This window comes from Erpetoichthys calabaricus, chromosome 3 (genome assembly GCF_900747795.2).
Source record: "Erpetoichthys calabaricus chromosome 3, fErpCal1.3, whole genome shotgun sequence".
Lineage (NCBI taxonomy): Eukaryota > Metazoa > Chordata > Cladistia > Polypteriformes > Polypteridae > Erpetoichthys > Erpetoichthys calabaricus.
Window position 1 is genome coordinate 210,604,768 of NC_041396.2, and position 144,179 is coordinate 210,748,946.

Genomic DNA, 144,179 nt, shown 5'->3' on the forward strand with positions numbered 1-144,179 from the left:
TATGATGGTGGTGTTATCAGCAAATTTAATAATGATGTTGGACCTGTGTCTGGTCAAAGAGGAAATGCCCTACTGATCTCTGTAATAAGATATTATGCCTAGCTGATGCTGTTTGTATTGATCTAAGATGTGCGACACTTATAAAACATATGTCTAGATTTGACACTTGAAACATTTTTGTCATATATAAAAGTAACAGGTTTAAGCCAAAAACTAGAAAGTTTTACAGTAATTCTAATAGTTGTCTAGTAAATGTATTCATTACCCTAATAAATTACAATAATACTTACTTAAAGTGTTGAAAATACTCATTATAGATGCATTATTATAGAATACTCATTATAGATTTAATTCATGCTTTCTTTTTCTGGTAGTTTGAAGTAAACTGGAAATAAAAGGCAAATGCATGGAATATGGAAAACATCATCAGAGACAGTTTACTTAAAGGTTAATGAACCACTAGATTTTAATGTCTTCTCTGGAATGAAATGCAATATACAATTTATCCAACATATTATTTTAATTCTGCAAGCCTATTGTATTAAAATAAGCTAATAAATCTATGGAGTGATTAAATGAGTCAATGAAATGTAAAATTAAAAAAAAAGCATATTGATAAAAAGCACCATAGACTGTTCAAACAATGTCAGAGAGGTAAGGGGAAAATGTAAAAATATAAAAACGAAGATTTGAAAAATAACAAAATCTGTTTTTATACAGGATTATTAAACTGTGAATAATAAAACTGCAATGTGAACTAGCAAATAGCTTGTCATCTACTACTACTCCTCTGCCTTCCTCTCATTACAGGCTTACTCATGATACTAAAATCCTGTCCAGTCCTTGCTCTGACATACAGCTCCCCGAACGGTTCTGTTCCTCACTATTACCAGTTCTGTCATTTCCTCGCTCTGTACTCTGACATTCACCTTAGTAGTACCTTCTCTCTACAGATGCCCTAAAAATGCTGTGCATTTTCTTTCCTTCCTGAAGTCTGGAATGATTCAAAGTCTTAAGTGCTCTCAGTCTACTGTCCTTCAGGCATTCTTTAAAGACCCAAATCATTTTTTCATTAACCCTGCAAAATAGTCAAGCCACAGTAATGCTTTAAGTAACATAAAAAGAATAAGAAATATACAAGACTGGGTATCCATTAATTAGATGTAATGGCTTTGATAATTAGGTTACTAAAAGAGAGGAATATGTTTGACTTCAAAATTTGAGAAAAATACATAATAAAATGAATCTGCATATAATTACTTAATGAAATACAGATACCATATATAAAAATGTGCTTAGTAGCATACTGGCACAGTTAATCACCATCAAATAAGTCAGAGGAAATGGCACAGTACTTGTCACTAATCATAATCTGTCAGGCAGGCAGGAAATATTGTTTCTAAAAGGAAATCTTTGTAGCCAATTTATCAATATGATGACTAAGAATAAGTTACTGATTAAGGGTGCATGAATAATGAATTTTAAATTGTAAAAGACTATAAATAATAAGCTATTAATCCTTTCTGATCATAATGGCATCTACTTCCTGGTTTCAGATGCATCATTTTGGTACAAGAGAATTTTCAAATAAATTGAACATAATTTATTTAAATAAAAAAGCATGAAGGATAAATCAGTTATTAGGTAAAAGTGTGTCCAAATATATGTACTGGAAAAAGTAATTAATTTGTAAAAAGTGATTATTGATATAAGTTATATAAATACATTTCCAAAACTCTGTTGCACAAAAACAAGTTGATACACCTTTTTGTTATTCTTGGGATCGGATGTGTGTCTTGTTATATGCAAAGGCGCATGCAGAATTATATAATATGTCGGTTATTGTTCAGTTAGGGTTGTTAGTCCTTGACCAAAATTGATCTTGATTATTAAATCCATCCATCCATTATCCAACCCGCTATATCCTAACTACAGGGTCACAGGGGTCTGCTGGAACCAATCCCAGCCAACACAGGGTGCAAGGCAGGAAACAAATCCCGGGCAGGGCACCAGCCCACCTCAGGGTGCACACACACACACAAACACACACACAGGACAATTTAGAATCACCAATGCACCTAACCTGCATGTCTTTGGACTGTGGGAGGAGAACATGCAAACTCCATACAGGGAGGACCTGGTAAGCGAACCCGGGTCTCCTAACTGCGAGGCAGCAGCGCTACCCACTGTGCCACCATGCCGCCCTGATTATTAAATGATTTTGTTATTTTTCAAATATTATCTGACTTTTTATGTTATTGATTATGTTCATTGTACTGATTTATGTTAGATAATGCTTTTATTTGATTGTTTTCTTTATTTAATTTAAGTATTGTGTTTTTGTATTTTGTTTTGCTCTACTGTGTTTCTTGTACTTTGTGATGTCACCGCTGAAGGTCATCCCTCTGCCATAGCTTTCGAACCTGAAAACGAATCCTTCAATGGTCTTTTGAAGTTCTTATAACCTCTTATAACACTGCAAGATGCTGAGAAATTAATTCACATTTTTGTTTTTAGTTGACTGGATTACTGTAATGCATTCCTAACAGGACACCTTAAGAAAGACATCAGTTGGTTGTAATTACTACAGAATGTAGCAGCAAGACTCTTAACTAGAAAAAGAAAATATGAACACATCTCTCCAGTTTTAGCATCATTACATTGGTAACCTGTGTCATTCAGAATTGAATTCAAATTACTACTAATGGTGTATAAAGCCTTAAGTATTCTTGTTCATTCTTACATTTTCTCCAAGTCCTAACTTTAGATCTTCTAATGGTGGTCTGCTTATAATTCCAAGACTCAAGCTTAAAAGAATTGGTGTGGCAGCCTTTTGCTGTTATGCATCATAAATCTGAAATACTTTACCAATTGGGACACACCAGACTTATACTGTGGAATATTAGAAAAAAACCTGCTAAAAACCCATTATTTTAATTTGGCTTTTTGTAATAATATTTCAGTTGTACTATTAATAGACTAAATAGGCATAGAATTATCATTTTTTTCAGGGATTTATATTCTCTACTAATCTCCACTTTTCTCTGGTTTCTTTTCTGGTTCTTCCGTGGAGGTGTTTTATACCATCACCACCTGATTGAGGCACCGTTCAGCCACCTGTGATGCTCGAATGGAGGTGGGTACTCTGGCTTTCCATGAGGCCAACTTCATTAAATCCTCTCAGATGAAACTTGGAAACAATAAGGAATTATTTAAACACATTTATGTTAGGTAGAATGCCCAGTGGTGGCTAGGTGATCCTTTGGCCTTGGGATCTCTGCAGATTTTCTTTTTTCTCCAGTTTAACTGTTTTTTCTGTCCTCTCATCCATCTGACCTTATCACCAGACTCATCTTTAAAGACTTACATTATGATATTGTATATAAGGACTCTACTCTTCTACTAATTCTACATCTAAGTTTCATAAAATTGCAACATGTTTTTTTCAAAAGTATCTGTTGTGCTAATTGATAGTATTCTTGACATAGAGAACTTGTCATTAGATATGGGGTCTTCCCAGACTGTTTTAAGACTGCTGTTGTTAAACTCAAGAAAAATAATCTTGACTCCTCTGTTTTGGAAAATTTTAGATCTATTGTATTTCTAACCTGCCTTTCTTAAGTAAAATCCTAGAAAAGGCAGTCATTAGGCAGCTAAATTATCACTTGAATAAACATTCTGTCCTTGATAAGTTTCAGTCAGGTTTTAGAACAAGTCACAGTACAGAAACTGCGCTAGTTAAAGAAGTAAATGACTTGCGGGTAAATGCAGACAACAATGCCGTTTTATCTGTTCTCATCCTCCTAGATCTGAGTGCCACATTTGATACAATTGATCACAATATTCTTATAAAACTCCAAAGTCAGTGGGTGGGCCTCTCTGGCAGTGTCTTAAATTGGTCCGAGTCTTACTTAACAGGTAGAAAATTATTTGTTATTTGTGGTAATTATACTTCACAATCACATGATATTCTATGTGGTGTTACACAAGGCTCTATCCTGGGTCCGCTGCTCTTTTCGATCTCCATGCTTCTATTAGGTCAGATTATCTTGGGGCATAACATGAGCTACCACAGCTATGCTGATGACACACAACTGTATTTATCAATAGCGCCTGATGACCCCGACTCTCATGGTTCACTGAATGCATGAGTAGTAATTTTCTCAAACTAAATATGGAGAAAACAGAAATCTTAGTGATTGACAAAAATGGATATAGTGAGGGTATTAGAAATAAACTTGATCCATTAGGCTTAAAAGTCAAGATGGAGGTAAAGAATTTAGGGATAATTATTGACTCTGACCTGAATTTTATATCACATATCAATCAAATCACTAGGACAACATTTTTTCACTTATGAAATATAGCAAAAGCTAGATCCCTTATAAAAAAAAACTCAATCGATTGCAACTATTGCAGAAAGCAGCTGCCAGAATCTTAACTAGCAAAAAAATCCAAGTACATCTCTCCAGTTTTGATGTCACTGCATTGGTTACCTGTATCATTTAGAATTGACTTTAAAATACTGCTTATGGCTTACAAAGCCTTAAATAATCTCACTCCATCCTATATCTCAGAATGCCTGTCACCTTACACTCCAAATCGTAACCTTATATCTTCAAATGAGGGTCTGCTTATAATTTCAAGAGCTAAACTTAAAAGAAGTGGTGAGGTAGCCTTCTGCTGTTATTCACCTAAAATCTGGAATAGCTTACCGACAGAAATTCAACAGGCTAATACGGTGTAGCACTCCAAAAAACTGATAAAAACATATTATTTTAATATGGCTTTGTTATAGCTTCATTTTAGTGTAACCCTGATATTCTGTATATGCATTTAATTATCATTTTTATCATGGCTCCACAATCCCTACTAACCCCTACTCTCTCTGCTGTTCTTTTCCTGGCTTTCTGTGGTGGCAATCTGCACCACTGCCACCTGATCAAGGCACCATGCAGATCCTACATTGATGGATTCAAGGCCAGATGTTCACATGACCATCATCATCTAGTTCTTCCATGTGAAGCCTGAAAACCATGAGGACTGTTTTAGATCATTTATGTTAGGTAGAATGCCCAGTGGGGGCTAGGTGGTCTCGTGACCTCGGAACCCCTGCAGATTTTTTTCTCCAGCCCTCTGGAGTTTTTTTTTTTTTTTGACTTTCTTGTCCTCCTGGCAATTGGACCTTACTTTATTCTTTGTTACTTAGCATTGCCTAATCTTATTTTTATATTTTTCTTTCTTCATCTTGTAAAGCACTTTGACCTACATCATTTGTATGAAAACGTGTTATATAAATAAATAAATAAATAAATGTTGTTGTTGTTGTTCTATTGAGTGCATTTATTGGATTTACTTTCTTCTGTTCTTGGTTTTTGATTATTGGATTACATACTGGGTCCTGTTTGCTTTGGGCTGCCTTCTCAGGCGAACCTTATTTGTCATTTTGTGCTTATCTGCATTTAAATAAATAAATACATTTATTTAGAAAGATTTTTCTTTGGCCTTGTCCAAACTGGCCATAGAGTTTTCAGATTCTGTCACTGGAATGTAATTTTTTATATAATTGGAAGTATTTTGGACTTTTAAAGCTGGGTCCCCCTTCAGGTCTGAGTAAGCTGAAACAAGCCTATGATGTTTGGGAGTTGGGGGTCAGACAGTGTGGGGTAGGCCTTGTTTGTGGATGTTTTTGATGGCCTTCTCCTTCTATGCCATAGCCATGCACTCAAAACAGTTGAAGAATGTACAGTTGGTTTCTAAAAGTGATTCCCAAAAGCAAACACAAAACATTCTAGATAGCCACAATACCTGTCAACCACATTAAAATACTGCACAGTCTTCATTTGTCAGTCAGATAAAATGTATCAGCAACAAAAGTTGATATTACAGAGATATTGTATATTAAAGACAACAATCAGTTTAGAAAGCCTGGCTGAATAAAACTATTAGTCTAAATTATTATTTTTACCCCTTGTCAAGCTAATGCCTAAGCTCAATTCCTGCTACCTGTTGAGAGGAATTCTGCTAAAATATGCCTTAGAGAAGAACCTCAAGCAAAATTGCAGGATTTAAAATAATTAGTCATGGAAAAGCATAGAGTGGATTTAAAGTTGAATACATTCCTCAGACACTGACAAACAGAAGCAATGTGCAATGTCCTAATACATGGGCACTTATTGTTTCATTTGTTTCAAAGTAAAGTTTTGTTTTTTCAGTGTCAGGGCCCTGCAGGTTTGAAATAAATTGGAATCTTAGGAAAAAAAAAATAATTTCCAGCACCAACATTTGACTTCCGAGGTAAGTGGAACACAGCATATTGTTTAAGTTTGCTATATGGGTGTAAAGGTCAGCTCCATACACTTCCAGGTATCAGACTGGATAACAAATGTTCTCTTTCTTGTTTGATTTTCTGGTTTAACAGAATTCTTGCTTTGTTCTATGATTTTGATTTTTATTTTTGGCAGAAGCTGGAAAGGGCTTTTGGTTAAATAATCCGGGCTTGGCTTTCGATAACGTTTAATCTTCAGGTCTTTTCATGCTTGTTCTTGCAAAGACAATGACAGTTGCATCTATGTTGATCGAGGCCCATGCAGCAGCTATGTTTTGCATTGTATTGCTTTTTGTTGTTATCATTCATGATATCCTCCTGTTGACTTCTTGGATTTAAGATGGCTGCAGCATTTTGATACATCACTATAACAGATGTTGTGCAACTGGATGATGTTACACCTGCTGGTTTTGATTATTGTCAGGAACATGTTAGGTGTTACCTTGATTTGTTTTTATAAAAGACGAAAACACATTTTCATTTATATCTGAATATCACTCAGAAACAAAGGAATAGCCCATGTTCATCATCATGAACAACATCATGATTCAACATCACCTCGCAAAAACACAAGAATTATTTAGAGTTTTCTTTGGTTTTGACTAGGAAAATATTTAAAACTTCTGATTATGGTTTGCATTTTGGTTTTGGGTATTGGTATTTTTGTTGTTTTGATGACATTTCTGAAAGAGTGCTTCAGATGGAAGTTAGAATGGACTCTAAACAAAGCCAAACCAAAAAACAACAACTGGATGGACTATGCCAATTTTGTAGTCTGATGGCATCAGTAGCGGCTTCCTTTAACAGAAGCTTCTAGCCACTCAAAAAAATGATATTTTGCCAATTCTGTTATCCTGCAAATAGTCAGCAACATTGCAAATGTACCTGTATGTTTTTAGTATTTTTAATATTTAATCACTTTGGTGTAGATAATGGTTTTAAGCTGAATTTGAAGTGGCGAGTGGTTCTGTCTCCAGCTGTACAGATCTGATTCCAGTCTGGTCACAGTGTATGTAAGTGTATAGAGTTTGTGTGTGTGTTTTTTTTTTTACCTATTACTGTTATGATTTGGTATTTTATAAACAAACTAAGTCTATTTTTGCATGAGACTGATTTTTTTACCCTTGTTTTATTAATATGTCCCACCGCTTTTTTGTGTTTTGGTTTTTCTTCTCAGTCTAAGCAATTCTGTGGCTTTGTGGCTGTGGCCATATTGTTAACAGCTGCTTAGGCCATTCCACTTTATGTCATGGATGCAATGTCACGGGCCATTTTAAGATGGTGGCAAGCTATCAGTCACATCTGAGTGTCTAAAAAAACATTTCTGCATTAATAATTCTTTTACATTTATATAGCACTTTTCTTGCTACTCAAAGCGCTCTCCATGCAGGGAGGACCCGGTAAGTGAACCCGGGTCTCCTAACTGCAAAACAGCGGCACTACCACCGTGCCGCTTAGTCATTGTAAAAAAAATCTATTTAGAGAGTTAAGACTTTCCACATCTTTCTTTTTACTATGATTTTTGTTTGACATGTTGGGCTTTGTTGTAAATTTTATTTAACTCTTATGTTTTTGACACATGCTTCATTTTGTGATTTACTGTATATCACTCTGGTTCTGTTAGATACATTTTCCTTTTCTGCATTTTTTTCACACTGGCAGATCAGTTGAATGGGTACATTTCTGCATGTGCCTCTCATTGCGTCATATGACAGACACGGGTACAGCACCACATTGCAGGTTAGATTGACTGTTGCCTCAGAAAGTAATTGTGGGTGAATGCATGATTGCTGTTAGCCCCTTCAGTGGTCTTTTCCTACTATGTTGTCAATGTTGTTATGATAGGTTGTGATTCCCAAAGTCCTAGTATTGAAAGCAATGAAATCATCTTTTTGGATACTGAAACAATTCACATAGAATGTTTTTACCTTTAGTTAAATGAAGAAAAATCTGAGATATATTTATAGGCTTGTTAATTCAGTGAAATACATCTGTAAAATGTAAATTACATTCATTTTGTTTCTTAAAGATCACTTTTGATTTATGCACATAAAGATGTTGTTGAACGGATTTCTATTAAAAACAATACGGAACATACACATGTACCAGAAAGGTTTCTGGGAAGTGACATATCACTGTAAGTTGTGTCCCAGTACTGTTGTTCTTAATATACTGACATAGAGGTAATGTTGTACTTGGACATGCAAACACACATTTCACTGTGCCCACAGGTTTCTGAGGAAGTAACAGCACAATTCATTCAAAGTTACATCTCTCTGTATTTTTTCAGGTAGTAATTAAGGTATTTTAAATGACAACACAGTTATGTTTGAGTTCTGTCCTTCCATCCATCCATCTATCCAACCGTCCATCAATATTTTAACCCATGTGGTCAGGTCACGGTCACAGGGAGCCAGTAGAGCAACAATCTGTGAGTTTCTGTATGCATTTATATATAAATTGTATACAATTTGAAGAATGACTTATGTACCAGATAGTCATTGCAAAGAACTTTCTTTTACATATACATTTTTATACGTTAATTCTGACACAAACATTTCACAAATGTACATTTGCACATAATGCCACTGGCCTCTTCCAGACAAACATATCTTGAGCTCCAAAAATACTATTAATCAGTATTAATGGTTTATTTCAGTGTCATAGAAAACACATACAGTACATGTAAACACGAAGACTAACCAACATACATAGACACCGAAAAATTTGCAAAAAATGTTCAGACACTACAAACTGGACTCCTGTGTGAACATATGGATCTATAAAATTGCAGTGGTATCTACTTTGTCACTCTTTTTTATGTTCCGGCCCTAATTATATTAAAATAAAATTTATATCCACATTAATAAACATATAAGTGTCTGTGGGTTCGTGTGTCCACCTGGTTGCTATGTTATTCCAACAGATGGTGCATTACAAATATGTAATAAGAAGATGCATTTTATTTGTCATTCCAACAGATGGCGCATCATGAACACTAACACTGTTTTTATAAGTCTCATATCAATTTGCATATAACGGAGACATATGCATTGACATCACAGATATTTGTAGTAATGCATTTTATTATTACAAATTATTACATGTATATTTATTATTACAATTGTTTATGATGTGCAATTTTGAAATGACAAATGCAATGCATTTTAAAACTACATGCACTTCAAATGTTAACACTAATGTGTATGTTGATTGCTTAGATTTTAATCTGTCTTCATCAGGTAGCACAGCTAGTTGCATATATTGTGACATGTGAGTCACTGTCTTGTACCCCAAAACACGAGGCTGAGTCTCAGTACTCAGTAGCTTTATTCAGCTTGAAACAGAAAGAGCATGGTTATTTATTGTAGTGGGATCTACCACTCTGTTATACACAGACACAGCAGTCAGGCAGGGCTGCAGCCAGGTTAGTGGCCAAGTAATACTGTTCCCTGCACTTATAGGTTCCTTGTATCACCCATCGTCAACAAGCAATTATAGTGCAATTGCAATCTTTTCGTAGTTGCTTCAGCAGGGAGCGGCCGCAGTGCTGTGAACCCAGCAACAGGTAAACAGTTTTCCACAGACGCGGTGATTGTGCTTCAGGACACTCTTCAGCTTGTTGTCCCATTGGGGGGAGTCCCAAAAGAGTTTAGAAACCCCACACTATATTTATGCTCTTGGTTATGGACTCTGATTTCAAGTACATTTGTATAAAATATAATTTATGCTTGTAAAAGCATAAATGCAGTTGTGCCATCATTTTACATACCCAGGCAGAATTTGTGAAATATTGGTAATTGTTTGGAAAGTATAAGTAATCATGCAGAAAGTTTTCCTTTAAATTAGGGAGTGTGCTCAGGTGAGGCAATTTATTATCACATAATTGTGTGTGCTCTTTTTAAATCAAAATGATAACTGAAATAACCCAAATTGGTCTGATCAAAAGTGTACATACTCTTGAATGTTGGGGATGATAATTTACACGCAAGTTATTGTTGTTAATGGAACAGACTTTAGCACTTAATTGTTTATTTTTCCCTGGTCAGCAGCTAAACAATAACGAGATACTTCTCGAGTCAACAGATGACCAGCTAACTTGGTGGTCTCAAACTAGATGCCAGTCTTTTTGGTTAATGAAAGGTGTACTATGATTTGTTAGTGGTCTCATTCTGCTGGATTTTCATTAATGTTGATTGTATAAATTTGTTGACATATAAAAATACATTGTGGACCAGAGCAGAGTAATATTTCTCAAAGATTTTATTTTAACAGATATTGTATTATGGAGGCGTACTGCAAATGTAAATGAATTACATTAGCTGGTTATCTGTTAGCTGGCAAAATTAGGACAATTAAATGAAAGCAAAAGAACTTTCATTACCAGCAGGATTTGGTAACTAATTAAAAAAGCAGCTGGAACAAAAACTTGCAGCCACAGCGGCCCTCCAGGATTTGACTTTGACAGCCCTGTTGAAAGGGTTTTCAGGGAGCCCTTTTAGTTTGTTACACAGACAAACAAAACAAGAGAAGTGCCAAGATATTTAGTGTTGTCCAACTTAACAGATTAGATGAGATTAAAGACCCCACCTGACAAAAGCAGGAATTGGCATGCTATGCAGAAACATGGGATATTGCAGCTGATGGTTGGCAAAGGGTCATAAAGCACAAGATGGTCAATACTTTGGCAAGCAAGCAACTACACAAAAACAAAAAGCTGACAGAAAACTAAACAGCCATCTTCAAATCACTACACTGCCACCATGTGGTGGCTCTGAGGCTAAGAATCTGCACTGGTATCTGGAAGGATGCCAGTTCAGATCCTGCTTCTGCCAGAAGGGATCTTATTCTGTTGGGCCCTTAAGCACGGTCCTTAACCTGAAAATTGCTCCATATACAATGGTTGACCCTACACTCTAACCTCCAAAGGTCCAAAGGGATTAATAAAGTATATCAAATCAAAAAAAAATAAACAGACACACACAGCACCAGCAATTATTAGACAAGATGGCAAACAAAAGAAAAAAACATCAAAAACTGTGGAAACATTGCAGAATTGTGTACAACCCCCTGGTAATTCTGAAAGATATGTGATTACAAAATTAAATTATCTAAAGAACAGTGCCATTACGTCTCTTTTGAATTGAGCCTTCAAGCAGATTTCAATAAATGATGGCTGCCATCAACTAGTCAGTGATGTGCTTACTTAAAGACCAAAGAAATACACACATCATAAATATGTATGAACTTGCACAAAAAGAATGCACAAAGGTTCAACTAAATGAATAAACCCACAGCAAACTCCATGTGTTTGGTCCAGAATGCATGAATCCCAATAGAAATTGCACTCAGAAACCACCCAATTTTATATGCTTTTGGCTATCAAAGCAAGAGGGTCAGTCAATCATTATCCAACTCGCTACATCCCAACATAGGATCATTGGAGTCCATCCATCCATCCATCCATTTTCCAACCCGATGAATCCGAACACAGGGTCACGGGGGTCTGCTGGAGCCAATCCCAGCCAACACTGGCACAATGCAGGATCAAATCCCGGGCAGGGTGCTAGCCCACCACAGGACACACACACACCCACACACCAAGCATACACTAGGGACAATTTAGGATCGCCAATGCACCTAAGCTGCATGTCTTTGGACCGTGGGAGGATACCGGAGCACCCAGAGGAAACCCACACAGACTCGGGGAGAACATGCAAACTCAGCTACCACTGAGCCACCGTAACGCCCTAAGCAAGAGGGTTCATGGTAAAAAAAACGTACGCAGAGTTACTCTAAGTTTAATGTGAAGTGAGGAGGTGGTATGTAAAACATGGTGTAGAATTTCCTTTATGTAAGCACTTGGTCTAACATATCCCACCCAAGTAAATACCAAGCTTTAAGTGATCTAAGTAATATTTTGGCTAGACTTTTAAGGATAGCCAGTGCTTCTTATTTGCAGCTAATGGACCAAACACTTGCCCATTCCATTAGGTGCAAAAACTGTGACAGGTACAGACTTATTACATAACAAACTGATAATACAATGCACATTCTTAGAGTAGTCCTTCTTCTATAGTCCTAGAATATTTCCACCTAGGGTCATCTAAATATAAAACAAAAAATTCTATATTCTGTCAAGATGAGACGCTAGGGTGTATTGTTTATAAGCATGGCTTTGGCCTGAAAAGCACTTTGGAGTACCGTATATACTTGCATTTAACTTCTCCCGCGGATAAGTCAAGACTTGATTTTACAGGATAATTTCTGCTATTTTATAATGTCGGTATAAGTCGAATGCGGAAAACTCACACTATTGGTCAAAGAGATTATGATATGCTAACGCTCACCTGAGAGAGTAACCATGGAGCACACTGCCTTTTTTTCCTATGTGCCTACATGACCACACAGTAATACCTGAACTATTCTGAAACAATGTTTGCACCGATTTGTGTTTTTTGTATCTCACACCCTCATACACCTTTATCATAAGAGCATCCCTTACGTATCTACGATGGAGCGTTCAATCAGAAGAAAATATGAAGCTGGTTTTAAATTAAAAGTCTTTGAAGTGGGGAAATAAATTGGTAACTGCGTTATTGCAACAAAATTCAATGTGTCTGAGAAACTGGTGCGAGATTGGAGGAAGCAAGAAGATTTAAAAAAACAAACTATTAAGTGTCGCATTTTTGAACAGGCATATAAGTCGGGGTCTGATTTTATGATCGATTTTTTGGGTTTCAAGACCCGACTTATACACGAGTATACGGTATCTTCTCATGAACTTCGTATTCCTCTACGAAACTATATTTTGGGATATGGCATTGTATGGATTGAGTATTTCAAACACATTTAATGATTTTTTTAATAGTTCTTTGCCATTCACCTTAATATTTTTCCTTTGCATTGTTTTTGATTTGTTTTGATGCCATGTTTTGATGATGCAATTACATGTACCACTGATCACTTTTTCCTGTGCCATGGAGTCAGTGCTCTTCATGTTATATACTGTAGTCATAAGGTCCATTCTTCATAGAAGCAGTTAATGAACCAAAGGTTGCCTTTCAGTCCTTTCAATTTGTAAAGAGAGGCTCTTCAAAACTATACAATAATATAAATTTTTTGTTATTGCAAAACAGCTACTTAATGTTACAAAATGAAGGGTACAGATAACCCCATTAGAGAGAGGACTGTTGCCAGAAACATGCTGCTCAAAAGCCAACTTGTTAAAAAATGAAAACTCTCTCTTTATTGTTACAGATGTGAGTATCAAGAGCACATTAGAAACATTAGAACAATTGTGATGACAACAAGCCATTCAGCCCAACAAGCTCATTCATCCCATTCATAGTAACTGTCATTAAAGTACTACTTTCAATCACACTTCTGGGTAATTTATTCCACATGTTTATGTTTTCTTGCATGAAGGAAAACTTTAATATTTGTGTGAAATCTGCCCTTAACTGGTTTCCAACTGTGTCCCCATGTTCTTCTTGCAAAATGTATTTTAAACTGACATATTATTTTAACATATTTTAAGTTATTACATACAAGTATTTATTTAACACTCACATAATTAAGAAACAATTTACTGTTAATGGGGGAAAGAAAATTAGAAAATGAATGCCACTAGAGGTGGTGATTCTGCATTTGCGGCCAAGAGCAGAAGGTTGAATTGCATAAGCATGCCAGGACTGTACCTCATTTGTTGTATAAGTTGACAAAACATGCAGGTGATGGATGAGAACAGCTAAGATGTGTCCCACATCGAGCCAAAATGAAAACTACAACTGGAGCATGTGAATGTAACTGAAAGAGGCAACTTGGGAAACAAAAACTGAAAAAAGATTATTTGACCTAACCTTAAATAACAAAAAAGTAAAAAAAAAAAGTAAAAAGTGTTTTCATACTTTTTTAGAACCTTACAAAAATTTTGATTAAAGGAGGCTAGTCACTCGAACAAACTGCCAGTCTTATCCAATTAATTCTTCCAAAATAACATCAAGTCAAGTTTTGAAGGTCACCAAAGTTCTAGTGTCTACCACACTGCTTATTCCATGCGTCTATCGTTCTCTGTGTGAAGAAAAACTTCCGATTGTTTGTGCCAAATTTACTGTATTAATTTTTAAACACTTAAATTATGTCTTTTATGTCTATTATGTCCTTCTTCATTGTTACCATCATGCTCTTATATGCCCTACAGTTCATTGTTATTAGCCATATATATGTCATATAAAGCTGTTTTTTTCTTTGCAGCTTCTTCAACTCCTTATTAAGCAACTGCAGAGGTTTGTTTTAATATCTTACTAATTCCATTTTTTTGGGATGTACCTTTACTGCATTATACAGTATATAAAATGTTTTAAGCCTGTCCCAATGCTCCTCAAATGCCTCCAAGTTTAAAAGCATATCCCAGTTTATCCCTTTTAGACTGTGCTGCATCTGTTCAAAGATTGCCCTGCCAAAGTTAAACTTAACAGTTTTGGTCTTTGGATCTACACTCTTCCAAAACACTGGTAAAAACCCTAGTGGTTCAAACACCTCTATACTCTTAATTCTCTCCTGGGGCCTCATATATAAACAGTGCGTATGCACAAAAATGTTGCAAAAGCCCGTTTCCACGCTCAAATCGCGATATATAAAACCTAAACTTGGAGTAAAGCCACGCACATTTTCACGGTAGCTCAAACCCTGGCGTACACAAGTTCTTCGCTTGGTTTTGCAAACTTGCGGCACCCAGCGTCAAAGCAGTGCTTTTGCTCTTGTGTGGTTTCCCTTTCTTTTTCAGATCCACATCCCTGACGCAGCTTTATAAATACACTGAAATTAACCGCATATTATTTATTAGTTTAAGGCATCTGATTGTAATTAACCTGTAACAATATAATGGTCCACAGAATGGCCAAACTATTCCAAATACCATAGCTGCTTTAACGCTGTTACTCTCACTGCACCACTCGGAGCAGCTGATTGGAAAGAGAATTATCCGTATACAGAACCAAGCACACGCTGCCTCAGCCATTCGCTATTTGAACTGCTCTCATCCGACAAACGCTTCAGAGTCTTTCCTGTACGGACCTCGCAGTTCAGAAACAGTTTCATTCCAAGAACTATAAACTCACTGAATCAATCCATCAAGTACTCCTTATAGAACTGTTTGTACTTATGAGTACAATTACCTCACTGTAAACTTGCGATACAGTTATAATATTGCACATCCTGCGCCACTTTATAAAGCGTGTATTTACATATGATGACGATATTGTTTTTAAGATGAAATGCATCAAAATATGTTTATTACATTATACAGATAAAATGTTAACGTCATTTCAATAATCTATATTGTTAATAATTAAACATGTGATGACACGGTGTCGCATCACTAGCGACGAGCTGGTGCCCTGATTATTCCTGCCTCGCGCTGTATTCTTGCTGGGGCTGGCGCGACACTGCAGAAAGACAGATGGATAGAATAATTAAACATGTACTACGAAGATATTTCAATGTTCCTTAAAAGTTTTGAAGAATTGGCATTCTAAGCTTACTGATGGCTTAACATCTATTACAGAACTGGTTGTGTGGCAATTGGTTACTTGGAGAAAGAAAAGGAAGGACAGGAATTGGGGTTTAGTACGTTTGAAAGAAACAGTACTGCTGCAATAAATTATTTCATTGAAGGTCGCGCATGGCGCAAGCATCTTGTGGGAGGCAAGAACAATCTGTGGACGAGGCGCCTGCTCGTCACTGTCACTGTGCCACCATGTTCCCATGTTTAATAACATGCTTTCATTCCTATCATCATGACAATGATATCACGTATGCATCTCAGTATTTTAATTATTCAGAGAGCTGTAATATTACGAATGTAATGGATTCTGTGTCCTGTCGGAGGAAGAGAAAGCCCATTTAAGAAGCAGGTAGTGCACATAGAGCACATAGAAGATCAAATACAAAATGAAGCATTTAACATGTAGAATACAAAGTATTTAGCATGCTAGTTTAGTTATGATGGGATTTGAGAAACTATTTTAGATTTTAAGATGAAGTTTATGATGTACTACTTTAATGACAAAATAAACTACATGATTAAAGTGGAAATTTCGAGACTAAAGTTGACATTTCATGCTTTTTTCCCACTGTGTGCCTTTTTTTTTCTCTGTACCCTAATAAGCTTTCATATGACACTCAGACGGTGGGCTACGACTCGCCTTTTCACGGCGACTTTGATTTCTGACCGCTACTTTTTTATTTCGGGCACTGTGAGACTTTGTGAACTTGAACTTTCGAGTTTCTCCTCCTCCAGAGATTGTTCCTGCCTCCCGCAAGATGCTTGCTGGGCCGTGTGCAACCTTCGATGAAATAATTTATTGCAGCAGTACTGTCTCTTTCAAACATACTAATACCCAATTCATGTCCTTCCTTTTCTTTCTCCAAATACCCAATTGTCACACAATCAGCTCTATAATAGATGTTAAGCCATCCGTAAGCTGAGAACGCCGATTCTTCCAAACTTTTAAGGAACATTGAAATATCTTTGTAGTACATGTTTAATTATTCTATCCATCTATCCTTCCAGTGTCGTGTCAGCCCCAGCAAGAATACAGCGCGAGGCAGGAACAATCCCTGAATGGGCATCAGCTTGCCGCTAGCGCTGCGACATCGTGTCCTCACATGTTTAATTATTAACAATATAGATTATTTAAATGATGTTAACATTTTATCTGTATAAGGTAATAAATATATTTTTCTGCATTTCATCTTAAAAATGAAATCTCATCATATGTAAATATGTGCTTTATAAAGTGGCGCAGGTTGTGCAAAATTATTACTGTATCGCAAGTTTACAGTGAGGTAATTGTACTAATAAGTACAAACAGTTCTACAGGGAGCACTTGATGGACTGATTGAGTGCGTTTATAGTGCTTGGGATGAAACTGTTTCTGAGCCGCAAGGTCAGTACAGGGAAGGCTCTGAAGCGTTTTGCCACATGAGAGCAGTTCAAATAGGCAGCATGTGCTGGATGCTGTATACTGATAATTCTTTTTCTGATCAGCTACTGTAGAGCTGTGATTCCACACTCAGATACAGTGATATAAATACTCAGAGTGGTGCAGTGAGAGTAATATAGAAAAAGATGATCCGCTGTGGCAACCCCTAACGGGAGCAGCTGAAAGAAGAAGAAGAAGGTGCAGTGAGAGTAACAACGCTAAAGCAGCTATGGTATTTGGAATAGTTTGGCTATTCCGTGGACCATTATATTGTTACAGGTTAATTACAATCAGATGCCTTAAACTAATAAACAATATGTGGTTAATTTCAGTGTATATGATAAAGCGGCGTCATGGATGTGGATCTAAAAAAGAAAGGGAAACCACACAAGAACAGTAGCACTGCTTTGACGCGGGGTGCCGCCTGTTTGCAAAACTGAGCGGAGAACTTGCGTATGCCAGGGTTTGAGCTTGCATGAAAATGTGCGTGGCTTTACTCCAAGTTTAGGTTTTATACATCGTGATTTCAGAGTGGAAACGGGAGTACGCAACATTTGTGCGTATGCACCGTTTATACATGAGGCCCCAGGTTATGTTTCTAGACTTCAACCATCCAGTTTTAGTGGGGCTGTGCCTGCTGCAGCCACAATTTTTCCGTTCTTGGCTGACAGGAGTGAAACCTGACGTGGTCTTCTATTGTTGTAGACCATCCACCTCAACGCTGGACATTCTCACTGAATGCTTTTTGTTTTTGCACTATTCTGAGTAAATTCTAGATACTATTGTACAGAAACACTCAAACCAGCCCATCTGGCACAAACACAGTCAGAAGCACAGAGATCACAATTTTCCCCAATTCTGGTATTTGATGTGAACATTAATTGAGGCTCCTAACATTGTGCTGCTGCCTCATGATTGGCTAATTAGATAACTGTTTGGAAACCTAGGTGTACAGGTGTACCTAATAATTTCCTCAGTGAGTGAACATAAACTTATGAATGTTATTTACAAATGCCATTTTAAATACATAAAGTAAGTGCACTGTCCTACAAACTCAATAAAATTTTCACTAAGTACCCTAATATTATTTATACACAACCAAAGAGAAAAACATAGCTAGCATTTCTTTAATTAGTTCATTTTTCACCACCTTAACCAATATTAAAAAATGTCATCACATATTATGCTTGAATCCATTTTCTCTTGAATAATGTCAGATCACTTGAGATTCACCCAGTGTTAATTAAGAAGTTAATGTCACCTCAAATTAAATAGCTTACAGTTAAATATACTGATTTTTTAGTAAGAAGTGTTTATGACAGCTTTGTTTTTTCAGAGTCTTACTGACATACTGATCAGTGTAACAAAATGCATTAAGTATTTTTAATATTAAAATTGATCTTTTAAAATACTTTGTGGAAATACTTTTAACTGTATATACTATATACACAAATTGTTCTTTGACAAGGGCTTAGTCATAGGGTGCTGAATGATCAAATTTTGCTTTGACTTTTAAATGCAGTCTATATACTTGCAACCAGGGTTATAGTCAATAATTATGAAATAAGAATCTGGGTGTCAGAAATTATGTCATCAGTCAATCATGTTGTTGGAGTTGACATAACCCACAGCTCTAAAAGCAAGGAAGAGGCAATCAGATATACTGTAATCTAAACCAACATTCAACTTTAGAAACTGATTATAAAGGAATAATAATGGTGGCAGGTCCCCTTGCATACCTCAAGCTTTCAGTTGTTCAGATAAAAGCATATGCGTAAGGTATAACTTACCTGTTAATGTAGTCCATTCTATAATATGGATATTTAATAAAATACAAATAATTTAAGTCCAGAGTTGCCTTTACATATTTTACACTGCAAAATTGGAGTTAAGTTATTCTTGGCATATTTTGGTTCTTCAAGACCATACAGTTTAGTGAGTGAGTAAAACATTTAGAAAAAAAATATTTTGTACTGGTTTCTGGGAAGATGGAGGCACATGTAGATTCTACGGCTGCTCCAGGTCAGAAAACTTTAGTGCAAAATGTTTCAAATATTGCCTCTCGTGTGGAAAATGCCAAGTATATTATGGAAAAAAACCTACTGTTGCTATACAATGCTTTATATCAGTGATCACTGCTCGGTGTACACCATTACCATAGCATGAAAGTAGAAAATGAACAGCTTTGGCATTCTTCAAAAATCAGGCTAGGAGACCACAGCTTCACACGAATTGTCTGATGGAAAGAAAGATCTGCCATAAATGATGTGAACAGAAACAGAAGTGAGGTAAACAAGCTTGTATCCACATATGGATAAAAAAAAATTAAATCCAGCTAGTGCTTTCTTCTATCCTGCTTTCAAATATTCACCCATTGGACAACAAAATGGATTACCTCATAATTCAACAGATAACTCAGCGAGAGATGAGAGACAGTGCCATTTTTCATTTTTAATTTAATGTGGCTGGATAATAACTTCAATGACACAGCCATTCAGTTGTATGGACTGACCACTGCCTGACCTAGAGTTTCTTTAGCAACTGGTAAGGTGTGCAGAGGCAGTCTGTGTGTTTATGTGAACAATGAAAGGTGCCTAAACATTGTAGTAGAGTCAAGCCACTGCTCTCCAGTATTGGAATGTCTAACTGTAGAGTGTCATCCTTGTTACTTGTCATGGGACTTCACCGTTATTTTTATTTTGCCCATTTACATACCTTCTTCTTCTTCTGGCCATTTATCTGTTCTCATCCTCTTAGATCTGAGTGCCGCATTTGACACCATTGATCATAATATTCTTAAGAATCGCCTTAGTCAGTGGGTGGGCCTCTCTGGCAGTGTCTTAAATTGGTTTGAATCCTACCTGGCAGGGAGAAAATTATTTGTTAGTTGTGGTAATTATAACTCAAAGACACATGATCTCCTATATGGTGTTCCACAAGGCTCTATCCTGGGTCCGCTGCTCTTCTCAATCTACATGCTTCCATTAGGTCAGATTATCTCGGGACATAACGTGAGCTACCACAGCTATGCTGATGACACACAGCTGTATTTATCAATAGCATCTGATAACCCCCATTCTCTAGATTCACTAACACAATGTCTAACCTGTATCTCAGAATGGATGAATAGTAACTTTCTCAAATTAAATAAAGAGAAAACCGAAATCTTAGTGATTGGCAATAATGGATACAATGAGGCTATTAGAAATAAACTGGATGCATTAGGATTAAAAGTCAAAACGGAGGTAAAAAGCTTAGGGGTAACCGTTGACTGTAATCTGAGTTTTAAATCGCATATTAATCAGATCACTAGGACAGCATTTTTTCACTTAAGAAACATAGCAAAAGTTAGACCTCTTATATCATCGAAAGATGCTGAGAAATTAGTTCACGCGTTTGTTTTCAGTCGGCTAGATTACTGTAACGCACTCTTCTCAGGACTACCCAAAAAAGACATAAATTGTTTGCAATTAGTGCAGAATGCAGCTGCTAGAATCCTTACTAGGAAAAGAAAATCCGAACACATTTCTCCAGTTTTGATGTCACTACACTGGTTACCTGTGTCATTCAGGATTGACTTTAAAATTCTGTCTTATGATTTATAAAGCCTTAAATAATCTCGCTCCATCTTATATATCGGAATGTCTGATGTCTTATATTCCAAATCGCAACCTCAGATCCTCAACTGAGTGTCTCCTTAGAATTCCAAGAGCAAAACTTAAAAGAAGTGGTGAGGCGGCTTTCTGCTGTTATGCACCTAAAATCTGGAATAGCCTGCCAGTAGAAATTCGCCAGGCTAATACAGTGGAGCACTTTAAAAAACTGCTGAAAACACATTATTTTAACATGGCCTTCTCATAACTTTACTGTAATTTAATCCTGATACTCTGTATATCCAATTCATTATAATAACTATTAACCCCTGCTCTCTCTTCTGTTTCCTTTTCCGGTGTCCTTTTGGTGGTGGCTTGCGCCACCACCATCTACCCAAAGCACCATGATGTTCCTAAAATGATGGATGGATTAAAAGCCAGAAGTCTGTATGACCATTCACCATCAAGTGACTCTGTGAGAACCCTAACTACAAAGAGGACTATTTCATTTATGTTAGGTAGAATGCCCAGAGGGGACTGGGTGGTCTCGTGGCCTGGAACCCCTACAGATTTTATTTTTTTCTCCAGCCGTCTGGAGTTATTTTTTGTTTTTTCTGTCCACCCTGGCCATCGGACCTTACTCCTTTCTATGTTAACTAATGTTGTCTTATTTTAATTTTATGTTTTGTCTTTTATTTTTCTTTTCTTCATTATGTAAAGCACTTTGAGGTACTTTTTGTATGAAAATGTGCTATATAAATAAATGTTGTTGTTGTTCTTCTTCTTCTTCTTCTTTTGGCTGCTCCCATTAGGGCTTACCATAGTGGAACATCTTTTTCCATACCTTCATATCCTCTGTATCTTGCTCTGTTACCCCCACCACCTGCATGTCCTTTCTCAGTACATCCATAAACCTCCTCTTAGGCCTTCCTCTTTATCTCTTACCTGGCAACTCGATCCCCAGCATCTTTTTCCCAATATACTCAGCATCTCTCCTCTGCACATGTCCAAACCAACACAATCTCGCCTCTCTGACTTTGTATCCAAACCGTCCAACCTGAGCTGATCCTCTAATGTGCTTATTTCTAATCCTGTCCATCCTCATCAAACCCAATGCAAATCTTTACATCTTTAACTCTGCCACCTCCAGCTCTGTCTCCTGTTTTTTGGTCAGTGCCACCGTCTCCAACCCATACTGTTGATCCCAGGTATTTAAACTCATCCACCTTTGCCAACTCTACTTCCTGCATCCTCACCATTCTTTTGACCTCCCTCTCATTCACACACATGGATTTTGTCTTGTTCCTTCTGACATTCATTCCTCTCCTCTCTAGAGCATATCTCCATCTCTCCAGGGTCTTCTCAACCTGCTCCCTACTCTTGCTACAGATTACAATGTCATATTGAAACATTATAGTCCACAGGGACTCCTGTCTAATCTTGTCTGTCAACCAGTCCATCAACATTGCAAATAAGAAAGGGATGAAAGTTGATCCATGATGTAATCCCACCTCAACCTTGAATGCATCCGTCACTCCTACTGGAGTCTTCACCACTGTCACACTTCCCTCATACATATCCTGTACAACTTTTACATACATCTCTGCCACTCCCGACTTCCTCATATAATACCACAGCTCTTCTCTAGACACTCTGTCATATGCACCTCCTGTCCTTCTCTATACTTCTCCATCAACACCCTCCAAGCAAACATCACATTTCTAATGCCCAATTACATAACTCTGGGAGTTAATTCTGAAGAAGCACTGAGTGTACTTTACAGAAGTGTTAGAGGGCTACAAGCTCTGCATTGTATTGGTTTTACTATTGTGGCTTGAGATTTTAATCATGTGAACTTGAAGACAGTTCTTCATAACTTCTATCAACATATGAACTTTCCAATCAGGGAGAGAACAAACTAGATCCTGTGTTTACAAACTCCTGTGATGCTTGCAAAGCTGTACACTGCCCACATTTCATTTTTTGATATTGTTTCCGTGATGCTACTGCCTGCATACAGAAAAACTGGATAAACGATCCAAACCATCTCTTAAATATATTAGGGTGTGGATTTCATCCCTGTAGGACTGTTTTGATTACATGGACTAGGCCATATTTAAAGTAGCTATCACCTGTGGTCATCGGATCAACTTAGAGGAATATGCATCATCAGTCACTGACTACATCAACAATTGTTGAGGTAATGTGACTGTCTCAAAGTCCATCAGTACCTGTGCAAATCAGAAACCATGGATGACACTGTAGGTATGTGGACTGTTTAAAGCCCATAATGCAGTTTTTAGATCAGGAGACAAAGTAGCCCTCAGAATAGCGAGGACAAACCTATCTTGGGGCATCAAAGCAGCTTAGCGAGAGTGTGGCATGAAAATCCACAGCCAGTTTCAGGATAATAGAGACACACAGTACATGTGGCACGAAATCCAGATTATCACAGACTATAAGACCTCACCACCTTTCTGCAGTGGTGATGGCTCCCTTCCAGATTTTCTAATAACTTGATGCCCTTAACGACATATCTGCGTGGAAGTCCATCCCTCTTCAGGAAGAACAGGTACTATGCCTGTCCACTGCTGACATGAGAAGAGCTTTGTTGAATGCAGACCCACATAAAGCTACTGGAATAGAAAACATATCTGGGTGCATGGTCAAGGAATATGCAAACCAGCTGACAGATTTTGATACAGACATTTCCCTGAGGCAGGAAGTCGTCCCCAAATGTTTCAAAACCACCACCTTCAAACCCATGCTGAAGTAGTCCTCTGTCTCTTTCCTTAATGACTGTCACCCTGTAGCACTCACACCTGTCATCAATAAATGTTTCAAGAGGCTAGGTGCAGGCCACTTGAAAGCTGGACTTCCACATCACATGACTCTCTCCACATTGCCAATCATCTGAACTTTTCCACCAAAGATGCCATATCCTCTACTCTTCATCTGGTCCTGTCCCATATGGTTAAAGGAGACATTTATACTAGACTGATTTTCATCTAGTTAATTTCACCTTTCAAACTCATCGTCCCTAAAAAACTCATAGAGAACTTGGGTCTGCTAGGCTACAGTACTTCTTCATGCATCTGGTTCTTGGACTTGCTGAAAGAGTGAACCCAGACAGTTCACATCAGAGACACTATCACAAGTAACATCATGCTGAGCACTGGCACCCCCAGGAGTATATACTCAGCCTATTTCTGTTCACTGTTCAGACTCAAGATTATATGGATGTGCACAGCTCTAATACCATCATTAACTTTGTGGATGACATAACAGTGGTGGGTCTCATCAGCAATGAGGATGAATCAGCTTACAGAATGGAGATACAACAATTGGCAGACTGGTGCAAGTGCAAAAATCTTTTTCTTAATGTGGCTTTGAAAAATGTAACACATGTTAAGATGCCTAGGCTCTAAGGTTTTCTTCAGAAACACACACTACGAAATGGCACTTAGCTTCTGTGGTTGCATATGAAATATTGGTTATGTAACATGTAGTAAGATTGCTACTTAGCCCCTGTGGTTTTATTATTAGCACATGCTAGCTGAACAGCACTTAACTTATAAGGTTATGGATAAAAAAGTGACTATAATTGTTTTCTAGGTGTATATAAACAAATGTTTTGCAAACAATAGTAAGTTAAGCTAACTTAAATATTATAGTAACTTATAACTAATTTATATCATATAAAATTGACCTTTTAGACCAGAACCAATAAATTGGAGTAAGATAAATGGTTCCATGCTCCTATTCCGTTGTTGGCTAGGAGAAATGAGGCATTAGAGAAAGTGAGTTGAAAAATAACATCTGTTTAAACTCTTAGCCAGGTAAAAACACCAATACTTCTTTCACCTGCACTGACTTTGTTCCTTCCTATATACATGCTACCTGCTTTATCCTTTTCAGTTGCACACATGATGAAGGCTGTACAGCCGAAACATTGAGATTTTATCCTCTTTTCTATTCAGTGTGGAAATAACCTTTAACCTGGCCTTACACTAACTCTATATATAAGCAGATATATAGTTAGAGATCCACGCATCTTAAAATAGTTTTTGATGCCTAAGTTTTAAATGGCTCCAGCATGCACACATTCACACCCTTTTTTTTACTTTAAAAAGGTCATTTAACACTGAAGTGATACAATCGTTGTAAAGTTCCTGAGTTGGCAATGTTACTACTGAAGTACAGGTATATAAGTGAAAAGAGTCTACTAAATGGTGAAAAACTAAACCTACTAATGTATTTTTGTATTTATTCTGTATTTGTTAATTTATTGTTTTTTAGTTTACATTGACAGCTCATAAGACCTAAAATTGTATAAATAATCTGGTGGCAGAATTATGTTTTAAAATATTTGTCAGCCCTGCGGTGGGTTGACACCCTGCCCGAGATTGTTTCCTGCCTTGTGCCCTGTGTTGGCTGGGATTGGCTCCAGCAGACCCCCATGACCCTGTGTTCGGATTCAGCGGGTTGGAAAATGGATGGATGGAATATTTGTCAGCCTTTTTCAATTTTTGTTTCTCTCTCATAGTTAAAATATCATACTCTTTTTGTTCTTAACATCAGCCATGTCATACATATTGTATACCAGAGATTTTTCCTGCCTTGCATCCAAAGTTACGTGGACAGGCTCCAGGATTCCTGCAATCCTGCTCTGGATAAGTGGGTTTAGAAAATGCATATATTGTTCATAATCTCAGCTACTTTTTCTGTTGTTTTGTGTCTGCCCATACTCCTATTACCTGCTCTTACTCTGCTCATTAAGAGTTTATTGTTCTTATACATGGGCTATTCAAGTGTTACTACCCCTAACCTTGACAATACAGCTAGGAGGTGTCTGTACACTGGTTCAAGCCTAAGACCCCATGATTTTAATGATCACACCTGTCAGAACACAGTAGAATCTATTTTCTGATATTTGCTATCTTTTCAGGTCTGCACATGGCAAAATTCTGTCAATAAATTGTATGTGCCTGAGATGGAATCAGAGACCAAAATGGGTGGTAGCAAATAACAAAGCCCAGTATGGGAGATTTTTGAATACAATATTGTAAGCACATTGTCTTGGACCAGGATATGTTGTGTGCTGTAGACATTTAGAATAAAAACTCTACAACCTTAGAATTCACCTAAATTTCATCACAAATTGACCCATTCTGGGTAAGAAAAGGAAAAGATGAAAAGTGCCAACAGTCAGCGCACATTTGTTCAACACAAATGACATAGAAAATATTTTAAAAATTCTAAAATTGTATAAAATTGTTAACATTCAGCATCTGGTTTTGGTTATGCTTGTTTTAATCAGGCAGAAACAAAACCAGATAGTAAACCATGTAATACAGTAAGCTTGCACTTACGTTAAATTCATAATCAGACCCGTTAAATGTACAATTTTGTCTGACTATGACACAAAACTAAACTCCATGGTAGCTCTTTAACTGTACCATAATTACTAAAACTAAAACTGAAACTAATATATATAAAAATAAAATGGAAACATCTTTGTGAAATAAGAACTAAATTAAAACTTAAAATACACAATAAAGGAAAACTGAAACTAAACTGAATTTCCAAGTGAGGTCAGAAAAAATATAGAAATAAAAACTAATATAAAAAGGCAAAACTATAATAACCTTGCATCAAATATGCATAGATAGATACTTTATTAATCCCAAGGGGAAATTCACATACTCCAGCAGCAGCATACTGATAAAAAACAATATTAAATTAAAGAGTGATAACAATGCAGGTATAACAGACAATAACTTTGTATAATTTTAACGTGTACCCCCCGGGTGGAATTGAAGAGTCACATAGTGTGGGGGAGGAACGATCTCCTCAGTCTGTCAGTGGAGCAGGACATTGACAGCAGTCTGTCGCTGAAGCTGCTCCTCTGTCTGGAGATGACACTGTTTATTGGATGCAGTGGATTCTCCATGATTGACAGGAGCCTGCTCAGCGCCCTTCGCTCTGCCACAGATGTCAAACTGTCCAGCTCCGTGCCTACAATAGAGCCTGCCTTCCTCACCAGTTTGTCCAGGCGTGAGGCGTCCCTCTTCTTTATGCTGCCTCCCCAGCACACCACCACGTAGAAGAGGGTGCTCGCCACAACCGTCTGATAGAACATCTGCAGCATCTTATTGCGGATGTTGAAAGATGCCAGCCTTCTAAGGAATTATAGTCGGCTCTGTCCTCTCTTACACAGAGCATCAATATTGGCAGTCCAGTCCAATTTATCATCCAGCTGCACTCCCAGGTATTTATAGGTCTGCACCCTTTGCACACAGTCACCTCTGATGATCACGGGGTCCATGAGGGGCCTGGTCCTCCTAAAATCCTCACCAGCTCCTTGGTTTTGCTGGTGTTCATTTGTAGGTGGTTTGAGTCGCACCATTTAACAAAGTCCTTGATTAGGTTCCTATACTCCTCCTCCTGCCCACTCCTGATGCAGCCCACGATAGCAGTGTTGTCAGCGAACTTTTGCACGTGGCAGGACTCCGAGTTGTATTGGAAGTCCGATGTATATAGGCTGAACAGGACCGGAGAAAGTACAGTCCCCTGCGGTGCACCTGTGTTGCTGACCACAATGTCAGACCTGCAGTTCCCGAGACGCACATATTGAGGTCTGTCTGTAAGATAGTCCACGATCCATGCCACCAGGATGCCCATCTCTGTCAGCTTGTCCCTAAGGAGCAGAGGTTGGATGGTGTTGAAGGCGATAGAGAAGTCCAGAAACATAATTCTTACAGCAACACTGCCTCTGTCCACATAGTACATTGTGTAGCAGACGCAGCTCAGTAAACAAAGAATAACAGTAAACAATAGCATATAAAATTCATAAATATGTAATGATATCAATAAAAATGTATATATTACATACAAAACATAACATTTCGCAGACTGGTGGAGTCTGAGATCAAGGAAATAATTCTATGTAAGTTAACAGTTAAGTGTTGCAGTACAAAGAAGAGAAAGAAGACATCCCTAATGTATGTTCGTCATTAATGCAATTTTTCTGAATGATAAGAAACACAGTTACTAAACAAAGCCAAATTTACAAATGAACATTCTATTTATAACAAAGACCTAAAGCTTGTCAATCCATGAATGCAATGCCATAGCAAAACCAAAAATATACAATCCAGAACCGCAGTAAATTAAAAAAAATATGAAGAATACTTACATTAATTAAACAAACAAACCAAAAATTAAAAAAAATACAACATACTCAAAAGGTCAGAGACTACTTAACTAAAAAATAAGAACAAACACACAAAAACACAAAGTGAAGAAGAATACAGTGTGATAAGAAGTAACAAAAACAACTATAAAGAGTTGGGGATTGGCCCCATATATTGTTGTGGTCGCTAGCAAAATGGTCAAAATGTAGAAAAATCAAACAGTTGACAAAATAGAGGGGATTGAGGGTTGCTTTTATACAAAAAAATGGCTGCTGGAAATGATCAAAAAGGAAGTGACGTCATCAATGGAGGACCGGAAGTGGATTCATCATCGGAAGCCGGAAGTGATGTCATCAATGGAGGACGGGAAGTGTCGTCATCATCAGGAGCTGGAAAGTGACATAATCAATGAGGAACCAGAAGTGATGTCATCAAGGAAAGCCGGAAAGTGACGGGGAAGATGAAGTAGCCATTGGACAGCCATTTTCTGGAATGTGAACTGTTGTTGGTAAGTGATTATGTGTCTTCTTTGGTTCTGGAAATTTAGAGAGAGAGGCATCAATACCATCAAACAACCCTTCATCTGTTATAACTTCGCTCACCTCTGGGCTTGTTGACAGTCTCCTAAGCGCTCGTGTGTGACAACAGTTACAGGTTAACTAATGTCACTGCAACTATACAGTACCTCAAGGAACCTAAAACAGTCCTGAGATGGCGAAATGTGGCCTGAGGCCTGCAATATGATTAGAGGCCATGCCTCACTCCACCAAATTCAATAACACTTTTAACATAATTAACAAAAGGCAGAAGGCAAATAATTAAACTAACAAAAGAAACTATAAGATGGTTAATAGTAATACAACAATTATGAGAAATGCAACTAAAATAGAACATCACAAAGAAGAAGTGAAAGGACAACATACAACAGCATGTTAAGAGAAACTAGAACCGTGATTGGGCGGGGGGATGTGCCAGTTCAAAAAACCTTTGTTTATGCATGGCAACTGTAGTGAGTACAAGATGAACAGTATGTTCCAAACAACTGAAAAGTTGACAGCTTGTACAAATGTCCTTTTTAACAATAAAGAGCATATTGTGTTTGCTGGTTGGCTGAGGGCCAGAAAACAATGCAAGTAAGACAAGGAAAACTACAACCACTATGAGTAAGGATTAGTGAGCTAGACAAATATAGATATAGATATGTGTCATTTCAGCACCAGAGGGGACTAATCCAGGTGGTGGTCCAGCACTTGCAAAAATGGAGCAATTATTAAAAGTAATTAATTGGGGAAAACCAAAAGACATACAAAAAACATAAATTGTACAATGCTGATAATAAGGTTTATTATTGTAGGTTGAGTGAGACTCACGAAGTTCATTATGGATTGGGCTACTCTCCCAAAAACTTAAAACACACACAGACCATATCTACTGAAGCACTGATTATGAGCGATGTCTGCAGAGTCTATCACTTCTCACCGTTCCAAATAGGAATCGGTAGCTTTGGCATGAACAACACACGGTTGTCCTAGATACTACAGGCTGATATACCATAGTCCCCGAGAATAACTTAGATACATGGAGGCTGATACATATTGGTTAATGCCCCCTACCAACCAAAGGTACATAACAGCTAGTAGTGCAGTTCTTTGTTGAAGTTGTGTCCTTCAGCCCAATTTTGTGAGAAGTGTCAATCTCCCCACACCATGTACCTTGTATCTACTTTACTCATTTAAGATATGCAGAGAAAGTACAGTATAGAAATTTAAAAGCAAAGCAGTATTTATTAAAGTAGTATAATAGCAAATGAATTAAATTAAATAAATGATAAAAAATGTGAATAATAGTAATGTCTGGACATAAAGCCCTAATAATAATAGATTCTTATTTTAAAGTCAAATAGTTTACTGAAGAGTAATAAACATCTACTGTATTTCAGAGGAGGAGCCTCTCTTATGGTGGCTTGTAAATGTATCAGTTAGAGCTGAGCATTGACAGTTTCTTTAACATCCAGGTGGATGTTCTCTTAGATGGAATGGAGATTCTCTTGCTGATGGAAAGGAGTCTCTCTCTGTCACCCTCGCAAAGGCTGTTCTTTCTTCCAAATGGTCATATAGGATTCCAGGCCTCTTGATGTTGCACACAGACAATTGGCTAACTACTCTGCTGAGGCACAGCTTGTTCCAGATGCTTTGATCATAAAAGTATGTGTGAAACACTTTATCTTGTCAAGGGTACTTATCTCTTGTGTCCCCGATTCCCTTTGGAACAGAGATAGTTCAGTCTAACATTTGACTTATACTGTAGGTTGTCTGATTATTCTGTCATAAGATTATGCGAATTATACACTTAGATAACAAAATAGGAAAATATACATATTAAATAGGATTACAACTTTGTCTCACAGCGCTGCTTTACATGAAACAGCTCTGAGTGAATTCCCAGAGTGAGTTCATTTACATTACACCACAGTCAGTCTGAGAAAAATCTTGTAAATGAGAAAGATTGTAGCTTACTTTTAATACAGTTTTCCCAGTTCCAAAATGATAACTTTGTCCACTCAATAACATACAGTAAGGGACCAGGGAAAAACACAAAATAGAAAATAAAACAAATATGACAATAAAAGTAGAAAATAAAACAAATGAAACAAATATGAGCTGGGACTGGCACAAAAACAAACACAGGTAAGAAGGATGATACCTCAGTGAGTGAATAAGTCACTACAAGTCACAAACAAACAAGCTAGAGAGCCACCTGGTCAGGTCACAGTGACTGGATGAATATTGGTTAGCAAAAGATTCCAGAGAGGCTAGCTAGAAATTATTCAATAAAATGGCATCTTCAAGACCAAGACAATTACTTCTTGGTGAAGAAACAAAGCATGAGACGAACAACAAAACAAAAGTCTGCCTTAGAATCTATTTTGACAGCTTTGAAATGGTTCACTACATCCACAGTGAATTGTAGCCCCTCAAGACCATCTCTTAGGTCATAGTGGGCTAGAGGAATACTGCATGACACGGACACTCTACAAAGTGCAACTGACCCTGCACACCAAAGTTAAAACTGCTGATTTGGTAGAGATGACATTGATGCAGGCATGGCAAATTGTAAAAGAAATATTGTTTATTACAAAAGTCTGTAATCCAAAAAAGTATCTAAACTGGGAGCAGGAAGGACCTGAAGCAAAAAGCAAAGTCTATAAACAGGCAAAAAGGTCAAAATAGAAAAACACAGCTGAGGAACCCAAAACTCCAGACAAAACTCAGTACTTGGAAAATAAAACCATAAAAGTTACAATCACAAAGTTGTCAAAAAACATTTAAACAAGTGTGATAAGATGTCTGTGGTGAAGCAAGATTTTTAAATAACTGGGTCTCAGAGCATGCAGGCTCAGAAAGGGTTTGGATGTATGCATGCTGGAGCCACTCTGGAGTTAATTGGGGTGCTTAGCTGATCACGCATTCACGTACAAATGCTAGTCAGTCAGCTGCCTCATTCACACCGCAGAGTAGGCAACACCTCCACCTAACTGGCAATGTAAAAGGAGCCTACATGACAGAAAGGGGGATGGAAAAAAAAGATCAGATCAATGAAAGAATGGAGGCTACGTGAAGAGAGTGAGGCAGAATGGCGAGGAGCCCATGTCGATTAGAATGGAGGCAGGTGGTTGGGACCATGCCCCTAACAAAAAACAGCAGGTCTGCAGGGATGGAGAAGGAGACATTCCGTAGAACAGTGCAAAGGAGTAAGAGAGGCCCTGTGGTACAGTGTCTCCCTCTTGATGCTAACAGACTGGCTGAGGGAGAAGTGCTGATGGACTGGTAGTAGGACCCCAAACCCAGGATAAGTGGATAACTACACCTGTCGGCAGGTGTCTGCTCATGCTACAAGGTCCTGATGGGATAAGCTGAAGAGATGTCAGATTACAGGAAAATGCAAGGGAGCTAATGTTTACTTTAAATGAATGGCTGTGATTCCATTTTTAAGGAATATATATTTAAGGAATATTTTAATCTACACTTGATACATTTGGACTTTATGGATTACTTTTTTATTGAAGTTTTTACACTGCACTGGTTATTGAACAATATTTTTGTTTGGATTTTAATAAAAGAACTGAACACTGTAACAGATAGAGGCTTTGTCCACCTCTTGAACCCTCAGGTACCACTCTGAACACCAGGTGAAATTATAATTATTATTTATTTTACTGTTACACTGTGCACAAAGCACCCTCCACTCCACACTCGTAAACTACAAATAACTCTTCTAATAAACCAATCCTCCTCGCCCAGACACTTCGCCCTCCTACCTCCCAGCTCAGCTCAGTGTCTGGGCTTTCCCACAGTCCTTTTATATCCCCTGACCCAGAAGTGGTTCCCGGCCAAACCCACAAGTCCTTATTCCCTCCGGGTCAGGGTAAACAGTTCTTTTCTTCAGCCCGGGAGCACGTCGTTCCTTCCTGTCACGTGATGATGACGCACTCCCAGGTTATAGGGCACATAAGAGCTCACTAGCCCCCCTACAGCGACTCCCGGTGGTCCCCAAGGTATCCAGCAGGGCTGTGTATACAAACTACAAAGTCCATGAGGCCCTGCTGGAACTCGGGGCATGATCATGCTGTCCGGAGGGCTCCTCCTGGCGGCCTGGGGGTGGCGACCGGAGTCTGTAGCCGGCCGTCCATCACAACACTTTTGCACCAACCCCTTGCTGACTGTATATGTGTCCTCGTTTGCCCGGCTCATCTCGGTACATGTCTATTAATGGTTCCAGGTTCAAGAGGTTCCTGAAAACAACTTGGAACACGGAGCCAACCCAGACCATTACAGCAGAAATGAGCTTGAGAAAGGAAAGAAGGCCTCTTTGGATACCAGGGGTCTAGGTAGGGCTGCACGATTAATCTTTTTTTTCTCATGATAACGATATTTATGACCCACGATCAGTTAATAAATATCGTCGCGATTTTACAGTATAAAGACCAAACTGTTTTTTATGGGCTGAGTTTACGGATTGGACTGCGTCACTATGACGTTACAGCGTCTAGATTGCAAGCGCTTTCTGAAGCAGTAGAAGTCAATAGCAGCAATAACAGTCAGTCAGAATAAACATATGATGGCGGAGCAACGTGCAGAAGTGCGATCGTTAGTTCCTAAAAAGGGGTCATACTCAGTTGTCTGGAACTATTTCGATTTCGAGGAATGTGATGTTGATCAGGTACGAGTCTTGTGCAAACTTTGCTCCTGTTCCGTCCAAACGTCCCAAGGTAACACAACAAACCTCATCCACCACCTTAAAGGCCACCACAAAGTACACTATCAAGAATTTCAACGACTGAAGGCACAAACAGCAACAACAAAAAATTACCAGCCATCCACAACACAGACAACAATATCAGGGACATTGTTCAACGCAATACCATATCTGCCTAGCCAGTACCACCGCTCCCTATACGCAGAGTACGCAGTCTGCGTAGGGCACCAACTCCCAGGGGGGCACCATCCCAGCTGCTCAAAAAAAATCGTTTTTATATATTATAATAATAAATTAATATTAATAATATACATATACAAATAAACAAAAATATAAACGTATATATTGCATTTTACGGTGAACGCAGAGTAGGCTAAGCACACGTGATGATGCGCGCGCCCTCACCTCTGTACCCAAATCTCTGGATTGCTCTGCGCATAGCAGTGACGCTCCCTGCAACTGTTGCCTCTGCTGAGCGAAGTTTTTCTAAAATGAAGCTCATCAAAACGTACTTGCGCTCATCTATGGCACAAGAGCGCATGAGTGGTCTGGCAATTGTCAGCATCAACTCTGAATTAGCAAAGGCTTTATCATATGAAGAGCTCATTTACGACTTTGCCTCAAGAAAAAGCAGAAGTGTGCCTTTGTAAATTTTGAACTTTGGAAAGCTCCAGCAGATGACAGTGTTGATTTTATTTCAGTTTATTATTGTTTATTTTATTTATTATAAATGTTTTATTTAAAGTGTAATTTTAGTTTGTATTTTTTGCTGTAGAGCTACAATTGTAATTTATAAATGATACAATTTATTTATGTATTTACTTTTATTTGAATAAAGTTCTATTTTGGCCCCTATAGTAGGTGTTTTTTTTTTATTATTTTATTTTTACTTCCGTAATATTTGGGGGAGGGGCACAAAAGTAAATTTCTGCTTAGGGCACCCATTTGGCCAGCAGCGGCCCTGTGCCTAGCTCGCAAAGACACCGGGAAATAACAGAGGCGATCACGTACCATATAGCCAAGGATATGTGTCCAATAACCACCGTGAGCAGTGAGGGGTTTAAAAAAATGATCGCAACACTTGATAAAAGATATAGCATTCCCTCTCGCAACCATTTTTCCAATGTTGCGCTGCCCTCGCTGTATGCGAAATGCCGAAAAGAAATAGAAAGAGAAATTCTCAGGCTCAGCCTTGAATATTTTGCTGCCACGACCGACTTATGGTCAAGCAGAACTGCGGAACCGTATTTGAGCTTGACAGTTCATTTTATTGACAGCGAGTTTGAGATGAAAAGCAAGTTTTTGCAACATTCGTTTTTCCCACAAGACCATACAGCGGAGTTTATTGCAGTGGGCCTCAAAGAAGCGATGTCCGCTTGGGGCATCACAACGGACAACGCAGCTAATATGATTAGGGCAGCATCTGTGAATAACTGGCCGAGGCTACACTGCTTTGGTCACAGACTTCATTTACCAAAGGAATAATCGTCATTATTAATCGTGATAAAAATTTTGAGCAAAATAATCGTGATAATCATTTTTTCTGTTATCGTGCAGCCCTAGGTCTAGGGGTAAATGATATCCAAAAAGAGGGATTGGGGGCAGAGCCAGTCTTTATACTTTCTCAGTCTGGTTTTCCTCCAAGTTTATAAGATGGAGTTTGTGATGGTAGATATGTGCATGTCCATGATGATATAAAATGATTAAGCATATTTTATATGTGCCATATGCCACTTACATCACTGAGCTGTGATATCACAAACACCAAAACGTAACAACAAAAAAGAAAAAACAATTAAAACAAAGTGCACCACATGTTTTTTTACAATCAATTTTTACAGGCAACAAAAAAATATAGATTTTCATATATAGATTTTTAAACAAATTCTCCATCTGGTATCCACCCAAAACCCACCCAGAGGAAGGCTTTGCAAAGAGTCATAAAAACTGCGGAGAGGATCATAGTGACAAAATTTCCTTCCATGGACTTTATGTACACACATCGTTGTCGGAAAAGAGCAGAGGGAATTATCAGGGACTCACTCCATCCAGCTCACTCTCTGCTCAGACACAAAAACTGTATGTACAGTCTGAGACACAGCAGAGCAGACAGCATCATCACTCACAGAACAAGGTTTTTCAATAGCTTTTTCCCCGTTACAGTCAGACTGATGGCAAAACAAAATTATTGAATATGTGTAATAACCTCACGCTACCTCTCTTCACTTATCATGTAAATCCATCCATCCATTATCCAACCCGCTGAATCCGAACACAGGGTCACAGGGGTCTGCTGGAGCCAATCCCAGCCAGCACAGGGCACAAGGCAGGAACAAATCCCGGGCAGGGTGCCAACCCACCGCAGTCTACCAATGTTAAGGATGCTATTGTTAAACAATGGTGTGAGGGAGTTCTAGCATGGTGTGGAACCAGGGTGCATTTCAACTTTGTGTCAAACACGCAGAACATAATGTATTGCATTTGTTTACTCCCTTTTTTTAAAATCTGATAAATTAAATATGTTGCAGGGAGTTGGGGGTAAACAATGTTTACTTCTATAAATAGCCAGGATGGAGGGGAAAGTGGGGAGTTCAGCCAATGGAATGGTGGGTGAAGAACATACAGTATGCCCAAAGATACATTTCAAAATCTGTAAGGGAGATACCTCCACCTGTCTTGGCTCAAATCAAAAAGGAGTTCTTGAAAGCAGCTCTTTTACTGTTCGATAAAAAGGAGATGATCTGACCTGGATCCAAAAGGAGGAAGGTGGGGGAAGAGGGAGCATTGAGCTGACAAAGTTTAAAATGAGGGACAATATTCATTTTAATGATTGCTAAATGAGTCTGAAAAGAGAGGGAGAGGTTATTCGAGGAGAGGACTGACTGTTTTACTTCAAAAAATCAGCAATGGAAGGAGTAATGGTGATTCCTACGTATTTGAAAGAGCTAAAAGCTGGAATGAAGGAAAAAAGAAAGAGGTTAACAGGCATGACTTATAGAGAGCAGTGCAGATTTGCTCCAGTTGATTTTATAGCCTGATAAGGATTCTTATGTACAAAATAATGTTAATATGTGAAAAATATCGGAAGGGGCGTTTCCTAGAAACATGAAGAATGTCTTCAGCATATAAAGATACCTTGTGGACTGTGTTATGAGCCAGAATAGACATAAAAGTGCCTAATGCATGTAGGGTGACAGCTGGGGGCTCGAGCAAGATGATAAAAAGAATACGAGATAATGGACAGTCCTGCCTATGTGCCCCTTAACACATGAAAGGAGTATGACAGATATGAGTTTGTCAAAACAGAAGCTGTAGGACAAGCGTACAACAATTTAATCATGTTGATAAATAAAGTATTAAATGCCATTTCACTCATTATTCTTCACAAAAACTTCCAGTCCGTCCTGTCAAAGGCTTTTTCCACGTCAAGTTAGGAGAGTGCTCCAGAGGCTGAGAGCAGAGGAGTCGCGCTTAAAATGTGCAAAAGTCAGCATATGCTGTCAGCTGTGTAATAAGATGCTACGAAGCTGGTCTGGTTGGAGTGAATCAGTTTTGGAATCATGGATTTGAGCGAGACAGCCAGAACTTTGGCTAATAGCTTGGCATCTGAGTTCATAAGTGAAATTAGATGGTAGCTGTAGCACAGTGTGAGATCTTTTCCATCTTTGAGAAGGAGTGATATAATGGAGTAATTTTTTGGTACAGTGTAGATTAGATAAGGAGAGAAACGCTTTGATCATTTGAAACAGCAAGTTTTATAATACTTGTGGGCAAAATACAGAATATAACTTCTGGCTGTATACCATCAGAATCTCAGTTTAAGGCAGTGTTGATTTCTTCAATTGAGACCAGGGCCACCAAACAGGCTGCATCAGTTTGTGAGATTTTTGGAAAATCAATACGTTTGAAAAAAACATCCATTGCATCTGATGAAAGGGTTCAGCTGAAGTGAAAAGTTCATAATAAAAGTCAAGGAAAATCTTATTAACTTCTGAAGGATCATTGTGCTATTACCAGATGTCTGTTATAGACTCAAAGCAAATGTATCTTTTTATTATATAATAGTAATAATAACAGAAGCTCACTACTCAAAATAAAATTTACGGGGAAGACCCGGGATCAAACCCACAACCTCTTGATTTAGAGGCAGACATTCTTATCTCTACACCAGCCATGCAATTAGCCATACCGAAGTATTTAGGCTTTGGTTTTTACATATTAGCAGAAACTTGTAAATCGAACAATTTATTTTTCTTTGGTTATATTTTTTAATAAAGGTGCACTTGTTTTGTTATACCTTTTATGAAAGTGTTTATTTGATATTTGGACTTCACACATTATACACTTCATGTCTGCATTTTGCCATTATTGTAATATGAAAAATAATTTCTGTTTTAGTTATGTGTTCAACATTTCTTGCCTTGCATTTTCTGTCATCCTACATTTACACAGATGGTTGAAGACATGGAACAAACATGAAAATCATCCATCCATCCATTTTCCAACCCGCTGAATCCGAACACAGGGTCACGGGGGTCTGCTGGAGCCAATCCCAGCCAACACAGGGCGCAAGGCAGGGAACCAATCTGGGGCAGGGCGCCAACCCACCGCAGGACACACTCACACACACAAAGCACACACTAGGGCCAATTTAGAATCGCCAATCCACCTAACCTGCATGTCTTTGGACTGTGGGAGGAAACCAGAGTACCCGGAGGAAACCCACGCAGACACAGGGAGAACATGCAAACTCCACGCAGGGAGGACCCGGGAAGCGAACCCAGGTCTCCTAACTGCGAGGCAGCAGCGCTACCACTGCGCCACCGTGCCGCCCCACATGAAATTCATGTATTCCAAATAATGATATATTATTTACCCTATACAATTCCAGGCACCTCAAACCCAGATAAAGAGACTTGAGCTGGGAGAACTTCAGCTGTGTCAGTGGGCTGAGTGACACATTTGCAAAACAAAGACGCTGATGAGGAGGTGCAAAGGAATTTAAGGTGGCTCAATGTTATGACTTTTTTTGTAGGCTTCAGCGATTCTAGTGTTAACAGACATACAGTGCATCCAGAAAGTATTCACAGCGCATCACTTTTTCCACTTTTTGTTATGTTACAGCCTTATTCCAAAATGGATTAAATTAATTTTTTTCCTCAGAATTCTGCACGCAACACCACATAATGACAACGTGAAAAAAGTTTACTTGAGGTTTTTACAAATTTATTAAAAATAAAAAAACTGAGAAATCACATGTACACAAGTATTCACAGCCTTTGCTCAATACTTTGTCGATGCACCTTTGGCAGCAATTAAAGCCTCAAGTCTTAGTAGGCCCATATCATGATTCCTCTTCTGACCATGACAAATGAGTTTTAAAATCCTCAATGAAAACACTGAGTTATTTTTCTCTCTCTCTTTATATATAAGGATATAGTCAATACAGTCAGCCATTACTGATCAATGTTTATAGAGATGCTTAAACTGAGCTGTAATAGTGTACATACAACACTCAAAATGGCCAGGTGCCTGTGGAAAAAAATTACTTCAGGGCATTAAGCCATTGTTGATGGTGATTATAAATTTGGTGCCCTCTTGGAAAGGAGATCCAAATCTTTGCTAGATAAATCAGGAAAACAGAGAGGGCAAGTTTGCCAAGCATTCTAGATCACTCGAGATATGACCTTGCATGCTTGTGTGGTGTGGGTTGAATAATCAGCATAAAAGTATATCTTCCAATCTTTAAAATTTATATTTTGATAGTTTACGGGCATCCTTCAGGATGTTACCTCTGTCAGAATAATGGAACAGCTTCACTATAATTGGACATGGATGTATAGTGTCTCTGTCCCTTGACTATATCATATGTGCCCGCATCAGTTCAGGTCTAAAATTGGGGATAGACTGGAAGCATACAGGCCACTGGTTTTCGAAGAAATCAAAAATATTGCCCTTCTCGTCATTTTCCAGGACTACAATAATTCTAATGTGGTCTCTCCATCCCTATGAAAGAAAAATATTAAAAGTATACAGGTAAAATTCCATTACAATGAACTGCCAAGGACCTAAAAAATATTTAGTTGTAATGAAAATTTTGTTGTAATGAGATTGTGTATTTGGCATTATAGTGCGTTGTTTAACTTGCGCCCAGCATTTGCAATCATTTCAATAGCTTCTTTCGTGTTAATTTTAATCTTCTCCTGTCTACAAGTTATGCTGATGAGAATTTTTCTCAGCATTTCCTTGCGATAATATACTTTCAGGGTGCGAATGATGCCCAAACCCAATGGCTGAAGCACTGTTGTGCAATTGGGTGGGAGGAATTCATTCATATCTAAATGTGGAAGCATGTCGTGGGGAGCACAGTTATCAATCAGAAGCCGAATTATCCTTTTCTTCTTCTTCTTCATATTGTGAGGTATAGTCTTTTTTCCCCCTATAAGTTAGTAAGAGATAGAATCTTCTTGCTATAATTGAGAAACAGTATGATATTAAGTTTAGTTGTGTTTAGAACAGGTCCCAGTAAACAGGGACTTGAAAGACCCATTTTCTACTCAGAGATAGGATAAGCATACAGTTTTCTGACCGCTTTGAAATGGTTCAGAAACGTTTTGAAATGGTTCAGAAATTATAAGTGACTAGTAACGATTTAAGATGTAACAAGATTAAGCTTAGAACTGAATTTTTTCTTATTATAATTTTTTCTTTTTTTTGCTATTTTAATTTTTCTTCCTTTATTTTTGTGTGAACTGTTTTACTTTTAAAATTTAACTAAACTTTTAAAAACGAAGATATTTTGTCTGTGGAATCATTTCTGCGCATCAGGCCTTTGCTGAATCCCATTTTTTTGAGTTTGAGCTGCAGAATTTTAGAAACTTTGGGAAAACGTAGCTACAACTGTAGATAAGTAAATATGTTTGTAAGAGCAAACAACAATTCTCTTGTTTCAGTGTTATATCCCTACATCACCACTTCAAATCTACAAAATTAGAATTAATTGTTCCAGATTAGGTGTTCATGATTAGAACTTCCTTATTTAAACCACAGATATCGAGGGTCCAGTGTTGTCCTTGCTATTGATGTGAGTGGTGTCATCCTGTCATGATCAAAAGAGCTCTCTAAGCCCTCATTAGGTTGTATATGCCTATTATTTGAAATCAGTTATTCCACCATAAGGAAAATCATCTAACAAGTGCCACAGATTTTAAATGACTTCTAATTTGTCCAGGACTGACCAGCCCAGCAAATTCATCTCAAGATATGATACTAAACTTAATTTCCAGGAGCCAAAAAATTCATTGTGGTACCTTCAGGTAACTATTGAAAAATTTTGTGACAAAGTGCATGCATCTACAATCAAAAAGGCATTGCACAAATTTGACTGGAATGTGAGGTATGCCAGGAAAAAGCCATCGCTGTCCAAACAGAACATTAGAGCAACACTACAGCTTGCTATTAAACATACAGGTAAAGGCCAGGGTTTCTAGGACAATGTGCTATAGGCAGATGAATAAAAGATATACTGTTTCTACAGTAACATTAGACATGCCTGGTGCAATCCAAGAATGGCATTTCAGGTGAAGAACCTCATACTGTGAAAAATGGTGTTGGGTAGCTTGAAGTCATTGAATCAACTTTGAATTCTGCATTGTATCAAACTGTGCTTATGAAAAATGTGAGGCCATCTGCCCAAAAGTTGAACCAAAAACTGACCTTTCCAAATGACAATGATTAAAGAACACTAGCAAAATTACTGAGGAAGAGCTTAAAAAGATGAAATTGAGGGTGTCACAAAAACGGACCAGACATGTTTCCTGGCTGCAAAAATAGGAACAATTATTGTACAGATGTGTACAGATCAGAGTACAGAACTGACTTCATGGTCAAAAATGGTGGCTTTAAAGGCCAGCAGAGGAAATTACATCATCAATGGTGCCTGAATCGGAAGTGACATCATCAGGCCCAGAACTGGAAGTGACATCATCAGTGGGGCCGGAAGTGGCGTCATCAGGGCCAGGCAGAATTTCCCGTAACAGGTCTGCAGAGAAGTGAGATAAAGAGTTAGTGCACTGTGAAAGTTTGATATGGGCAGTATATGCGAGAAACCCACAAACATCTTACAAATGAAAGAATTTTGCATGGTGGAGTGTTCACAAATTTTACGAAACTGATATTAGGGACTGCTTGGCCGTTTTAGCCATTTCCGTTAAAGGGGGCAATACTAGCTTCTAAAGCCAACAGCATACTTATTTTCCCACAGTAGACCATTACAGCTATTGATATTTTTGTTGAATAAATTATTGAAAAGACAAATGCTCCTTATGTTTTTATTCATGTATATCACCTTTATCTGTAGGCACTGTTTGCTTGTTCAAATATGTTGAAAAACTCCACAATTTCCATAGGGTGTACTTACTTTTTCACATGACTGTATATAATAGGCAGCACAAGTAACTGATTCCGAAATGCAGTACCCTTGTTTAATTAACACTGTGTGTTTTACATATCTATGCTAATTTTACCAGTTGTACAATTTAACCTAGATTTTACTGTGCTGTGGTATAAAGTCACCCCTGTTGAAAAAGTCAAGGGTTACCAGTTGTTCAGATACACAAATCAGCCTTAGTTCATGAAAGCATGACTTTAGTGTGCTAGTGCATTCATAAAGCAATGAATCTGCAGTCATGTGGAAAAAGATTAAAAAAGCAAATTAGCATTCTTTTATTGACCTGATAGGTGCCGACCGCAAAATAGATGTTATGCGCAGACCACATTGCTGGAAAAAATATTTAATATGAAAGAGAAGCAATCATCTCAACGTATATAAAATGGCATAAAGTCGTTCATCCCCAATGGCATCCATAATTTACTGGAGGCTTTCAGTAAAAAATTTCAGGCTGTTGATATGAAAACATGCATGAAGCATAGTAAACTAAATACAATAGCTCTCATAATACACTAAAACCAAGGAAAGACAGATTCTTGCAGATTGCAAATGAAAATCTCATCCAAGCCCATTCACTTTTTCTCTCCTCTTGACGAAATTATTGTATTCTGTGTGTGAGATTATCACAAGAGCAAAGTCCCTCCAGTGTAAATAAGCACTGCATGTTTTAACCATCTCTGACTGTGTGTATGATGGAGGCTTTCTGTAAAGGATCCCGCCTGGATGGAATTTCAGGACGTGTTTTAAAAGTCTGTAGAGTGTGTAAATGGCTCCATACCAGTGGCTCCAACTCTCATTATGATGAAATATTTCGACAGAGCAGTGCCGGGACACATCTAATGGAATACTCCAGATAGTTTGAACAATATCCAGTTTGCATATCAGAACAACTGTTCCTTAAATTATACCATACCCCCTACACCTCACACCATCTTGGCACACTTGAATAATAAAAACCAATATGCCATATTATTGTTGATAAACTATAGCTGAGTATTGCACAATGTTTTACCAGCAACGCTGTCATCAAACACTGTGATGTTCTAATGCTCATTTAGAAAATAGTTACTTTAGCTGTGTCATGTGATAAAGGAAACATGCATTGTCTTTTTGCTTCCTTTATTTAAGATTAGTGCTGGGGTTAGTCCTCCATTTTTTTTTCTCTGTTGCTGCTGTTTAAATATGTATATATATATATCTATATATATATACTGTATATATGGATGGAGAGATGGATGGAATAATTAAACATGTACTACGAATATGTTACAATGTTACGTAAATGTTTTGAAGAATCGGCGTTCTAAGCTTACAGTGCTGATTGTTTGGTGATTGGTTACTTGGAGAAAGAAAGGGAAGGACAGGAATTGGGGGTTAGTATGTTAGAGAGAGACAGTGCTGCTGCAATAAATTATTTAATCGAAGGGTGCACACGGCACAACAAGCATCTTGTGGGAGGCAGGAACAATCTCTGGACAGGGTGCCAGCTCGTCACTATCACTGCGCCACCGTGTCCCCATGTTTAATGCATGCTTTAATCCTTATCATTATGAAAATGATATAAAGTATACATCTTTTTTTTTTTTTAATATTTTTATTTTATTAATTTTCATTGTAATCATTCCATACAAACAGATCAATTTATAACCCAACAAATTTGAAAACAAATCAAACCCCACCCCTGAGAAGGAGAGCTTAGCTAAAGGAAAATTTCTTTAAGCTTTTTAATAAGGCAACATTAGACAAAAGAAGGGGAGAAGTAAATATCTATATAAATAAGAGATGGAGAAGGGAGTTAAATGCAATAATAGTTAATTCTCTTATTCTAAAATAATATTGATTAAATCCTGCCAAGTTTTGAAAAAATTTTGTACAGATCCTCTAACTGAAAATTTGATTTTTTCCAATTTCAAATAATATAAAACATCGGTTTCCCACTGACTTATAAGAGGAGAATTAGGATTCTTCCAATTTAACAAAATAAGTCTGCGTGCCAAGAGTGTAGTGAATGCAATCACCGTTTGCTTGTCCTTCTCCAATTCAAGTCCATCTGGAAGGACACCAAACACAGCTGTTAGTGGGTTAGGAGGGATTGTGATACTAAGGCTGTCTGAGAGGCACTTAAAAATTTTTGTCCAAAATGATGTTAGTTTGGTGCAGGCCCAGAACATGTGACCCAGTGAGGCAGGAGCTTGGTTGCAGCGCTCGCAGGTCGGATCCTGGCCTGGAAACATTTTGGACAGTTTTAAGCGAGACAGATGAGCTCGATATATAATTTTTAGTTGAATAATTCTATGCTTTGCGCATATAGAACTCGAGTGAATTCTCTGCTTTGCTACCTTCCACTCCTTTTCTGATATATTGATTAAGAGATCTTCTTCCCAATGTCCTCTTGGATCTTTGAAAGGTAGGGACTCTAATAAGATTTTATATATTGCGGAAATAGTGTTTGTTTCCTCGGAATTGAGCAGTATTTTTTCCAGCATTGTGGAGGGTGCAAGGTGGGGGAAATCGGGCAATTTCTGTTTAACAAAATTTCTAATTTGAAGATAGTAAAAGAAATGTGTAGCTGGGAGGTTAAATTTTGAACGTAATTGTTCAAAAGATGTAAATATGTTGTCTATATAAAGATCTCTGAGCATTTTAATCCCAAAACTTTTCCGGGTATTAAAAACTGGATATACTTGCGAAGGTTGAAAGAGGTGGTTCCCTTGCAGAGGTGCCACTGATAAAAGATTTTCCATCTTAAAATGCTTCCTAATTTGGTTCCATATTCTGAGTGAGTAAAGCACAATTGGGTTATTAGTATATTTGCGATAACTTTCATTTATTGGAGAGCAGAGCAGGGAATATAAAGAAGTACTACGGGATTTTACTTCTATTGCAGACCAAGCCTGTGTATGTGCATTTATTTGTGTCCAGGTTTTTATGGCTTATATGTTTGCTGCCCAGTAATAAAACTGAAAATTAGGTAAAGCCATGCCACCTTCTGCCTGAGGTCTTTGTAGGGTCGCTCTTCGGATACGTGGGTGTTTTGAGTTCCAAATGAATGAGGTTATTATTGAATCTAACTGTTTAAAAAACGATTTATTGATATATATTGAAATGTTTTGAAATAAAAAGAGAAGTTTAGGAAGGATATTCATCTTAACAATGTTAATTCTTCCGGCTAGAGTGAGATGAAGGGTTGACCATCTATGCAAGTCTTGCTTAATTTTTTCCATACAGACGCCAAAATTTTGTTGATAAAGAGCTTTATGTTTACTTGTGATATTTACCCCTAGGTATTTAAACTGATCTGCTATGGTAAAAGGTAGGGTGTCTAATTTAATATTATATGCTTGTGAGTTCACTGGAAAGAGTATACTTTTATTCAGATTAATTCTAAGACCAGATATCTTTTGAAATTCTGTTAGTGCTGTTAAAACAGCAGGGACAGTGTTTTCTGGGTCCGATATATATAAGACCATATCATCTGCATATAGAGAAATTTTCTGTTCCAGTCCTTCTCTGACAATCCCCTTTATCTCATAAGAATTTCGGCAGTGAACCGCCAGTGGTTCAATAGCGATTGCAAACAACAGTGGCGACAAGGGACATCCTTGTCTGGTACCACGTTCTAGTTTAAAGTAGTCTGAGCAAATTTTATTAATACAAACTGAAGCTTCTGGACTGGTATACAGTAGTTTAATCCAAGCACAAATATTCGGGCCAAACCCAAATTTCTCCAATGCAGTGAAAAGGTAATTCCATTCGATCATGTCAAATGCCTTTTCTGCGTCTAATGATAGTAATATCTCTGGGGTGTTTGATTTTGCTGGTGAATATATAACATTAAACAAGCGTCGGAGATTTGAAGATAGATGTCGGCCTTTAATAAATCCAGTTTGATCTTGTGATATTACCGAGGGCAGCACTTTCTCCATCCTTCTAGCTAGGATTTTTGAGAGTATCTTAACATCATTATTCAGGAGTGAAATTGGTCTATATGATGCACATTGTAACAAGTCCTTATTTTGTTTAGGAAAGACGGTGATTAATGCTTGTCGAAATGTTAGAGGTAGTATTTGGTGGTCTTTAGCTTCTGTAAATGTTACCAATAAGAGTGGAGCTAGCTGAGTGGAGAATTTCTTATAAAACTCTACGGGGTAACCATCAGGGCCTGATGATTTCCCACTTTGTAGTGACTTTATAGCGTCTAGTAATTCTGTTAGCGTTAGAGGTTTATCCAGTTCCTCAGCACTTAAAGCATCTATTTGTGGTATTTGTGAATTATCCAGAAATGCATTAGATTGCGTGTTGTCTTCTTTGGGCTCAGTGGAATATAAAGACTTATAGTAATCTCTAAATGTGTGCATTATTTTATTATGGTCGATGATTTCTTCTCCATTCTTGTTGGTGATTACTGGTATTGCATTGTGAACTTCTTGTTTATGAATTTGTTGAGCTAAAAGCTTATTAGCTTTTTCTCCGTGTTCATAGTAATGCTGTCTAGACTTATAAATAAGTTGTTCAGTTTCTTTAGTTGTTAAGATGTTAAGTTCTGTATGCAGGGCCTGCCTTTTCCTGTGAAGAGCTTCACTTGGACGCCTGGCTTGTTCTTCATCTATTCTAGTAATTTCATTTCTTAGCTCTGACACTTTCTTGGTTTCTAATTTATTTCTATGGGAAAGATATGAAATAATCTGGCCTCTTAAGAAGGCCTTTAGAGTTTCCCAGAGTGTTCCTGCAGAAACCTCTGTGGACGTGTTTGTCTCTAGGAAGAAGCTGATTTGTTTGGATATAAATTCTGTGCAGTTCTCGTCTGCCAATAAAAGAGGGTTAAGACGCCATCTGCGAGGTGAGTATGAGGGGCTTATTGATTTTAGCTCCAAGACTAGAGGGGCATGGTCAGAGATAACAATTGTGTCATATTTGCATGTTTTAATTGTAGGCAGGAAATTATTATCTATAAAAAAATAATCAATTCTTGAGTAGCTATAATGCACTGGTGAGTAGAACGAATATGTTCTTGAGTTTGGGTTAAGAAACCTCCAGGGGTCTGATAAGTTGTGATCATTTAAAAACTGTGTAATTATCTTTGCAGTATTAGATGTCGTCCCCCCTGTCACAGGAGTCCTATCTAAGAGTGGATTTAAAACACAATTAAAGTCCCCAGCCATTATAATTTTATGAGTGTTCACATTGGGAATGGATGCAAATAGATTTTGCATGAATTCCTTATCATCAACATTGGGTGCATAAACATTTATCAAAATCATTTTACTGTTATATAAGTTGCCCATGACCATCACATATCTCCCTTCAGGGTCCGACACTACCTCTGATGCTACAAATGGAACTGTTCTGTGTATGAGAATTCCCACCCCTCTAGTTTTCTTTATAAAGCTAGAATGGAACATTTGGCCAGTCCAGTCTTTTTGTAATCTGAACTGATCCTTGGTTAGTAAGTGGGTCTCCTGTAGAAATACTATTTTAGCGTTTAAGCCTGTTAGGTGAGAGCAAACTTTCTTTCTCTTTAATTCGTGATTCAGGTCTTTAACATTCCAGCTCACAAAGTTAACTGTCCCATCATGGAGACATTGATTCTGAGTTTTTAATGTCATTTATAGTTTTAATTGGTAATATGGCAGTTTTAATCTTAGTTTCAAGATTCCCCATGAGTTGTTGCATGTTAGCCTGTTGTTGCATTGATATTTATAATTATAAGGATTATAAGAATAGATTAGATATAACCTGCTCTCCTTCTCTCCCCCCTTTATCCCCCCACCCCCCCATTTTGCCTCCCCACATGAGGCTAGACCCCACTTCGCGATGTTCCAGTCCTCTGACATACGAAGAGACAGAGCACGTCCAAAACAAAACAAACCCCACCCTGCAGCGGCGTTACAGAATTAAAACAGAGATATCTTTTACAGTTAAATCCTTAATACTATCTGCCGAAAATGTTCTCATTAACAATATTTAAGCTTGAAATAATCTTCAGCACTTTTAAGTTAAGATATTAAGATTAAAAAAAAAAAAAAAAACAACCCTGGGAATGATTTTACAAACTAGTCTAGGATAAACCTGGTAATTCCTACTGTAATAGTATAATGGTAATTGTATAAATAGTAGAAGAAGCATTAAACCAAGGGTATGAAGTTAAACAGTCTACTTTAAGGTATAGTAAAATAAAAAAAATAAATAAATAAAAAAAATAAAAATAAAATAAATAAATAAATAAATAAAACGAATCCTACTTTAATCACTTCCACATTTTCACACTCACGTCTATAACTCTATAACTCTGATTAAAACATAAACATATAACATATAAAGTCCAGATAAAAAAAAAAAAAAAAAAGAAAATAAGGGATGTATAATTATAATACCAGTCTCTTTAAACATGGATCCAGCGATCAGATCATAGGTCCTTCCCGTGCCTTGATAGAATACGGCTCTTTAATTTTAATTAACTTTCAAAAAAGTGTCGGAAACAGCTTCTTTAATTCTTTTTCAGCTTCTTCTTTTCTGAAGAAAATATAATGTCGATCTTGAACTTCCACTTTCAGTTTGGCAGGATACAAGAGGCTGTATTTGATATCGGCTTCCCGTAGCATCCTTTTAATGTCGTTGTAGGATCTGCGTTTTGCAGCTGTTGATGGTGAGAAGTCGGGAAAAATACGAATAAGATTATTTTCGAATATAATCTCTTGCTTGTGTCTGAGAAGTGCCATCACATCAAGCTTACATCTTAGTCGTTCGAAGCGGACAATAAAAGACCTAGGTTTAAAGGCGCTTGGTATCTTTGTGCGATAAGCCGTGGCTATCTCATTGTCGAGTTTAAAGTCATCTCCAATTATTTTAGACAGTAATTCTACTGCAAATTTCACTGGGCTTGAGCTTTCTCGTTTCTCAGGTATACCCTCAATTCTTATATTATTTCTTCTGCACCCATCCTCCAGGGCTGCAAGTCTGTCTCCAAGTTTTTTGTATTCCGAGTTCGCAGCTGTGGCTTTTTCATCTGCGTTAGATGCCAGTTGTTCCGCTGTTTCCACTCGAGCCGTGAGTCCCTGCTTAACGTCTTCCAGCTGATCTGAAACGTCATTAATATGATCATCAAAGCCTTTTCAGTTTGGAATTAGTTTCTTCAATGTGTTCCACTAATTTCTCCAACATGCCTTTAAAGTTCACGTCGAAACGTTTAAATAGACGCGTTTCCTTATCTTTGTTATCCTTCTTGAGCTCAGTGGCCACCTTCTTAAGATCATTTGTGTTATCTTTCTTAAGCTCATTCATGGCCGTAACCATGGCAGTGGCCAGTGTAGCGATCATCTCTTTCTGTGTAGCGATCATCTCTTTCAGTTCGGACAGTTCGCTTCTGCTTTCGTGCTCCGCAAGTGAAAATGCAGCTCCTGTTACAGGCTCGCGATGAGTAGATGAGAGCACGTCCTGCAGAGCCCTTTCTAGTCTCGAATGATCCTCAGAAATCGGCGATCCCTCGCGACCTGTATCACTTGCGCCTTCGCTCCCATTTTCACTCTCGACTGGAGACGATACAATGGAGCGGGGTCCCAGGAATTCTGCGCACTCTTCTGCCTGTTCCAGGTCAGTCTCCGTGATGCCATACCTTACACTTGCACTCAGGCCGGAAGTCTGTCCGGAGTTTGATGCAGCTTTAAGTTTCTTTTCCGGTTCTTTCTGACTTTTCTTCTTGTTACTCATGCTTGTATATTGTAGTGGAAGTTCCTTGGTCGGGTTAAATACAGGATACCTCTAAATAATATGAAATACGTGGGAAAATAAAGCCGCTGCTAGCGGAGCTCTGCTTCAGACGTCCATCTCCTATAAACGGACGAAACCAATCTTAATACATCTTAATATTTAAATTGTTCAGAGAGTTGTAATATAATGAATGTAATGTATTCTGTGTCCTGTCAGCGGAAGAGAAAGCCCATTTATGAAGCATGTAGTGATTCACACACGTAGACTACATTGAAGAACACATAGAATACGAAAAGCATTTAACATTCAACTTTACTTACGATGGGATCTGAGAAACTAGTAAATTAAACGATTTTAACTTGAAGTTTATGATGTTCTATTTTAATGACAAAATAAACTGTGATTAAAGTGAATATTTCGAGATTAAAGTTGACATTTGGACATTTTTGTCCCTATTTTGTTTTTCTTTTCTCTGTACCCTAATACACTTCCATGTGACACTCAGATGGTGGGCTACGACTCGCCTTTTCATGGTGACTTTGATATCTGACCACTTCTTATTTATTTCGGGGACTTTGCCACCTTCTGAACCACTCGATTAACTTCCTTTTGTTGATTATATCACTGCTTAAACCAACAAATAGTACTTTTTCCCTTGCCTCTACCCGGTATTCACTGAAATTCTTCTTTTTCCCCTGTGCTTTTGCCATTGTTTTTTCACAGAACACAAAACAAAAGGGGCTATTTATATTGATTTGTATATTCAAAGAGGTGTACTTCTGGGAGGAGTCTGGGAGAGGTGGCAGGCACATGCATTACTTTTCACATAAACCGGATTTATGTAGTGGTAGAATGTGGAAGTTGACATACACACAGATTTATGCATTTGGATTTTTTTGTGTGTACGCACATTTCCGCTTTTGTCTGTATGCCATCTTTTAGTGTGAATTCTACGCACAGCGTTATGCATGAGGCCCCAGGTCTTTATAGCCTTTATGTTTGCCACCTAGTAATAAAACTGAAAGTTAGGTAGTGCCATGCCCCTTCTCCTTTAGCTCATTATAGAGTTGCTCTTTGGATGCATGGATGTTTGGAATTCCAAATAAATGAGGTTATGTTTGAATCTAATTTCTTAAAAAAAAATGTGTTAGTGTATGTGGTTCCAACCCAGCAGGTATTGTCAATTATTGGATCTAATCATACACAAAAAGAGCAATTTCCTGACTTGGAATTATTTCAACTTAACAATGAATCACATACTTGAGGACACCAGTGGAAATTATGGGGAAGTGTATTTAGGACTGAAGCCAGAAAGTATATCGTTACTCAAAGAGTAGTGGGAATCTGGAATAAATTATTGAGACATGTAGTTGAAGCAGAGACCTTGACAACTTGAATAACATATTGGAACAGATTGGTCTCCTCTTTCTTATGATAGATGAGGTTGCATTTCAGCAAGCAAAAAAAAAAACCAAAAAACACAAAATACTTGCTTTCTTACCTTAATCCACTGTACAAATAAACTTGGGCAACGTCAGGTACTTCGGCAAGTAAAATGCATAGTAGTATTGCTAGTGTATTCTGCAAATTTCATATACAAGGTTGCTGTTACATCCTGCCATTTCACATTGCTTTTAGTTTCTACATTCGTTATATTGAAAAAAATTTAATTCTAAATGTCCATGATAACCACAATTTTTAATCAAAAGGATACTATAGCTCTTTCCTAAAATGTTGTTGTCATGCACCTGAATCATTACTTGTTTGTAGTTATTTTCTCATTAAATCTGTGTTTTCCTATTTTTATTGTTTTTATTTTCAGTGTTTCTTTGGTGATGTCAATGTTTTGGGGTTTTATGCAGGTTTATGTTGTTTTTTGTTAATAAATGCCCCGCTCTCCAGTTGAAAATGTTATTAAAAATCTGCTGTAGTCCATTTGTTCAAGAATATGATACAAACCTTAAGACAAAATTATGAATCACACTGGTTAATATACATAAGGGAACTTAAGGAAGCTAAAGTGTTTGCAGTGTTTCAGATTCTGATTTTTAGATCACATTTTGCTGCTGAGTTTTTGATTTCTCATTAAAATTATTTCAGTTTTGAGTCTTGGCCTATCTCCAGTTTATGATGTCCCTTTTGCTTTATTGTGCCTTTGTTTCTCAGTCCACTAATATTAATCTCACATTATGTGACTCCTTGTTGTGGGGTATGTCAGATTTGACGACAGTAGTTGCTGATCCTATCACTGGATTATGCCAGTTTACATAACTGAAAATTTTTGCCCATATTACATTTACTGAATGGCAATCTTATAGCACAGTTGCCTCTTTTCCTGACATTGAACAATGCATTGCTGGCACAGTATAAATACTGTAGCTAAAAGCAACAGTGAATTAAGCTGGAATCTCCATCCTTTATTTTTCTGTTTTCTAGTCTGTTGCGGTATGTGATACATGAGACATCAGACACATGAGCTTCTCTTCTGTTTGTGAGGTCCAAAACACATGTTCTTATTCGTCATCGGTGCATTAAATGCATTGTACTTCCAGATGAGCATTCATTGGTTGTTAGCTTTCATGCACACAGATCCTGTCCCTACAACTCAAGACAACCTGTTTGATTTTCTCGGGGGTGAATTGCATACTAGTTGGATTGAGTAATTTGCTATATCACATTAAGTAAATGGCTCCATGGGAGCACGCTGCCAAATGCCCATGACTCACTAACATTATGTGAATGAAGGCTATGACTAAAAATTGCTGGAAATGTTGCATAATGTGACATAGCCTTAATAAATTCAGTCTTGCAGAACAAGTACTTATTCTGCTAGTCACATTTATAGTTTTAATCCATAAGCATTTCATCCAAAGCAGTTTCATTAAAATAAATATGGATTATTATTGATATCATATAATTCATGTTTTTAATATTCATGTAAGTCTTACTTTTCCTAGCTGGAATCCAAATAAAATCACCACATTTTCTACTACCTGAATTCAATAAAAATGATTGCAATTTTAAATCAACTTACATTGAGTATTTTAAACATATTAAAATTACTGTAAAGGTTATTGTTGATAGTTTTTATACTAATAAAAATACCTTCCTGTATCATGTTGTTAAATACTGATTACAGCTTTGTTCCGTGTTAGAGTCTGATTTATGAACATGATTACTAATAATTTCTCAGGCTGTGATGTTATTTTAGTCATTATGGCTTTATAAAGTGAATAGATTACTGATGTATTCAGATTTTCCAGGGATTTATACTTTTTACTATAGCTTATATACTGACTAAATTGGTTTACTGATTATACTCCATTTTCTCGCTCCAAAGATCATTTTCATTTTCCTTAATGTTCTCCATTTTCTTCTTAAATATTATCTAAAACGTACTAATGCCTGTCTTTACCTTGCTTCTACAGTGCTTGATTAGCACACCTTTTGCATCTGATATCGAGTACAATTTCATTTATTCTATAAATCCAAGTGCTGGCCCAAGAAGCAAATATGAATAGCCAGTCAGTTTACCTGCCTTCCGTTGGACTGAGGAGGAAATTGAGTCCTTCAGGGAAGCTCATTCAAAAACAAGAAGAAAATGCAACCTCATCTTCAGATCAAACTCTGAGATAAGAGTTGTACATGATAAGGTGTAGCCCATTACATTCCAAATAGTTCAAAGTAACCCACATTTATTGTGCTTGATATTAAGCTACAGGTTGAATTAACAGAGCTTATCATAATAAAAAAGGAATGTGATACAATGCTCTGTTCAATAAATTATATACACAGTATTTCAAAAGTTTTGTTTCAGTTTATTGCATGCACTTTTCCCTACATTGGAGTATTTAGTGTGCCTTTTTTGTAAACTCTGTTTACAAGAATGAGAGAGTGCATTGTAAATCATGATTATGAGACTGAAAAGGCTAGTCAGTAAAAATTTTATGAGGAAGGACCAGGAGAAAAGACATTGGTAAAAAACAAAGTGAAGGTTAAAACCCAGACACAAAAAGTGAAATGTGAAGACCAGAAACTCTAACCCAAAATCAAAGTAAAAAATATCAAAGGTTAATTCTTATACCAGGAGTCACATAATCACTATGTTTATTTATTGGATAGTCTGGGAGTGCACACTGTGAATTTTATAGGATTGTGCTAATGATGTAATTCATCACTCACTCTCAGAAAATCATGGGATACATTGTCATCGCAACATACCATAACATATCCTCACAGGTGGCGCAGTGGTAGTGCTTTGCAGTAAGGAGATTGTGGGTTCGTTTCCCAGGTCCTCCCTGTGTGGATAGCGCTTTGAGTAGTGAGAAAAGTGCTATATAAATATAAAGAATTATTAATTATTATTACCACACATAATACAGTATCTCAAAATTGTGGTGTCCAAGACAGAACAAAATGGCAATGAAAATAATGTTAAATAGTTAACAAATTTTAAAGGAAGCTTTCAGGCACAAACTAATTTCTGAAGTTTACTTCCTTGGGTCAGAAAACCTACACAACCATGCATGGATAATTTTTGGCACTTATATAGGAAGCCGACAAAAAATTAAAAAAAGATCCCAATTATATCAGGTTCTTATTTAACATGTTTACATACATGAGATTGACTCAAATATTCCAAAAATAATTAAATTCTAACTTTACCAACTGAAGATGTTTAAAAAAGTAATAAATTGGTAAAATTGACCAAAACAATGCCGGCATGTTGTAGTGAACACAACTTGTTATATGTTAATTTAAACTCTCAGTCTGACATTTTGATTAGTGAATTGTATTCTTATGTGGAAATGTCAAATAATATTCAACTTGACAGGTAAAACCAATTGTGAAGCAAAATGTTAATTAAACAAAAATATAATATGAACATCATGAATATATCTGTTATGTTACAGCTAGAGTTCTTTCCATGGCTTTATGAGTATTTTCATTTTTATGGTCATTTTTTTTTTATTTACAGTATTTGTGGTCTATAACTTTAAACATTCTGCCATTTTCAGTACCTTGTGGGTGGAGCCCCAGCAGACAGGGCCACACTGGTGTCATTTTATACTGCCAGTCAGTAAGCAAGATCCAGCATTTAAGTACTGAAGTTGTAATGGAGTTGAAATTGAGTGTTTTTATTTCTTGTTTTGCTGGTTTATAGATGTTCTCACCTATTTACTGAATTTTGACTTTTAATAGTGTTTTGGAACTTCATCCAATTGCCCGTTATGCAAATCTTTTTTTTCTTGTCTTTTGAGCATTTTTTTTGTTTCATTTATTAATGTATAAAGTTAATTTGTTTCAATTATATATTTAAAAAAGACATCACATTAGTTAAAGATACCTCAATAGCATTTTTAGATATGCATGGCACAATTTAAGATATCTTAAAATAGCTTCTTATAAATTTTCAGCTATTTGCATTTCAAGAAAATTCAAAATAACTTCCTGCTTATTTCAAGATATCTAATAATATATAATAGACAGGAATTCCTATTGAATGAATAGGTGGATTTTACTGGAAGTGATTTTGAGATTGTTTTTAAATGCATGCAAGGTGAATTTGAGATATCTTGAAAGTCACAGTTATATTGAGATATCTGAGATATTTGAGATATAGTTAAAATGTATTGCAAATAACTTCAAATATAAAGGAATATAATTTGAGATATCTGGAAATGAGTTTCAGATGTCTTAAAAAGTAAAGTGCATTTTAAGATATCTGAAATTCTTTTTGAGGTACCTCTAAATGTTCTTTTGGCTTGTCATAAAAAGTTAAGAACATTTTAAGATATCTAAAATTCATCTTGAGCCTTTTTTAAATGTTAATTTGGCTTACCATATGTTTAGGATATTAATCATTATTAACAACTGCCTAATTTACAAACTGAAACACACTGTACACTGTAAACCTTGCACAATTTCATGAAATGCATGTGTTATATGCTAAAACAACACGGTGTACTGAGTTTAATACTCAGTAGTACTCAACAGTAAAATGCAGTCACTGCAAAGAAAAATATATCTCTTTTATATTGACTTAAAAAGGCTCCTGCTGTATTCCCATTTCTACAAGGATAGGCTCCAGACTCACCCCTGCAACCCTAGATCAGTTCCAAAAAGTTAAGCAATGGAATAGAAAAAAATGCAATATAAATCACTTACTCAGCAAAATACTTAGCTAATATATAGTGTATATGAACTATTTATAACATTTACGTATATTTACCACAGGAGAATGACGAACATATTCTTCCATGTCATGATGATAGACAATGCATATGCTGAGTTTTCCTGGTCATTGTTGTAACTCAGTGGCTTACTTACATACACAACTTCCATATTTTTTCAGTTGCTACTTATTTGCCAGAACCTGGTATTTAAGTACATCATAAGTTTGTTAAACTCAATTACATAAAAACTCACTTTTAAACGTATTGCTTCATTATACATTGTCTAAGACAAACATTATGTTCTCATTGTAGCTAAAAATTTTCAGTTTCCATTATTTCCTCATTTAAAATATTTTTGTTTGACTGTTTTGCCAGCAATCCAAATCCAGTGTGACTGTATAGGTGTTTACAGTTATCTGTCCTGAATTTGTCCCACATGTGCAAATTAAAAAAATAAAATTGTCAGAGAGATGCAATAGGGAATATAACAAAGAAAATGTTTTTTTCCTGTTTTTCAAAGCTTTAGGAGACTAGGCTTAAAATATTAAAAGTTTACTTTAATGTAGAGTAAATGAAAGAGATAAATATTTAACTTGCACACTACCATGAAAACCAATATCATGCTAGTTGCTGCATGACTTAATATTGTTGTGAGTGCAGGATATTTATGGATTTGTCATCTCATGACAACAAGGAAGAGAAACAGAAAAAGAAAAACCATTGTTACTCTTTGAGTGATATTGTCACTTCCATATCTGTACAAAACAGCCCAGAAATATGAGAGAGTAGCCAGGATTGAGGGGTTCAAGATGTGGATGGTTTTGATGGATAAGAGTGGTTTGAAAATTCCAGAATGTTAAGTGGGATGTTCAATAACTTATGTCAATTTCAATAAGCAAGACCCTCTTAGAAAAATCCCCCCATGAGACATGCTATTTCCGTCAGAAAACATTTAGTGATTAGGCCGTATCGACATGTGACAGCCAATCCAAATTATTATTTAGTCAGCTTTCTTTCTCCTGGCATACTGAGTCTGTACTCTCATCTGTCTTGATTTTCAATGCTGAAATATGAGACAATCCCCTGGCACTGATGTACTGATTGTTCTGGAGATACATTGTCAATCCCCAAGAAATTATACTAAGAAATATTTTGTTCTTAACTCTGAACAATGAGATAAGATTAAACTACTCAATCTCTCTTTAGTCTATCACTTTAGGAATCTATAGTGTGTCTTCACTGCTCTCCTCCAAAACTGCCCTCATGAAGTTCCACAGTCTTTGCAGATGTTTCTTGTACCTTTAACATATTTTATAGGGAACTTCAATTGGTTCCAGGTGTAATGCTGTGAGGGCAAATGGAAGGACTGGGAGATAAACAGGAGTCAAAACAAAACTAAATTCATAATTGAGAATGTAGGAGATCAAAATGCCAAAACCAAAAACAGAGCTCAAACTCATATTCAAAAGTCGAAGAAGAAAAACTAGATCGGAGAACCAGAAAACACAAACGGACTTTGAAAATGCCTTTTGTTTTTCTTTGAGTAATCTGCAAATTTGGACAATTAAGTAACTTTTAATTATGTGACTCTTTTCATCTTCAACTGCCTCCTTAAATTGCTGCTTAATTAACATGAGCCCCTATCTCAACTAGTCAATCTGGCTCAATGGTTCACTAAATATAGAGTTCAGTGTACCTGTCTCTTCTGAGTGTCAAACCTATCCTGGGACCTCATGCGTAACGCTGTGTGTAGAATTCACACTAAAACATGGAGTACGGACAAAACCAGAAATGTGTGTACGCACAAAAAAATCCAGATGAATGAATCTATGCGTACAACTTTCACATTCTTCCTCTACTTAAATCCCGGTCAGCGTGAAAAGTAACGCATGTGCACGTGCCTGCTGCCTCACCCCAACTCCTCCCAGAATTACGCCTCTTTGAATATGCAAATCAATAAAATATCCCTTAAGCTCAGCATTTTGTGAAAAGACGATGGCAAAAGCACTGGAGAAAATAAAAGAATTTCAGCAAATACAAAGTGGAGGCAAAGAAAAATGTACTATTTATTGGTTTAAACAGTGGTGTAAACAACAAAAGGAAGTTGTTCGAGTGACATAGAGTGTCGGGGAAGCTTGAAAGTTCAAGTTCACAAAGTCGCACAGTGCCCGAAATAAAAAAGAAGTTGTCAGATATCAAAGTCACCGTGAAAAGGCAAGTCGTAGCCCACCATCTGAGAGTCATATGGAAGCTTATTATGGTATAGAGAAAAGACAAAGAAGGCACACAATAGCAAAAAAAGCTCGAAATGTCAACTTTAATCTTGAAATTTTCACTTTAATCATGTAGTTTATTTTGTCATTAAAGTAGAACATCATAAACTTCATCTTAAAATCATTTAATTTACTAGTTTCTCAAATACCATCGTTACGGAAGCATATGTATTGTATGCATTCTTCTATGTGCTCTATGTGTGTGAATCACTAAACATGGGAACACGGTGACGCAGTGATAGTGATGAGCTGGCGCCCCATCCAGAGATTGTTCCTGCCTCACGTAATTTGCTTGCTGCGCCGTGCGCAACCATCGATGAAACAATTTCTTTATTGTCTCTTTCAAATGTACTAACCCTCAATTCCTGTCCTTCCTTTTTTTTCTCCAAGTACCCAATCACCACACAATCAGCTCTCTGATAGATGTCATGCCATCTGTAAGCTTAGAACACAGATTCTTCAAAACTTTTAAGGAACATTGAAATATCTTTGTAGTACATGTTTAATTATTCTATCCATCAATCCATCCAGTGTCACAGCAGTCCCAGCAAGAATACAGCACGAGGCAGCAACAATCCCTGAACGGGGCGCCAGCTCCTCACTACCACTGCGACATCGTTTCCTCACATGTTTAATTATTAACAATATACAGTAGATTATTTAAATGATGTTAAAATTTACAATTGGATCAAATCATTCTTGGCTGAAAGTATGTTACATGATTAGGGTACATTAAAAGTATTTACAATTGGAACACTGTCTGAATGTCACTATAATGAATGTCAGAATAATTGTGGTTTAAAACCCTTAAGCTACAGAACTTCCCCAAAGTGCATTTTGAAAATATTTTTCAGCTGCAACCATACATTTCTAAAACCAGTTATTCAACCCAGATTTATGAAGCTGTGCTGTAGATATGACCAAGACCTCTAGTGTATTGTAGAAATCACACATTTTGGGCCCCATAAGGCTGAAATGTCATGTAGTAGATTGGGTTAATGCCTCACATTTCTGGCTACCTGGGTTTAAATTCTGACAAAGTGTCAGAATGGAGTTTGCCCATTTTCTTCATGTATGCATAGGATATTCCAAGTTTCTTCCCGCATCTTAATGATTTACTTGTTCAGCTATCGGAGCCATCTAAGATGGGCCTAAATGTATAACTTAGTGTGGGTGAGTGTTTCTTGAGATGGACTGGCATTGGTTGTATTTGGACATGGGAAGGTTTTGGTTGCCTGCAACTCTGTAATGGATTAAGGGAGTTCAGGGAACGAATGTAGAGACACTCACACTGTATGTGTCTACTACAGTAGCTAACACTTGAAAATTACTAATAAGCATTGTCCTCTGTATTATGGCTGTAATGTTCACTCCATGATTTCCTTTCATAAAAATCTGGTTTAAAACTACCACTTTCACCACGTAGTGCAGTATGACATCTTTGGAATATAATGGAACATGTCTTTTGTTGAATTTCTAAAGAAAGTGCATTTATTCTCTGCAACACCTCTATTGTTAAAGTAAAATGCCATTCATATTAGTCGTTTTAAAAGCTTAAAATGTTAATCTTTCAAAAGAACACAAAAAACAAAAGCTGCCACTTCAATAATAATGCAATTTGTTACTCTGAATCGTTGCCCCTTTAAACGAGCATCTTTGCTTGCTTTCTGCTCAAAAATAAGCTGTCATTTTCTTTAAACCATGTTAAACACACATTGGGTTTCATGGAATTACTAATTTGTGGCTCACTTGCATAATTTACATTATAAATGCACAGAGCAGTCATTTGAGAATATCCTGATAATTGTATTATTCAAAGAACCAGCCAAAGTCGTATTAGCTCTACTGAGTAATGTTATATGTTGAAGAAGGACAGGGAGGTGATTTTTAGCATTTAGCCTATCTCTTCAAAGTCTAAATACATCATTGCCTGTTATAATTTGTACATATTGTCAGAAAAGTGTTAACTGTTTCAATGCATGATCAGAAGTATACCAATATTAGTTGTTTGTTTTTCATTGTTGTAGGAAATGTTGACTTGGGCTTTCATTTTTACACTGAAGGGTAAACAAATCATCAAAGCCATTCTATTCTGTTCTGTTTTTTAACATGCAAGTAACTGATACTCTTTCATTTTTTTAAAAAAACTTACTAATGCACTAATAGAAAAAATCATAATTTGGACAGGAACAATTCCTTGTACCTCTAATCATAAACTTCATGTACAATATGCTTTATCTTTAAAGAGAAGTTATCTTAGAAAAATACAGTATATACATGTTCACTTTTTCAGTGTTGTAGCTAAGAACTTTTTCTTGTCGACTAAATTATTTTGCAAGTGTGTAGCAATTTTTACCTGAAAAATTACAATGTGCAAAAAACATCTGAGGCATTTATATCTGGAGTGAAATGATATTGACTCAATTATTTCTGGGATATTAAAACCAAAGTTAGCAAAAATAGCAGCAAATATTTTAACATACAAAAAAGAAAATCAAAGTGACACACATATCCTCTTAAAGATATGATCTGCATTTTTGTCTTAATTAATAAATGTTTATGTACATAACTATCTATAATAATATAGCTGCTACCTGCTCCATTTGGTACGTGTCACAAGATTATCAGAATTCAAGTTCAACTTTATTGTCACGTGCACAGCATGCACTGGAATTCTTACTTACATATCTAATATGTAACATATCGTAATCTAAATATTGTGAATTTCCCATTGGGATTAATAAAATATCTATCTATCTATCTATCTATCTATCTATCTATCTATCTATCTATCTATCTATCTATCTATCTATCTATCTATCTATCTAAACAATATGCAGGAAATCTTGAAACTTATTTTGAAATCTCTGGATTTTTCCTTTCTCCAACATGATTATTTCAAATGTGTACTGAACATTTCAGAGATATTCAGAGATACTCAAGCTGTTTAGTTTAATCATTACTTATTTTTCTACTATATAATAAAATAGTAAGGTCTGTGGGATGATAGTAAACTCAGTACTATCTGATAGAAAAGCAAATATTGTTTTCCAAAAACAGTTTAATTTAGAACATTCGCAAAACATATGGCCTAGCAAGGCCAGAACTACATATCCACCCATCCATCCATTTTCCAACCCGCTGAATCCGAACACAGGGTCACGGGGGTCTGCTGGAGCCAATCCCAGCCAACACAGGGCACAAGGCAGGGAACCAATCCCGGGCAGGGTGCCAACCCACCACAGGACACACACAAACACACCCACACACCAAGCACACACTAGGGCCAATTTAGAATCACCAATCCACCTAACCTGCATGTCTTTGGACTGTGGGAGGAAACCGGAGTGCCCGGAGGAAACCCACGCAGACACGGGGAGAACATGCAAACTCCACGCAGGGTGGACCCGGGAAGCGAACCCGGGTCTCCTAACTGCAAGGCAGCAGCGCTGCCACTGCGCCACCGTGCCGCCCAGAACTACATATCATTATTCATAATTAAGATGAACTCTATTGTATATTTTAGATAATTTTAATCAAGTATGGAGTCCAGTTTACAGTTTTGAGATAAATTACAGTATGTTTTAAATAGATTGGTTAGGAAAAGATGTTATGAATAATGCAGTTTCTTGCCTGATATATTTTTTCCCCAGTATTTCCTAAGATTTTGAAGTGCTGGACCCATGATTTTATTTCAAAAAGTCTAGAAACCTTACCAGTATTCCCCTTATTACTAGCTAAAATAATTTAAAGTGTGGACTTTGATAGAGAATGAAAGAACTTGGCAGATTCTTTCTTTACAATCCCTACCTTGTAAAAATAAAAGCAAGTGTTTTGAGGGAACTTCACAACAGAGCTGATCAAAAGGTGCATAAAAGTGATCAATATAAAGATCACTGATGTTTGATATGCCTTTTGATTTCCAGAAATTTAATACAGTGGAATTAAGGGAGGGCTCAAATGCAAAATAGTGTTGTAATGAAGTAAGAGATAACATCTGTGTTTTCTTGTAAGCAAATTTCTTATGAATAAACACATTCTGCTTATTAGTAATTTGAAGATAATTAAGCACAGAACAAAGCATGTAAGGAGTAGGTATAAAATGGCCTTTCTAGAATCAACCATGCAGATGTTTTTACAGTACCTCCTATTTACTTTCAATCTCTCCAGGTATAAATATTTTCAATCCAGTAGTAAAGTTGGGAGTAATGCCATCCCACCTTTTGCTTTGCAGGGTCGTCCTTTTAATACATTACCTTTTTCACTTTCATGTAAACAAGGTTACAGCAGAATTTAACTTTTTGAAAAATGGCTTGTTTAGTATCCATATGCCCTGAAAAAGAAATGATTTTGAGAAAGAAGGTTGACTCTGATTGCTAGACAGAGCTGAGGAGTTGACCATTGTGTTTAATGCTTTCCATCATGCTGCAAAAACTAATCTTGAAGTTTTTTTTCTAACTGTAACTCTCAAATACCTGAACTGTTCTGAGAAAATCAGTGGAAAATGCTATAATATAATATGATGCAGAGGTAGGTTATTCAAATCGCATGACTTGATTCATACCTTAATTTTTCTGACTTATCAATATTTTAAAAGGTCTTGAATTGACTTGGACTCAAGATTAATGCAGACCATTGATTTACATTACTTTGATATACTGTTTGCACTTCATACATGCATACATCATCAAGGTTAATTAGCTTGTTAGCAAACAAAAACAACGTTGAGGTCAGCACCAAAGATTATAAGTTTTGTATACTGTCAATTTACTGCAGACTACACTACAAAGAAAGGAATGGCTATCTTCAAGATTTGCAAATCAAAAATCACAAAGATGACCACCACATCTTCAGACCTTATCTATAATAATAAAAGGCAAAGCCCTCACTGACTGACTCACTCACTGACTGACTGACTCATCACTAATTCTCCAACTTCCCGTGTAGGTGGAAGGCTGAAATTTGGCAGGCTCATTCCTTACAGCTTACTTACAAAAGTTAGGCAGGTTTCATTTCGAAATTCAAAGCGTAATGGTCATAACTGGAACATATTTTTTGTCCATACACTGTAATGGAGGAGGCGGAGTCACGTATCGCGTCATCACGCCTCCTACGTAATCACGTGAACTAAAAACAAGGAAGAGATTTACAGCACGAGTCACACGCGGGAACGAAGGTAAATGACGTTAATTTTTGACTGTCTTTTAATACTGTGTAAGCATACATATTAACACATGTGCAATTAAACGTGTGCATTTACGGGGTGATTTCTCAGGCTTAAAAGCTCACCTTTTATCAAACGCGGGAACAAAGGTAACTGACGTTGTTCACTGTCTTTTAATACTGTGTAACCATACATATTAACACATGTGCAATTAAACGTGTGCATTTACGGGGTGATTTCTCAGGCTTAAAAGCTCGCCTTTTACTAAAAAGGTAAATGCAAAACTATTTTCAATCAGTTTATTGAAACGCTCCCGTTAACGATTGCAATAACATATTCGCGAGATAAAAGAACGAAGTAGGGGGAAATGGAGGAACAGCCGGAAACAGCGAAGAGCAAAAAATTAATTAAACAATTGAGAACGGAGCGAGTGAAGCATACAAGCATGTTCATAAGGGAAACAAAGCACGGTGTAAAACGTAAGTTTAAATTAAGTTTATAGAAACGCTCCCGCTGCGGATTGCAATAACATATTCGCGAGATAAAAGTTTAATGAGAAGACACGAGGTATAAACGAACCACACGCTGTGGCGCAACGTTAAGGGCAACAGTTTCAACCATTCTATGATCTGCTTCTCGCAACTGAAAGACGGCACATGGCGGATGTTAGCCGACTTGCTGACCGCAACGTTAGGGGCTTCAACTATGGCGCTGACGCCACATCTCAGTGCCAACACTTTGCAGACTCTACTTAAAAGACACGCCCTCCTCACTGGACAGTTAAAAAGACCAATCAAACTAACGATGACATCAAGTATTACCCAATCAAAAGTAGGAAAGGAGGCATCTTCATAAAATGCGTGTGGGATGATTTGCATGACACGCTGCTTTAAAAAAAAAATGATAAAAAAAATACGGGATAAATCCCGTCCAGTATTGATTCAAAACGGGACGCGCAATTTCATTCTCAAACGCGGCACGATTCCGTATTTTAAAGGACGGGTGGCAACCCTACAGTGCCAGGTAACCACCCATACAATCAGATTGTGATTCAGACTAGGAATGCAATGAATGTAATTACCCCGATCTACATACAAGGCGAAAGTCTTGCAACATTCAAAGATGATGGTTTGGGATAATTAGTACTTATTAAGTACACCATGGCACATAAAAGAGCTTATGAAGCCTTGAACCGAAAAAAAGCAAGATCTCAGAGATCGTAAAAAAAAAAAAGGAGGTAATGTCGTTTTACTCGCCGTACATTTTAGTCAAACATTACCAGTTATTCCACGAGGGAGACCAGCAGATGAACTCAACGCGTGTTTAAAATCCATGCTTCTCCCACGCTCGGTTATATGTCGCGTGTTCTCGGGTAGGTACACCAAAAAATGTATACATTTAAGCATGTAATGGGCAAACAAAAATGAGGTATACCCGAAGGCACTGCAGTAGTACTCAATGTAACTTTACTTCTTAAATGTTAATGTTTTACTGTTTAATAATTTATACGCTTCTTATATATTGTTCAAATTCTTTTATCAAAATACCAGTGACAGCGCAATGCACGATAACATGGAGTGAATACACCATACGCATCTGCCCACGGCCGCCCTGGTGTGCGCAGATAGGAGTTGATTCTAAAATAAAATAAACATAAAAAGAGTAATACAATCATCACCCATAAAGCGGATAGCAGACGTGACGTATTATATGTGTACCAGATTTCAAGTCAATAGGTGAAACGGTTTGCAAGCTACAGGTGATTTAAAATCCTGGACAGACCAACGAAAAGCCACGGTAGCAAATTATACAAGAAGATTTTACTGTTTAATAATTTATATTTATATGAAATGTGCTTCTTATATATTACTTCATATTCTCATATGATAATGATGTTAATGTTGTTTATATTGATTTGTATGTTATTGTAAGTGCATCTATGTGTGTATATGTATGTATGTATGTGTATATATATATATATATATATATATATATATATATATATATATATATTTATATAAAAAATATATATATAAAAAATATATGTGTATATGTATATATAATATATCTGTATATGTGTGTATATGTGTGTGTATATGTGTATATGTATATATATATGACAGCAACACTCATAACAATGACAACACAATTACATTGACAATCATGTTACGTTATTTTTGAAATGTTTCCTTTACTTTTTCATAACCTCTTTAACACACTACTTCCCCGCTGCGAAGCGCGGGTATTTTGCTAGTTGGTTAATAAAAGATTAATGAAAAAGGGCTCAATAGCTAGAGAGTTAGTCCTCAAAATACTATGGCTGATATGTCATTGTTCCAACTGATTTATCATTATGGCCCAAATGGTCACACAGAACATTGGAACAATTGTGACGAGCACACCTTGTTCACCTAGATTCTCCAAAATAACATCAAGTCGAGATTTAAATGTCCTAAAAGTCCTAAGCTACACCACATTACTTGGTCATTTGTTCCATGTCCCTATTGTTCTTTGTATGAGGAAAACATTTGTGTGAATTCTGGCCTTAACAAGTGTCCCCATGTTCTTTTTGAATTGACTACCTCTCTGACAACATTGTGGTGAAGTGATCCTTAGAAAGGATTACTGTATTTGTTTACTTCAGCTGTAGAATCTGTACAACCCCATTCTATAATTCCCCTCAATAACCCCAGTCTGTGCTCTCCCATGTCACTTCAAGTCTTCCACTACCCACATGAGGTACACACGTTACACTCTTTTTTTCTCATCTCTGTGAACCACTGATCCATGTCAGATTCTATCCCAGTAGAACCACTGGCAAGCCGTAAAAGAGGGCGATGCAAAGGGAAGTGTCTTAATTGCTTTATCATAAAGTAAGTGATGTCCCATATGAGATGTGTAGGGCTACTTTTATGGCCAACATGAATTAGATAAGATGTTTAGATGCTTCATTTAAGCTAAGTGATATGTCAGAGTTAACTCTTTAACTCAGTTAGCTGTGTGCCAGCAGCTTGCATTTGTAACCCTCATACTGTTTGACGTGGCAAGTGATTTGAAAGTTCTATTTGATCCCATTTTTCCAGTTTTCATATAATGAGCATTGACCTACCATACGCTCTGCTTTCCAGTTATTGAACACACATCTTAAGTAATAACAGAGTAAACATCATTCATGCTAAACATTCTTTTTTGACTAGCCCACCTTTTCCTCCTTGGCATGGAAAATTGCTCTTCTTCCACCCATTCTTATTTATTGATTGTTGCTTTCATTCTACTTCTGTTACTTTCCCTTTTGTTCTGCATTCATGGGAGATTGACTGGGGCCCTCAGCATTACCCTGTATAACTTCCTGTCACTAGTCACTCAAAGAGATGAAGCTCTTCATCTCGTATCCCAATAAATTCAAAGTCCCCTGTCTGTATTTTTTCCAAAATCTGGACACTCTGCAGGTGAAATATATTCAGTGTGATGACACAGAAAGATAGACAAATCTTATTTTATAAGAGTCTTAGTTATTCTTTAAACAGGAAATTTTACATTTTTTGCTTTCATCTTTTTCTTCACTGCTTTTTTGCCACTTTATGCACTGCCTTAAAGCAATCACCCAATTACGTTAGTTTTGACAAAAATGCATTAAGTATTTCTTGCATTAAATATTCCATAATGAAGAATATACTAGAGGTAAGCATAAGGATAAAGAATTAAGCATTCTATTTTTCCATTGTTGATTGCATTGTGTTTACTTTTTGAAAACAAAATTTGTTCTATGCACAATTCTTCATTCTATAAAATTGTTTTTACTTTATTTAAAATATAGAATGGAATTATATACTTTGACAACTTTTTCTCTTTTGTTTTATATGCATTTAAAATACATATAGATACCTGTTTCTGGTTCTGCTTACTTTCTCCTTGGGTAAAGAATTAGGCAGTCATGTAAACTTTTGATGATACACATCAATTTTTGAACTTTCAGACTTAACCAGAATTCTTGCATCCTTTCCTTTAGATGGCTAGACCTGATCAAACTGAGCATATTTCATATGCATCCAGCTGTTCCTCACACATAAAAGGTTAATGAAATGTCCAGTCATTAAAGAGACAGGCACATACTTGATTAAAGATTAGAAAGACAAACTAAATGTCCTATAGGTTGGAATATACAATTATTTACTGCAGTGTCTCCAGTCCTAGTGCATATTATATACAGTATGTTTGTTTCAATTTGATCTTAATACAGAGTCAGTTTTAAACTATAGTTAAAAATTTACTGAAAATGAAAAGGAAAGACTGTACCTTGCTATAGATTTCAGGATAATCTTTCTTTGAACCAATTTCTTAGAACCGAAACTTAAAACCCTATCCTGTTCTGTTTCCATGGCTACCTGGGGTCTAAAGGATTTGCATTTTATGCTGTCAGTTCAAAGATTTGTATAAAAGTGGTTGTCTCAAAATCTCCACACTGAGAAAGATGCTGCATATATTGTGTACAGAGCCCTCTTTGAACTATAAGTCATTGCGAAGCAATGAAATGCTTAAGAGCTTTTATAAAAGAAAGTTATAATCTATTGAAAGATGTGGATGTTTTGGAGTATCACTGTTAACCAAACTAAGGAAAAATATGACATTTTAAAATATAAAAAATTACTCATGTTTCAAACTATGTACAACTTTTTTTTTGCATACCACAGATCAGATTAGGATGTAAATAAAGTTATAAATATTCCTTTTTTCCTTTACATACAAGCACACAGATTCACACACTCACTTCACTGAACTGCCAACTCACTCTTCTCCTCATATAGAATTGCTTTGTATTATCATTCCCATAAAAGGCCCAAAAATCCAACAAATGAAAAAAGGTTTGTTTCCAGTTCTGGTGTACATGCAAGGAATGTTAGGATTTATGTAGCACCTTTATATGGCTAAGCCCTAAATGACACTAAGGATTGAATTACCAACAAAAAGAGTTCTTCTGTGAACAGCTAATCAGCACCTCTAAGCAGAATATGCAGGACTAAAGTAGCAAGTCTTCAGATTGAATTTAAATGCTGAAAGTATGTGGCATCCCTTACACAAGATAATTACACATTTTTGTGGCTTCACTTGCCACAATATCTTTATGTTCTCTTAGAATGTGAGAATTTTAAGATCATAATAAATGCTTCAGTATGTTAAGAACATTGGAACATAAGACGTTTGACAAACGAGAGACAGACTATTAGCAGATAGCTAAATTGTCCAACATACTTTTTAGACACTGTATAAGACTTGGTAATTTATTTCAAACTCCCATAACTGTTCATTTAAATAAGTGCTTCCTAACTTCAGTTTTAAATACAGTTCCTAATTATTTCCACTGCTGTCATTGACTGTGTTATTGGCTATTTATTTACTGCCAAAACCAGAAAGGCAGCGAATGTTTTAGAAAATAGCCGAGAGACAAGACATAAATCGAAGGACAGGTGAGATATGTAATACATGTCAAAACCAAAACAAAATCCTAAATCAAAGCCAAAAAGTTATTGTACAAAATGAATTAAACCAGCAAAACTGTCTCAAATTGAACACATGGCAGATTCTTTGTTTCTTGACTCTTTGCCAACTAAGATAAATAAGAACTGTTTGTCGTGATGTTTATAACCATGACTCTGTGATGTCACAGCCACTAACTGCTGGGTTGTTTCCCATATGTTTCCCTGTGTCAATAGTTGTATATGTTATTGTTTTCCTCAGTCATTCACACAACCTTCTTCTCCTTCATGCATAGCTTACTGTTCAGTTCCAAAGTGAAGGCTACAATTTGATTTGTAAAAATGCTGAGCTTTGCCTTTGAAAGTACATATATTAAAATACAGTAACAGTAAAATTCCTATCATATACTTTTTGTAAAGCAATACTGTGTCAAGATAAAGGTCTTAAGGAAATTACACATTGAAGGATAATTGGTTGTCATTATATACATATATATATATATATATATATATATATATATATATATATATATATATATATATATATGTATATACTGCTCAAGAAAATTATAGCAACACTTTTTAATCAGAGTATAGCAGCAAGTCAATGATATTGATCTGGTCAGTAGCAGAGGGGGTTGTTAATCTGTTTCAGCTGCTTTGGTGTTAATGAAATTAACAACAGGTGCACTAGAGGGGCAACAATGAGACGACCCCCAAAACAGGAATAGTGTAACAGGTAGAGGCCACTGACATTTTTCCCTCCTCAACTTTTCTGTTTTTTCACTAGTTTTGCATTTGACTATGGTTAGTGTCACTACTGCTAGCATGAGGCGATACCTGGACCCTACAGAGGTTGCATAGATATTCCAACTTCTCCAGGTTGGCACATCAATACTTGCCATTGCCAGAAGGTTTGCTGTGTCTCCCAACACAGTCTCAAGGGCATGGAGGAGATTCCAGGAGACAGACAATTGCTCTAGGAGAGCTGGACAGGGCCGTAGAAGGTCCTTAACCCATCAGCAGGACCTGTATCTGCTCCTTTGGACAAGGAGGAACAGGATAAGCACTGCCAGAGCCCTACAAAATGACCTCCAGCAGGCCACTGGTGTGAATATCTCTGACCAAACAATCAGAAACAGACTTTATGAGGGTGGCATGAGGGCCCAGCGTCTTCTAGTGGGCCCTGTGCTCACTGCCCTGCACTGTGGAGCTCAATTGGCATTTGCCATAGAATACCAGAATTGGCAGGTCTACCACTGGCGCCCTGTGGTTTTCACAGATGACAGTAGGTTCACCATGAGCACATGTGACAGACGTGAAAGGGTCAAGAGAAGCCATGGAGAATGTTATGCTGACTGTAACATTGTTCAGCATGACCAGTTTGGTGGTGGGTCAGTGGTGATCTGGGGAGGCATATCCATGGAGGGATGCACAGACCTCTACAGGCTAGACAACGGCACTTTGACAACCATTAGGTAACAGGATGAAATCCTTGGACCCATTGTCAGACCCTATGCTAGTGCAGTGGGTCCTGGGTTCTTCCTGGTGCACAACAATGCCAGGCCTCATGTGGTGAGAGTATGCAGGCAGTTCCTGGAGGATGAAGGAATTAATACCATTGACTGGCCCCCACAATCGCCTGACCTAAATCCAATAGAACACCTCTGGGACATTATGTTTCGGTCCATCCGACACCGCCAGGTTGCATCTCAGACTGTCCAGGAGCTTAGTGATGCCCTGGTCCAGATCTGGGAGGAGATCCCCCAGGACACCATCCATTGTCTCATTAGGAGCATGCCCCAACATTGTCAGGCATGCATACAAGCACGTGGGGGCTGTACAAACTACTGAGTACGATTTTGAGTTGCTGCAATGAAATATCAGCAAAATGGACTAGCCTGCCGCATCATTTTTTCACTTTGATTTTCAGGGTGTCTTTGAATTCAGCCCTCTGTAGGTTGATAATTTTCATTTCCATCAAACGATGTGGCATCCTTTCATTCCTAACACAGTACTCAGTCCATATCAGTATAGATATCCAAGATTTTTTTCTCATTGAGATCTGATGTGATTTCAAAGTGTTCCTTTAATTTTTTGAGCAGTTTTATATATATATATATATATATATATATATATATATATAGTCGACCCCTGAAATTCACGGGGGTTACATCCCTACAGCACCTGCAAATTGTGAAAAAATCGTGAGTTTTGGATGTGGTCAAAAAATGCCTATAAATGCCTATTTTTATAGTTTAAACCCTAAATATGCCCCCAAAACACTTTGATTTCATTTCAAACTCAGCTTTATACATTACCCTAAAAAAAAAAGAATGTAAAGGTAAACCCGTATACTGTACAGTACTGTACTGCTATGTCTCCCGCAGTGCTAGAATGTAAAACACCGATATTATCCCTATATGTACTGTAATTCATGCAAGTGTGATTTCTTTGGTATGTGCTGTCATTTTCTTTGGTATAAGTAGGGTAAATAGAGTAATAATTTAAGTTAATAAAAATACAGTAAAAAGTACGGGTACTTACCAATAATGAATATTAATTGAAGATGATAATGATGATGAATTAGCTGTGCAGTACGATATGGTAGTAAGGTATGTAATTTACAGCTCCTCGGGTGGCGCCTCTTCTTCAGGAGCTTGGGCAGCATCTTAGGGCTTTAAGAAAAACAAAACGAAAAACACAAGAGCACTCACTGGAACACTCGAGGTAGCAACACGTGGTAAACTGTTATGATGTGCGAATGCTGGGCTGCATCTGCCGGAGATGCGTCACAGGGCAGCAGCCAATCAGCAGCAAGGAGAAATGAATAACGCTCTCGGATTCGCTACTTTCAAACCTCCTGCCTCTGAGTACAGGGGTATTTTACCATCCCAAGCCACATTTCCTCTACATTTGCTTTTTTTCTCTCTACAGTGCAGTATTGCCACGAAAAAAGCCATAAAAAAATTGCAGAGGATATTTGCGGTTTCCGCGAACAATTATTAGTTAGGTTCTAAGGAAAAATCCACGAACAACTGAGGCTGCGAACTCTGAACCGTGACTTTGTGGGGGTTGACTGTACAGAGAGAGAGAGGTTAGGAGCATGCGCTGATAGCATGTTGCCACACCGACCACACAATGAACCACCTGGATTGGGACAGACTTTCTATTTACTTGTTTTTTCTAAACACTCACATTTTCCTTTCCTTGTTAAAGGCATTGCATCCTGTCAAAGTTTCTCCCTGAAGGCTGAAGAACTACACCCTGATCCTAAGAACTGTCTATGCAATAAGGGTGCCGTGTTGGCACAGTGGTAGCCAACATGGGTGCTCCCTGTATGGAGTTTTTATGTTCTCCCTGCGTCCACATAGGCTTCCTTCCAAAATCCAAAAATATGAAGGTTAGGTAGATTGGTGATGCTAAATTGGTCCCTGGTGTGTGTATGCTCACCCTGTGACGGGCTGTCACCCTGTCTCGGGATTGTTCCTGCCTTATGGCCAGTGCTTGTTAAGATAGGGTCTAGCTGAGACTGTGCTCTGGATAAGTGGGTTTAGAAAATGGATGGATGAATGGCTGTCTGCAATACAGACATTCTAGCAAACCTAACACTGATTACAGTAGAGCTGGTTAAATGTGCTATTTTGTGAATGTTTTATTTTTTTCCTAGAGTGTTCAGCAAGTGAGTCTGTTTTTTATCAATGCATCATCCCCATAGTCAGTAGTGTAGCCACCTGTGCACACTTCAAAACTTCCTTATTATCTCAGCAAGGAGGTGGCTTTTTATCTGAACCACTGCAGGTTTGGAAAAGTATGGAACAAGGTTTGATTTTAACTTCTTTTTATTTGTATTTGATGACCTACCTTAAACTGCTGAACTAGTGAGGAGGGAAAATGACTTTCACACATTTTTTTCTTGTTGGGGGAAGGTACCCCCTAGTAATTTTTCAATAATAAACTGAGTGTTTGTACTGGCTGTGCAGATATGCCTAAGATCAATTTCTACAGTATTTAAGAATAAAACTATTTTACCATAAAAGTTAAGGGGATGATACTGAACCATCTGAACTCCAATTTTACCTAAAATTTATTGCTACAAAATATAAAAATATTTCAAAGGCAGGGTATATCATTCTAAAAATGGGTCTTGGAAAGCAAGTAATGTTAAAGGATATTTATAGGTAGCTGGAAAGGTCAGTTAACTTGTTCCAAGGGAAGAAATGTACACTCTATAAATCCAAAGTATCTGTCTAATAAAAGGATGTTAAAATCATCTCAGCGCAGTATTGAAAGAAACTGTATTTCTAAATTCGAAAATAAAAGTGTTAATCAAGTAACTTAAATATATGCTTAAAATTATTATTATTGGACCTTCAATGCACTCATTAGGACGAACTAGACCTTTTTCAAAGTAAATAGTACTTTACAAATTTACAGTATTTCATATTACTGATTGTCAATATAAGAAAATAGTTAGCATTGCCCAAGGCAAATTTCTATGTGCATTTTTCTTTCCAGAGAAAAAAACTGCTGCAGAATAAAGATATTTAATCAAAAAGCCGTTTTATGTCTATTTTTAAATAAATGTTTCTGCTTTTCTGAGGGAAAACAGTGACTATTCTAATCTGAAGAGTTTAATCTTCTTCATTCTTTTTCTTTTCCAAGTCAACTGTATTTTAAATATACATTTAAGTGCTGAAGCCTCAAAGCCAGGACAATCTCAGTCCTATACTGTATACATTGCATTAAGACATCAAGTACAGTATAATAAAGACACCTTGTTTTCTTTTATTTCAAAGGTACTCTACGTGCCCACACTGAGGATGGAGATAAGCATAACTTTTAATAGATCATAAAAGCAATCTCTGTAGAGTTCTAGCCACCAATATATTTGGGAAAAGAATGGTGAATTTGACATTTTCCAAAATAAAGAGCAGGTCAAGATAAACAGGATATAAAATATATTTTCCAAATAAAAAATTTCAAATGACATTATGAGCCATTATAGAGCATGTCTTTAGTTTCGTGTTTATTAAGCTTGATTTCTGGACCCAGGAGGTAGTGTTGAGGAGTTGGGGCGAGGGAATGTCTACTGCCGCCTTGAGTCTGAGATCTGTTGTTTGCTGTTTGACATGCACAATAGTTAGCTTTTGAATTAGTGCTGCTACCTGTTCAGGGTTTGCACGTTCTCTTCATGTCTGAGTATGGTTTCTTTGGGTACTCTAGTTTTCTACCATGTGCCAGAGACTCTAAACTGGCATAACATGAGGGATTGTGTGTAAGAGTACAATAAACTTGGGTCTTGTTTGGTAATGCTCCCCACAAACCTGAAATGGATTACATGAGAATAATTGATGGTTGAACATTTCCTCATAAACCAAACCTGAGTTCAGAAAAAAATGAAACATCATTAAGAAAAGATGATCTCATAAGCCTTGCTCCAAGAACTGAATCAGAAATATGGTGCTCTGTGAGAGAGCATTGTTTATATAATACTATATGTGAGAGTATTGCTTATATAAAATTGGGGCCACTTATCCTGTTACACACACTGTGGGTCCATACATTTCTTGAACATCACAGGAAACTCCTGTGCTTCCCTTGAGGAACACTCTAATAGAAGACCTCAATGGGAGTAGAGAAAACTGCTGCCAATCTGACAATTTAATAAAAAGGCATTTTCCAGGCCAACTAATCTAGTTTGTAGTGTTTCTTAGATTGCCATACAAAATGCAGCCAACATTTCAATATTTTTATAGCTGTGCTTCCACTCCACTGTCAGTGTATTCTGAGTAAATGGCCCCTTCCAGCTGCTCTAGCTGCATTATTAGCAAAAAACAAAAATTAAACATCTGCCATTTCTCAGTTCTTCACCTTTGTTTCCAGGGAAATAATGGACTAATATGGCAGATGGGTTTGTGAGACTGTTCCATAATAGCTCTGTGTACAATGAAGGGAACAAATTGTTAGCAAAGAAGTGGCTCTTAAATGACAACAAAAAATAATAAATTGCATAAAACCCTACATTAAAAATTAAGAATGTGTTGAAGCATCCAGATGTCAGAATCTTGGGAAAAGTTAAGTTATTTTAGATATTGTTTTGCAGTCATTTTAAATGTTATTTTTTTCCTTGTTTTATTTTTTACATTATGCCACTCACAATGTTAGTAAAGTGTTTTGAAATAAAAAATTTACTTTGTATATACAGACCAACTGTTTTTACTTTCTTGTATACATAGTGTAGAGAAAGTACAGAAATTGCGAAAAAATTCGATCTCGAGATTTTGATTAATCGTGACGTTTTAGACCTTCCTGAGTCTGAAAATACCATTTATGAAATTATGTCTGTCTGTGTGTCTTTCAGTGTGTAAACACATAGTGGCCAAGTAGTACTATTCCCTCCATTTATAATGTTTCTTGCATCACCCATCGACGGCTGGTGCTCATAGTGTGATTACGATCTTTTTGGTTTTGTTTTCACGGTGAGCTGCTACAGCGCTGGGAGCCTGCAGTTGCCCCAGCAACTGATAGGCTGTCTTCCACAGACGTGGCGATTGCACCTCGAGATGCTCTTCGGCGTGTCATCCCATTGGAAACCTCCAAGTTCCCCTCAATCAGCTGTCTGGGTGTCAATTAAATCATGGTCCCCAATAGTGACCTCAGTCTGGGGGACTTCGTGATGGTCATGCCACTCCTTTAAAAGATTAATATGCAAAAATTGCACAGGTTTCTGCCGCCTGGGAATTCTGACTTTATGATTCACTGGGGACATACGTTCTTCTATCACTGCCAGCCCTTGCCACTTGGCCCGAAATTTATGTGCATCGGATGGAATCAACACCAGCACACAATCCCCCTTCTTAAATGGAGTTTACTCATCTGGTCATAATTGCATTTTTGTGCCTCCTTCTCACGCTGCTGATGTTCCACTGCAATAATGTACAATCTGGCAATCTGGTCTTGCAGTGAAATGACTCATTGACCAACCTTCCCCCAGGGGGATTCTCACGAGTCCCTGTCCATTCATCCCAAAACATTTCCAATACCCATGTGCAGTCGCCGGCCAAATAATAGTTCAAAAGGGCTCCCTAACAGCAAACAGGGGGAAAGATACAACTGTATCTCCGGAAGTTGGATCATCATAGGCTACATGCTGAATCATCTGTTTTATGGTTTTGTTAAATCGTTAAGTCAATCCATTCATCTACAGATGATAAACTGTGGAGTGTAACTGCTTAATTCTGAAACTTTTACATAGCTGCTTCATGATGCGAGACATAAAGGCTTTGCCCTGATCAGTGAGGATCTCGTGAAGGATACTAATATGTGTGAACATATCCAAGAGTGCTTTTGCAATTGTTCGGACGTCCGCTCATCGCAGCACTGCTACTTCTGGGTATCTTGTGGCGTAGTCGATTAACACAAGCATATACTGCAAAGCCACTTTTACTCCTGGGAAGTGGGCCAACAATATCTAATCTCATCCTCTCAAAGGGAACGTCTAAAGTAAGCATCTGTGCAAGGGATGTCCTGGCAGGTCTGTGGACAGAAACTATTTGACAACTGGGACAGGTCTTACAAAATCACTCCACATCCTGGCCCATATTCACCCAATAAAAGCATTTCAAAATGCGTTCCCTCGTCTTTTCTGCACTGTGGTGACCTTTTAAGATTAAATCTTTATTAATTAAAACTATCATCATGTTTTAGAAAAGAATTTATGGAGTGTCATTTGGGCTGTTTGTTCTTTCTTCTGGCTCTCGTAGATCCGTCTGTTTCAAACAATTTGACTTTCTAAGTTGTGGCAGACGGGCGCACTTCTGCCAACATCAGGATCCATTTCAGTAATTTGATGTTTAAGGGTGTCAAACGTAAAGAACATTGCATCAAATTGTTTCAATGTTGTTTCCTTGGTTTGAGTCTCTTCGCCTTCATTTTCAGTTGATTCACTTTCTTGCGAAGCCGTCTGACTTTCAATGTCAACCAGGTCATCATCACATAAATCGCTCGAATGTAAAGCTAATAATTCACTGACGTTTTCAGCATTAACATCATTGAATCCAAGATTTTTTCCAAGGGTGGATATTTCTTCAATCACTTGTGTCAATGATTCTTCAAAGTCGCAAGAATCGATAGTGCACTCGGGTAAAAGTTTCTTCCAATCAGACCTCATGCAGTGAGACATAACTTGCTTCCAGGATTCGTTGATATTAAATATTGCATGCTTAATGTTGAATTGCTTCCAAAATTCTTAAAGAGTGATGGTTTCTTCTTTAGTTGCCGCTTCAATTGCCGGTGCAAAGGTTTTCGTAAGAAAGTAAGCTTTGAAGGTTGAAATGACGCCCTTGAAACAGGAACAGCACGGTTATTTATTGTAGCGGGATCTACCAATTTCCTATACACAGACACAGCAATCAGGCAGGGTTGTGGCCAGGTTTGTGGCCCAGTAATACTGTTCCGTGCAGTTATAATGTTCCTTGATTCACCCATCGATGGCAGGTGCTCATAACGTGACCACAATCTTTTCGGATTTCTTTTTTTGGTGAGCTGCTACAGCACTGGGCAGCCGATAGGCTGTCTTCCACAGATGCAGTGATCACACTTTGGGACGCTCTTCGGCATGTCGTCCCATTGGGGTGAGTCCCAAAAGAGTTTGGAAACCTTACAACACGTTAACTCAAAAACGCTTTAACCTATCACAATAAGATTTTGTGGGTGTGGCAGAAGTGCTTCCAAATAGGGCCTTGTAAATGTTCATACACCCTCTGACAGTGACCACGGTGGGGACACTGTCCTGGAAGTATTCTCTCCCCCGGTCCTTTCATAATCAGGGAGACCCGGTGTGTATGTATATATATATATATATATATATATATATATATATATATATATATATATATATATATGCACACACACACACACAATAATAAAAATAATTAAACAGTATTACTATAGGCAGGCTGAACGCCTTATCTCTATTAAGTATAGAAGCAGATGTGTTACGTAAGATTAGTTTTGAGGATCTGATCAAAGACAGAATTAGAAAAAGTAAGAAAAATATTTTTCAAATATAAATAAAGTGGAAGCATACAAGAATAAACATGTTCCTTCTTACTGCAAGTTTTGTTTCATTTCAAAAAATAAAATTTTATTTTACGGTTTATTATTGTTTATATTTTGAATTAGATATACATGGGGGCACCAAAATCTTATAAGTGATTAGGGCCTCTAAAGGTCTTAATCTGGCCCTGGCCCCAGTTCAGCAGAAGATGGCTGTAGGATGTCTAACATGGCTTATAAGTCAGTCTTTATCAAGAAAAAGGACACAAATACCATTAATGACATTTAAATGACAGAAAGCATTGTGCTTTTAAATTTGTTGGTCTGCATATTTTAATTGTAATTGTAATTTTAATTGTGGCAAAATAAACACTTTTTTATTTTAAGAAATTACAGAATATATGTATATAACCCAGCCATGGGGGGAAGCACATACCAATTTGTTTCTTCATGCCTGTCACAAGCCCGGATAAATGGTGTTAAGTCAAGAAGGGCATCTGCTGTAAAATTTTGCCAGATTAATATGCAGATAATACAGATTTCCATGCCAGATCGGTTGAGGTCCGGGTTAACAATAGTCGCCACCAGTACTGTTAGCCAACAGGGTGCTGGGGAAAATTGGGCTAGTGTTGGTTGAAGGAGAAGAAGAGGGGGAAGGCGTGTCTGGAGGCGGAGGCAGGAGGAGAGGAGGAAGGATAGGAGGGTGGAAGTGATGGTAGGAACTTTGAATGTTGGCAGTATGACTAGTAAAGGGAGAGAGTTAGCCAACATGAAGAAGAGAAGGCAGGTTGATATATTGTACGTCCAAGAGACTAGTTGGAAGGGGAGTAAGGCCAGGTGTATCGGTGGCGGGTTGAAATTATTCTACCATGGTGTGGATGGGAAGAGATATGTGATATGGGTCATCCTGAAGGAACAGTATGTCAAGAGTGTTTTGTAGGTGACAAGAGTGACAGACATAGTGATGAATATGAAGTTAGAATGTTGTTAGTGCAAATCCCCCACAATTTGGTTGTGCGATGGATGAGACAGAAGATTTCTGGAGTGAGTTGAATGAAGTGGTGGAGAGTGTATTCAAGGGAGAGAGAGTGAGAGAGTGGTGATTGGAGCGTATTTCAATGGGCCTGTTGGTGAAGGGAACAGAGGAGATTAGACAGGAGTCCCCATGGATTATGATGTTTGCGGATGACATTGTGATCTATAACGAGAGTAGGGAGCAGGCTGAGGAGACCCTGGAGAGGTGGAGATATGCCCTAGAGGAGAACAATGAATGTCAGTAGGAACAAGACAATACATGTGTGTGAATGAGAAGCAGGTCAGAGGAATGGTGAGGATGCAGGAAGCAGAGTTGGCAAAGGTGGATGAGTTTAAATACTTGGGATCAATGGTCCAGAGTAATGGGGAGTGTGGAAGTGAGGTAAAGAAGAGAGTGCAGGCAGGGTGGAGTGGGTGAAGAAGAGTGTCAGGAGTGATTTGTGACAGACGGGTATCAGCAAGAGTGAAAGGGAAGGTCTACAGGATGTTAATGAGACCAACTATGCTATACGGGTTGGCATTAATGAAAACACAGGAGACAGAGCTGGAGATGGCAGAGTTAAAGATGCTAAGATTTGTATTGGTTGTGACGAGGATGGACAGGATTAGATATGAGTACATTAGAGGGTCAGCTCAGGTCGAATGGTTTGGAGTCAATGCCAGAGAGAAGAGATTTAGTTGGTCTGGACATGTGCAGAGGAGAGATGCTGGAAATATTGGGAGAAGGATGCTAAGGATAGAGCTGCCAGGCAAGAGGAAAAGAGGAAGGCTTAAGCGAAGGTTAATGGATGTAATGAGAGAGGACATGCAGGTGGTGAGAGTGACAGAGAAAGATGAAGAGAACAGGATAATATGGAAATAGATGATCCTCTGTGGTGATCCCTAACAGGTGCAGGTGAAAAACAAAGAAGACAACAACGACAGAATATATGAAGAGTATAACATTCAGATATGAATTATTTAACTGATTGGAAAGTTGGAGTATTTTCTGTTATTCGTTTACTTCATCCAAGAGACAGACATTACATTTTTGGTTTTTAAAAATTTTGTCATAGAGTGATGTGTGATAAAGATTAACTCACATTACCATGCAGCTGTTTGAACAGGCACACAAAAGCTGTAGCTATGATCACTGCCATTTCAACTGCCTCTGAAGATCTGTTTTGCCGACAGGAGCATCTTTCGGGCATGCAAAAGAGGAAAATACTATATACAAAATATTTAAATTGAAATAATCACTCTCCTAATCTGAAACCATGAACTAACCTGTAATTGAAACTGTACAGAGTATTACTGTTTTAAGGACTGACATGCACATGAGGTTTGCATTGGCAGGAGAGATTAAAGTATTCATTGATCCATCAATCCTCTAAACCCACTTATCCAGGGCAGGTGGCAGCTGGAGCCTATCTTAGCAAAACAATGGGCACAGGCAGGAACAAGCACTGGACATGGTGACAGCACCTCAATGGGTGAACACACACATACACATCAGGGGATGATTTTGCATCACCAATTCACCTAAACTGCATGTCTTTGGACTGTAGGTAGAAACCAGAGCAAACCCACAGGGACCCACATGCAAACTCCATACAGGGAGCATCGGGGGCAACCCCCAGACCTTTTACTATGCGCCACTGTGCAACAAATTAATTGATTAACATATTTAAATTAACTGTGGCTCTAAAAATTGAGGATTTATTTTACTAACATAGTGCAACTGTGCTTGTGGGGGGCGGGCCCCCATGGCTACTCTTTAAAATCTGCTTAATGCCAGTAATATCTAAAGTTCACATTCATTGAGATTTCTGTGTTCTTCCACATCACTCAAGAGCATGACCAAGTTATGAATATTCAAAAAATGCAGTTTTTCAAGCCATACATAGTTACTGGCAGGAGGTGACATGGAGCTGCTAAAACCATATACAACAGTGCATAGTTTTAAGTTGATTTGGGATTTATAAAAGAACTTGAAATGTGAATTGGCATACAGTACATTGATTTTGTTTGCACGTACACCATTTTTGACGTTCTAGCATAATATGGAATCTAAGGAACATCAAAGCTAGCAAAGCCATTGAGGTACATGATTGCCCCAGATTTTGTTTATCAACATTGATGCTGATAGAATAGCCTATTGGTATTGTAAACATTAAGTGTTTCTCCCTCACTTACTCACACAAGTTTTATTTATTTTAGGAATATGGTAAAGTTCAAAGTAATATCTCCAAGTTATGACTGCATAATCAAATTTTCTTTTTGTGAATATTTTGTGGTCCTGCCATATCACTGAGCAAAACCATTGTTGGTAATGCACCAAATTAACTCATGTTTAAAAGTAAAAGAAAACCTCTGACTTATATTTGTTTGGTAGGCAATTTAGCATAACACCTAAAAGCACTCCACTTTAAAATCCATGGTCACTGGTTTGACGTCTGCCTGACTCTGCCCCACTTAAGCTGCCTGAGTTAGAACTGCAAAATGAATGTAATCAATTGTACTTTAGAGAAGTGGTACAGAAAAGTTTTATGACATTGCAGAGGCATTCTTAAAGTACATTTTTTCACCATTGTTATACAAATATCACACATAATGAAATATTCTGACTTCACAGAAAATCCCTAGCACAAGCCATATCTTAACCTCTTTCTTAACCTCTTTTGAAAATATACTTGGTTAAAAGAAATGAATATTTCAGAATAGAAAGTTTTGTAAAGTGTTGTTATCCATTGTTACTGGTACCCTGAACAAATACCGCATCAGCATGAGCACATCAAAGCAGTCAAAGCCATTGAGGTTAATGTGTATGTAGTATAAATCCATTTGTTATTTTATCTATTAAAATTCACCTAACAAATCTCCTAAGCCTTCTGTTAGGTTCAGCAGGGACTTTTCTTTCCATTCATACTGGACTCAAAAACACTTTTAACATCCATTCCAACAGACTGTTAAGTGTCACAACCAGCACGGACATTAAAGAAAAATAAAATCAGATGGCACAATAAGAGTGTATGAATGTTTTATCAAAATAACAAAACAAAACAAAAAAAACAGCACTAGCTTCAAATAAAGCTCAACTCTGACACCACATAACACTCTCCAGAGCTTGTTTCATCAGAAATGTGTCAGCATACAGAGTGGATATCTGCTAAGTTTTAACTCTCCCCCAATGGGTACATGTACAAACATCACTGTAATGCAAATAAAGCAAAGTGAGTGGCAAAACACGCTTAAAAAAATAAAAATGTGCACCAAATACAAATAAGTAATATACAGAAACGCAAGAAAAGTAACAAAAACTCATAATAAAAGACATCCCAAAAATATCTACCTGTTTTCATGTGACCATCATTCACGGTGTCATATGTGGATAAAGAAACCTTTCCATCATGCCGCTTGACCATACTCAACGGCATCATAATGATCAGGGATATCTGGAATAATGCAAGATTGGCAGCCCAGTGACACAAATGAAAAATAGAGATGTTTAGGAGAACTTACAAAAAAAGAGTGTGAAATGTTTCCAATTAATTGCAGAACCTTACAACAATCAGTCTATATCCTCACACAGGCTCACTGGGGTCTGCTGCAGCCAATCCCATCCAAAACATGGGGCGCAAGGCAGGAACAAACCCCAGACAGAGCACCAGCCAAGTGCAGGGCACACACAAACACTAGGGACAATTTAGGATCGCCAATGCACCTAACCTGCATGTCTTTGGGAGGAAACCAGAGCATCCGGAGGAAACCCACGCAGACATGGGGAGAACATGCAAACTCCACACAGGGAGGACCTGGGAAGCGAACCCAGGTCTCCTTACTCCGGGGCAGCAGCGCTACCACTGCGCCACCGTGCCGCCCAGACTATTAATTATTCTTAGATATGCTCTGGTGTAACCAAAGGTTTAAAGTGTGCCAATGTGATCTGTGAGGTTTAGTCCACAGTACATTGTTTTACTTAAGATGGATGACTGTGGCCATGCATAAACACAGCCAAGGCAAATTGACAGGGAGAAAACATTACTGCTATGTAAACCACTTGACAGAGAGATGGCAAGAGACAAGTGAAGACAACTCAGGTAGGCTATTAAAAGACAATAGGTGTACCCCATGGCCCAATGGTCAGTTTCTGGTCAACAGTTACTGCATGCTATTTCCATTTACCTTATGCCAGCAAAAGAGTGTAGCCCATGTTTGGCAAGTGCATGTTCTTATTTTGGAAAAAAAGACAATGAAAAGAAGTATAAAGCTCTGGCAACTGCACTGAACATTAGAGTTCACCTACAGAAAGATGGAAGACATCACTCCAGTCCATACCTAGGAACCATGCCTCCTGCACTCTAAATGGCCAGAGGCAAATGCTGGAACCCCATGACAGTGTGATTTTGCCAGGAACTCTCCTTCAAAAATTGTATTATTGTGAGTGTACAGCCAATATTAAAAGAAGCTAACTGTATCCTTTATTTTTATTGTTCATTTCTTTATGTTAGAAATACTGCCCTACCACTAGGGAAAGATATTATATACAGTATCTGCAGTATAGTTGCAATCTTTAATGAACATATTCCAGGGAGCGTATGACCCCTGTTTAATGCACCTGGTATGTAAAAACATAGAATCGAAAAAGGCTGAATATTGTGTTTAGAGGAGAACTGTTCAAATCATGAAAAGGTATTCTCAACAGTCTTTGAACACTTCAATATTATTCCAATAATATAAGTTAAATTCAGAATTTTAACATACAATTGTGTTAAAGTGAACTGTATCTTCTTTCTTCTTTCCATATTCAACTTTGTGCTTTGGTACATGTATAATAAGAACACCTTAAGTGCTGCTAACTCTCCCTCCAACTAGTTAGGAGTGTTGTGCAATAACCTTTACATCCACATTGTTGACTCTACTAGTTATGCAGCAAATCCTGATACCAAACTACCAAAGTAATTTATAGGCCTTCTGTACTTATCTTTCTCTCTCCTTATCATTTTGTGATCCTTTGTTTTTCACACTGTCAGAATTTAGTTTTTAGACATTTATACCCTTTAAATACTTTCTCCTCAGTATCAAATTTAGTCTTAGTTAAAAATATATTTGCTTAGTTTTTTTCAGTCAAAAGGCAACTGTTTTTAATATTGGCTTGATTTGTCTTGCTTAAATATACATGAATATATTTTTCAGATAAGCATACTTACCTGCAATATTAAAACTATTAAACTGGCTTTTCTTTTAACACGTTATATTTATACAAGTACTACCAATGTGGTTTATTTTTTCCTGCAGTTTAAGACAAATCTGAAAGATACAAAATAGGTAACAGTCCTAAGCAAAACTTAAATTTAACTGCCGTTGAAAGCCTGAAGTTCTTTTAATTTTAGGTACAGGCTGATGATGCCTCTGTCAGATACTGCTGCAACAAAGAGTTCTTGCCTGCAGGGTACCAAATGACAGCCTGTTCTTATTTCTAAGAATAGCCCAAAATATCACAGCTTAGCTGTATTACTTTGCAGAAAATGTCCAGGTTTATTTTAAATGAGAACATCTGTCTACAACTTTCAGAAAAACTTTATAGCTTATTGTGTATATTTATCAGCACATTCACTAGTACAAAATTTACAATGGCATCACTTTAATACACTAGAGAAATCTTTAAATAAGGAAGTTTAATTATAGTTTTTCAATCTAAGAAGCACGCATTGCTTTAACATATAAAGCATACCTTTAAAAATTATATCTATTTCCAGTGTTTTGCCCTAAAGCAACTGCGTTATATCTCATTTTAGCTGCCTTTAATATCATTCATAATTATGTAAGTAGTAAATAAACTGTTCTATAGTTTAGTCATAATTTTTACAATAAATATTTATAAACATCCAAGCAAGTTACATTACATTTGTCCAACTTTGATATAAAATTAAATTAAGACATGGACAATTGCTAGACATCAGTGTTTTTGGTCACTCAGTGTAAAATGTAAGTAGGGAAAGAGAAAATAAGGTAACTTTTGGGGTTCAGGTGTCCATTTTGTGAGTAGTGTTTTGAGCTTGGTTCATTTTGATTATTAACTTGTGTATACTGTGAGAGAATAAAGGTAACATCAAGGGGCAAATGAGTTATTCAAGGGTTAATATAGTTGTTGTGAACAAAGTGTTTATGTATGCAGTGTACATTAAAAAGCAATATAGCATGAAGAAACTGCTGAAGTGGTTCAGCAAAATAAACAAGAATGTACTAGGAGACGGTTGATGTCATAAACAGGATGTTCTAGAAGGATTGAGAAAGAGGCTGATGTCCTGTACCCAGTAAGACTTGATAGTGGTCACATACATGGAAATTTCATTAAAAGACCTTAACTTAAGAATTACTGAGAAACAAGAATGTAGTAGAATGAGGCTTTTATTTAGGTATGTTATTTTGGTATGTAAGTCAATGAACCAATCAGAGTAAACGCCAGATGATGTGCACTTCATGCTGCCTGGTTCCTGACTCAAAGAGGTCTTAGTTGAGGACAAGATCCCTTTCTTTAATATATTTACAATTTAATTTCTACCACAATAGCAAACTGTTTTGCATTGTGTTAAGGTTTTTTTTTTATATCTAAATTGTATTCTGTTTACATGTCTGTGCTTACTGTAGAGGTTAGTCTTCATCTTTTGCTGCTTTGCTGACCAATTCCAGTTTCTGTCTTCTTCGCAAGTGCTGCCCTCTCATTTAATTTTGCTAATTGTTTTGCATATGCACAGCTGTTCAAATTCAGCTGCTTTATATTTAAAATCTCTTCAGCCCTGTCATGAAGCATCAGCACTCATATTGGCCATCCCTGGGTGAAGACCTACTTGTGTAAAGCCCATGAGTCTACCTTCACTAGTCCACCGAGCAAGGCTGTGGATTCTGTTCTCCAACCAGCTATATTTTTACTTTACCCATTTGTTACTCAGCATGTGTTTTCAGTACATTCGTGTGATTTGCACTAAATGCCTCTCTCACCTCATTAACAGGAGAGGGTGCAATGAAGAAAATCTTTGACTGCTTCAACAAGCCACCCCTTCCGAGATTCCCTTCTCCTTTGCTTTGTGGAACTGTCAGTTTCACTGTGAACGAAGCAGACTTCATTCCTGTATTTGCCACCCAAGTTGTGGCACTGACTGAAACATGGATCCATCCAGAAAATATAGCAACACCAACAGCCCTTTCCTCTGGATTCTACTACTGTCTTACAGTGCATCTGGAAAGTATTCACAGCGCATCACTTTTTCCACATTTTGTTATGTTACAGCCTTATTCCAAAATGGATTAAATTCATTTTTTTCCTCAGAATTCTACACACAACACCCCATAATGACAATGTGAAAAAAGTTTACTTGAGGTTTTTGCAAATTTATTAAATATAAAAAAACTGAGAAATCACATGTACATAAGTATTCACAGCCTTTGCTCAATACTTTGTCGATGCACCTTTGGCAGCAATTAAAGCCTCAAGTTTTTTTGAAAATGATGCCACAAACTTGGCACACCTATCCTTGGCCAGTTTCGCCCATTCCTCTTTGCAGCACCTCTCAAGCTCCATCAGGTTGGAAGGGAAGCATCGGTGCACAGCCATTTTAAGATCTCTCCAGAGATGTTCAATCGGATTCAAGTCTGGGCTCTGGCTGGGCCACTCAAGGACATTCACAGAGTTGTCCTGAAGTCACTCCTTTGATATCTTGGGTGTGTGCTTAGGGTCGTTGTCCTGCTGAAAGATGAACCGTCGCCACAGTCTGAGGTCAAGAGCGCTCTGGAGCAGGTTTTCATCCAGGATGTCTCTGTACATTGCTGCAGTCATCTTTCCCTTTATCCTGACTAGTCTCCCAGTCCCTGCCGCTGAAAAACATCCCCACAGCATGATGCTGTCACCACCATGCTTCACTGTAGAGATGGTGCCAGGTTTCCTCTAAACGTGATGCCTGGCATTCACACCAAAGAGTTCAATCTTTGTCTCATCAGACTAGAGAATTTTCTTTCTCACGGTCTGAGTCTCCTTCAGGTGCCTTTTGGTAAACTCCAGGTGGGCTGCCATGTGCCTTTTACTAAAGAGTGGCTTCCATCTGGCCACTCTACCATATAGGCCTGATTGGTGGATTGCTGCAGAGATGGTTGTCCTTCTGGAAGGTTCTCCTCTCTCCACAGAGGACCTCTGGAGCTCTGACAGAGTGACCATCAGGTTCTTGGTCACCTCCCTGACTAAGGCCCTTCTTCCCTGATCGCTCAGTTTAGATGGCTGGCCAGCTCTAGGAAGAGTCCTGGTGGTTTCGAACTTCTTCCACTTACGGATGATGGAGGCCACTGTGCTCATTGGGACCTTCAAAGCAGCAGAAATTTTTCTGTAACCTTCCCCAGATCTGTGCCTCGAGACAATCCTGTCTCGGAGGTCTACAATTACTTTGACTTCATGCTTGGTTTGTGCTCTGACATGAACTGTCAACTGTGGGACCTTATATAGACAGGTGTGTCCCTTTCCAAATCATGTCCAATCAACTGAATTTACCACAGGCGGACTCCAATTAAGCTGCAGAAACATCTCAAGGATGATCGGGGGAAACAGGATGCACCTGAGCTCAATTTTGAGCTTCATGGCAAAGGCTGTGAATACTTATGTACATGTGCTTTCTCGATTTTTTTATTTTTAAATTTGCAAAAATCTCACGTAAACTTTTTTCACGTTGTCATTATGGGGTGTTGTGTGTAGAATTCTGAGGAAAAAAATGAATTGAATCCATTTTGGAATAAGGCTGTAACATAACAAAATGTGGAAAAAGTGATGTGCTGTGAATACTTTCTGGATGCACTGTACCTGTTGGTTTACTGGATGAGATGAATTAACAGATGTACTAGTCTCCAAGAACTGGAGATTCACACCTCTGGGTACAGTATGCAACTACAACATTTTTGAATACCATGAAATTACTATCACCTACTCTATTAACATTAACGTTGTTGTTCTTTACTGCTCTTCAGGTCTGCTAAAGAACTTCCTCGATGAACTGGGTATGCTGGTTTCCTCTATTCCAGACGATGGCAGTCCACTTCTAATCCTCAGGGACCTAAAACTCCACCAGGACAATTCTTCTAAAGACTTCTTTAATCTTTCAGCCTGACAAAGCACCCCACCTGTTTACCAAATTAGTAAACTTCTAGATCATTTTCTCTCACAGAACTGCATACCCAATAATGCTACTGTCACTCCACAACACACATTTAACAAATTTTTTGTTCAGTTTTCTCTGCCTCTTCCCTCTTTTTCCACTGCCATTCCTCCCACTGTTTCCCTTTGCCATCACCTCCACTTTCTCTTCTTCCACCCACTTCTCTTACCATGTATCCTCTGCTTGCTGTCCTCCTGACCACTTCTCTCTTCACTTTCTTTCTTGAAACCAGTGCTGCCACTAACACCCTATGCTCAACCCTGTCTCCTTGCTTTGATACTGTCTGTCCTCTCTCCACTAGGCCTGCATGCTAAAGACCCTCCTGCTCATGGCTTTCTAAAGCTCTATGCCGTACATGAGCAGGGCTTAAGATGACTGAAAGGAAATGGAGCAAGTCAAAGACCTAGGATGACCTGGATAAGGATCAATCTCTTTCATCTTCCTTCTCTTCTGCTACTACCAACGCTAAGGTAAGTTTCTTTAAAAACAGATTTAGCCATACTTCGGAGACTTGTGGCTTGTTCTCTACTGTCATGTTTCAGGCAGCATTTTCCCCTTGGCAGTTGTTCACAGTGGTGTTTCATGTCTATCTTGTTTAATTTTGTATAATTTAATTGTATTAATGCTTATTATTATTTATTATGTATTTTTTTCTGTGTATATGTTTGAAAGCCTACTGGATCTATAGAGAAGCAACAAAATGTCTCGGTAGGGTACCACCTACTAGGAAAATGAGGCTGGAACTTGCCAGACTCCAAGATCAGGCTGTTTCTAATGAGTTTGCCTCAAGGCATTTGTGTGTCAAATTGTACTTGGAGCAATGCAATACATAGTTAATGCATTTAGTTTGCTAATTATTTTAAAAGGAGAAAACAGTTTATCCATAATTACTTTTTGTGTGGACCAAGTAGCATATCGTCATCAAACACAAATTTCTCCCAAAATGCAGATTGGAAATTCAACAAAGTGAGATGCTTAGATGTCATAAGTGTTAACTCTAAATTCCTATAGCATGTGATCCAGCATTATTAAGATGTCTACTGCAAACTAATGTGAATATTTTCAATGCCTTTCATAATTAAAGATTATTAATATGGTCTTAAAAGTGTTGATGTTGTTCATAACTTAATGATTTTCCTATTTAGTTGATAACAATCCACCTTAAAATGATAATTGTTTGTATGTATGGCTGTGTATCTGTGTGACCACAAAACATGTAGGGCAAAAAAAAAAAGCGTCTAAAAATAAGAAAATTGGTCTTATTGGCCTATTCTGCAGTCCAACAGCAACAGCAGCATGGTAGAATTTTTCTTGTAAATGCTCAGGCTGCATGAATGAGGTTTATAGCTATAACGTTGATGACTGGTAATTTCGCATGGTAGGCAAGAGATGAGTAAAAATAACGTGCAGTTCAGAAAATAAATATCCTGACATGACTAGGCTTGAGGTGTTAAACCAGGCCAATGTGGAAGCAAAATATTTTGACTATAAGAGTTGTCAGTTCAATGATTGACACAGAGTGGAAGCAGTAAAAACAGGCGACTTTGTCTGACAAGGAAAAGGCCGCTGCAAGGAAAAGGGATCAGGTGCGGATTATTTAAACAAGACAAAATGGACAACTGATATATCAGATAAAAAACATGAGGTCTGTATTTATTACATACAGTTAGGTCTATAAATATTTGGACAGAGACAACTTTTTTCTAATTTTGGTTCTGTACATTACCACAATGAATTTTAAATGAAACAACTCAGATGCAGTTGAAGTGCAGACTTTCAGCTTTAATTCAGTGGGCTGATCAAAACGATTGCATAAAAATGTGAGGCAACTAAAGCATTTTTTTAACACAATCCCTTCATTTCAGGGGCTCAAAAGTAAATGTATAAATTAAATAACTGGAAATAAAATGTTCATTCCTAATACTTGGTTGAAAACCCTTTGCTGGCAATGACAGCCTGAAGTCTTGAACTCATGGACATCACCAGATGCTGGGTTTTGTCCTTTTTAATGCTCTGCCAGGCCTTTACTGCAGAGGCTTTCAGTTGCTGTTTGTTTGTTGGCCTTTCTGTCTGAAGTTTAGTCTTCAACAAGTGAAATGTATGCTCAATTGGGTTAAGATCAGGTGACTGACTTGGCCATTCAAGCATTTTCCACTTCTTTGCTTTAATAAACTCCTGGGTTGCTTTGGCTGTATGTTTTGGGTCATTGTCCATCTGTATCATGAAATGCCACCCAATCAATTTGACTGCATTTAGCTGGATTTGAGCAGACAATATGTCTCTGAACACCTCAGAATTCATTCGGCTGCTTCTGACCTGTGTCACATCATCAATAAACACTAGTGTCCCAGTGCTACTGGCAGCCATGCACGCCCAAGCCATCACACTGCCACCACCGTGTTTTATAGATGATGTGGTATGCTTTGGATAATGAGCTGTTCCACGCCTTCTCCATACTTTTTTCTTGCCATCATTCTGGTAGAGGTTGATCTTGGTTTCATCTGTCCAAAGAATGTTTTTCCAGAACTGTGCTGGCTTTTTTAGATGTTCTTTAGCAAAGTCCAATCTAGCCTTTCTATTCTTGAGGCTTATGAGTGGCTTGCACCTTGCAGTGCACCCTCTGTATTTACTTTCATGCAGTTTTCTCTTTATGGTAGACTTGGATATCGATACCCCCTGGAGAGTGTTGTTCACTTGGTTGGCTGTTGTGAAGGGGTTTCTCTTCACCATGGAAACGATTCTGCGATCATCCACCACTGTTGTCTTCCGTAGACATCCAGGTCTTTTTGTGTTGCTGAGTTCACCAGTGCTTGCTTTCTTTCTCAGGATGTACCAAACTGTAGATTTTGCCACTCGTAATATTGTAGCAATTTCTCGGATGGGTTTTTTCTGTTTTCGCAGCTTAAGGATGGCTTCTTTCACCTGCATGGAGAGCTCCTTTGACCGCATGTTGTCTGTTCACAGCAAAATCTTCCACATGCAAGCACTACACCTCAAATCAACTCCAGGCCTTTTATCTGCTTAATTGATAAAGACATAACGACGGACTTGCCCACACCTGCCCATGAAATAGCCTTTGAGTCAATTGTCCAATTACTTTTGAGCCCCTGAAATGAAGGGATGGTGTTCAAAAATGCTTTAGTTGCCTCACATTTTTATGCAATCGTTTTGTTCACCCCACTGAATTAAAGCTGAAAGTCTACACTTCAACTGCATCTGAGTTGTTTCATTTAAAATTCATTGTGGTAATGTACAGAACCAAAATTAGAAAAAAGTTGTCTCTGTCCAAATATTTATGGACCTAGCTGTAGCTTTCAACTTAGAGTAGATGAATAGCACAACTGATAAATTCATATTCCATTAAAACTGTGGTTTAATGGATTAAAGGTCAAATTGCCAAATGAATCATGTTTCTTGAAGCAGTTACTGTATTTCTTATTCTATATAGTGTGATTTACCTGCATGTCCCATTGTAAGACATTTTACTAAACAAAAAAAGATAAAGTTTATTCTATAATACTCAAATTGTGCAGGAAATTAAATATAATAGAGCAAATACAAAACATAAAGCGGACTGAAGCAAAAAAGAAGCATATACAAGGGTGATCTTGGAAATACACCTGCTAAATTTTAAGCTAAAAAAATATTTCCCCTTTAAAACTATATGCAGTAGTACATATATTTTGGCATAACACCACATTTGAATAATGCACATAAAATAGAAAAATATACTATTCAGAATTTATTTTGCCCATATAATCAATGTCCCTGTGCTTTCTTTGATCTGGCATAGTATCTTGCTTGATGTAAAACAAGGTGCTAGATGTCTACTTTTTGTCAGATGACAGAAACATTTCTCCTTTAATGTTTTTGACATTTGTTTGGTGGAATGAATGCACATTTTAAAGCATTTCAAGCAAATTAAGAACGCTTTTATCTTATACTTGTTCAATTCTCCTTTTTTTTATTTAGTTATTTTTTGATTTGACTTACATTGATTTGAAAATTACTATATATTTTTGCTGTAGCTTCTGCACAACATTTTTATTTCATATTTGACACCAGCACAGAGATGAGAAGTCCTTTGAGCTGCCAGTCAGAAAAAAAAACAAAAACTCCAGTGCCGAAAAAGTAGGCTCATCCAGTTAGAATTAAACTGCCTACTTTAGTCCAGTCAGTATGCAGTACATTTGCAACAAATATAAACTGTGGTACATACAGAATAAACACTTTCAAGACAAATATTCAAATAAAAAATATTTAAAAATATATTAAGAAATTCATTAGGCCAATAATGTAAGCATATCTCATTATATAATTTATTATTATATATTGTATATAATATATTTACACTTTAATTTCCCCTAGAGAACGAAAAATATTATCTATGTATTATTGCTATTAACTACTACAACATACCACTACTAATAGCCTGAAATAAGTTGAGTGAAATTGTAATGCATATGGCATCTCTTTCAAACTTTAGATGTTACATTGCACTTCACTAATAAGAGCTTTTCGTCTATATTTGCTCTCCTCTTTAATACTTTTAAGAAATTTAACTTGAGGGTGGAATTTCTATCAATAATTCTTATTTGAACTGTAAAATCCATCTTTGTTTTACCAGACAAGGATTTACAGGAAAAAAAATCTATGGGAGTCTTCTTTTGTTCCATATGTTTCTTTTGTAAAAAGAAGGTACTGTTCCCAGCCTGTATCAAGGGGAGCAAATAAATCACATGAAAAAACTAGATAGGGAAAGTGCCTAAGCTCTAGGTCAGGATATGTAATACCTTTGTATGGCTAGAGTCTCAAGCACTGGAGTGTGAAAGAAAATTAAAGAAATGGAACTATCAAGAGGTCCTGATATTCATGAAAAAATAAATAAATAAATACCCATGCAAACAGACTGTGAACAATCATTGTTAATCCTGTTCTTGTCTCATAAATTGACTTTCAGCCACAAAGAAGTTGAAGCAGTTTATAAAATAATGTTAAAAGAAAGTTAGTTTTAAAAACTTGAGTTAAAAATCTCTAAACAAAATTGTATTATAACTGCAATAATCGAAGGATAATTTTGAATCTTGTAAAAAGTAACAACAGTACAAGGTTAGACTTTTGGGGCACCTTGTAGGCAACCCTGTATAATCTTCAGTAATAATTGTAAAGAAAATGCGTGTTATAATGCTAAATCGAGTCTTGCCGACTTCTGTTTAAGGTTGATAGTTACCATAGCGGCTCTTCCGTATTTAAGGGGCTCTGGCAGGAAGAGGCGGGTCCAGGTGGACAAATTCCGAAGGTGACGTCGGACGGAATGGTGTCAATCATCTTTTCTGCAGAAGGGGAAGAAGAGAGGTCGTTAGTACAGAGTGCCACCTCCTGCCTCGGTGGAGAATTACCATCACCCAAGCCTTCAAGCTGTTTCCCATGTGCATGTGCCTGACAATATAATTTTGGTAAATATTTGCTTTGCCATTTCATAAAATTGTTTAACTATATACATTTCTGTTCATTAATAACTACTTTGCCACTAAACAGTTTCAAATGCAATTTTATTGTGTCATTATTTTACCATTTTAGAGTCCAACTTCATATCACAAAAGTGTATTTCAGTATAAGTCAACCAATGTAAGAGATCAGTGTTATGATACTTTCATAATTAAACTACTAGGAGCATATCTGAAGGTGGGGGGGGGGGGCCCACACTGAGTTCAGAATCTGTACAGCTAAGGAACAGAACCTGTTGCAGAACCTGGTAGAACTGGTTTCCAGATGGAAGTGAGACAAAGAGACTGCAAGCAAGGTGGGCTTTGCAGATGAAACGCTTTATAAAGATGTCTTTAATGGAGACTGGCAAATCTACAAAATTTCTTGCAACCATCAAGTTGATTCATTAGAACTCTTTCAGTTAAATACAGAATTACGTACTTACTTTCTGTATAATTAAATTTGAAACCCTCCTTGCATAAATTGTTAAGTGTGTAGTTGAAAGTCACTAGATATTGGGATTGTCTTGGAGCCATCCAGTCTTCCATAAGCTACCCATTACTAACCATGGCCTCCTTGTGCCTTTTGTCTTTGACAAGGGAATGAACAGATTGTAGGGATAAAAGTTTGTAAGCAGTGCTCAAACAGTTATTTGGGAACTCTGTTACCGCATGATTTACACTATATGTCGATTCCTTTGTCTATCAGTTGTTTAATTTGATGTTTTTCACTCTGCCTCTGGTTATTTATTTATTTATTTTTCATTTTTTTGGTTAGTAGCACTTTGTATACGTGTTGATTACCTGTTGTTTTGGGAGTGGGATGTACTTTTGGTTTGTGGATGAATAAACCTGTCATTTTATTGTACTCTTTGCCTCTTTGCTCGTGGTCTCTGCTTTTATCTTGCTGCCAAGATCCCATCACTGAAATCATTCTTGTCAAGCCTTATTTACAGGATGTGTGATTATGTCTAGTGTTGTTATGCTTCCCAGCCTAAAAAAGGCTTTTAGCTTGATGTGAAGCTATTCAGAATATCACACAGAGTAATCAGTATTCTAAAAAAACAAAAAACAAGATGAACTGCACAAATACAACTCTTTGAGAGTATTTCTACCTTGCTCTCACATGGCGCTTAAACAGTGTAATTGTATATATTACTTAAATAACTTTCATTAGTATGTTAGGAGTTGTACATACTGTATACCATTTATTTTTCACTCTTGTAGAATCCATATAGAGTACTGTATGTGCATTTATAACCTCCACAAACATTACCTAATATGATGCTTCTCTGATAAACATCCAATATTGATCTTTTTGAGATCTTCACTATTCATTGTTATTAAATCTAATTTAACATACATCTTCACATCAGCATAAATAAATCTAAATAATAACAGATGCTGCCATCAGGTGTGCCAGCCAGTTGAGTGAGTATGTGGACAGTTTTTGCATTTTATTGCTTATTTTCTTATTTCTTCATTTTTTTATTCATAAATCTTTCGTTCGGCCAGGCCCCCTTTTTGACATGTCACTGACTGTCCAGTCCAGTCATGTGACGTGCTTTCACTCTGTGTTGCTGTTTAACATCATGATGTCATTTTTCCACTTTATTTCAGCAGCCATTTCAAAATGGTTTCCTCAGATATTCCCAGCTGAAGAATGCAAACTTTGCTAGAATGACAGTATAAAATATTGTTAATCATGTATAACTTAAGCATACAGACGTGGCCAACATTGCACTGAAGAGCGTTCTCATAGCAGCAGGATAAACAAAGTGAAAACTGCAAAAACGCTATCTTTTCATCAGTTTATTGCTGTGTGTGCTATGCTAGATAGAAGATTTTTTAATGTGCTGCTCGCGTTTATATGAAAACATCTTCAGTATTTAGATTATTCAGTAAAAGCACAATGTAGTAGGTTTTAATTTTTAAGAATAGCTTTAATATCATATGTTTATATATTTTTGAAAATAAACCATTGAGTTTATTCATTTCACAAATATTCGGGCCAAACCCAAATTTCTCCAATGCAGTGAAAAGGTAGTTCCATTCAATCATATCAAATGCTTTTTCTGCATCCAATGATAATAATATCTGTGGGGTGTTTGACTTTGCTGGTGAATATATTACATTAAACAGGCGTCGAAGGTTGGAAGATAAGTGTCGGCCTTTAATAAATCCAGTTTGATCTTGTGATATTACCGAAGGCAGCACTTTCTCCATCCTTCTAGCTATGACTTTTCAGAGCATCTTAACATCATTATTCAGAAGTGAAATTGGTCTGTATGATGCACATTGTAACAAGTCCTTATTTTGTTTAGGAAAGACGGTGATTAATGCTTGACAAAAACTTTGAGGTAGAATTTGATTGTCTCTAGCTTCTGTAAATGTTGCCAATAAGAGGGGAGCTAGCTGAGTGGAGAATTTCTTATAAAATTCTATAGGGTAGCCATCAGGGCCTGCTGATTTCCCACCTTGAAGTGACTTTATAGCATCTTGTAATTCTGATAGGGTCAGAGGTTCATCCAGTTCCTCAGCACTAAAGGTATCTATTTGTGGTATCTGTAATGTATCCAGAAATGCATTAGATTGTGTGTTGTCTTCTTTAAACTCAGTAGAATATAAGGTTTTATAGTAGTCTCTAAATGTATGCATTATATTTTTATGGTCAATGATTTCATCTCCATTAGTGTTGGTGATTACTGGGATTGCATTGCGAACTTCTTGCTTGTGGATTTGTTGAGCTAAAAGCTTATTAGGTTTCTCTCCATGTTCGTAGTAATGATATCTTGATTTATAAATAAATTGTTCAGTTTCTTTAGTTGTCAAGATGTTGAGTTCTGTTTGCAGAGCCTGCCTTTTCCTATGAAGAGCCTCACTTGGACGCCTGGCTTGTTCTTCATCTATTCTAGTAATTTTGCTTCTTAGCTCTGACACTTTCTTGGTTTCTAATTATTTCTGTGGGAAAGATATGAAATAATCTGTCCTCTTAAGAAGGCATTTAGAGTTTCCCAGAGTGTTCCTGCAGAGATCTCTGAGAGTGTGTTTGTCTCTAGGAAGAAGCTAATTTATTTGGATATACAGTATATTCTGTACAGTTCTTGTCTGCTAATAGAAGTGGGTTAAGGCACCATCTGCGAGGTGAGTGTGGGGGGCATAATGATTTTAGCTCCAAAACTAGAGGTGCATGATCGGAGATAACAATTGTGTCGTATTTACAAGATTTAATCGTAGGCAACAAATTATTATCTATAAAGAAATAATCGATTCTTGAGTAGCTATGATGCACTGGTGAGTAAAACGAATATATTCTTGAGTTTGGGTTTAGAAACCTCCAGGGGTCTGATAAGTTGTGGTCGGTTACAAACTGTGTAATTGTCTTTGCAGTGTTAGAAGTTGTCCCCCCTGTGGCAGGAGTCCTATCTAAGAGTGGATTTAAAACACAAAGTCCCCAGCCATTATAATTTTATGAGTGTTCACATTGGGAATGGATGCAAATAGATTTTGCATGAATTCCTTATCATCGACATTGGGTGCATAAACATTTGTCAAAGTCATTTTACAGTTAAATAATTTGCCCGTGACCATCACATATCTCCTTTCAGGATCCGATACTACATCTGATGCTACAAATGGGACTGTTCTGTGTATGAGAATTCCCACACCTCTAGTTTTCTTTGTAAAGCTAGAATTGAACATTTGGCCAGTCCAGTCTTTTTGTAGCCGGAATTGATCCTTACTTAGTAAGTGGGTCTCCTGTAAAATTACTATTTTAGCGTTTAAGCCTTTTAGGTGAGAGCATACTTTTTTCTCTTTAATTCGTTATTCAGGCCTTTAACATTCCAGCTCACAAAATTAACTGTCCCATCATGGAGACATTGATTCTGAATTTTTAAAGTCATTTTATAGTCTTAACTGGTAGTGAGGCAGTAGGATTAAAAGGATAGATAAGATATAGCCCACTCTCCTTCTCTCCCCCCCTTATCCCCCCCCATTTTGCCTCCCCACATGAGGCTAGACCCCACTTCACAATGTCCCAGTCCTCTGACATACCGAGAGACAGGGCACATCCAAAACAAAACAAGCCCCCAAAGCAGCGGCGTTGGAGAATTAAAAAGTAGAGATATCTATTGCAGCTAAAGTTTAAATACTATCTGCCAAAAATATAATCATTAACAGTCTTTAAGCTTAAAATATAATCTTCAGCAATTTTAAAATAATAAAATAATAAAATAATGAACCCTGGGAATAGTGTTAAAAAGTGGTCTAAGATAAGCATAGTAAATCCTAATGCAATAATAGAAATAAGTTAAACAGTTTCCTTTAGAGAAGTAAAAAAAACAAAAAAAAAAAAACAAAACCCTACTTTAATTACTTCCACACACTCACTTCTATAACTGTAATTAAAACATGAACATATAGCGTCCAAGTAAAGAAAAGGATGTATGATTATAATACCCATATCTTTACAAGTGGATCAGACAGCAGGTGATAGCTTCTTGCCATGCCATGACAGGATACGGCTCATTATTGTCTTTCAAAAGACTGTTGGGAACAGCTTCTTTAATTCCTTTTCAGCTTCCTCCTTGCTTTAAAATACATAATTTTGCCCACAAACTAACACTTTCAGTTTGGTGGGATACAAGAGGCTGTATTTGATATCGGCTTTCTGTAACAGCTGTTTAATGTTGAAGAAGGCTGCCCGTTTTGCAGCTGTTAAAGGTGAGAAGTCAGGGAAAATACGGATGAGATTATTTTCAAATATAATCTCTTGCTTGTGTCTGAGAAGTGCCATCACATCAAGCTTACATTGTAGTCGCTCAAAGCGAACAATAATAAAGTATCTATCTATCTATCTATCTATCTATCTATCTATCTATCTATCTATCTATCTATCTATCTATCTATCTATCTATCTAATAGAACCAAAAAAATAATGCAAAGTAAGTAACATAGCATACTGTAACCTTGTCAGGATTTCTTAAAGCAATTCAGGGTTGAAGGGGCTTGAAACACATCAGCAGGCTAGAGAGCAAGCAATTTCACATGAAACCAGTTGAGCATTGCCAGTTAACCTGGGATGTGGGAGGAAATCTGTCTCACTGGAGAAAACCCCATGCAGACAAGTGGAGAATGTCCAGACTATAGACATACTGTGACTGGCAGCAGGGACCAAGGGCACTTCACCACTGTGCTGGCAGGGAGGCAACTAATAATGAAAAAGATTAGTTAAGGGTCTTTAGTGGGTAAATGACTTTCTATAGTAAAAGACTAAAGTCTGGCAAAAGTAGTTATGAACTGAATAAAATAAGTAAGCAATTCATAAGTAACTGATGAAAATCACAATATAATGAAGCAAATATGTTGAATATCTAATTATTTTACTAAAAGCTGTTCCCATCAAAATGAAAAACACACATAATGGTTCTCTTTGAAATGAGACTTAGTCCCTTTTAATATTATAGTGATTGACAGTTGTAAGCTATAGAATTTGGACAGCAATGACATCTGCAGGAACTAGAACTCAGGGGTGCTTATGGCTGAAACATGTAAGATAAGAGCAACTGGAAAAAGTATTAAGAAGCCTTTGTTTTTTATATTTGATCAGGGATGGAAAAAGTATTACAGGCTGTAAACAATGAGTTGTTGTAGGGCCTTTTAATTATTATGTTATTTGAGTGACATCTTGGTCCAAGGCAACTTACACTATCAAGGTGCATTACAACTCTTTATAGATAGTTTAACAGTTGGTGGATGTGTGACAATTGAATAAGCAACCTTCTGGATAAAGCCGGTGTCTTAATCACCATATCAAACTACCTTTCCAGTACACCACATTCTCTGCAAGCAGTACTGGGCAACCAACAACAGGGTAATTTTGAGTCCTGGAGCTAATTCTCAGTGCATGAAAACAGAACTGCAGATGTAGTGTTAGAAATTCCAGCTTACTTATAGCTTCTTGTTACCTGTTATGGTGGCCCTTATCCATAATTTGTGGTATAGAGCTATAGGGACATTTAGGGCTGCTAAGCGAAATACTAGGAGTTCAAAGCCAGCCCAGTTTTGACTCCAAAAACAGACCCCAGGTAACATCAGAAAGTAGTTCATGGCCAGGAATGTCTTTGCTGAACTTGGAATCAGGAGGATGAAGTTTGGAAAGAGCTCATTGTTGGGTGAGAGAATCAGAGAGAGTGGGAGAGAGAAAGGACAGAGAAGTAAGAGAGCAAGGGGAAGGTGTTTGCATGAGCAGATCTGGTCAAGATACACTTCAGATATACAGATGGGTTGGTCACTTGCCACACAGAAAGGGCAACAGCTTATATTTGGAAGACCGTTTGTGGGTTCTGTTTTGTTCTATTATATTTACATCTTTTGTCTCTCAAAACCTGTTCCTTTGTGTTTATTATTTTATGTTATAGTAAAACTTTTCACTTATTTTCATGGTCTTGATGCTATTTGGGTTTGTCATTGGTTCGAGAATGCCCACATAGATCAGTGTACTAAACTTCAACAACCAACCAACCCAACCAACCAACCATTATCCAACCTGCTATATCCTAACTACAGGGTCACGGGGGTCTGCTGGAACCAATCCCAGCCAACACAGGGCGCAAGGCAGGAAACAATCCCCGGCAGGGTGCCAGCCCACCGCAGGGCACACACACACACACACACACACACCCACACACCAAGGACAATTTAGGATCGCCAATGCACCTAACTCGCATGTCTTTGGACTGTGTGAGGAAACTGGAGCACCCGGAGGAAACCCACGCAGACATGGGGAGAACATGCAAACTCCACACAGGGAGGACCCGGGAAGTGAACCCAGGTCTCCTAACCTACCGCGCTACCGTGCCGCACTTCAACAACCATTTTTGCAAACTATACTGTATTATTACTGATAAAGCAAAACTGTTACAAGGGGTTTCTGAAGATCAAAACATTTTCAAAAACAAGCAAAACTTTATTTCTAGAGCATATAATTCCCAAATGCATAATTAAAGTTAGTTTTGCAAGTTATCTAAGGGAAAACACAGCAGTTCTAATTACAACATGGTTAAATGCATATTTGAAAAGAAGTTTCTAGCTTGGAATGAATAGAAAAGGTATGCAAAATATAAATTAACATATAAATAAATGAAAATTAGGATAATTACATTTTCTTGCTTAGTGCAGGTAATTTATGGTAGCATTTTCTAATTATAAAATGTAAACTGATTTAAGTTGAATTTAGTATGATATAAAGTATATTACTGTGATAAGAAATTCCATCTTGATAACACTTTACTAGTTATATTATTTGAGAAATATGACAAATGTTTATTAAAAATGATCTATAAAACCTCAGATTGTTAATAAGGTGTTTTTTTCCATTACAGACTGGGATTATTTTCTGAGAATAATTGCAGAATCTTCAACTTTGAACATTATGTGAAGTCAGTTGTTTCCTTCACTGAGTGTTCTCCGATTATAATGAGACTCTTGGAAAAACAATAGGGCTGTCAAATAAGGCTAAAATAAGGTTTGAATATTCAAATTAAAAATAAGGTAATATTCAAATATATTCTAATGTAAGTTAACGAGTCTGAATGTTACAGGTACATTTGTATATGTTTTTATATACTTTATAACTATGGTAATAGCTGATAATTATGGTAAAACCCTAGCCCTAACCCTAATGGTAGCCATATCAAGAACAAGCAAACAGCCAAAGAAAAGTTTATAATTAACAGCTTTCAAAATCCCAAGTATTGGCACCCGGTCTTTTTTTCCAGTGTATTACTAATAGTTGGATGTATCAGTCCATCTTGAGACAGCAAGCCCTAAAAAGGAGCCAAAATCCATATGAGCCAGGAGAAGCATTTAGATAAACTGCCAAGTACATGTCTAGATCAAAGTGCAGAGTAATGGGAAAGAAAAACGCTATATTGAAGGGGTTTAGCCATCTGCGAGGTGAGTGTGTGGGGCATAATGACTTTAGCTCCAAGATCAGAGGTGCATGGTCGGAAATAACAATAGCGTTGTACTTGCAAGATTTAATTGTAGGCAAGAAATTATTATCTATAAAGAAATAGTCAGTTCTTGAGTAGCAATGATATACTGGTGAGTAGAACGAATATGTTCATGAGTTTGGGTTTAGAAACCTCCAGGGGTCTGATAAGTTGTGGTCAGTTATAAACTGTGTAATTGTCTTTGCAGTGTTAGATGTCATCCCCCCTGTGACAGGAGTCCTATCTAAGAGTGGATTTAAAACACAATTGAAGTCCCCAGCCATTATATTTTTATTAGTATTCACATTGGGAATACAATATCAAATTGGACACCTTTCTTTTTATTATTGCAGATCAGTTTAAATACCTAGGGGTAAATATCACAAGTAAACACAAAGCTCTTTATCAGCAAAATTTCGCCGTCTGTATGGAAAAAATTAAGCAAGACTTGCATAAATGATCAACCTTTCATCTCACTCTAGCTGGAAGAATTAACGTTGTTAAGATGACTATTCTTCCTAAGCTTCTTTTTTTATTTCAAAACATTCCAATATACATCAATAAATCATTTTTTAAGCAATTAGATTCAACAATAACCTCATTTATTTGGAGCTCAAAACACCCACGTATCCTAAGAACGACCCAACAAAGACCTAAGGCAGAAGGTGGCATGGCTCTACCCAACTTTCAGTTTTATTACTGGGCAGCAAACATACAAGCTATAAAAACCTGGACATAAATAGATGAACATACACAGACTTGGTGCACAATAGAAATAAAATCCTGCAGTACTTCTTTATATTCCCTGCTTTGTGCCCCAATAAATGCAAGTTATTGTCAATATACTAATAACCCAATTGTGCATCACTCACTCGGGACATGGAACCAATGTAGAAAGCATTTTAAGATGGAGAATCTTTTATCTGTGAAACCACTGCAAGAGAACCACCTCTTTCAACCCTCGCAAACATATCCAGTTTTTAATATCTGGAAAAGATTAATTAATTACTTGAAATGACAAATGTGGTTTAATAATCAAATTGCTGAATATTGGCAAAGAATAAGGAATATGACACACAATGGTTTGAATTGCTTACTAATCTATATTGACATTTTTATAAGTATTTCTATTCCTACCTGTTTTTTTGACTTAGAGCAATATATTAATTATTCTATACACTCCCATGGTCATATATTAATCCTGGTAAGCAAGTCTGTTCAGCTAGCCAAATTACCATTTACAAATATGTTTCAACATATCTTAAATTATTCTCTCAAATACATTTTACAATATATTAAAATGACATCCCAGTTACAATTGGATATCAGAGATGTATTTTAAGATGTCTGAAATGCATTATGAGATACCTTGTAATAACTGGTATGGCCTTTTTGAGATTTCAGGTATATGAAATGCAATTTAAGCTCCAAATGACTTACTGTAAAATTCTTTATGTTTTAAATGGAGTGTCCTGTCATTTTTAGATATCAAAATGAAACTGAGATAATTTGAATTACACAGGAAGTTAATCTCAAAATGATCTTTAATTTCATATCTTAATATATTTCAGAAATCTCCATATTGACTCGCATTTTAGATATTTAAAACACATTTTTAGATAAGTCACATTAATTTCCTGACCTGTTATGTTCCATGCATTAAAATGTATGTCAAGATATCTGAAGTACAATTTAAGATAGCTTTAAAAAGACATTAAGTTATTCTCAAAATAGCTTCCTCTTCATTTTCAGATATCTGAAACACATTTTAAGATATCTCAAAATAACTTCCTATGCTTTTTTTACAAACATTAATTTTTACAGTCTCCTGTTTCTATTTTCAGTTGTAAATGTGAATGTCCAAAGTAAATGTTGAGTTCTAAAACCAGGTTGCCCCTTTTAATAATGGTGCTGGCAAAGCAAATTAGATAAGCATGCAATGGCACAAACAAACAAAAAACAGTTATTAGGCTCCAGGTACTCCAAACAAAGACTAAGGTAGTTCTGAAGAACACTTAGGTAGGAGCTCTCTCTGGCACTCTGCTCTTTCCCAAAATGAGATGCCACCTTCTGAGAATATCTTGGTCTTCTAGTCTTCAGACTGGAAGAGGCGGAGTCATTGGGCATCTTCTTGGAGTTGTGGGTGGAAAAAGCGACAATGCCGTCAGTGACAGCACACCCTCATGTCCCAGCATGGTAGTGCTTACCTCTGATAAGCCTGGAAGGTGACCCTTCTGACGCACATGCATGACAACACATTAATATTAATACAGAGCACTTGTAGGCTGTAACAACCACCCCCTAACCTTCTATTTTTATTCTAAACTCCAAAGTCCCCTCTTGACCTTAAACAGTCATCCACTGATAATAGCTCTCAGTACATCAGTGCCACTGAGGTGGTTTTCATAGGTTATACCGGTTTGGCTTCCCAGTCCTCCATTTTGCATTAATGTCTATCTGGTTCCAGATGAATTACAATATTCCTTAAAAAAAAAAATGCATATACAATAAAAAAAATTGTTCCTGCACATGTGGACAAGCCAGTTTCAACCCTTCGTCATCCCTCCAGTATGCAACATATTCGTAAAATATTGACACATTAATGACAGTGCCAATATGATTCTTATAACCAGGGTAGTGCAATTAGGGGTAAGATTTCTCTATCATTAAAGGTTGATAGATTTATTATTGATGTATTTAAAGAAGGTCTATTTGCTTTGCATATTCATTTTTTATATATATTGCTTTTGAGTATTTTTCAAATGTAAAGATGTAGGGAGGACTCCACCTACAAATTTCAAGGAAATCCTTTTTTCACTATTAGAATTAAAGCTGCAAAATGATCTGCTTGACATGCTCATCAAGCTTAAATGTCCATGATTCAAACTAAATTTCTCTTTTAATTTCAGTCTTCAGTATCTGCAATAATAACCTCAAATTCAGAACATGTAAATCAAAATACAGACAAATCCCTCACAAGCTAAGATAAGATAACTCCAAAAAATAACTGAACTCAAACAAATCCAGATGAATTCAGAAAACCAGAGTAAATTAACTTTACCTTTGTCAAGTGTCTTAGAAATCACTAGTAGCAAACTGTAAGGTACACTACAGCAGTAGCCTTATAGTATGGAAAAAGATGCTGCCTTCTAGAGATTATGGAACACACCAAGCTGCAGAGTGAAACCAGAATGCAGCCAGAGCCTCAGTACTCCATATTTACAACAAGCCAACATGATGCTGGTTTACCGAAAATATTTTTTCTATCATACTGTTCAAAGTAAGAACAATAATATATTGGTATATTAGTAATAATTAGTAAAAGCAACAAGAGACAAAGAAAATTGTATTTGTAGAAATTAAAATACATCCATCCATCCATCGATTTTCCAACCCGCTGAATCCAAACACAGGGTCACGGGGGTCTGCTGGAGCCAATCCCAGCCAACACAGGGCACAAGGCAGGAACCAATCCCGGGCAGGGTGCCAACCCACCACAGGACAACTTTTTTATACAGCATTTAATTAAATTTTAGTTACATTGTGTAATAGCAAAATAAGAATAATTGTCAGAAATTATTTTAATTGTTTTGAAAAAAAATCAGAATATAATGAGCAATAGCCTTGCAACAATAAAAAGCTAGATGAAAACGGCAAATTATAACTGCAAAGGATTCAAGGAATTTTGGGGGTTAAGTACGAATACACTTCATTTTAAGTCTCTAAAAAACATGTTTTTGCTTAGCTGTTAGTTCTAAGGAATTGTCTGCACGAATAAAAGTAATCTTTGATGTGAATTTCACCAAAACTGCAAAGTAATCCCTTATAAATATATAAAAATAAAGTTTTTATTTATTTTGTACTCCTTATCTGCCAGGATGCAGTTAGACACAAATATAAGCACTTCAATTCTAATTTTGCCCCCAAAACCTGACCCCCCTTACCTGAAGTTGCCAATATTCTAAGCCATAACATTTGAAAATATACAGCAGAATCCCACTGTGAGTTAAAACAGCTCTTGAGTATTTCCAAAGTGTCAGCAATGGTATGCGAGGCTGATGGAAGGAGTGTTGCTTAGTAGTGAGACAAGACTGTCTGCAACACAATGGATACATTTGCAATTTAAGCACTTCAAAACATGCTTTATTAACATAATCTACAGATAAAACTTAAAGCCTAGTACCAGTCCTGTTTATTTATTGATTATATGACTGTTCCTTGTTTCCTTTTCAAAATTTTAAGCAATGTTAGACTAAACAAATGAAACATAAAAGTGCTGGCTGCTCTTTTCAGAAAAGCAGTAATCTTTAGGGCTTCTCCAGCAAAGACATTAAGCTGCTCTAATAGTCCTCGTACACTATTTCACTCTAAACACAATACTTCAGTTTATCTTGTTGAAAGGCAAGATTTTTAAGCTGCATACTTAAGCATTTTTGTAAAATTTTGGATGTGCTGGGAGAACACGCACATCCACCAAAGAAATGTTAGGACACCAGCCAGGTTGCCCTTTTTAACAATTAATAAGTCCAGACAAAAATAGGTAAGGCAATATCATCTGGAAGGTTCTGCTTCAAATTCAAAGCTCACACAGGTTAGGTTCAGATTCAGTCTGGAAGTCTGCCATGGGCATCTTGGTTTTATAGATGCTGGACCAGAAATGGCACAGTTAGTTTCCCTCACTGGGTGTCTCTCTGGGTGGAAAAAGACAACATCGTCAGCAACAGCACCCCCTCATGTTCCAAGGTGGAAGTGTTTACCTCTGAAAAGCCTGGAAGATGATGCACTGATGTGCAAGTGTGACAGTGTATGAAGTCGTGTCGCCGATACTGTACATTAAGGCTAATGCACCAGAGAGGCCACTGACTCCTTGCTATTACATTTAACGAGGCACACAAATATTCAATCTTTTGTCATTTCATTGTACAATATGGAAAGATCACTGGGAAACTTTCTTGAATAATGATTTAATTTGGATCTTGTTTGATTTTATGTAACTATTATTTTTGTTGAGAAAAAAAAGAAATATACAAATAATAAAGTATTTGTTTGTCTGCTACGTATATGATTAGACTGGAAATACCTTAAACCTAGAGAATGAACCCATCTTACTAGCGACCATTTCTGTCATAGACACCTAAGGTGAATGGTATCCTTTTTGGTGTGTTTTTAAGTACTTTTTTCTGTATCTCCAATTAGATTCACACCTATTCAGCCATACCAAACAAGTTGTATGATGTGTGCTCTATGAATAATATTAATGTTGTTTGATGAAACACAGTTCTCAATGTAGTTATGTCACCCTTGTGGCTCATGTATTGAAACCAAAGTATATTATTAAACATGTATAACCATATGTAAATGTCTGTATTGTACTGACTGTTCATTACTTTAATAATTGTATCTATACAGTATATGCTACTCAAAGCAGCTATTTAATAATTTCCTGAATCATCTTATTCCATCGTTAGTGTCATGGGGTAGAATTGGATTTTGATTGGATTCCAACCCTAGATGGGACACCAATCCATCACAGGGAACATTCAGTTTCATATACATGCTGGATGAATTGTGGCTATGAAATCAAACTAACAACCATGTCTTTGGGAAAGAATGTGTAAATTCCACAATAACAGTACATGAAGCACATTCAAGCCATTTCAATGAAAGTAAAATATAAAATTTAGTTCTGTAAAATTCCAGAAACATATTGGAGCTTTTGAAAAACTAGAAAGACAACTGCAACAATAGATAGATAGATAGATAGATAGATAGATAGATAGATAGATAGATAGATAGATAGATAGATAGATAGATAGATAGATAGATAGATAGATAGATAGATACTTTATTAATCCCAAGGGGAAATTCACATACTCCAGCAGCAGCATATTGATACAAAAAAAAACAATATTAAATTAAAGATTGATAATAATGCAGGTAAAAACAGACAATAAATATGTATAATGTTAATGTTTACCCAGCCAGGTGGAATTGAAGAGTCGCATAGTTTGGGGGAGGAACGATCTTCTCAGTCTGTCAGTGGAGCAGGACAGTGACAGCAGTCTGTCGCTGAAGCTGCTCCTCTGTCTGGAGATGACACTGTTTAGTGGATGCAGTGGACTCTCCATAATTGATAGGATCCTGCTTAGCGCCCGTCGCTCTGCCACAGATGTCAAACTGTCCAGCTCCATGCCAACAATAGAGCCTGCCTTCCTCACCAGTTTGTCCAGGCGTGAGGCGTCTTTCTTCTTAATGCTGCCTGCCCAGCATACCACCGCGTAGAAGAGGGCGCTCACCACAACCGTCTGATAGAACATCTGCAGCATCTTATTGCAGATGTTGAAGGACGCCAGCCTTCTAAGGAAGTATAACCGGCTCTGTCCTTTCGTACACAGAGCATCAGTATTGGCAGTCCAGTCTAATTTATCATCCAGCTGCACTCCCAGGTATTTATAGGTCTGTACCATCTGCACACAGTCACCTCTGATGATCACGGGGTCCATGAGGGGTCTGTGCCTCCTAAGATCCACCACCAGCTCCTTGTTTTTGCTGGTGTTCCGGTGTAGGTGGTTTGAGTCGCACCATTTAACAAAGTCATTGATTAGGTCCCTATACTCCTCCTCCTGCCCACTCCTGATGCAACCCATGATAGCAGTGTCATCAGTGAACTTTTGCACATGGCAGGACTCCAAGTTGTATTGGAAGTCCGATGTATATAGGCTGAACAGGACCGGAGAAAGTACAGTCCCCTGTGGCGCTCCTGTGTTGCTGACCACAATGTCAGACGTGCAGTTCCCAAGACGCACATACTGAGGTCTGTCTTTAAGATAGTTCACGATCCATGCCACCAGGTATGAAACTACTCCCATCTCTGTCAGCTTGTCCCTAAGGAGCAGAGGTTGGATTGTGTTGAAGGCGCTAGAGAAGTCAAGAAACATAATTCTTACAGCACCACTGCCTCTGTCCAAGTGGGAGAGGGATCGTTGTAGCATATAGATGATGGCATCCTCTGTTCCAACCTTCTCCTGATATGCAAACTGCAGAGGGTCGAGGGCATGTTGAACCTGTGGTCTCAGGTGGTGAAGCAGCAGCCTCTCCATGGTCTTCATCACATGTGATGTCAGAGCAACAGGCCGGAAGTCATTCAGCTCACTAGGACGTGATACCTTTGGGACTGATGAGATGCAAGATGTTTTCCAAAGCCTTGGACTCTCCCCTGCTCTAGGCTCAGGCTGAAGATGCGCTGTAGAGGACCCCCCAACTCCGATGCACAGACCTTCAGCAGTCATGGTGATACTCCATCTGGATCCTCTGCTTTGCTGGCACGAAGTCTCCTCAGCTCTCTGCTCATCTGTGATAAGATAATATCAAGATAAACAATAAGAGGAATCCTCTCTCTGCCCACCTTAATTGTGTCATGATCTGTTATACTGTGTGCACTAAATGGTAGTAGTTTGAGTAAAGAATGAATTAGGAGGAATGAAAGAGATATATAAAATACCCATTGTCAAAACTGGGAGATCAAGATTAAAAGGAAAAACTAGCTTGGACGTGAAACCAAAACTCATTGTCAGAGGTCACAGTAAGAAAGTCAAAACTAGTAAATATCAAATATAATGAAAATAAACTACTGCTAGCTTTTTGGGTTGTATATACAGACTTGGGCAAATCAAGAAGGGCACAATGAACCTTCTAATCTGTTGCAGTGATAATCCCATGTGTGTCACACACACTCTTAGCTGCTCTGCCTAACAATGGCATAGTGACAGTCAAAACAACTGTCTACTAATTCCAGTGCCCACAAGGAAAAAATAGATTTCAGAGAATTAATTATTTTAAAAGGACATCAAATACGAAAAACAATATAACCACTAAATTGCTTGGTCACCAAAAGCCCCAAAACAGTATCTCAACTATTTTTGAGACCAAGCATAAATTGAAAAAAAAACTAAAACCAAGCAACACATCATGACATATCTGTTATATTTCTGGCAAAAAGCAGAAAAATGCAGTACAAGCAAATTAGTATAGTATTCTATCTTTTAGCTTTGCTTTCCTTCTTTAACGAAACTAAAGAACTGAGTCAAAGGAAAGCCATCCTATGACGCTAAATTATATTGATGCGTAAGCATTTAATGTTCTGCTAATCGATGAGTAAAATACTAAACCAAATTAATTACTTTAAGTATGCGGGACTGTACTCTTGTCAAACTGAACTAACAGTATTTATAAAGCATATATTATCCTATTAAAATAGTATATTTTAATCATTTTACCAAATTGCCTGTAAAAATGATAACTAAGCTTTTAAGGTTTAAATGTTGAATGTGGCAGTATGTGTTTGCATGTTGTAATGGACAAAGAGGCATGAAGATACAAGAGCAAATAAATTTGGGGTTATGGTTGCCATTAATAAGATAAAGAAACATTTTATAATGCATTCCAAAGGTGGTTAAGTACAGGCCTACTTCTGAGACAATGAAAGATCCTGATGACTATTTTCCCACAAATGCTATTCATTTGACAGAATACCCAGAGCACAGGCTGATTTCATATATCTTCTTAGAGCTATTGATGCCATAATAAATCACACATTCCAGATGCTATTTGCCATATTATTATACACTATACTGTTCAGCATGTTCACTTTGCTAGAATTATTCAGAGCATCCATTGTACAATCTCCTTATGTTCAATGTAAATTCTACATAGTGCAACTGTCTGAGGACACCTAATCAGATAACTTAAATATGTTAATACTTACAAGAACCGCTTGCCACGCTGAATACCTGATTTCAAACAAATACTACTAAATATACTCCATGTCCGGAGTCTACATTTAATAAATATTGCAGTAACATTTACATTAAGTAGTTCAATTTGTACCTTAAAAAACATTTTTACAACTTTAGCAAAAGTAGTAATGCCCGATATCAGGTTCTTCCGTCATATGATGGCATTTTTGCACCAGCTGATTTTATTCTTTACTGTTTGTTTGATGGGGACTGCCCACTCTTTAAATGGATGCAATATGGCCACCATATTGCATGGTTACGTGGTTATGGAGCATGGTTACCATGTGGTACCATGGGAGTGTGGTCAAATGGTCTAGACAGCAGCCCTGGAAACAAACAGTGCTCGTATTTATCAAAAGTTTTCAGAATTACTCCTAGGAATTGCACTAAAAGTGAAGGTATTACAAGAATTCGTCCTAACACAAAGTAGGACACAAGAAGTAGTTATGAAGGGTCCTACACCTACAGAGAGAGTGTGATCCATATGTGCGCCTATCCTCACTTAGGTCAACAATCCTGTTGTGTGTTCCATCAATCACACCAACAGCTACAGGAAAACCAGTGGTTTGTATGAATGACGCTTGTTTTAACATTGCCTTATATAGAGTGGGATGAAAATGTATAAATCTACGTATTACCTTACGTGTTAAGGGCATTCAAAGTTAGGTGTTAATTTTGAGAAACGGTTGCTTGTGACATACCCAAGTCATCGCTATCGCAGAACTACATTTTCCCTGTAGTCAAAAAACATAACATTACCAACACTTTCACTTTGTCTGACAGAGCATGGGTTCCTCAATTAGGAACAACAATCACATGACATGCAATATTTGTTAGGAATATTATTCTATCTATTATTTTTAATGTTATGTTTCAGTCGGGATTTCACATGCCTTGGGAACAAATTTCTCATTTATGTCTGTTTTGTTCATTTTTATGTTAAAATTGTTGATAATTTAGTTTCTATCTGACGATACAGTATATTTTCTTTTATGTGGCATGTGTTTTGAGGGTGGTTCCCCAAAAGGTGGGGCCACCTGCCCATCACTTTCACTGAATGTGCTGGCATTGGTGTGTTCTCCAATTTTTTTGCATCCCTTTTGATTACTGCTTTTCTGGATTTTGACCACTGTACTCTGTTTTTTAACCATTCTTTGTATCGTATATTGGAACATTGTTTACTGTAGGACTGCTTACTTCAGGCAACTCTGTTTGCCTTTTGTGCTCTTAGGAGCTTCCCTGTTTTTCAGAGCAATTATGTGAAAATAAGTATTTTTATTTATAAAGATTCTATGTTTGCCCTTGTTTTGATTAGCTGGGGTTTGACCGTTTTACCTCCTTTAATGGACATTTTTAAGATTGTTTTGGGAATGTTCATTGTTGTCCATCATTTTCAAAACATTCTGCCCTTCCTGGAATGTGCATGCCAATCTCTGCCTGAATTCCATCTTTTGACTCCTGCACTCCATCTTTTAAGGAAAAACGATAAATGACTCCTACTCCTAAGATATGAGCAAACTTAGGTGACTATGAGATTTCTGTACCAGTTATTTCTTCTGATCTGTTTAGGATTGGCAGATTTTTTTTTTTTTAATTCAGTTTTCCTGGAATGTTTGTGTATAATTTTTGTGTGTGTTCCTGTTTGTTTTGTTCACTTAAAGCTGCTGCCTTTTTTTTTTTTGTTGTTTCAGCACTATGGTGTTTTAATGCTCAGTAGAAAATAGTTCAAGTAGGCAGGTGCCCGTACTGACTGCCCAGAGTCAGGATGTAAAGCAAATATTTGCAAGCTCTACATAGTACTGCCATTTAGTTTCCCATGTGAGGCCATTATAAGGGGCCTCATGTATAAACGGTGCGTACGCACAGAAATGTTGCGTACTCCCGTTTCCATGCTCAAATCGCGATGTATAAAACCTAAGCTTGGTGTAAAGCCACGCACATTTCCACGGTAACTCATGCCTTGGTGTATGCAATTTCTCCACTCGGTTTTGCAGACTGGCGGCACCCAGCATCAAAGCAGTGCTACTGTTCCTGTGTGGTCACCCTTTCTTTCTTAGCTCCACATTCCTGACGCGGCTTTATAAATACACTGAAACTAACTGTATATTGTTTATTAGTGTAATGCATCTGATTGTAATTAACCTGCAGCAATATAATGGTCCAGGGAATAGCCATAGTATTCCAAATACCATAACTGCTTTAGCGTTGTAACTCTCACTGCATCTTCTTCTTCTTTCAGCTGCTCCCATTAGGTGTTGCCACAGCAGATCATCTTTTTCCATATTACTCTCACTGCACCACTCGGAGTATTTATATCACTGTATCTGAGTGGGGAATCACAGCAGCAGCTGATCGGAAAGAGAGAAATATCGGTATACAGCATGAAGCAGACGCTGCCTGAGCCACGGCAAAATGCTTTAGAGACTTCCCAGTACGGACTTCGTGGTTTAGAAAAGGTTTCATCCCAAGAACTCTAAACGCACTCAATCAGTCCATCAAGTGCTCCTTATAGAACTGTTTACTTATAAGTACAATTACCTCACTGTAAACTTGCACTACAGTTATAATATTGCACAACCTGCGCCACTTTATAAAGCGCCTATTTACATATGATGACGGTATTCATTTTTAAGATGAAATGCAGCAAAATACGTTGATTATATTATACAGATAAAACTTTAACTTCATTTAAATAATCTGTATTGTTAATAATTAAACATGTGAGGACACGGTGCCGTAGCGCTAGCTAGTTCAGGGATTGTTCCTGCATTGCGTTGTATTCTTGCGCTGACGAGACACTGGAAAGATAGACGGATAGAATAATTAAACATGTACTACGAAGATATTTCAATGTTCCTTAAAAGTTTTGAAGAATCGGCGTTCTAAGCTTACAAATGGCTTTATGTCTATTACATAGCTGATTGTGTGGCGATTGGGTATTTGGAGAAAGAAAAGTAAGGACAGGAATTGGAGGTTAGTACGTTTGAAAGAGACAGTACTGCTGTGATAAATTATTTCATTGAAGGTCGCGTATGGCGCAGCAAGCCTCTTGCATGAGATATGAACAAGCACTGCGCCACCGTGTTCCCATGTTTAATAACATGCTTTCATTCCTATCACCATGAAAAAGATATCACGTATACATCTCAGTATTTTAATTATTCAGAGAGCTGTAATATCACGAATGTAATGGATTATGTGTCCTGTTGGAGAAAGAGAAAGCCCGTTTAAGAAGCAGGTAGTGATTCACACACAGAGCACAAAGAAGATCAAATACAGAACAAAGCATTTAACGTCCTACTTTAGTTACAATGGGATTTGAGAAACTAGTAAATTAAACGATTTTAAGATGAAGTTTATGATGTTCTACTTTAATGGCAAAATAAAGTACGTGATTAAAGTGGAAATTTTGAGATTAAAGTTGACATTTCACGCTTTTTTCCCACTGTGTGCCTATTTTTTTGTCTGTACCCTAATAAGCTTTCATATGACACTCAGACGGTGGGCTATGACTTGCCTTTTCACTGCGACTTTGATATGTAATTTCTTTTTTATTTTGGGCACTGTGCGACTTTGTGAACTTGAGCTTTCGAGTTTCTCCGGCACTCTCTCACTCGATCAACTTCCTTTTGTTGATTATACCACTGTTTAAACCAACAAATAGAATGTTTTTCCTTTGCCTCCACTTGGTATTCACTGAAATTCTTATATTTTCCCCCGTGCTTTTCCCATTGTCTTTTCTCAGAAGGCTATTTATATTGATTTGCATATTCAAAGAGGCATAATTCTGGGAGGAGTTGGGGCAGGACAGAAGGCGCGTGCACGTGTGCGTTACTTTTCACGCTGATCGGGATTTATGTAGTGGAAGAACATGAAAGTTTGCGTACGTACAGATTCCTGCATCTGGATTTTTCTGTGCGTACGCACATTCCCGCTTTTGTGCTTACGCCATGTTATAGTGTGAGTTCTACGCACGGCGTTATACATGAGGCCCCAGGTCTTGTCAAGGATTTTTCACCACATGCTTTAGTAAAAATTCAGGGTAAAACAGTTCACAAAAAAAAATTTAAAAATTCATATAGCAAAAGAAAACGAAAGTTATTATTTAAGAAAAGTTAAGTTTAAAGCTTATATATCTTGTTTCATTCTTTAAGTTTGCTCATACAGTTGAACCATTTCTACATGGTCACAAAACTGTATGCCTACCCGTTTATAAACTGCAAATGGGTCTTTCAGTCCATGCTAGAAATGTGCCTATTCCAAACTGACTCAATTAAACACACTGTATTACAGATATAGCTAAGAAATTTCTATCTAATATTAACTTACAGGGGTTAAAAGGTTATACCATAATCTATAGCTATGAAAGAAAATTAAATTATATTCAAATTAAGCAAACACTAATGAGTTTAACTTAAAGCATTAACTTTCTAATATTGGCTCTTACATTTCTGGCCCCTTATTGTTTATGCAGGAGCAATTACTATATTTTACTTGAATAAGAGGTCTTGAAGGTCTGTCCAGTGTGCTGGTTTTGGTTTGCACACAAACACTTCTGACTGCACCTTTGACATCTGGCATTGTCTTGATGAGTCGACCTGTTACCCAGGAATTGCAGAGTGCAGCATCATCTGCAATTAAAACAACGTTTCCTGGTTCAAAATTTCTTCTTAGTGCTAGCCATTTTTGAAGTTCTCTTTAGACCATCTTTTCCAAAACAAATCAGCCATGTATTGAACTTGCTTCCAGCGTTCCAGAGTCTAGGAGGCATGCTGGTTTATGTCTTCAATAACATCAAGTGACTGGGTGTGAGTGCCTCCAAATCATTTGGGTCATTTGATGTCTTCATGAGAGGTCTGTTACTGAAGATTGATTCAACTTCACACATCACTGTTTGAAGACTTTCATTGTTGAGTGTTTGTTGGTTAAATATTGAGTTTAGAATCTTTTTTATGCTTCTGATTTGTCTCTCCCATACTCCATCTTGATGAGAGGCTGATGGTGGATTGAAAATCCATTTGATTGTTTTCTTCATCATAGCTTTGCTAATTTTTACTTGGTCTAGATTTTTAATTGTTTCTCGTAGCTCTCTTTCTACTCCAGTAAAGTTTGTTCCATTATCTGAGCACATGATTTTAACTCGACCTCTTCAGCAAATGAATTTGTGTATGGCATTGATGTAAGAATCTTTGTCTAAGTTGTGTGCAATCTCTATGTGCACAACTCTGATTGTTAGACAAGTGAAGAATACTCCGTACCTCTTGACCAGACCTCGTACTCTATTGACTTGAAAGGGACCAAAATAATCAACTCCAGCATTGGAGAATGGTGGTTGGTCAGGTACTAAATGATCTTCCGGAAAATCTGACATTTTTTGCTCTCCTGCTTCATATTGTATCTTCTGCATGTTGCACACTTCAAAATGATTTTTCTTATAGTTGAATTTGCTTGAGGTATCCAATATTTCTGGAGGAACTATGTAAGCATATAATTGCACCCACAATGTCCAATGTTTTTATAAATGTACTGCAATATAAGAGAAGCAATATGTGAATGCTTGTGAAGAATTGCAGGATGTTTAGCTTCATCTGGCATACCAGCTTTGTTGAGTCTTCCTCCAACTCAGTATTCCATTTTGTATGACTGGGTCAAGTTTGAACATTTGACATTTTTTACATAAGCATTTTTCTTTAAAGCTTTCAATTGCTCTGGAAATCCTTGTAGTTGACTAAGGCGGATAAGCTCTATTTCAGCTTAACCCAAATCTACTGGGGAAAGTGGGCTTGGTTCTAAAGTCAGTTTGTACTATTTCATGTGCTCTGTGACGAGTGTTTTTCATTCTTCTAGATTACTTCCAGATTGACTGACTTCTAGTTGAAACGTTTTTCTTTAATTTTTTAAGTGCAGCAGTATGTATTTAAACTCGAGGAGCCAAGCCACTGCTTTCCACAAGCATAGTCATTCTGAAATCTTGGAATTGTGACCTGCTTCAATGGTGCAACTCTTTACTTGCCCATCAAGAATGAACAATGTTCATTGACATTTTCTTATCTTATCTCCCTGTAACTGCTTTTGTTGTTTATAGTGCCTTTGGATCATGACCATTCACGTTTGAAAATTGAATTTGCATTTATTTGTTTTCATTGTATTTATTTTGATTTATTTATTTATTACTGCCACACTTCCATGTTTATGGAGATAAGTTTGAATACGAATTGTACTGTACTACTCTAATTAAAGCTTGTCTGGATGCATTAGTCAAAAAATAATTCTGTATTAAGTGTGCATAAAATGTATGAGATGACCAGGAAAAAAAATACCTACTGCAATTCTTATCTAAATATGACAGAACTTTCAAAGATAGATAATATGCATGAATACCAAATTGCTGAATGTAACACGTATGCTTTATTTCCAATTCTGACACAATTATTTTTCTGTTTCATACTGTTAAATTATAAGAGAAGTGATTAAGGTTAATCAAAGTGAAAAAGAAAACATTAACCTTATCACATATGGGGCATTTTATTCTCTTTATTGTCTGGCTTTTAATTAGCTATCTGTAATGTAAGCTGAAATTTATCAATTAAAATGCTGATTTATGACATACTCTAGCATAATATGCATGAAAAACTCATTATATTAAGTGGAATTTTATTGCACTTGTAACATACCTTATGGCAGCTGTTGTTTTCTTTGTAATTAATTGTTTAATATCAAATTAAAGAGATGGCTCTGCCCTTACACATCCTGCTATACTTGTAACATTACAGCATATTTCCATAAAGTCATGAACATGGTGGGAAAAATGCTTCATAGTGAAAAGGTTCTAAAAAGAAACAGCCTCAGTCTTGGAGAAATTACTGTTAACAGATTGTGGGAGAAATGTTCTCCTCAGAATTCCTGGAATTAAAAAAAAAATATTTGGTTTTATTATAAAAAAACACTTTCCATGAGTTGCAATACACTTGTCCCAGTGCTTCTCCCAATCCTGGAAGCACTTTCTGTTATCATCTTTCGTTACCAGATCTACAGTCTCTGGTATTTTCTGGTTTTCTTCCATGGTAGCAAATCTTACCTTCTATCTCAATTTCAATTTTGGAAACAATATTCGCAGTACACTTAAGGTAAGATTCAAGTATGTGCTGGCATTTTTGGTAGCTTGAACTACATTTATTAATTCAGATATTTTTGTGTTTATATTTAAGTACTGAATGTGTATGAGTATAGCTAGCCTGTTTGATTTCTTCAAAATATTCTTAAGTATTTTGGAACTCTTAATGGTGCCTATCCATTACAATTAGATGCTTATGTTCTTTTTAAAACTACTAATTACAGTACGTAAATCCAGGCCATGTCCAGTTCTTCACATGTCAGGTGTGTTGCTCCCATTGTCATGTTACAGAGAAAGAATTCTATAAATACATTGGTGAACAATTAAGGAATTACAATCTGTTGTCACACACGTGCTCATGGGAGGAAGCTAAAGGGCAATTCCAGATCAGACCAGGATGTAGCAGAGTGCACTGATTCTTTTTCTCACTTTCCTGCAGGCCATTCATGGGAGATTCCACCTGGCCCTGTTGACGTCACTTCCGAGTCCGAGCCTATGGAGGAAGACCTTTCCGGCTCCACCCTCTTTGATCTCACGTCCGGGCTTGAGCCTATGGCTGAAGACCCTTATGATCCCGGCCCCTTTGACATCACTTTCTGTCCTGAACTTTAAAAGCCTCCACCTTTCCCCTATTCCCTCAGTACTGTTTTGGGCTCCATTTTGTGCACATCAGTGCTGTCATTTATTTGCAACTTTGCAGCCAGGAAACCAAATATATGGGTGGCTGCCCCAAACCTTGCTATGGCTATTTGTGGAGTTTTTGACAATGTCTAGTGTGTTTTTGGAAGTTACAATTGGCAAACACACATATATAGAACATTTGCTTCTCACAAAAGTAGAAAGCATAATCCACTTTTATATACCGCTTTCAAGGCAGTAGCGTTTCACCGCAAGTTCAATGTGATACAAGATGACACACATGATGATAATACAGAAGAGGTAAGGGGGTATTTTGAGGAGCAGGAAGGTTTGCCTAATATACTTAAAAAAATTGGGTCCATATTATTGAAGTTGGAGTGCAATTACAGTTTTTCAAACATATGAGCATATGTATAGATGAGCTTACAGAAGAGTTACAGTTTATATCATGCACCGCATCTGAAATATTTATCAGAAAAATTGTTGAGAGCCTGAAGAAACCGGACTGCTTGTTGAAGACTCAGCATTACCTGCCTTGGTCAATGAATTGTGTAAATTTAACCCAGTAAGTACAGTGCTTAGGGAAGATGGTACTTTTTCTTATTTCAAGGAAAATTTTAAAATAGTTGAACCTGTGGAATTTACTATAGATTTCAAAGAAAAGGAAGTATTCAATATGTTACCATTCTACAATCTTTACAGCTAGTATTAAGTAAGAGTGATATAGCGGAGATCTTTTAAGTACAAGAGAATAGAAAGGTCACAATGGTTTGATATATAAAGTCCTTTTATGATGAAAAACAGAGAAAATTCCTTTTACTCTTGGAAAGATCTGAGAAGATTTCTTATTCTGTATATGGGTGACTTTGAAGTGTACAATCCATTAGGAACTTCTAAAAAGAAACAAAAAAAGGTTGTTTATTTTATTTTAGAAAATGTGCCCTCTGAATTGAGATCATCTCTGACATCCATTTAGCTTGCATTCCTGAGCAAAGACGATGATGTAAAAAATTTGGTTATGAAAAAGTCCTTGAACTACTTCTAAAAGACCTTACAATACTGGAACAAGGTTTATTTTGCATGTGTAGGCCAATGTATTAAAGAAACTGTTTACTACATAGCAGCTGATAATCTTTGTGCCCATTCAGTTGGTAGACTTGTGGAGAGTTTTTCTGGTATATATATATTTTCAGAGTTTGCTATAGAGAGCAATTATGATTTAAATTAAAAGAAATATGTTGTTGGACTTCTGTTGCTAGGACAAAGATATTAGATAAGGATATCCAGGCTTCACAAAAGGAAACTTTGCTGTCATGGTGTCAAATAGCAGTGTGAACGTACTGAAATACTGCAGTATAGTATTTCCACTTTAATGGTAACCTTCCAGATATTATTCACAACCTTTTTGAGGGCCTTGCTCATTATGGATTATCATTGTGCTTGAATCCTTTTTTAATTAAATAATATATATCTTTTGTTGAAATGAATGATTTAATTAGAGGTTTTCCATATAAGTGGACTGATAAGAGTAACCAACCACATACTGTTTCACTTAATTTTGCTAGCCGTAGGACTACTGGTGGAAATGCACATGAGAACTGGGCACTTTTAAGATTGTCATTAATGAATGGACCCAAAATTCTCACTACCGAGCCAGGACAGCTGGTAATCATAGATTTAAAGGACATTGTAGAGCTAGTTGTGTTTTCAGTCTATACTGAGGAATCCATTGTAACCTAGAAAATATCAGAACACAGTCACAGTTTTCTCTAAGGAACATTTAATTCCAAAACGTAATTTTTTGGGCCATTACACTGACATTATAAAAACCTTTCGGCCCCCTGTTTCACTGTGGATGATTCGCTTTGTAGACAGATGGACATTAGTGAAGCACCAAATGATGAGGTCTTATTAGTTCCACAACTCAAGCATACTAAAACCAGGTATGTGTGTGTGTGTATCCAAAGTGTATCCAGGTCATTTGGATTTGTGAAAAAAAGAAAAAATACTTGAAGTTAACAGAACCCTTAAAGGGCATCTTAAGGATAATTTTAGGATTGGAGTATCTTAAGCAGTTCATACTCGTTGGATGTGGATGAGTAGCATCAGTCTTGTTCTGTAAACATTAAGCCTTTATGACTTTAGGCTCCTAGTGGGAAAATTACGAGATAACTATGTTACCAAAGTTTGATGGAATGCTAACCTCTTCTTATTTCAAGATAACATTAAAAGCAATGTGTTATAGTCCACCCAGTTATGTTCCAGTACTGTAACCTCAGCTAACATTACACTTTTTAAAATTGTTTTATCTGTCTTTCACAAGCTATTTTACAACTGAAAGAGACAGCTGTTGGGCAAATACTACTCAGCTTGCCACCAGTAGCTGAAAACATCATTTTAGTGTTACTTTAGTGACAACTCAAGGTATTCTAACATTTATAGATAAATTTCTGTTCTATATTTAATAATAATAATTCATTACATTTATATAGCACATTTCTCAGTACTCAAAGCTCTATCCACACAGGGAGAAACCAGGAAGCAAACCCACAATCTTCCACAGTCTCCTTACTGCAAAGCAGCAGCGCTACCACTTCTCCACCTGTGAGGATTTCTTACAATTTAAAATGGTCACATAAATAATAAATATTTGATTCTTGTATATTTGTTCAGTTTGTATTTCACTTCCCTGTCACTTCCTAAAGAATATTGAGAGCATAGGCTTTGGCCCTACACAACCCTGAAACAGAAAAAGCAGATATATAAAAAAGGATGGTCTGCTCTATTTATATATGTATTGGTAGAAGCTTGTCTAAATTTTATTCTCCCTTCTTTTACTTAAGAAAGACTATTTCTAATATTTCTTCATTTGTGTGAAAACTATTTACCAGCAATACCCCTGAAGAAGAAAGATCATCAATTTATTTATATTAACTTAATCAGTTATGACTTTGTATTAACTAAACTACATACTAAAATCCTTATGTAATGACTGTTTAACTGTGTTAAAGAGATTAGTTGGTGTTTTTGTCTCAAAATGTAACAAATGCAAAGATGTTTGACAATTTGTCTTGCTTTCACATTCTAATGAAATGTTTAAATCCAATCTTAACTAGTTTGCAAATGTTACTTAGAGAAATTCAATTAGGCAAAGCTATAAACTCATTGATTTTCAGCTCGTCAACAGCAATGTGTCTGGCATCCACTTAGCTTTTGTCAATACTAATCTTGCTTTACAAATTGCTTTTACTGGTGTATTATGAAGCAAAACAAAGAAGCTGTTGTGGCATAGATCTTTCAAGGATTACAGACTTTCAATGTTACTTTAAATAACTCTTAAAGTAAATGTTACCAAAAGTAAAATGTTTTACATAAATAATGATATATCCTCTTTTACAATGTGGAATTTTGGGAAAAAGAGCGACACTAGATTTGGTATGACAGAAGCATTGTTAAGTATGTTGTACCCGAGAAATTGCACAAGTACATTGATAGATAGACATTGTGCTGATGAAAATAGGCAACATTGTCTCATAAACTTTTTTAAGTTATTGTCAGATCATTGGTGAGTAAAGCAATGGAGAAGGAGTCATATGACTGATAAAAGAATAAAATGGGAACACTAGAATTAAAAAAAATAAATTTTGGAAAAGCTGGCATACCTTTGTTCCAAACAGCAGGTGAAAGGAAGGACTGCAGTTGTATACTACAGAAATTTATAACTATGATTAATGAGAGTCTTAATTAAATTAAAAGTTAAATCATATATTGTAATAACTTCAGCATGTAAAGTGCGTAACCATGGCCTCAGGCAGTGAAAGAGTTAAATATTAAAGGCTAATGCCCATACTTTTATTCTCCAAATAATCTGCAAGGCCACCAATATTTAGAAAAGAGAGATTAAGAACTGGGTCATGTAAATAAGGCATGGACACTCCTGTGGCCAGATAGACAAATGCTTCTTAGGTCGTAAGAGATGGGACGGAAAGATAATCATGTCCATTAGGAGGAGATTTATACCCATTAAGAATTTACAAGCCAGAGGGTAAGAATGGAACAGGTAAGTAAAAGATGGATCGCTCCTTTCACCAGGTGGCTGATATGCTACTTGAGTCAAGGTAATAGTGGCCAATAGGGGCAATATATCCATTAGAAACATACCACTGTTTATTAGGCATTAGAAAATATTTATGACTAAGCAAAAACACAGAAATATTAGGAAAATGCAGTGAAGTAATCTTGTGATAAAAAAACTGTATTAAAACAAGGTATTGCCAGACTAACAGCACTCACTTCATTGAACTGAGTCAACTTTATGCAATAAAGTATAATTTTGAATGCTCAACCAAAAATTCTGCATGTTTTCTTCAAAGCAAAGACTTATTACAGACCCCTACCCTTAATCCTAATCTTAAGATTTTATATCAAAGTCCTACACATAAAATGGCACAGAATGGATTTTTCAATGAAGAAAGAGAGAAGGATGAGAGAGTACAAATTACAGTGGGATCGGAAGAAAGGAATGTATCACAATTAACAATTCATTTTGGGGATGGAAGGGTTAATGTAGATCCAATATGAGGTCTTGGGTTAGAAAGTCCACTCTAAAATTTTAATTGTAATGTCCCAATAGAAGCCCCTGATCGTAAAAAAATGTCTTAAACTTTGGCTCTCGTAGAGACATCACAAAACCCTAATACTAAGCCTAAAAGTTTATTACCAAGCCCAATTTTAAAAGCATATATCTTATAACCCTAATTTGAAAGGGAGCCTACTAAAACAGTGGAGAAGAAAACATGAAATGCATTTACTTCTGATGGCAGATACTGTCTTTTTGATGTGAGAGGTAGAATTCCACTGCAAATGGAATAATCTTTCACAGAAACATATAAACCAGTGATCTCAAACTCCAGTCCTGGAGGGCCGCAGTGGCTGCAGGTTTTCATTCTAACCCTTTTCTTAATTAGTGACTTGTATTTTGCTGCTGATTAACTTCTTTTGAATTTATTTTAAGTGACTTGCTCTTGAAAACTCAGAATGAAGAAATTCAGGGGAGCAGATCTTAAAAAACAAGTCAATTAAAATGAAAGGAAAAGGAATTATGGGACACACTGTAGACACCCTGGAGGTAGTAACAAAAGAAAGAGTTAAAAGAAAAAAAGACAATGCTGCACATCCTCCATCTAACACTGAGGACTCTCAGTCAAAGAATTATTCAGAAGTGTGTCAAGAAATGCTACCGGGGCTCTTTTATACCAACAGCAATACATCAACATAATGCCTCACTGGGACTGGGACTTTCAAGTCAGAAGTTTTCTTACATTTTAATTTTCTTGCTTTATAGTCATTCTAGTGTGTGTTCAGTGTGTATCTGTTTATTTATTTATTTACTTATCCACCTATTCATGTATTTATTGATTTAAAGAACTTTCGTAAAAAGCAAAATTGATTACAACTTGCCTGAAGAAGGGGCCTGAGTTGCCCCGAAAGCTTGCATATTGTAATCTTTTTAGTTAGCCAATAAAAGGTATCATTTTGCTTGGCTTTTCTCTCCTGGGGACAAATAAAGTTCTATCTATCTATCTATCTATCTATCTATCTATCTATCTATCTATCTATCTATCTATCTATCTATCTATCTATCTATCTATCTAAATAATCCAACCCTTTTTTTTAAAATAATATTTTAATGTAGTGTAGAAAATTGCACTGGACATCACAACGTTATAGAAGAGGTGAAGTATGTCATTTTTCACATAACAGGAATGCAGTCTACTAAGGAAAAAGAGCCTGCTCTGCCCCAGAGGCCACAAAAAGTATTTTTGATTGGCTGACTCACCTTACATTATGGTATCTATACCAGTGCCACTAAAATGAACCATCAAAGCTTTGTCTTTCTGTAATGCTGTGGGAATCTGACCTCAGGAAAAAAAAATCAGTTATAGTCTAACATTCATTGGAATCATAAATAATGGCAGGTAAGGCAAGAATAAACATTGTGCTTCAGCTTAAGTAATGAGACCATTGCTCTTCAGATGCTCAAGCATTGCCAGAGAAAAGGAACGGGCATGACTCAGAAAAATACGTATTCCCTCCAGGAGGTAAAACAACTGTTGCTCAGTAAGAGGCAGACAGGAGCCCAAAAATTAAACAAATAAAAGTTTTCTGTGCAAAATACTTCCTGGAGGGCCCCAGGTTATTTTTTAAACTACAGTCCTTCTTTTCTGAACTAAAAGTGAAGCAAAGTTAAACTCTTTCGTTTTCTCAAATGGTTGTTTGCAAGAGCAACAGTGTCTGTTTTGTACAGCACTAACTCCAGCAACAGAAAAAAATCTTGGCTAGCTTCAATAACTTCTATCCAAAGTGGGTACCTGTGACATTGTTTGGAGGTGCATGCCAGCAAAACTCCTCCATGTGATGGCTTGGCAACCAAAAATAAAACATACAACTTAAAAAAAAATCTTTAAGGATTGTAAATGTTGACAGTTTAGGTTAATGAAAAACCCTATATGTTAATTCTATTGAACAGCAAAAAAGTGATTTTTCTGCAGAAGAGCATACTTAAATGTTACACAAATTACTTTTAATATTAAACGTACAGCAAAGAGGTGGACTGTGTCACTATCAATGATGCCTCATTGGCAATTGTCCTACAATATGTTATGTAAAATATCAATCATTCCTTAGGATTTAAAGATATGATTATAGAAGTGCTAAATTTAATTCACTAATTATACCAATTAACCAGCACGCAGACAACCATTTTGATATCTGTAGTAGAGACTCGGGTATGTTGAGTTATTTCAAGCATAGTGTTTGCTTTTTGAAATTCATTATGTTACAATAATAAATGATTTTTTGTTGTAATTAGATAACTAATATTGGAGATTGAACTTTATTTCTTGAAAAATGCATGGAGGAAACACTGAATTTCAATGACAGCTTAGAAGTGACAAAATTGATAAGGTGTAAGGCAACAATTTTTCTTTGAAAATCCAATATGTCATAAATTATATATAATTTATAGAGCATGAAATTATTTATGTCACATTTAGACAGGGTTAGCTATAAAAGGTAGTGAAAGATTGGCAAAAACTATAATTACAATAAAGTTCCATTCAATTTTACAGTATGTTATGAATACAAAAGGAACATAGATTCCCTAAAACATGTTGTGTAGAGCTTGTTACTCAAATATCATTTGAAAAAAATATGAGCTTTGGGAATAATCTTTATAGTTCTTCTGTATCTACACTGGCAACAATCAATTTCATCTTATTTTTGCTAAAGAAAAAACCTTGATTTTATTTTTCTTACTAACTCTTCAGGTAAAAATCAACATATTAGTGAAGTATTGCTCAGGGACTTCATTCACAAGAAAAAAATTATGCTAGATCAATAGAATACAGCTTTAAAGAAAAAATAATAACAACTTGTGAGAAGAACTGAATAGAAACCATCAAAGCTCTTTATAATTAATGGGAAATGTAAGTTTTTTAAATTACAAATAAGACTAATTAGAATTTCATTCTACATGACTTAAATACATAGGCAAAAAGACATTATGGGCCAGTTGTAATGTATGTGAGATAGTAATTTACTAGTTATGGATTAAGACCAGACTACGTAGTAGGGTACTAATACAAGCCAATCCATAGGTCTAAGTGCTGTTATAGTGAACAGTGAAACAAGATCAATACCAACTTTAACTAATTCACAGCTAATCTTGTTGTTTCGTGTTTGTCATTGGTTTGCTCAGCTGGCCATCTGATTGCCTGTTAATGGCAGTGCACTGGCAATCAACGTCTCACCTTCTCTCAGCTAAAAACTTACAGCCACATATTTCTCCTGATTTAAAGGGGCAGAGCATAGGGAAAAAGTACATCCTCATGTAAACGTAATAAAAATAATTGCAATCATCAAGCTACATTATTAAAATGAATGTTGCTGTCATTATTGTAAATGTTATTGACATTGAGCATGTAAAAAGGCCATGAAATCTATGTATATAGAGCATATATAATGTAATAATAACGAAAAGTAAACTTAGTAGAATCATATGGGACAAATAACTGTCTCCCTGCAACTCAAGGATGGATGATGATCTACCATCAGTGTGACGTGGCATATGCAGAAAAAAAAGTAATGCGGGTGTTATACCAAATTCACCCCCCATCATCACCCCCCCACCCACACACACACACACACGTTTGCATGCATGCGTGTCACCCACGTCAAGAGATATTATTTTATCTTAAGGTAAATGTGTAAGCACCATTGATTAATTGTGCAATACTATTAGGAGAGCTATAGCGATCACAAGGTTATATTGCATTGAGTGTTAGGCAGTATTATTCTACTGTAGCAGAAACAGGATTTTAGGATGTTGATCACCACTGCCGAAATAACCCTCTCTCCCCTAACTCCAGCATCGGAGGTCAGACTCACTTCAGATTTTTAATTTTAAATGTGATGTTCACAGAGTGTGATACCTAGGAGCCTGTGGGGGTCTTAATCTGGTAATGCTATAACTCGTTTTCTCAATTACGTTGATACCACAGAAAAGTTAACACTTGTCATTGATTATGCACCCAGTTTCTCTTAATTACTAAATTAATCCCCAGTTACCAAAGCATATAAAATCTCTAGTCAGAAGTGGGACAATATCCGTAAAGATTGTCTCATCATAGTGCAAACCTCATAATAAAGTACAGGACCTATATAATACTGTACATAGTGTGAGAGATGTCAATTCATATCTGGAGATCACTCATAATGATACCTCCATGATTCACCGAATGAAGACAATATGAAGGGAACTAGCAGCATGTTTTAATGTGTACTGTTGGCCAACGATTTCTTAACTTGAGACATCGACTGCATCTCTTCACTAAAGGTTAATGGCTATATGTATGTTGATCCATATTTTTCTATTTCTTATACAATGCGATGTATGTCAATGTCAATGTCAATTTATTTATATAGCACATATAAAACAACATAGTAATGCTGTGGCCAAAGTGCTTTACAATAATAGAATAAAAGAAAAGCAAAATAATTAACATAAAACATAAATAGAAATAAAATATATGAAATAAAATAAAATACATAATAAATAGAAGTAATGTTATATACATAAAAAATAAAAGTAATGTTATATAATCACAAAGAGGAAACCATCAGAATTACTGAAGGTCATGGAATGAAAGTGAATATAAATGAGTCTTTAGTCTTGTTTTGAACAGTTCAATTGTAGACAACTCCTTTATATGATGAGGTAAAGAGTTCCACAGGCGAGGAGCAGCAGCTGCAAAAGCCCTGTCCCCCTTGGTTTTACACTTGGTACGAGGGACAACCAGAGACAGATGACCAGAAGATCTAAGCACTCTAGATGGCTGATGTAAAACACACAGTTCAGATAAATAGGCAGGAGAAAGCCCATGTAAAGATTTAAAAACTAGTAGCAAGATTTTAAAATCAATTCGAAAACTGACAGGCAGCCAGTGTAAAGAAGCTAAAATAGGAGAAACAGAGTCATACTTTCTTGCCCCAACCAGAAAGCGAGTGGCAGCATTTTGGACCAACTGTAACCTGTGTATCAGAGATTTGTTAATCCCAGAATACAGTGAGTTGCAGTAATCGAGGCGAGATGTAAGTATTGTAATGCATCACTTGTATATTTCTGTGCCATTAAGTTAAGTATATATGATTCACTATCACGCTATACTTGAGTCCAAATATATACTGTATATAAAATATGGTTTTCATATTTTAATGGTATGTAAGTGCTTTTTCATATCCTTAACAGTCTGTCTGATGCACGCAGAATTTATTTTGCAACATTACCCACTGTATGAAGTCCATTAAACCCACTCACAAGGTGATCTAAGTTATTAGACTCCAGAAAGCACAGTCCAACTGAACTTAGTCTTGGTCTTAATCTGCTATGGTCCACAGCATTAATCCCCACACACACACACACACACACACACACAATCACACAGGCTTACACATCAATTACACTATCAGTCTTTAATTTAATATTGTTTTTTTTTTGTATCAGTAAGGTGCTGCTGGAGTATGTGAATTTCCCCTTGGGATTAATAAAGTATCTATCTATCTATCTATCTATCTATCTATCTATCTATCTATCTATCTATCTATCTATCTATCTATCTATCTATCTATCTATTTACATACATAGACAACAGTGTTTTATTTTATAGTAGATTATTACTATACTTTTTGCCACTATTTTGTGCATTTGTTTGCATGGAGGCTTCCATTTTATATGTTTAGCTGTGATGCTATACTTTACTGTTTAGCGTGTGATACATCTGTCATGTCATCCATGCCACAATTTACAAGAAGGCACCCACATTAAACAGTATCTGCACTTAAATTCCAAAAAGGAAAAACTTCTCAAAAGTCTAGCCCAAGATTTAGCTGTCCTATACCCTTCAAATAAATAGGTCCATAAAAATTATGTAGAGGTATTTAATGAATTCTTGTTTAATGGTTTTAGATGCAAATATCTACTTTTTACCTCTACAGAATGGCCTTTGTGTTCTCTGTCATTCAATAAATAAAATCTGTCTAACTGGGCATGGAATATGAGAACATGCAAAGCCTAGTACATGTTGCTAATGCCATTTGCTATTTTATTTCAATGCTGGGAGTTTATCTGTGTGTTGTTTTTCAGCTCATCACCATAAAACTGTTTTATTTGCTGCTGAATAATGGCAGACTTTTTATCCTCACATTGCAATCTGTCTCAGTCAAAACACTGCTACTTATCACACCAATAATACAATGAAGTAGCTGACACACTCAAAAATCATTACAACCATATCTATTACAAGCCGTTTTTAATTGGCTCAGCCAAGCTTAGGATATTTCTACTGCAATCTTCATTTTGAGAAACTATTTCTGTCTAACAAATATATATATAAGGTTGAAACACAAAAATGTCTAAAAAAATGCAGTGAGCATTATTCAAGTCCATCCATCCATTATCCAACTTGCTATATCCTAATACGTGGTCACAGGGGTCTGCTGGAGCCAATCCCAGCCAACACAGAATGCAAGGCAGGAACAAACCCTGGGCAGGGCGCCAGCCCACTGCAGGGCACATGCACCAAGCACACACTAGGAGCAATTTAGGACTGCCAATGACCTAACCTGCATGTCTTTGGAACCGGAGCACCCAGAAGAAACCCACGCAGACACAGGGAGAACATGCAAACTCCACGCAGGGAGGACCCGGGAAGTGAACCCAGGTCCCCTTACTGCGAGGCAGCAGCTCTACCGTTCGGCCCACTTTATTCAAGTTTAAAATAAAATCATAATTTTACTTAAATGAGGATTCACAATAATTAAAATCTGTTTAGTCAGAATTAATGGCTTCTTTTTATTTTTTGGTGTTTTTAATGTATTTTTATTTTATATATTTATTTTTTCGTGGGGTGTGATTACCTGGTTTTGTGGAGAATGTTTTCTCCTTTCTTAATTTTCTTTTCATTATTACCAAAGCTACTTCAACAGGTAATCTGAGAGTTTCTCCAGTTTCATTAATTTCATGAAATAGTTTTAATCTAAGAAAAAAACTAATTATATCTTATCATCTGTTCTTCCATTCATGTTCCAGACCCATTTATTCAAATATGTTTATACATACATAATAAATAAGAGTGAAATAAAAACATAACAAACACCCCAGCAGTTTACTCCCAGCTCTATTGCATTATAGTTCTGTTATCTTGTATTTGCTTTTTTTTAAGTCATTTTAGGTACAAAATAGTTTCTATATATTTTGTTTTCTGAAACTAGAAATATCAGACTTTAAGCTCTTAAGATTTGAAAATTAAGTGTCCTCAGTTTGTCCATGCCAGTGAGGTTTGTAATTCAGTCTTTAAACAGAGGGCACTCTCGTCTCTACTTTTGCTTAGCCTTTACACCCCATTTTAAATTGAAGTCTGCATTTCACTACAATCTCCACAAAGGATTATGTAAGGCAAAGCAAAATGATTTAGTTATATCCTTTAGAAGTCAATAACTATGGATGACCGCATTTGAAGTCTACACTATATAACTGTGTGAGTTTTCAAATAATAATGGGCTGTCTAGACTAATCCCTTATGGTCATATTCCTGAAGCTTTATTTGCAGTAAACTGTCTGTTTGGGTTTGCTTAGTAATTCCATTTTTAGCATCTTAAACAACGACCCCAGAAGAAATGAGAAAAATTTTCCTTACAATATATGCTGTGCATTTTTAGTTCTTTATGGTTCTTGTGAAATGAAAAGGAAACATTTAAGACATAGGGTAAATATACAACAGACGATATTAATAAATAAAATAAAATGACTGTTTTGTTTATTGTACAGACAAGTAGAAAGGAATTTCTAAGTCCATGAAATAATTTAGAGCAGGGGTTCCATGTTCAGTCCTGGGGTACCTTTGTGGTCAGAGCTCCCTGCTTCCTATACGCTCATTACGTACTGTATGTGGGACCTATGATCGAACAAGCGATGAGGGGAGGACTGCAGACCTCTGAAGCTCCATGATTCAGGAGCGTCACTGGAGAGCCAATTGGTTTGCATGTTTTTGTCACTTGGTTTATTTGACTTGAGTCCGATAACTCCTCTCACAACCCTAATCCTAACCATAGTGTAATTGGATGGATCACATACCATCGCTGAAGTATAATGTAAAGTGACAACCTCCTCAACACAGTGTAGTTCACAGATAGACTCTATTGGAATTATTAATCATCAAATTAATGCTGTTGACAGTCACCTGTTGTGATAATTTTCTATTAACAAACATAGAGCTTACTTCAAGTCGACACCAGTTTGTAGCACAGAAAAGAAAAAAATGAAAGCATGAAGAAGCAACTCGTGCTGCACTTGCAGATGTGTTTGTTGTCTAACTTCCAGTAAGCCAGCTAGCCTTACATCAGTTGCCACTATACTATAACTAGTGGTTCACTGGAGTAACAATAGAGTAACAATAGCATTATGTGTAATAGTTCTGATATTGAGTGTTTAAAAGCTATTATCTGATGTTATAGCACCTAATTGAAACATGGCTGTGGATTATTTATTACCTCCATATAGACTTTAGGACATGTTCTTAAAGACTGCTAACATTAGTTGACATATTAAGTGCTCTGAGTGTTGTTGCATTGAGGACATGTTTGTAAATTTCACCAACACACAGGCAGCTCTCTTGCTTACTACTTAGTTATTGGCTGAATTGTGGAAATCTCCCATGCAACTAACTTTGACATACAAAAAAAGCAATTATCTCAGATTTACTTGTAGCTAATATTTTGGGTTCAGTTAATCCCTTATTGCTATCTGCTGTCATTGGAAAGACAACATGAAGTTTAGATAAATTTATAAGTGTAGGTGTTATATTCACTTGTTCTTTTTTATATATCTAAATTTTCAGCACTGTTTTGACCCTGTATTTACTGCATTAAGCTTGTTCACTAGTGTTTTTTATTTTATCATAAAATACTAAATCATTTTTTTAAAATTACTAACTGTCCCCCACGGCTCCGCCCGCGTAGTAGAGAAACAGGACAAACTTTAAAAATCAATAAACAAACAGGTATCGCTAGCTAAGTGGAGGCTAGGTATGTTTGATCACGTCACAAGAGGTTGACCAACTCTAACAGAGGCTGGCGTGTGAGTGAGGAGGGCCCAGCCCCGGCTTCCTTTAACCCTTGGCCCACAGCCTCTGTCTCAGATTACCGCGAATAAATTGCTCCTGCAAGCAAACTATGACACTTAGAGAAAGAAGTCGCAAAAGTCAACCGGAATGTTCAAGCAAATTCTAGAAAAAAAACCCAATCTAAGTAGTATTCTTGTGAAAAGCGGACAGACATACATACACACAGGCATTGGATTTTATGTATAGAGAGATTTAAAGTTATAAGGGTGATACAGTCAATAACACTGCTTTCACACATCAGCCAACTTAAGGTTTTAAATCCCAGTTTAAGTGTTGTCTGTGTACCATTTGCACATTATCCCCGAGTCCTCATGAGCTTTTTTGTCAACTACTATGGTTTTCCTCCCTCATCCCCTAGACATTCTTGTTAGGTTAATTGGTAAGTCTATGTTGTTTCTTTAGGAGAGTGTTGCCCTGCAATGTACTGGACCCTTATCCAGTGTTATTTTTTTTCTTTTTTAAGACTAATGCTGTAAGTTTAGGCACCACTCTTGCAGCTGTATTAAGTAGGTTTGAAAATGTATTTAAAAATGATTTTCTGTGTTTTAGATATTTTATTCATGAGAGAATATTTTTATGACAGTTAAAGAATGCCTGCTGATTGTTTCTAAATTTGGAGACTGAATAATTATGAGAGATTGGTCTTAAGAAAAAAAAAAACTTGCTTTTCTCTGTAAGTCTTAAATCTTACAACTTTTTCTATATATAGACATTGAATGACCATTAAACCAACTTTTCCCAAGTAAATGGTGCTTACTCAAGTGATAGTATCCATCCAGTGGTTGTTCAGTGGTTGGAAAATGATAAATTAGGCTAATTGAGGTTGGCACAAATTGTGCAGAGTAAAAGAATAGAAACTTCTGCTGACAGCTATGTATAATAGTGTTTCCAAAAGGCATATCAAAATGCAATACTTGCACTTTGCCACAGACAAAGTAAGCAGCCATATCTTGCGTTCTACTTCTATCAGCAAAAACAATTACACTAAAGGAAAAGACGAGGATGCATGGTGCAGAACACATTTTCTTAACACATTGTTTTGCTTGATAAGAGTGCAGCAACATTTGAGTGCCATTGGCTAATTTAGGCTGTGTTGGCCAATTGAGTACATTTCTTGTAAAGCACTGTACTATGGACATTTTATTGTAATAGTGCTCCATGCCTCAAGGCCTCAAAACTTGTGAAATGATTCCATGAACACGTAAGTATATACTGTAGAGTGTAATGCAATACCGTTTTTAGTCACCGAGTCTGATTCCATTTGAGCATCTATTGGATGGGCACGAAAAAACCTATATAGATAAGAAACCTATCAATAGCTAATTTGCAACATCATTAGGACTAATTGGAGAAGACATGGCCAGCTTCCTTGTGTCACACATTTGACAAGTCACATCCACACATTGAAGTGTTAAGGCTGCTTAGAAGGTAAATAAGGGAGTCACACAGTTATATACCGTATGTACCAAATAAAGCATCTACACACTGCGTGAAATAAACCAATTAGAAATACTCATTGTATTCAATAAGCCATTAGAAATGCATAGTATTTTTCTTCTGTGTGTATATAGAAAAGCATTCGACCTTGGTGTCAGTCTGCTTAATCTAAAATTGCTTCCTTTAGCTAAGTTCATTTTTGCCATGACAAAAACACATCTAGGGTGTTAGGTAATGGCAGTTAGGAATTGCATGTTGTGGGCTGTTATCTTAAGTAAAATGCTCAGGGTTTGAATGTAAATGCTTCTAATATTTCATCATACAGAATGATTTTACATTGTGGCAGCCTGCAGGGCAGAGTTTGGATATTTAGCACTTTAGTATAGTGCACTCTCTTGAGAATTCTTTTGATAATGTTGGCAATTACAGTGATTGGATAATTCATTTCTCATTTAAACTTTTAATTTAAGATATAATTATATGGTTTGAGTCACTGATTTTCAGTTTGACATTCATCCATTGGGGAGATCAGGGTGCATATTGCATGACATAACATAAATGAGAATACAAAGGGGCCAGACATAAGTAAGCATCCATAAATTTGAGGCCAAATAGCGTAACCTTGATTCTTTTATTACAAAGCAATTTATACTTGCAAGGAAAATAGTCTGACAATTATTAAGTCAAACTTTTATTGTAGTGCTACAATCTTCTTTTAAAAGTGCTAATTAGTTATATTAAAATTGTTTGTTTCATGGAATTTATAATCTGTACTCTCATATTGCTGAAAGGTAAATACTACTCTAAGGACAACCTCTAATAAACGAATATAGTTAAGTTTTATTAAAAACCCAGGTGGATGTTTCATAAAGGATAATCTAGAAGAAGAAGATAGAAGTTAGATTAAGTTTAGATTAGCTCATTAGATTAAGATGCACATGCAGTAAAGCCCAACAATACAAATCTGAACCTCCCAGCAATAATAAAGCACTCAACTAAACAGATGTCTCAACAGCTTTCAGTGCTGTCATATTACATCTTGTTATGCATAATATTAATAATGTGTGTGTAACAAAGCTGTTCACAATGTCCATGAGTTAGAAGCATAGTAGTAAGTAATCTATAAGAAGAACTCCTGTTTGTTTCGCTTATGTATTTATACATAGATTAAGAAAAAGAGGCACCATTTTAATTTTATATGTAGAAATAAATTCTATGTGTGTATAATTTTGAAAACATTTATTCATAATTTATGATGATATACATTCTTTTTTCAATGGTAAGCAAGTTTTACCTTAAATCGTTTGTGCTCCAAAACACTCAGTGTTTGTAAGTCTGAAGGTTGTGTCCTGCTAGAACTGACTGTTCCATGGGAAGTCTGGAAGGAGGATGCCTTTGAGAAGAAGAGGACTAAGTATGAGGAGCTTGTAGGTGAATGTTGCAGCAGAGGAAAAAGGGCCCAGTGTGAGCCCGTTGATATTGGGTGTAGAGGCTTTACAGGTCAGTCTCTCTACAGGGCATACAGGCTCCTTGGAATTTTGGAACTGCACAGCAGTAGCACTATCATTAAAATCTTAGACGAGATGGCTGTGGATCAAGTGAGGGGATTAGTGGACACAAAATGGGGCTTGATCACTCTTGGCTGGATTGCCTGGGAAAGAGAGTGTCTGATGTTTAAAGACCCTAACCCTAACCCTGATGACCCCAGTTGACTTCACTAATGACATGTCCAAGTTGCACCACAAGAAGTGAACTAAATGAGTGTTTTGGTTGGTTCCTCTGTCATAGTCTAAATAAATTAGCCTATATTATTAAATTTAATCAAGAATCCAGCCAGAAAAATAAATGTCACCAATCTTGTGCTACAGTTTAGATATTATTGTGAAATTAATATAAATTGGTTTCTGACGATATTATATATTGCAAGAGAAGAACCAAGTCAGTACAATGAGTTCCCAAATAAAGACAATGGAGGGCAATGCGAAATTAAACATAATATCTGAATGAGTCTGACTTGGAAATCCACATTAACAATTATATTATATTTGGTGGGAATATTAGAATGTTAGGTTCTGCAGCCAGCTGAATACATTTATTGCTGTTTTTGTATTTTTATAATTTATCATTTCGTTTTTCTTTCAGGATTTTTTGTTTATTCTTGTTTTTGTGGACATCTAATAATGTCTTTTGATATGCATAATTTTTATAGCAGTTTAACCCATTGTATTGGTGCATTTTTGCATATTGTTTTCTCTGCTGTTATTTGTCAGCATGTGTAATTTAACTATTTTAACTTGTCCTTATTTCTACTATGTAGTGGGTTTTGCTTGCTGTTTAGGAGCTAGTTCATTTTGAGCATGCAGACTCATCTATCCAAAAATCATTTGAGGTTTTGCCTGTGAGGTCTTTGTAATCTATTTCCTTTTGTCTATGCCTATGAATGTGAAACAATATACTGATCTTTTTTTTAGTTCACTTGTTGGTAATTAAGCCTTTGTGCATCACATAAACACTTTCTTGTCTTCTAATTGCAATTTATATTTATTTACCTTCATTTTTGTCCCAAGACACCAGCAGTTTTCAGAAACAGAGAGACTAGCATTGCTTAAAACAATGAAAGATATGTCATGAAGGTTTAGACTCAAGAGTGTTGATTTAGCAGCAGAAACCATGGTGAAATGCAGAGGTCAGAAGGTTGGAAAACAATGAAAAAATTAACAAACTAAAAGCAGAAGAGCACAAACAATAATAAAGATTATGTTTGTGCTGAAATAATATTTACTATTTTTCTTTGCCAGCTTCCCAACAAGTAGTTTATTAAAAATACTAAAACAAAAATAATAAAACTGCTTGATTCAGAATAAATACTGGGATCAGAGCTAACCTTTCACCAAAATGCATTTGAAAAAAGTTGTTTGTGTGGTAAAAACAAAATGGGCATTTAGTACAATTCTCCTTAGGAATTGGTCGTGGGTATTTTTCAAAAAATTTCCCATAAGTATTATCCACTGTATAAGATTTTAAAACTTTCTTCTGTAAGGTCTTTTCCTTTCTTCTAATAAACGAAAAAAAAACAAAAACATTGATTTTTATGCTATTTACACGTCACTCTTTGCCACTGCTGTTCACACAAGTTCCCCTTCTTATATGAATGGACTCAGTCAACAGATGTATTAATGTTTAATTATTTTAATTTCACTACTTTCCCATCACATATCCCTTCTTCTTTTATAATTAATATTTAGACTGCACTCCTCAAATCATTCACCATGCATCAAAACTGAATTAGCTAGACCAGAATTCTGGGAATTTACCTGTATCATTTCCATTTTTTATTACTTGCTGCTATAGGCTCTTTTTTTAACTCTTTCTATTTTTTTCTCTTTTTATATGCCATTCCATTTTCATATATTTCACTAAGTGTCCTTCTTAGATTGTGTCCTTGGCATGTTTTCAGAAGACTTGTGTGCGTGACCAGCAACAAACTGGTTTAACATCAGATGTCAAGCATTAAACAATCCCTATGTAAGTGTCATGATCATTCTAATTAAATCAAAGAGAAATTTGCCTAAAAGTAGGATACTGGGACTCAGCCCTGGAGCCAGGTTTTGGAGTTTGTTCACCGGTGAGCATATGGTGGAGAACATAGCCTGGTTGGACTCACCCTGAAAAAGCTGCAAGAAGCATCCATATGAGCTTAACTGAGACATATCAAGGCATACTAGTCCTTGACAATGAGTAGTTCTTGGGACATGAAACTTTATTTCTCTGGAAGGAAAAGAGCTCAGACTCATGGAAGGTTAAGTAGGCAAACTCCCTTCCATGCACAGCATTGGCTCTGGCAACCATGTTTCTCAGACAAAGGTTGCCTCTCACCTGTATTGGAGGAGAGACCCTAGGCATGTTTCAGGATGCTCACATGACCCCAGATGAGTGTCATACAGTTAAAGTGTGTTCTAGTATAGATTAAAGGGTTGCATCATTACAACTTTGTGTTGCGGAGAGGAAAAATGTGCCTGTTGCCTCCTTGTACACATTGAATAAATATTTCAAATATTCAGCTTTTGTAGAGGCATTGGATTCAGTGCTCAACAGTACCATCTGTTAATGTTATAGTACTACTGGAACATTTCAACCCTCAGTTGAGCAATGACAGAGTTACCAGGAGGACTTTGATGGGGGAGGATCTAAAGGGTAGTATGGGTGTGCCGGGAACTGAGTTCAAGTCCTCTGTAGGGAAGATAGCTGCAATGAGCTGTGGCCATGCTTTGCTCTTGCTTGTCACTGTGGCAATCATTGGACCAATTGATTGACAGAAGTGGTATATGAAACTTTCAAGTTTAAGAAAAAGGCCTTTTGTGCAAAGTTAGGATGATAATTTTTAGATTTGACAATCGAGTAAAGGAAGGCCAAAAAAGTGCAGCTACAGAAGTGGCAACTCATGAAAGTTAGGCAGAACGTCTCAACAAGACTAGAGAATCATTGATCACAACAAGGAATATTATCAAGAGGTGGACGCATCATACTGAGGCACTCCTAAACTACTGGAGGAGGCATTTGATAGACATTTAAAATTGCACATTCAGGTTCTAATAGGTCACAGGCATCATAAGTGTCATGAAAAATGGTTGTTCTTTTTGAACTTTTACACACATGATATCTTCTGGAAAGTGTTCTGGATCTGGTACTGCATGCCATTTGGCCCCAATGTTTATGGAGTGACAATTGTATGTGTACTCTTAGTATTAATTTAAAACTCCATGTATGTGTTGTACTCTGTTAAGTGCACACCTTGAACTTCTCTGCTCTTTGCTGATGTTTGTCTCACCAAGTGAAATGGTTTGCAGTGAAGGTAGAGTTGACTGTGAGACTGACCAACAAATCAGTGCAACAGACGCAGTTTTACAAAACACTGTTCTGGAACATAGTGGTGAACCAGGAGGTAAGTATGTGGATGAAGCTATTTATTTTACTGGACAATCTGCCTCCACATACTCACCAATCATCACAAGCTCTGAGTAGTTACTGAAAGAATGAGATCATGAGTGAAAACTGCTGAAATGACATTGAAGCACATGGCTGCTGCGCTTTCTCTTTTTGACATGGTGAGAGGCTAAAAAATTCAGTATTACCTTGGAAATGCTACTTTACTGAATTGAGAGGAACCATTTGAGAGTATGAGAAAGATCTCCCCATGTTCCTATGTGGAGAAATTCACTGTGGTTAGTGTGGCTTGGTCAACCCAGCTCAGCTCAGCTCATTGGTGCTACAACCCTCAGCAGGAAAAGCAACAAGAAAGTGTTAATCATTTATACTTGATTATTTTCCTGACAGGTTTATCCAAAAACCTGTACCTGTATTGCTTGGTAAACCTATAGTCACACTGTGATTCAGTGTGCCTTGTGGTAGCATATGATGTTAAGGATGAATATAAGGTTTCTTGGACAGAATAGATTCTACAATCTCAAATTTTGATTAAATATTACATTTTCGGTACATTCGGGAAACATTCCTTCCAGGATATTACCACAGTCAAAAAAAAAAAAACACAATACCTCCAGATCTCAATAAAAGGATTTCTGACCTCAGATGTTTGTGACAGCTATAAACCCCCTCCCAATCCACCGGACGCTTTTCAGATGTTAAAAAAAAAATTAAAAAAATAACACAGAATAAATGAGCAGCAGGTTTTGTTTTTGTTTATTTGACTAGGGACTTCATATTTCATCATGTTGTTTGTCCATTATGATTCAAAAGTAATGCATACTGAATATAAAATTTTGCACAGATGTCAGAGTACAGTGAAAGTTCTGAGATATTGCTGCTTGCATTTGTATACTTCCAATTAAAAAATTAACAAAAATAAAAAAGATTCACTAATTTATAATCAGATAAACTAAATAATCAGATAAAGGGATAAAATGCTCTAAATCTGCATAAATACATGAACATTACCAAGTACAGTGTATATAATCATCAAGATCATTATTTATCATAATAGCTGGTGGGTGATGAATAGGTAAAGTATTTAATTTGTTGGCAGACAGTGGTGATGCTTCCTATTTACTTTTAGGAACACTTCTAAATTAATTTTTTAGATTTATACCTGTGTAGAATATTTTTTTATATTGAAAACACTGCACTGATACTTCTATTAGTAATGATACATGTTTCATATTACTTTAAAACATGAATTAGGTATTCTGAACTGAATCAGTCTCAAACACACGGTGATATCATGTTATCATGATATCAGTGATACACATCACTGTGTATCTTAAACTATTCTAACACCTTTTATTATGCTTCCTTTTCCCAACACTCTTCATAATCATAAAGTAACACCACTTAAAGTGAAATACACCTTCTCAAAACATGACAATAAACATTACATATTTGCTAATGTGTTAAATGAAAGTTTTAATAAATTGCACTTGAAAAATTAAAACCACAAATAAACTGCAACGAGTTAGTTGTCTTAGGAAGACAGAAAAATGTAGCCATACTTGGCTGCATGTGAACTACCAGCTCTCAGGATTAGACTCATTTCATTACTCATCATCTATCCTTTTCTTTTCTAAACAACTTATCCAGTTCAGCATTACAAAATTGGAAAACAGAATCAATCGGAAAGGAGACCATAGTGCTATTAACATTCCAAACTTCAGATTATACTGCATAGTTTCTGTACTATAATTATATAATGACAAATAACAGCAACAAACAACATCTGTTATTGTCAATCAGAATGCATCTACTTTAAATATCCAAAAACAACTTTATAGCAGTACAATAAAGTTAAAACGTACATGTCTGAAAGTTATAGAACTGTATAAATATGCACTGTATATTCACATTTTTTTTTTAAATGTTTACATCTAATTTTGCCTCTGTTAATTAGTAGAGGCTGTGAGGTCATTAGACATTTTTGCTTGCGCTGAAGAACATGCTCATTTTAAAATTCCAATAAATATGGCGTATGTGAAAACACAAAGACTGTGTGATCTATATATTCATTTAGATAGTCATTCACTGAACTGGTGATTTGACCAATCCTTCAGCCTTACTTTCAGGAGGAACAATTAGGATTCTACCTAATTTGCACAGAGATTTTCTGAGTTTACCAAATTTGTGCACCTATGTTTTGTAGATTGGTGAAAAGGAGACTGGAGAATGCATCCTGTGGTATTTTTTTAAAGGTGCTACAGAAGCCTTATGAGTTTATTAAAAGTAGACATAGCATTCTGTCACAAGTATACCATGTCATTACTAAGATGCATGAAAATTTGCATAGTTACCTGGTTGGAGACCAAGATAATGTCCTACTAACCTCATCAAAATATGTTCTCTGGTGGCACAGTCAGGATGAGATCAGCACCTTTAAGTTTGGAAGAGGATCATATTTATAAGAGAGGGTAAACTTAACTGTCTGAACTACAAATCAGTATAGCAGCCCCAGTTTTATAAACATGTGGATGAAGCTTTGATTAGCCCTACAATCTACATTCCTTCATGGTGGTTACAAGATGTGAGTAATGACTAAAATAATTGAGACTGCAAAATTACTAAACTTACACTCCATTACAGTTTACAATGATCAACAATTTTAGAAGTCTGTTGAGTGTAGATGCTGCTTTTCTGGATGGTTAAATGGTTTGGAAAAGTAGTGAGGAAGTTCCTTGAGTGCCACCCTTCATTGGTGTGCCAGGCATTGTAAAATGAGAGATGACAATGTAACAGACCCAGGATATCCTGAGGGGATTAAACAGTATCCATTGGCTGGTCTGATTGCTGCAGTATTTCCCAGAAGTACCTTGAGAATGTTGCTAGGATCAGAGTTGGCTGGTGTTTTCAATTCTCTGAATGGTACATTTCTGTTTTCTTCTTGTTAAAGAACAAAGGCTAATTTAAAAGATACTTACCTTCCTTTTTCTTCCTACCCTTTAAACTTTTATTTTTCTCTGTGTGTCTGCCCCCATATTCTAAATTATTCTTTATGTTTATTATTTTCACTAAAGGTTTTTATTTTTTGCAAACAAATGGCATGTATTTCTGTGTTGCTACTTTTCCAATTAATTGTATTTTTTATGTTTTTTTTTTCTCTCTCCACTGGACATATTTTTCCTTTTTTTCTGAAGCAAGATTTATTGCTAAGATAAATAGAATCCCCATATTCACTCGAAAAACATGCCAGTGATATGATGTTCACATGCATAGTTAGGGTGCATGTGGCATAGCAATGCCATCCAAATTCTCTTAATGACATTATCAGCAAGTCCCCTGTGACAAAACATCAGCACAAAGATTTAAAACAGCTAAAAAAGTAATAGACCAAAAATCTACTTGAATATCCTTTAAATAGTTTAAACAAACTTCCATATTCTGCAGCTATAATAAAAACAATTAAGTCTTGGCAGACTTGTTTTCTATTTTTGCTTTTTTATATTACTTTACTGTGGTGGGCTGGCACCCTGTCTGGGGTTTGTTCCTGCTTTGCGCCCTGGGCTGGCTGGGATTGGCTCCAGAAGACCCCCGTGACCCTGTGTTAGGATATAGCGGGTTGAAAAATGACTGACTGACTATATTACTTTAAAAAACAATTTATCACCTCTGTTAATTCTACTGGTTGTGCTATGCTGTTTGTTAGTTTTTCCCAGTTCATATTTGAGTAATAACATTTCTCATTGTGATTAAAATATCTCCTATGTATATATTTTATTTTAAAGTTAGTTACAGACCGTTCTGTCTGCTTTGTGAGGTGTATAACACCCTTCCAGTGCCAGGCATCTATCCTTGCAATATTTGTTCATATGTAAAATCATTACTGTCAGTCATCCCTCATTTTATCTAGTCTTGAATTTATATTATCTTTATATATATGGCAACATATTCAACATTTCACCTTGCTGATCTTTTCTAAATAATTATTTGAATATTTTGCATTCTATACTCCGCTGTTAATGTAATCAAATTGCTATCAGTTTTAAAGTGCTTAAAGTTTGTGATAATCAGATCATATGTATGGTATATTGTGTTTGCAAAAGTATGCCACTTTAATCTAGAATTTCTAAACAAATAATTGTAAAAATTGTATAAAGATACTCCAAATTACATTTATTAAAAATATCAGCAATTGTATTCTTGTGGGCAAATCGATCCATCCATGAAATAAGCAGAAAAGGAAATCAAGTGGCACTCAACAGATAAGGAAGTCAGATTGGGGGGAGATTGTATTTGGGATGAAACAAACTCAAAGTCATTATCAAATACTCAGTGAAAACCAGAAATATTTCCTTTTTTTTTTTTAATTTCCGTAATGAATACAGAAAAAAAACAGGGAAAACTAGCATTATATTTAATTGTGAGTCTATTTAAACAGGAGTTTAGCAGAAGGCTGGGAGAAGCAAAATGTAGGCACAAGGCAGGAAGTCATGATACACAGGTGATTAGCTAGATGACATTATATTGTCAGGGGCAGCAGGGGGGACAGGAGCAGTTGTAGATGTTAACTCCCTACCTTAGACAGAAAAGATGGGCTTACAAAGGTTTTTAAGTAAATGTGGGCCAAGTTTGAGGCCACTTTAGAAGAGGGATCAGTTAGAACTGTTCTTCTGATGTCTGACTGACCATCAGCTGAACAAATTGATTGGGATAGCAATGTGATTTTACATAGTTTTGAAATCTGAGATGAAAATGAAGCAAGAATAATGGGAAGGATATGCAAATGTAAAGCAAACATTAGGAAGAAATGTTAAAATCTATTAGAATGTATATATTTAATGTCAGTTAATGAACCTGTGTTTATATGTTTGTAAGAAGATGTGGAATGGAGGCTTTTGGAAAATAAATGTGTAACCTATAATTAGATTGAAATAACTTCATATTGACAGAAGAGCAAGACCAAGTTCAAATTTTCAGTTATACAGCATTAAATGATATACAATAACTTATTAAATTTAGCCATCAAACCATAATATAAAAGAAAAAACCTATATTAATGTGATGCAGGTGCTATGCAGCTTTTGAGAGAGGCAGATGACATATGGCTTTTAAAATGGAGGAATGGCATGCAGCTTTTAATTTTTTTAACAGGTATAGGCAATTCAGAAGCTCCACAGAATCATCAAGCTGAGGATGAGAAAAGGCTGCACCCTGAAGGTACATACTGCACATTTAAGGAACACTTTAGTTGAATTAAAAAGAATGGACTCATTTTGAATTACACAGGCATCTCCTTCCCAGGTATACTGAAGTGAAGCTTGCTATTATGGACACCGAGTTGAATTTTCTAGACTGTATGTTTCCTTCTACTTGACTTCTAGTATTTAATGTCTGGTTTCTCTTCAATTAAACATAAGTAATAATTAAATTAAAGTTTGAACTAGCTTTGCTACCTATCTGAGACGGGTTGAAATCTAAGCAATCAATGTAGACCTCAGCGTTAGTGTTTGCCGTGCACTATGCAATGCACATCTCTATTTTATGCCTTTTTGTATGAGATACATATCCACAATGGTAATGTTTGTGATGTGCCATTTATTGGAATAACAAATAAAATTCATTTTATTACAAAAATGTTTGTGATGCACTTTCTTTTGGAATGAGTAGACACATAGCAAACGGACAGACACACAAATAAACACTCAGACTCTTACGCGTTTATTAAGGTAGATATTATGTCATTGAAACTTGCCTGAATTATTGATATCTAGGGCCTCAGTGTGCTTGTTTGAGTGATTTGTTATTTCTATAGCTCTTTCAAAGGTAAAACCAGGAACACCGAAGGATAAAGAAAACATGGCAGGACAACCTCCTGTGCTTTTTGGAGAATGTCTTGCATGTTTGTTCAGATGTGAGCTGTGCTCATGCTGTTAGAATTTTGGAGCCCTTTCAGGGGTAATGATGAGGTATCCGGCCTCGGGTTCCTGCTAAGGTACTGAAGCTGAGGTAGCCAGCCTTGACCATATTGCTAATGTGTTTGATTTGTACAGCCATTTCAAACGTAACTATGTACGAACAAGTTGCCACATCCATGAATTCGGCAGGAGTGCAGCTCTTGAAGTAGTTCTTGGCCTTTGCCAAGGTAATTTGAAATGT

At 36.8% G+C, this 144,179-nt stretch overlaps 1 long non-coding RNA gene across 1 annotated transcript; it reads right to left on the reverse strand.

Moving 5' to 3' along the window:
• Window positions 1-1,898: 1,898 nt before the first annotated feature.
• LOC127527178 (uncharacterized) lies at window positions 1,899-82,551 on the reverse strand. Its single transcript, XR_007934480.1, has 2 exons — window positions 82,367-82,551; window positions 1,899-2,018 (listed from the first exon to the last, which is right to left on the reverse strand). It is a non-coding gene; the product is annotated as an uncharacterized LOC127527178 (long non-coding RNA).
• Between the last annotated feature and the right edge of the window lie 61,628 nt (window positions 82,552-144,179).